The sequence below is a fragment of the Brienomyrus brachyistius genome, chromosome 17, assembly GCF_023856365.1.
Source record: "Brienomyrus brachyistius isolate T26 chromosome 17, BBRACH_0.4, whole genome shotgun sequence".
NCBI lineage: Eukaryota > Metazoa > Chordata > Actinopteri > Osteoglossiformes > Mormyridae > Brienomyrus > Brienomyrus brachyistius.
The window spans coordinates 294,352-416,567 of NC_064549.1; the positions used below are offsets into that span (position 1 = coordinate 294,352).

At 44.0% G+C, this 122,216-nt stretch overlaps 4 protein-coding genes across 19 annotated transcripts; 1 reads left to right on the forward strand and 3 right to left on the reverse strand.

Moving 5' to 3' along the window:
* The first annotated feature begins 60,226 nt into the window (after nucleotides 1-60,226).
* Nucleotides 60,227-70,930, forward strand: siae (sialic acid acetylesterase). The gene is made up of 10 exons (XM_048980499.1): nucleotides 60,227-60,374; nucleotides 60,680-60,841; nucleotides 61,223-61,386; nucleotides 61,466-61,604; nucleotides 64,597-64,780; nucleotides 65,140-65,240; nucleotides 65,319-65,452; nucleotides 65,925-66,079; nucleotides 67,084-67,276; nucleotides 67,374-70,930. Exons 1-10 carry the CDS (start codon nucleotides 60,314-60,316, stop codon nucleotides 67,662-67,664), a joined length of 1,584 nt encoding a protein of 527 aa, XP_048836456.1. The 5' UTR covers nucleotides 60,227-60,313; the 3' UTR covers nucleotides 67,665-70,930.
* Nucleotides 68,960-83,807, reverse strand: LOC125711523 (synaptotagmin-like protein 2). The gene is made up of 18 exons (XM_048980500.1): nucleotides 83,589-83,807; nucleotides 80,818-80,945; nucleotides 80,339-80,481; nucleotides 79,880-80,000; nucleotides 78,678-78,735; nucleotides 78,457-78,562; nucleotides 75,057-77,402; nucleotides 74,612-74,722; nucleotides 74,135-74,188; nucleotides 73,159-73,253; nucleotides 72,866-72,973; nucleotides 72,404-72,573; nucleotides 72,010-72,112; nucleotides 70,951-71,112; nucleotides 70,638-70,755; nucleotides 70,194-70,293; nucleotides 69,733-69,938; nucleotides 68,960-69,111 (listed from the first exon to the last, which is right to left on the reverse strand). Exons 1-18 carry the CDS (start codon nucleotides 83,631-83,633, stop codon nucleotides 68,960-68,962), a joined length of 4,326 nt encoding a protein of 1,441 aa, XP_048836457.1. The 5' UTR covers nucleotides 83,634-83,807.
* Nucleotides 83,808-85,633: 1,826 nt separating this feature from the next.
* Nucleotides 85,634-97,082, reverse strand: LOC125711521 (dual specificity tyrosine-phosphorylation-regulated kinase 1A-like). 5 transcript variants are annotated; one of them, XM_048980494.1, is made up of 11 exons: nucleotides 96,300-97,082; nucleotides 91,404-91,585; nucleotides 90,900-90,992; nucleotides 90,556-90,744; nucleotides 90,068-90,215; nucleotides 89,669-89,955; nucleotides 89,415-89,561; nucleotides 88,926-89,066; nucleotides 88,509-88,809; nucleotides 87,994-88,109; nucleotides 85,634-87,906 (listed from the first exon to the last, which is right to left on the reverse strand). In XM_048980494.1, the coding sequence occupies exons 2-11, from the start codon at nucleotides 91,509-91,511 to the stop codon at nucleotides 87,364-87,366; spliced, it is 2,073 nt and encodes a 690-aa protein (XP_048836451.1). In that variant the 5' UTR covers nucleotides 91,512-91,585; nucleotides 96,300-97,082; the 3' UTR covers nucleotides 85,634-87,363. The 5 variants fall into 5 exon arrangements, with proteins under 5 accessions (XP_048836451.1, XP_048836455.1, XP_048836453.1 ...); XM_048980498.1 differs by lacking the exon at nucleotides 96,300-97,082 and adding an exon at nucleotides 96,017-96,293; XM_048980496.1 differs by lacking the exon at nucleotides 96,300-97,082 and adding an exon at nucleotides 94,807-96,010.
* A 2,266-nt stretch (nucleotides 97,083-99,348) lies between these two features.
* Nucleotides 99,349-118,300, reverse strand: trip12 (thyroid hormone receptor interactor 12). 12 transcript variants are annotated; one of them, XM_048980411.1, is made up of 42 exons: nucleotides 117,639-118,101; nucleotides 113,758-113,904; nucleotides 113,290-113,394; nucleotides 112,318-113,081; nucleotides 111,661-111,766; nucleotides 111,433-111,569; nucleotides 111,262-111,345; nucleotides 111,033-111,128; nucleotides 110,804-110,955; nucleotides 110,699-110,734; nucleotides 110,512-110,607; nucleotides 110,337-110,429; nucleotides 110,085-110,246; nucleotides 109,903-109,971; nucleotides 109,653-109,818; nucleotides 109,356-109,473; nucleotides 109,107-109,263; nucleotides 108,365-108,518; nucleotides 108,052-108,280; nucleotides 107,821-107,939; nucleotides 107,410-107,605; nucleotides 107,226-107,326; nucleotides 106,925-107,114; nucleotides 106,442-106,583; nucleotides 106,166-106,357; nucleotides 105,870-106,021; nucleotides 105,612-105,769; nucleotides 105,456-105,529; nucleotides 105,177-105,376; nucleotides 104,558-104,685; nucleotides 104,266-104,417; nucleotides 104,009-104,151; nucleotides 103,109-103,265; nucleotides 102,931-103,029; nucleotides 102,741-102,855; nucleotides 102,499-102,653; nucleotides 102,178-102,342; nucleotides 101,929-102,093; nucleotides 101,336-101,449; nucleotides 101,150-101,244; nucleotides 100,961-101,064; nucleotides 99,349-100,676 (listed from the first exon to the last, which is right to left on the reverse strand). In XM_048980411.1, the coding sequence occupies exons 2-42, from the start codon at nucleotides 113,853-113,855 to the stop codon at nucleotides 100,480-100,482; spliced, it is 6,135 nt and encodes a 2,044-aa protein (XP_048836368.1). In that variant the 5' UTR covers nucleotides 113,856-113,904; nucleotides 117,639-118,101; the 3' UTR covers nucleotides 99,349-100,479. The 12 variants fall into 12 exon arrangements, with proteins under 12 accessions (XP_048836368.1, XP_048836366.1, XP_048836369.1 ...); XM_048980409.1 differs by having other exon boundaries at nucleotides 106,118-106,357; XM_048980412.1 differs by having other exon boundaries at nucleotides 106,925-107,099; nucleotides 117,639-118,100.
* Between the last annotated feature and the right edge of the window lie 3,916 nt (nucleotides 118,301-122,216).

Genomic DNA, 122,216 nt, shown 5'->3' on the forward strand with positions numbered 1-122,216 from the left:
CCTCCTAGAACATTTTTCAGGGAGTTAAGGGCATTGCTTAAGGAACCAACAGAGATATGACTCTTCTGCTGAGGACGGGATTCGAACCAGCAACCTTCCGATGACAGGCACAGAGGCTTCACCTTAAGATAAATCAAATTAATAAAAATCCGGAACACCTCAGTTTGTTCACCGACAGCTCGATATTTCCGCTTTCCTGTTACTCCTAAGTCACAAATGGTCACCACCTCTTCAGCTCATTCCTCTCCAGGAGCGCGATCTTGTTTTCCACGAACCTAAAGCCAACGCCAGCCTCACTCCCACTTCCCGGTCACCATGACGCCACCTCATTAAACCCGCTGACTGCAATGAGCAGAGAAACGACAGCACAATCCAATAAAGCCATATAGCCGTGCAACATATAATATCGCATCCCTTATTGACGCACCTCTTGAAGGCTAGTATGCGGATCTGAGGCACCTGGGCTCGTCTTCGGCTTTCGGGCCATTTTTAATTATTGTTCACTGTCATTCAGAGTCAGCTATTGAAGGTATGTTGTTTTGTTTTAGGCAAACCAATTTCTCTTCTTTTATTATCCTGCTGCCATAGTGCTTGTGACTCAGTGCTCATTGAATACTTTGTTTGTGAGGATTTGCTCTAAGTACAGTAGCTACCCCACATAGTCCAAACACATACGGGTTAGGCGAGTCGGCACCTGAACTGTCCACAGCAAGGTGCCTCTGATGGACTGGAATGTTTGACCTGGTGCCCTCATGCCCACTGCAATCCAGGATAGGTTCCCGGCCATTTGCAACACTACATTGGATCAGCAGTTATCGAAAATGGCCCTTAATTACTCTTAGCTTGTGGGTGTGTTTGTGTAACATGTGATTGACTGGCACTGCCTCCCCCACCTCGTGTCCTGTGATTTCTGAAATAGGCCCAATCAGGCTCACTATGATCCCACAACAGATAAGCAGCATCAAGAATGGATGGATAAATGAACTGTGTCTTTAAAGATAATCATTCAGCTTTTTGTGGGACATTGCGTAAGTCTGCGATGCTGCATGGAATGGGGGCAGAGAGCCGTAAGCCGCCCTTAATAAAATAGCGAATAGCCAGGAAATGTTGAGACCAGTCGATAGGCACAGAATGCATCTTGCATTCACAGCATTATTCTTCTGTTTGCTTTTGCCGTTTCTCATTTCCCTGTCATTAGTTAGTAGCTGAGCAACCAAGTACTGTGTGTGGGGGATTGGCTGGCAGGAATCATGTGACGCGTGTCAAGCATCAGTGCCTCCCCATGTGTAGCCATGCCCATTTCCTGGTGCCTTACGTTCCCACATTCAGGGCTGCCATCTCCACTTCCCGGGCCTGCAGAAGTACACATTTGGCATCCATGTTCCTGTCAGAGACGAGCAAGGTAATTTTAAGTGAACGAGGTGTTTGGTGTCACCTAATCGTGTCACATGGTATTGAGAAAGGCGGAGTTAACATCGGATACAGAGACGGTTATCAGCTGTACGCAGCCTTGGCTCTGTGTAAAGCATTAATCGACCGTTTTCAAGCCCCATTTCTGGAGCTGATTGTAATTCACAGTATCTGCTCCATACTTATCGTCACCCTCCCTCCTAACACGCCGTAACAGTTATAGGGAGGCTATTCCCCCCAGACACGTGTCTCTCTATATTTAAAGGGCCATCTTTTCCATCTGCTATCGGCCGAAGCTGTAGCCAAAACACGGCCGCTTCAATCCGTCAGGCTCACAAGCCGTGCTCATTTGTCAGGGGGGTGTAGAAGCCTGGCGTTGCTGCCCCCTTTGCCACTGGGAGGGGGCATCTAATCTCCCAGCTGCCAGTACTGTCACACGGTGTCTGTCTCAGGTGATGGACGGTGTTTCATTTGAGCTTTCTGGTTCTGTATAAAGGCATTTTGGGTTGGGGGAGGGGGGTGTCTCTCTGCCAGCTCTGGCCACACGGAAACTTTCTAATATAAATCATGCGGGTCAACAGTTGCTGTCAACTCGACCCTGCCCCCCCCCCTCCCCCGACCCCCCCACACACACACCTAAGTGGGCTGTAATTGAATTTGGGCCAGTGCGTCAGGTCCAATTCCCATTCGCTGCTGCTGGTAGAATGTCTGTTCTGTCATCCTGACAGTATCTGCATTCCGCACCTTTTACAGTGGGACGGTGGAGTGTATTAGCAAACCACTTCCCTAAATCCAGACTGGTAAAGCCTGTGTAATTTTCCAACATTAATTCTCTAAATTCAGCAATATTTGTGAGGTTTTTCTTTAGAAGGCTATAAATGTTAAACTTTGCTTGTTTTGCTCATTATCTGCCCTCACTTGATCACAGGTTTTCTCGGCTCGGAAAGTGAAGACTCACATACAGGTTCGAAGTCTTGGTGGATCTACGTGATCGTCAGCAGTTTTTTTCTTTGTGCTTAAAAGCGAAATGGAAAGCTTCTCTTCTGCCCACCAGCGCACTATACAGGGTGGAGGAGCCATTTGCCATGTTCTCCAGGCACGCCTGTCACGCAGGGCTGGGGTCTGGGTTGGGGCCGGCTGATGCTTCTCTGTAGCCCGGTACCAAATTTTCACTCTTAACATTCAGTGGAAATGTCTGCATGGGTGGACAAATGGCAAATGGGCAAAACTATCAGTGGCAAAAGTAAAATACCAACTTTACAGCATCTGCATGTGTGCACGGCTCAGCAAGTCAGGATGCAGCGGCTGAGATCAGAAGGTCACTGGTTCAGATCCCAGGGTTGGCAGGGTGATGTCACCACTGGGGTCTTGAGCGAGGCCCTTAACCCCCAACTACTCCAAGGTCTGTCATTTCCCAAAAATGTTCATTGCTTTGGATCAAATAAATAATACACAAATCTACAGTTGTATGAGGGCCATTCGCTAGAACCTGAGATTTCGTATATGGGGTTTGGAGCTGCTGCCCCGCTGGTTCAGTCTGCTTTCCCTGTGTCTGCCTTTATAATCCATATTGACATGATCTTATTATCAGCCTGATTGCCCGGACGAGACGGAGGCGGTCTCCCCCGACACCCGGTTCACGTGAGACAATGCCAAACGTGCCGCTCCACCTGTTGTCATTATTCCTGCCATTGTTGTCACTTCTGCCTCCCCTTCAGGTACCTTCTGGAAATTGTTTTGTGTCCCCCACCTGCGCTTCAGCCTAAACGCATTATTGAACCGTGAATAATAACCAGGCGCCCTCCCGTTGGGCCGCTGTCTCCCCCTACCCCCGGGTAAATGAGAAACAGGCCCCGGCAATTCTGACAGGGCGAGCCTAATCTGTTGAAATAAATGGTGGCGGAATTATTTCTAATGTGCGAGCGAGGACCGGTGTGCTGGCGCGATTGCGTTTCAGCCGGGTGCCGCTGGGGGCTTGTGGAAGGCCGGGCCGCGGGTCGGAAGATGCGTGTCATCTTGGCACAGAGACGATGAGCAGCGGTGGGCGGTGTTTGTGGCACTCTCGCTTTAATGCGATGTATGGTCCGGAGGCGGGGCATTTGAGGAGGGAGGCAGGGCAAAGTGTGGTAGCTAGCTAGAGGAATGGAGGCGCTAACCGTTAAACATCCGTATGGGTCTTTTCATCATTGTGAATGAGCTCAAATGCAGCAAAGTTGTCCAGGGGAGTTTTACGCACTTAAAATTGTTCTTAGGGCAGAAGGACAAATGATTGTTTCAGAGAGATAACCAATCACATTATGGAGGAGGTAGACCAACCAATCAGATCTCTTAGTCTTGCCTCCTCTGGTTGCTTGGATCACCTCTTCTACAATGTGATTGGTTATCTCTCTGAACCAATAATTTTTCCTTCTGCCCTCAGAACATTTTTGTGTAAGTAAAACTCCTATGAGCAGCGAAGTCACCCTAATCTGTGGCTAACAAAGGTTTTCCTCGTCAGCACTGTCCATACACAATAAAATAACACGGAAAAAAAACAAATAAAATTAACCTGTATTTCTATCTGTAAAAGGGCAGGTTCATTGCAATCTCATTTTGCTCTCGTTTGACACACAAACAAACAGAGGCAAAAGCAAAGGTTCAGGTTCAGAGCTTTGGGACAACCTTGCATCTGGCACCCCTAGGAGCATTTTTTTTGGGGGGGGGTGTCAGGGGTTAACGGCCAATGGCCCAATAGAGATATGGTTTTCTAGCCAAGCACAGGATTGGAACCAGCAACCCTCCGGTCACCGAAACAGTGGCAGAAAGGCCTGACCGGATAAGCCGCACAGTGCCACTGGAGGCCTGAGCTGAGATGCTGGTGATTTAACTGACTCATCAGCTCAGAATTTCAAGATATTTCACGATTTTCAAGATTGAGATAGGATCCGTCAAGCTTTTAGCGAAAACTTTGTTAGATGCAAGAGTCTTTCGAAAGGCCACACACAGCTGTAGGTTCTTAGGTCGTGTGTCAGCAGAGCCCTGAAATGCTAATGAGCAGAGACTGCCAGGGTGTTGGGGTCAAAGCTTTTTTTGTTTTAAATAGGAGCACAAAGGCAAATGAATTACTCCTAAATGGAACTTAAGTCGCTGGAGTGACCAGGGACCTGAAAATGGGACGCTTTTTGGGGGATCGTCACAGACTGGCTCCAATTAAACATGCACAAATGTTCAGAGCTGGAGGAAACAGGTCAGTGATTGAGTGCTTGAATTGATAAAAGGGACGTTACACTGTAACTTCTGCCAAGACTGGAATAAGGGAGTGTGCTTTTGGCAAAGAGGGATTTTAATAATAAATGGACACATTGCCCTGCACCATTTAGTTTCCAGGAAAAGAGACTTGTGTTATAATAATTTTGTTAGTCCTTCAAGATCTTGTATATTACTGCAGTCTGACTGATTGGAGCAATTCAGATTATCCAGTGCAATTTGACTTATCTTCCTCATCTGTCAGGGAGGAATGTAGCGATACACTCAAAATCACGATATGATTTTCTCACGATTTTTTAACAGAATGAGCTGCAGAAAAATTTATTCAAAAATACTCCCTTATTTATTATTCTAAACTGCAAAATGTGTCCTGTTCTTAACAGTGCAACTGAAACTGAAAAAAAATGCTGTTTAAAAAAATCCCAAATCAAATTAATAATAAATAATAATAATAATAATAATAATAATAATAAAATGAGATGAATGCATTATGAAGGTGCACTGAATGTTCTATAAATGCATTATGAAGGTGCACTGAATGTTCTTTAAATGCATTATGAAGGTGCACTGAATGTTCTATAAATGCATTATGAAGGTGCACTGAATGTTCTATAAATGCATTATGAAGGTGCACTGAATGTTCTATAAATGCATAATGAATGCATTATGAAGGTGCACTGAATGTTCTTTAAATGCATTATGAAGGTGCACTGAATGTTCTATAAATGCATTATGAAGGTGCACTGAATGTTCTATAAATGCATAATGAATGCATTATGAAGGTGCACTGAATGTTCTATAAATGCATTATGAAGGTGCACTGAATGTTCTATAAATGCATAATGAATGCATTATGAAGGTGCACTGAATGTTCTTTAAATGCATTATGAAGGTGCACTGAATGTTCTATAAATGCATTATGAAGGTGCACTGAATGTTCTATAAATGCATAATGAATGCATTATGAAGGTGCACTGACTGTAAAGTGTTACAAAATAAACTAAGGCTTGCATGTGCAGCTTTTTAGCGTCGACTGCCCTTTTAATAATCTTCGCTCTGGCGGTGGTGAATTGAGCTTACTGTGGTGCCGGTGGACATGCTGAAGCATGTTCGTTGTACTATTTCTGTATGTTATCGGTCTTTTACAAATGTTTGCAGTCAGTTTTTGTCTTGTCTGCTTTTCTCAAGCTAAATCATCATACATTTACTTTGATTTTTAACCAATTCGCGATTCATCGTTACATGCCTATCGTCAGGACATGTGGAAATGTCATACTAACTGAGCTCCGCAATCCTCTTTAAATGATAAGGAAAACGGAGACAGGAAGTAGTGTCATTTGATCTAATGAATGTGTAATTGGAACTGATACATTTCATGACTTTGTTTTCTCACTGCTTATATGCAGTTATATAGATGTAAACTGCAGGTTCAATCACAGCTATTCAGCACTTCACTGCTATTAAGCAATTTGACAGTGAATAATAGATGATTGAATCATTCATTTGTTGTCACTAATAGTTATAAATGTAAAAATGAAGCTGGGGAATGTATTTCATTGTAATTTAAATGGTAGTTTTTAACACCACAACATACAATACAGGAAATAGAGTATATTGCCTAACTCTGTGAGGTATTGTTTTTTAAACTTGAAACTTGAGCTCCTTCTAGATTAATTCATAAACGAAGGTACAGGCAGGGGAGAAGCCTGATAGTCTTTGTATATACATGAAACTGAGCTAGATATGTGCACCTTTCTGTGAAAGCAGCACAAGAATCCAAAATAAGTGTTTAACCAGGGGGGATATAGCACCCTCGGGTCAGGAAATGGGTCAACACCACATTCCCCAAAATATATTTATATACTGTATGAGAAAGAGGATACATTCTAAAAATAAAGACTCTCCTGAAACCGCTGCCAGGTTTATGCATATAACACAATCAGAAAAACCATCAGGGGATTGAAACCAAAACCTCTTTCTTTACTGTGTTGCAAAAACGACACCCTTTTGGATTTACTGCGTCATATCAATGGATCAGCAGGGTTCTGTGACAAGAACAGAGACTGGACCCTTTTTGAAAAAAAGGAAAGTTGTGTCCTGAAAGGTTAGTCTTAGACATGCTTCCAAAGTTACTTCCCACGCTAGATTGAAATTTAAACGCACCTGGTACAAAGAGATAGACACAAAAGAACCTTCCAGAGCTTCTGCAAAAACATGCTGAGCTGCGGAAGCCCTGTCAAAGGAGGCAGCAGGACCCACAGCGCCGAAAGGGCAAACTTTATAGGTGTCCCCTATGATCACCACGGAAACCGCTACCCTGTTACGGCAGACACAAAACCAGCAGACTCGAAAATTTCAACACCCCCACCGGAAATAACTGGCAGGCCGGTGGGGTGCGTGGAATAGGTGCTTAAGTGGGGTGCCCAGCTGCTGTGGAAGGAGGAAAAACAGTCTACTTTTAGTAGTCTGGTCTCTTTATTTTGGGCAATTTCCAGCGTTGTGACATTTGGCGGCCATTTTCTTTAGAGACCAAAGTACCCTCAGGCGAAAACAGGGCACACCGACCAGCCCAGCCTTCGCATGCACTCCTTTTGCTACATCATTAGAAAATACTTGTTAGTGTTGCACAGGATCCTAGGAGCTAGCCCCCATTAAGGGGTTGACCTTACTTTCATCCAGACGGGTTCTCAGAAGAGGGGGATGGGAATGGAGCTACAGTAGTGTGAGGAGCTGAAGTACTGTGTCATCCCTCTTTTGGAAGACGCGCTGTCTTCCTGCTATAGAAACAAGCATTGAGAGACTGATTATTGAGCTCCTTCAGTTCAATTCATACCTCACTTAGACAACTGTACAATCAAACTAATATTCAGAGCTTCCGGAATATATGTGCAAGTTATCAGTGATTATTAAAGGACCAGACTACTTGTTTAAGCATGGATGTATTCTCCAAAAAAAAGCATCTCTGAACCCTGTGCTCTATTTGACTGTGTTTTTGACGGTAACTTCAGCTGAGAGTGAAAAATAGATGCTGACTCACATCTAAAAAGCCACTGGCATCAAACTGTTAGCCTAAAGGGAAACTTTCTGGGGCAGGGAGCGAAGTCGGCACTGGGGACTGTCTCCAGTGACGTGCCGCGAAACAAAGGCCTGCGACTCGGAGCGAGTTATTCTGAAATGCACCCTGGCGTGCGGTCATTGTGGGCGCAGGGCAGGGAACACGCTGGATGGCATGCCAGGCCGTCCCAGGCCAGCGCACACGCAGACGTGCAGAGAACACGGCAAACGCCACGCAGAAAACCTGGGGGAGGAATCCAAACCTCAGCCCCCGCAGGTATGAAAGGACAAAGATAAGCCACCCAACTGTGCATGTCTATATTACAGACCTGCTCCACTCATTAAATGCTTATTATGGATAAATGCTTACTTATGTTGCGCAGACATTAATCATATGAATAGACCTGAAGGACAAGAAAGAAAGAAAAGACATCAAACTTGCCAGCTTTGTCCCGTCACCATGACGCAAGGCTGTTATGAGAGGATAAATGGTATGATTAAGAAGCCAATTAAGGCTATAATAGAACACAATCAAGTAAAGACACTTTTTATACAGCTTAAATTACTGTGTGTTATTTTTACTGCCCATAAATTTCTCCTTATTTTCACACTTTTGTTTGTATATTATTATGCTAAGCTTCTTTTGCTAATCTGAAGGTTTTTGAGCTGTGCTGTTTATATTGATTTCGTGGAGGTTTCAGTTTTACATACAGCATTAATGCACCATTACAAAATGGTTAAAATCAGTCATTCTAGACAGTCAGTGGGGACGTTATAGTACGTCAATGTATCATGAGGCAATCTGGGTATTTTAGCATGTTTGCTAATCTCAGTGTATCCGAAATGATCATGTCCGATACATTGTGTTTCTAAAGCTACAACCTCGTTTCCAAAAACGTTGGGACCGTGTAAAATGCAAATAAAGACAGATTGCGATGATTTACAATTCATATTTGTTATTAAGTTTTATTGTTTGATGACAAATATATGCTCAATTTGAATTTGATGCCAGCAACACACTTCAGAAAAGTTGGTACAGGGGCATGTTTACCACCGTGTTGCATCACCTCTTCCTTTAACAACACTCTGTAAACGTTTGGGAACTGAGGAGAGCAGTTGCTGGAGTTTTGAAAGTTAAATGTTTTCCCATTCTTGCTTGATACAGGATTTCAACCACTCAACAGTTCAGGGTCTCCTTTGTCATATTTTTCATTTCATGATGTGCCAAATGTTTCCAGTGGGTGACGGGTCTGGACTGCAGGCAGGCTGGTCTAGCATCCGGACTCTTCCTCTATGCTGTTGAAATACACTCAGAATGCAGTTTGCCTTTGTCTTGCTGAAATATACAAGGCCTTCTCTGAAAAAGATGTTGTCTGGATGGCAGCATAAGTTGCTCCAAAGCGTCTATATATCGTTCAGCATTAATGGTGCCTTCCCAGATCTGCAAGCTACCCAAGCCATGGGCACTAATGCAGCCCCCATACCATCACAGATGCTGGCTTTGAATGGTTCACTGATAGCAAGCTGTATGTACTTGTAATGAAATGCTTAACATGATTTAATATAAATGTAAAGCTAATCCACCTTAAACTCAGCCAAACTGGGAGCAGATTTTGCAGACACTTGTAATATATACAGTACTGGTCTGCATCATCGCCTTTATGGAAAATAATAACCATCTCTGTAGAGCAGTTTATATTTTAAAGTCTTTTGCTCCCTGTGCATGGGATTGGCATCTCATCATTGCCCACATCACCCAGGTTATTGCCCGCACGGCTTGCAGATTCAGGTAGCACCTGTGTTAATCCACAGGCTGACGGTGCTGTGCAGCACAGCATGACAAACAGCTGAGCACAGGAAACCTGCCTTTCCAGGGAGTCGAATTATGAATTCCTGACTTGGCTGTTTACTCAGAGAGAATTCCGCCGCCACTCGGGATATCCAGCGGGAGAGTGCTTTATCTTGATACATCTTGCCTAATTAATGGAAAGAGATAGAGTCTAATTGAATGAGGCTGGTTCTCAGCTTGGAGGTGAGTTGGATTGACACGATGCTGGGAGCAGAAGTGGCTGAGTGTGTCGCTATCATTCAGCATTTCCTTGTGTTTGTCCTCATCATGATCATCTTTATTTAGCTTCTTATGCCGTACCACCCACCGGAAGTCAAAGCTATTTTTACTTATGGTTTTTTTTTTTAAAAGTAATTTTCCCTGCTGAATATTACATGACATCCATACATGCAGAGATTGTTAATCATGTTACGGCAGAGGTTTCTAAACCAATCACAGCTGTCTAAGAAGGGACAATGGTGAGCCTTTGTGCTGCAAAATATGGCTCATTTTAACTCTGTTTATGAAGTGTCACATACATGAATTGTGCCAAAATTGATGTCATGTTTACCCCCCGATACGATTAAGTCAGCGAAGTGTAGCTCACAAAGCCAGATTTCGGCATTTGTGACACTAAATCATTGACAGGTATTGATAATTGCACAAACATGTTCATTATGAGAGATATGCTGAGAAGCAGGCCCGTCACCTTCGGGGGCAACTAGGAAATTGCAAGCAGACCGGAAGAAGACCGGGGGGGGAGGTCCCAAGAGAAGGCCCAGGTGAGAGGAGATGTTGTACGTCATGGTGGCCCGTTGAAGTAATTTTGTTCCAGGCCTGGGAATTATGCATGGCTTCCCTGCTGAAAATATTGCATTTGCAACTCTTCTAAGTTTTATTAAGAAACTCCAGAAAAGTGAAAATAAAATTAGCTTAAACATATATAAAAAAAAATTAAGGGAAAACCTGAAAAGCATGTAAAATTTAGCCACGAGTCTTTGTGCTGCAGCTTAGCGGCAATGCTGCTTAAATGCCGCCGCTGTCTGCCGTGAGGTTTGTGGGCGTGGCTTAAAAACGGCAGCAGTAACGGCGCAGGCGCCACTTGTGCAGGAGGCTGAAGGTGATCTCTGTAGCTGTGCTGCGATGACATATAAAAACTGCAGCATTCGTTCATTAATAACCCGGCAAAGGCAGCGTCCCGAAACTCCCTACAAAACCGCAGTTTGCTTTTTATTATTCACCATCCTGTATTTTACTCTGTGGCTTTAGAGCCCAGATGTACTGCGTTAACCTTTAGCGTAGCTGCAAGAGGCAATTATAAAAAAAAATTATCTCCACACGCGAGCACGGTTATAACTCTTTTGTTTGCTTTTAAAATGCAAATGATAAATCTCATGGGTTGGGATTTATGAAAACTTGTTTGGGTTGATTTTGCTACAAAACTCTGTTCTGTGCTGTGCTGCACTGCAGGTTCTTCCTAGAGAGGAAGTGGATGGTTTCTCTCCAGACTTCCCCTCTAATGAGCTTGGGTGCGTTTTTCACATTCACTGGAAAAGAGGAAATGCGGGGCAATGGCTGATTAAAACAGGCAGTAAATTTACTTATTATCAATTCCGGAGCCCTCATGCTAATTCACACGCATTAGAGCATCTTTATGCCAGACAATATGAGAGGATTAATGTCTGCATTTTATCAATTGGCTCATATTGCAGCCCAGATTTTAGAAAACTGTATTTATTTTGTTAATCCTTAAATAAAAACAACAATGGAACAATATATGGCCTCATCTGGCAGATTCTTAGTTCCCCGCTCCGTGTGCCACAGACAGCAACTGACCCGATGTAGCCCATTCAAAGGCTGACTCAGAACCACAGACAGCGCCTGACCCGATGTAGCCCATTCATAGCCTGATTCAGAACCACAGACAGCGCCTGACCTGATGCAGCCCATTTGAAGGCTGATTCAGAACCACAGACAGCGCCTGACCCGATGTAGCCCATTCATAGCCTGATTCAGAACCACAGACAGCGCCTGACCTGATGCAGCCCATTTGAAGGCTGATTCAGAACCACAGACAGCGCCTGACCTGATGTAGCCCATCCAAAGGCTGACTCAGAACCACAGACAGCTCCTGACCCGATGTAGCCCATTCAAAGGCTGACTCAGAACCACAGACAGCTCCTGACCCGATGTAGCCCATTCAAAGGCTGACTCAGAACCACAGACAGCTCCTGACCCGATGTAGCCCATTCGAAGGCTGATTCAGAACCCCAGACAGCTCCTGACCCGATGTAGCCCATTCAAAGGCTGATTCAGAACCACAGACAGCTCCTGACCCGATGTAGCCCATTCGAAGGCTGATTCAGAACCACAGACAGCCCCTGACCCGATGTAGCCCATTCGAAGGCTGATTCAGAACCACAGACAGCCACTGACCCGATGTAGCCCATCCGAAGGCTGATTCAGAACCACAGACAGCCACTGACCCGATGTAGCCCATCCGAAGGCTGATTCAGAACCACAGACAGCCACTGACCCGATGTAGCCCATCCAAAGGCTGATTCAGAACCACATACAGCCCCTGACCCGATGTAGCCCATTCAAAGGCTGACTCAGAACCACAGACAGCTCCTGACCCGATGTAGCCCATTCATAGCCTGATTCAGAACCACAGACAGCGCCTGACCCGATGTAGCCCATCCAAAGGCTGATTCAGAACCACAGACAGCGCCTGACCTGATGTAGCCCATCCAAAGGCTGATTCAGAACCACAGACAGCTCCTGGCCTGATGTAGCCCATCCAAAGGCTGACTCAGAACCACAGACAGCTCCTGACCTGATGTAGCCCATCCAAAGGCTGATTCAGAACCACAGACAGCCACTGACCCGATGTAGCCCATTCATAGCCTGATTCAGAACCACAGACAGCTCCTCACATGAAAATGCCGACTCAGAAACCCATTCAGAGCCAAACAAAACAAAATTTTATTCTGATTTGTAGTTTCTAGACCTAAAATGCTCAGCATCGCTCACTGACTGTCACATTCACCCAAATCAACAGGGATTTCTGCACTTCTCGTCTTCCTCGTGTCTGTTCTTTCTTGTTTGGAAAGCTTGCCGTGGGACATGTCTCTGTTTTGTCTCGCAGGGCCCTCACCATATCAGTCTAGCCAGGCTCGGTCATGGGGACTTCAGCGGGATCCCGGGAACTTTTAATGGGGAGGGTAATTACCGTAAGCATCATGCTGAGAAATGGCACAGCAGGTTACCAATGGGTAACTCATATTTGTCCTCCTGCTCCAGCGATAGTCTCGCCTCCTTAACCTGCCCTCTTCCTCCTGCCCACTGTCCCACTATTATCTTCTTTCTAATTAAAGAAAATGAAAGAAGCAAACAGGAAAATATGAGTAGAAGATTTTTAGGCTTTTTGCTTGCAATGTCATCGGATGGTATCGGCGGTAACTGTCCTGCCCTCCAAACTCTGTACCTGAGAAGTGTATAATTGGCAAGTATTCAGCGTCTAGCAATTTAAAATAATATGTATAAATTTTTACATTTTAAGAAAAATAAAAATATATATCTTTAACTAGCAACGTGCAAAAAAAATGCATTATGGAATAATGCTTTTTAGCTGTGAATTAGTTTTATAATAAAAATATAATAAATAAATTAAAAAAAAACCTGGAATCGCAGATTTTACATGTAGAACATGCTATTCACCCAAAATTACAGGCGCCATGACCTGGCTGCTTAGCATTTTGTTCAAATTGTGTCCGTAAAGTTATGAAGCATTTTGTCCTTCCTTACCAGAATTGCTCAATAATAATTTTGCAGTGAATGTTCCTTACTCTCCAGCAGCCCTGTCTTTCTCTTCTTTCTTCTTTGTTTCCACAGCAACAGCGGCCATGGCCATCCACCACTTAATATAAGGAGAGGCATACGCGGAAAAATTTCACTTGTGAGAGAAAATGGGTCAATAACGAACCTCGGTGGTCACTATTCTCGCATAATCGCGTTGGGGCTGCTCAGAGATAAGGCTGAGCGTTTGCACGCTTAAAAAAAATCTCAAGGCCCAATCTCAGCTGTGATGTAAGCCATTGAAAGCTACATTTGAAGGCTACTGTGATGATCAGTGTTTTTACAGAGTTTTTTTACGGTATTCAATTAAACAACCTTGAATGGACTCGAAGTAGGGGAAATTTCCATTCAAACCATAGCCAGCTTTTGCAGATACTTGTAAACAGATAGTCTATCTCAATACCAAGAACACAAAGACCGTACTTGTATTCTAGGTAAAAAAAAGGTCTTGTTAACTTGCCTTCCAAGCTTCCAAGAACAAACTTGGGGCACAATGAATCATGGGATTGGGCTTGTTTGGGGTGAATGTAACAGTCAGTGGGCGATGCTGAGCATTTCAGGTCCAGAAGCTATAAATCAGAATCAAATTTTGTTTCGTTTGGCTCAGAATGGGTTTCTGAGTCGGCATTTTCATGTCAGGAGCTGCCTGTGGTTCTGAATCAGCAACCAATGCATCCTTGATATTTGGGGAGGAGCAAGACCAGCACGCGGGGATTTTTACCATCCTCTGTACTTGTGTTCTTAGTTTTGGAACAGATCTTTGACAATGGAAGATGACGTAAAACGGGTGCATGAGAACACGAGCACGGTCAGTCACGCATAATACGACTCACCTGGAGCCTCGTCTCTTCGCATCCAGCCTCCGACAGCCACGTCCCGGCGAGGGGTGACACCGCGGAGCTGCCATGACTCCAGCAGAGTCTCTCTGCTTCCCATGAGATCATTAAAAGCCATGAAGTTAATACCTGGAACCTTCAAAGAGCAGAAAGTGCCTCCTGCCTGCTCCATTGCCTCTGGCCTCCCTGCAATCCTGTCATTTCCGTCTGTAGGGGCTGAGGTTGTTCCGGGGCCAGCGGTGGGGGACGCGTTTCTGCATGCTTTCTTTTATTCTGGGTTCCGCTGCCTGATTTACTATTTTTTGCACATTTATGACTCCCCAATGCCGCCTACAATTGGCTTCCGGAACAGGCCCGTAGCCATGCAGAAATAAATTTATTGGGGGGTCCAGTTGACCTACCAATAGGTCCCCTTCCATAGATTTTGCCATCTTGGTCATCAAAGCTATTTTTATGGAGGGTTCAATCACATAATTCTTCTACCTGACCACATGCATGATCAGCAACAACAAAAATTTCATAGGGGATTCACACCTGTCATTTTACTATGTGTCTAAAGCCTGCTCCAGAGATACTTCAATCAGTGTTGCCACAGTTTGACTCGGTGTGGCTCGGTGTGTTAGATTGTTGCCCATGTGACTGGAAGCTTCCTGGTTCAAATCCTAAAGTGGGCAGACTGGTTTCACCAGTGGACCCTTGAGCAAGGCCTTATCCCCTTCCAGCCGTTATTTCAGGCACTGACTTACCCTGCATTCTCCAAAAAAAAAATCACTACATCCCTTTACATCTGCAAAATAAATGGAATGTACATGAAAGCCAATGAGAGGGCTGGTCACGTCAGAGAGGCAGTAACTGCAGTGCAAACTGACAGAGATGATGTAGCGCTCTCACATTCAGCCTGACTGAAGCGTTGAATCAGCAGTGTCAGTTTTTGAAGAGCAGCTAGTTCATGTAGCTGTTTTCAGATATACACGACATACTGTAGTACATACAAAAAATGTTACGAAACTATGGACATGCACTAAAAACACAAGGACGACCCTACTTAATGAAAAGCATGTTTGAAAGCCAGCGCTGACTCTTGTCCCATGATGCACTGCTCCCTGCTCAGTCTGCCCCTGTCATCATCGTCACCATTTCTCTTATTTCCCGTTTGGGGCTTTTGTTTCGTACATCTTTAAGTGATGGCTGTTGGGTGTATTAAATGTACTAGAATTATTAATACACTAATAACAAACCTTGTTCTGTTGACTTTTGTGCATCGGTCTTTATTTTCCTGTCTGCACTAATACAGTGTTATTTCTTAGCAGGTGCAAACCTGATACACTGTTAATGCCAGAAAACCATGCCATGTGTTGCTAGAATTTCACATCTTTGTTCAGCTGTTATCTTTCCCCTTTAACACATATTTACTTGAGATAAATGTATGCCGTCTACCATCCAGGGTTTACCCTGGCCTTTCTCTCTGTGCTGCCTGGGATACACTCCAGCGCACCCCCCCCCCCCACCCCCTCATTCCCCGCAGCAGTGACCAGGACAAGCTGGTGGATGATGAATGAATGAAAGGATAATTTATCCCCAGGGCAGGGCAAAGTCAGGTAATGAGCACATTCGTTCGGTTCATCTGAGTTTCCTGTTTCTGTCTGCCCAGTAAACAGTGCGGCCTTTCGCCTGCCCCGAAATCCTTTTCGCTTTGTGTGTGTTTTCCTTGTGCCACTTGACACTGTACTGTCTTCAGCTCTCAATCTCCTGCTCCTCACCCCCCCCCCCCCCCTTGGTTACAGCCACACTGCTCTGACTGTGCCTGATCTAGAAAGCTAAGTGTGGCTGAGCCTAGTTAGTCCTTGGATGAGACACCAGGTCCGCTAAGCTCATTTGTTTCGTCTCAGCATCGCTTTGGACAAAATAGTCTGCTTGAAAATGCTTATAATACATTAGGAAATGCATAAAGTAAAACATCTGTCCTCATTTTTTTCAACCGTGGAATGATTTAATAACACTCACACCAGTTTTTTTTCCTTCCAGTTGTTTAAGCCAATGTGTCCAGCCTTACCTGCAGACTATTTAAATTAAATATCATCATGCATAAAACCCCCTCCTAATTATAGGACTGGCCATCCTATAATTCATCGGCAGTGAAATGACATTTGAGTCTGTGCAACTGAAAGACGAGTTCTAACTGAGTTTCGCTGATTTATTTCCAGACTTTTCTTCACATTTTTTGGTAGTGTCTTACTTTTCATAGAAATGCAGATTAATTGGCGATGTATGGCTTATTTTTGTGTTTGATACTCCCTGCTGTCTAACAAACAGAGGACAGCGTTCCCATGGGCTGCAAATCATCATTAATTCATAATCATTAACTAATCAGACACGGTGTAAGCAATTATGAGATGCTGCCCTATTACTTTTAAATTCTTCTTACACCAGTTCGCATGGACCATGTCCTACGGCAAGTCTAAATTTGGGAAGCAGTTAATTTCCGCAGTCAGTCAAACGTCATTCATTGTGGCAGACATACTTATATGCCAGTTTTCATGAGTGGTAATTTTTCCGAGTGGGAATCAAAAAGAGGGAAAAAAATTAATTCCAGTTTTTGGAATTGATTCTGAAAATGATTCCCTGACCCCATCGAAGAATTTTGAGTGCTACTCCTGCAAAGTAGGGACCCCTATCCACATAGCATGTGTGAGCATTAGTTATGAATGCCTATAAATGTTAAGTATATAAAAGACTAATTAGTAGGGAGGAACAGAAGTATCTAAAGGAGCTGCACAGGGATTACTTAGAAATTCAGAAGATAGAAGTGTTCAGACCAAGCAGCAGTGGTTTACCACAGGCTGTTTTCCCTCATGCTTGAGTCTGGCTAGGGATGTACTGGAGGATCCATACCTGTCCACAGCAGAAGACAGTGAAGTTCTCCTCATAGCCTGGGGATTTCTCGCATGTAGGCTTGTCGGTGTCTTGCAGCTGGATCTCTACGTGGAGCTTGGACCTTCTCTCCTCGATGTTCATCATGAACATGCAGAAATATTATCAAAAATACATTTATCATTTCCAGGAAATGAGAAAAGGAATTTGTGTGTATTTACCTACTGATCCATACTTTATTTAATAAGAATGATCCGGTACTGTAGGTGCTGATTTTCGGTAATCCAGTTAAAGGTTTGCTCAAACGGTAGCAAAAAATAAAATAGAAACCCATGTATTTTTTATTAATGACAGCTTGTTGCGCGCTGTAAATTCCACACAAAGCCCCAGGAATGGTTTAAAGGATACCAGTTGTTGAGAATTATCTGTGAATCCTCCCGGTTGTTTCTTCCACACAGAGGTAATCCCAGTGTGACTGCATCGAATTTAGTTTTATGCTACGGTTTGGTGTAAAACACAGTTGTCTTTCCCGAACTTCTCTTTCAAACAGTGAAAGAAAATGATGTAAGATTTCTGTAATGCAATATTTATTACATGTGGGACTCAGTGTTCAGTAAAGCTCATTTTATTTGCTTCCATAACTTACAACGAACGGGGCAAACTGGACCATCCATGGCCCATGAGCCATTCGGACGATTCACCATGGGAAAGAGCTAACCGTTGGGATTCAGGGATTCCGACTGCATGGGTGGGCCTGGAAGGAGGTACACACAAAAGGGAACTCAGATGTGGAGGACGAGAAGAGCGAGAAGAAGCAAAAACCTGAAACAGGGGCCAAGAAATGCGGCGGGAATACAAGAGCTCACTACCCAGCAAAGGAAACCGACACCTAAAAACCCCGAAACGCTGAAATGAGATAAAAACCAGGAGCAGAGACAGGGGTGCAGACTAATCATGAGTCAGAGGGCAGAAACGGGGCAGAAGGGAACCGCAAAGCCAAACATGCCAGCATACAACATAATTAAGTTCAGTTCAGTTTATTCTTGTGTAACACCTAGTGCATCCCTACATCGTTCATGCAGAAGAATAAAAAATCAGCGAAGGAGGGAGGGAGGGAGTGAAGGAGAGAGAGGGAGAAAGAAAGAAAGAAAGAAAGAAAGAAAGAAAGAAAGAAAGAAAGAAAGAAAGAAAGAAAGAAAGAAAGAAAGAAAGAAAGAAAGACCCAGGTGACAATGAAGGAGAAGAACCAAAATTCCCAAGTAGGGTGAAAAAACTCCAGTGGAGCTTCAAGGTCAATACTGTATTGTAGAAAATAAAGAATGAGCCTGCTTGCCGATACGCACAGCCTGCTTTAAGTACTCCTCTTATAAATGATGTGCTGTAGTTTTCTCTGAGAGACGCAGTGACTCAGTGCAGACACCAGAGCATAATACACATTGTTGACAGCGCTGATGTGCTAAATGATGGGAGACAGTTGCATTGTTTGCCCTAGACGGTGGGAGAAAGAATCAAACAGAAACATAGGACTAATTCCTGGTTTTTCATGAAGTAATTTCCCCCTGGATACAGAGGAGGACCAACTCTTTCATTTTTCATTGATCTTTATTGACCAAACCTCACAGAAACACCTCCTATGTCTAACATGCATTCCTACATGAGTCACTAGTTTACAATGTAATGATGTGTAAAGCCCTGTTTATTAAAGATGCATTTTGACCTGCCGGTGCAGTATGATTACACTTTACAGGGCGAAGCTTTGGTCAGCACCCTGCATTTCCACGGGATACCAGAATAATGCCGACAAACACTGTCATTCCTATAATACTTCCCAAGCCATAGGGTGCCACAGCAAAACATACCATAAACATGCAACCCAGGCCGAGCGATAAAAATCCAATTACAAAATCAAGACTTTAATTTTTTATTAAGCAAGTGATTTACACAAGTACAATAAAATTTAGTAGCAGTCATGACATAAATAACTTGCATACATTCATACCTACCTCCTTAGGGCAGGACTGGGATTAAAAATCGCCTGTAGAATTTAGGGGGGAAATCTCCACATACCCACCGGCCCACCAAAATAATGCCTGGTATGGCAGATGACTGGCCCAACTCAGTACATACTTACCAGCATACTATATATAACAATAAAACATGAAAAATAATAGAAATAATAAACATAACGAATTTATATACAATGGCATAGAGGAAGGAGCAACTTAATCATTTAAATTCAAAGGTCTATTTATTGTCTGTAAATATATACACAGTATACTGTAAGAGAAGGAATATTGCACTGCTGCTGTAAAGAAGATATTCAATAGAAAGTATAATTCTAAACACACTTCAGAGGGGGTTTGAGGTCTCATAATTGACTGACTCCACCAGCTAGTGAAACACTCAAGCATTTCAAAGTTAAGGAATATAAACCCTGCAAGGAGCTGTCAGGTGTCAAATCCAGGTGTCCTGGTGGAGGAGTCTGCCGGTGCTCCACGTCTCGTCCCCTCCTCCCGTCATTAAGCTACCTGACCATCTGAAGGTGAAAGGAGACTCAGACTAGCCCCCCAGCTCCGTGGCCTCTCTGGCAGGCCCCGAGGTGTCAGCGACAGCTCAAGCCGGCTGAATGCTAGAGTTATCTGTGTTATCTTCCGTCACCCGACAAGGGACCCAGAGTTTTAGTAGTGTTTTATAAAGATAGTAATGGCTGATGTGAAGCAGCCTGTTTCATCAGAGACGAGAACAAACAGGAGACGCTACTGCCAGAGTTCAGAAGCATGAGACTGTCTGGCTGCCTTTCCAGTCCGAGGACATGCTGCAATGCATTTTTAATGTGCATGGTGTCTCTCACCTGAAAACACAAAAATATCAAAATTATTATCAAAATAAAATGGGGTAAAAGGGCATTTTACTTACGATTGTTTTTCTTTCTTTTCGAGCTTGATTGATGCACTCCATCCGACATTCATTTAGCATCGATCGCCTGGATTCCTTACATGGGAGTAGACTTTGTTATAGATTCCCCTGCTAACATATAATTTTTTCACCTCTAATCTTTTCCACTGGGTTTTTTTTTGTCACTGTGAAAGAATTTTCCGTGATTGCTTTTTCAATACGCTCTTGTTCGGCTGATCTTGAACTGAGTGAAATTGATTGGTGAAAATCTTTTCGGGGGGGGCGGTGAATAGGTCGAACTCGCATGACCGAACAAACATGAGAAAAAAAAAGGGTTGTGAATAAAGCTCCCTTTGCCGGCAGGGAGCCTTTACAGCTGTGCTACACTGAGAAGACATCAAGGATCCAACAACCTCAGTTGTCTAATTAAGCATCACTTTGATTAATCAAGAAATCAATACTCAATCTCCATAGCTAGAATAATCTAAATCAGGGGTCTCCAACTCCAGTGCTGGAGAGCTGCTATCCAGTAGGTTTTCTATCCTACCCGGCTTCTGATGAGTCACACCTGCTCTCAGGTAAATACCAGGAACAGATGTTGCCCATCAGAAACCAGGCAGGATAGAAAACCTTTACAGTACTATAGCTCTCCAGAACCGGAGTTGGAGACCCCAATTGAAATATATAATATATATGTTTTTATGTTGCGATATTCAATTTTATGTCTTGTTATAATATGGTATGTTATGTTATATGATGATCATGGATAGATGGTAACCAGAAAACAGAAAAATGACAAATACAAAAACAATATGTTATGTTATGTCATGTCATGTCAAGTTATGTTATGTTATGTCATGTTATGTTATGTTGAAAAAGATTGAAAAAAAAAATTCAAAAGAACTGAATACCCCACAATCACAACATTTGTTTACATTTGTTTGCTTCTTCTTTGTTGGTTGTTTGTTTTAGGAGTCATGATGCTGGGCATCATTCTTGACATTGTTCTTGACAACTGACTGACATCACACATCATCCTCCTTTGCTGACTAGTGCAGTTGTAGTTTTCAGCCTTCACTCTGAAAAAAATAAACTCATGCAGAGTGTTAAAGGTCACACGATTTGTGTGTGTGTGTGTGGGGGGGGGACATAATCTTATGCATCAAGGTACTGGCATGTCAGTTGTAACCTTTAGAGAAAATGTATGAAATGTGAAAACCCTGGAAATACTATGGGCACCGAAGCGGTGCATCATCGGTCATGATTTGAGAACGTAACTCTTTCCTGCGGATTTGATTTGCAAATGCCTGATTCCGTGCTCGCGGGTAGTGGAAGCATTTCCTTCTCAGTCAAATGTAATTCGCAGCCCGTGATGTGGCAGGAAAATAATTAATCTGTTTCAGGCACTTAAAAAAAAACAACAACAAACTGCCCATCAAAGGCGGTAGCAACTTTGGCAATATGAGGATTGTGCATATAAATAATGCAAATAATAAAGAAATTAACATCAGGATAAATTTAACAGGTGCTTTGGTGTCTGCAAATTAATGTTCAAGGGTCTCTAAAGGTGTACAGTGCTGTACTGGATTTTGCTTTGCGACATAATGCTCATTTCAAGGATCAATGTCTGGGCTACATATGTGCGGCATTGCTTGCCATCTCTGTAAAAGTGCTTTTTAAAACCTTAAACGGCTTTTTGCATATTCATCTTGCACATGAAGAAACACTATACACATCCACCCGGCTCATGTCAATGTCAGGTCTGCCCAAGTTGCTAGACTTCAAAATCAGAAACCCCTGGCTTTGTCTGTGAAGCAGCTGTCAAAATCATCTAAGCGTAACTCCCTCGTATTCAAATGAAGTCAGTCACTGATTAGGTGGTTAATTTCACGCCAAATTAGGACATGTATGTATGTAAGTAAGAAATAATCACTTGATATTTAATATTTCAAAATATAATATACAATTTTGCCAACAGAGGAAAACTTTTCTCCAGTAATTCTTCCAGTGATTCAATTCATGATTTGTGTGAGCTGTCAGAAAAAAGAAATTGCCTATATAAATCTTTATTCTTTAATACACACGCACATAGACCTGTACTTTGTGGGGACCCTCCATTCATTTCTATGGGCAAAACCCTAATCCCAATAATAACTGCAGTCCGAATTTTATAAAGTTTCGCTTCTCCTTATGAAGACCAAAAAAAATGGTCCCCATAACTTCAAAATGACAGGATTTTATCACATTGTGGGGACATTTGGTCCCCAACACGTAATATACACTCACCGGCCACTTTATTAGGCACACCTTGCTAGTACCAGGTTAGACCCCCTTTTGCCTTCAGAACTGCCTTAATTCATCGTGGCATAGATTCAACAAGGTACTGGAAACATTCCTCAGAGATATTGGTCCATATTGACATGATAGCATGATGAAGATGCTGCAGATTTGTCGGCTGCACATCCATGATGCGAATCTCCCGTTCCACCACATCCCAAAGGTGCCCTATTGGATTGAGATCTGGTGACTGTGGAGGCCATTTGAGTACAATGAAGTCATTGTCATGTTCAGTTAACCAGTCTGAGATGATTCGAGCTTTATGACATGGTGCATTATCCTGCTGGAAGTAGCCATCAGAAGATGGGTACACTGTGGTCATAAAGGGATGGACATGGTCAGCAACAATACTCTGGTAGGCTGTGGCGTTGCAACGATGATCAATTAGTACTAAGGGGCCCAAAGTGTGCCAAGAAAATGTCCCCCACACCATTACACCACCGCCACCAGCCTGAACCGTTGATACAAGGCAGGATGGATCCATGCTTTCATGTTGTTGACGCCAAATTCGAATGTTGCAGCAGAAATCGAGACTCATCAGACCAGGTAACATTTTTCCAATCTTCTATTGTCCAATTTCGGTGAGCCTGTGCGAATTGTAGCCTCAGTTTCCTGTTCTTTGCTGACAGGAGTGGCACCCGGTGTGGTCTTCTGCTGCTGTAGCCCATCTGCCTCAAGGTTCGACGTGTTGTGTGTTTGGAGATGCTCTTCTGCATACCTTGGTTGTAACGAGTGGTTATTTGAGTTACTGTTGCCTTTCTATCAGCTCGACCCACTCTGGCCATTCTCCTCTGACCTCTGGCATCAACAAGGCATTTTCGCCCACAGAACTGCCGCTCACTGGATGTTTTCCCTTTTTCGGACCATTCTCTGTAAACCCTAGAGATGGTTGTGCGTGACAATCCCAGAAGATCAGCAGTTTCTGCAATACTCAGATCAGCCCATCTGGCACCAACAACCATGCCACGTTCAATGTCACTTAAATCACCTTTCTTCCCCATTCAAGGTCTGGGATATATGACATGGTAAGATAACATTCGACGCTCGTCGTCCATGGTGAGAACCTGCTGAGAGTGATCTGACGAGGGGAAAAACCACGAACTGCGGACAGGGTGCTGGGCAGCCAGGAATGATCAGGAGTGATGTGAATGTAGGCTATGCAGTGTGGTACAAACCAACACGAGGGCTCCTGTGACACAGATGGCAGATAATTTGAATGATCGAGGGACTACAAAGCTGCAGATCACACTTGTCGGACCAAGAGACGCTCGACACATATCCGGCCTTATATAACACGTTCATATAATCTGTGTGTATGTGATGTTAATCCTGGAAAACCACACCCAAAGCCCCATATTAAAATGTCCACAAAAAAACACTGAAAAAGATTAAATGTTTACCTTTTTTCGCGGCTTTGAAGGTGAGGCGTGTACAGATACGAGATCCCAGATCCCATCAGCAAAGGGGGGAAAATCAGAGGGTTTGAAGTTGCTGTTATTTCTTTTCTTTTCTTTTTTTTTGTTAGACCGCAATAAAAACTCAGAAATAGTGAGATATTTATAAATGGCTTGACTTTTAAGATTGATTCACACAGCACTGATTTCCAGTTCGATCAATTTCCAGTTTGCTTTTCCTCAGAAGGGAAGAGGGGGGCTGCTTACGGACAGGTTAAATATGGGTTATGTGCCACACAGCCGCGGTCAATCTGCTGCCTCTCCGGGTCACCTGCTCTTAAGATTAACCCCAATGGAGCATATGAGGGAAAACACAGGAAGCATGTGACCTTTCGTGCGGGACAGTTTAGCCACTTTGTCAGTGGTGTAGATAGATATATAGACAAATAAATAAAAACACAGGCCAGCCTCCCGCAGGGAAAACATGTGTACAGCGCTGATGAAATTACATTCAAGACACAATCGATGTCGAGAGCATTAAGCGCACGTCTCAATGGAAGGCAAGCGGCAGTTATGAAAAGATAAGTAGCTTCTTCTGGAAAATTTGTAATTAACACAGAATTCATTACAAGGCATGAAAAGAGCTTTCTCCTCTATTCAGAGGCAGATTTTTCTCTTTTTTTTCAGGATGGCTCACTGCTTTGAATGATAATTGGAATAAAATGTCACGACAGACTGATTTTGGAATTGATTTTGAAGGGTGGTGGCAGCGGGCAGCTACGCCAGGTTCTCTGCCCTATGCCATGCACACTCCTTTTATTAGGTAGACATGCTTGTTAACACAAACAGCCTGGGTCTCCAAACAGCCAATCATGTGGCTGCAACTGAATACACCGAGAGAGCAGACAGGCTCCAGAGGCTCAGTTACTGTCCTGCTAAGCATTAGATGTAAACTATTTAAAGCGTGGTCTGCCTGCTGGTGCCAGACGTGGTGAATCTAGCCTCTCTGAATCAGCCTCCCACCAGGGATTTTGATGCAATACAGTGCGTAGAGTTTACGGAAAATAATAAACGAAAAACTTCCAGTCCGCAGCAGTTCTTTGGGTGAAAACACTGTGTTAATGAGGGAGGTCAGAAGAGGATAGCTAGACTCGTTAAATCTAAGAGGAAGAACACAAGTGCAACAATAACAGCTCAGTACAGCAGTGCTGTGCAGGATGGCATCTCGGAGTGCACAGCTCTGTCCTTGAAGCAGTTCTGAAGAAAAAAGTGGGTCCTACCCAGTACCAGCTAGATGTAGACCAGCCTAATAAAATGGCCAGTAAGTGTCCTGCTTTACCTGTTATCTTTTAAGGCCATATTGTAAGATTTGTAAGAAAAATTGTGCAGAAACGTGAAATTCAGGAGTTTCGTGGAACTTTCAATGAATCCTGCACACTTCCTTCTACGCAAAAAAGCTTTGCTATCACCTTACGTGAGGGGGCACAGATAATGTAGTAGTACACAAAAATACTTAGCAATAACTCAGTTACTATTGTAGTAAAAATCGTGAACAAATCATGAACAGATATAGCTGCTGCTTGCGAGAGAAGTTCCTTCAGTCGTTCACAAAGGTTTACAGAATTAAGAGCTATAGTAAGAAATATAGTATCTGCTTGAGATAAAACATGCATCACCATTCATTAATGATGATTAGCATGAGATCAGTACGTAGCTAAGACTTAGTTTGTGGTTTATTCATGCATAAGTAATAACATACTATATTATTTGTGCCCCAGCAAGTTAAGTGTTACTAATATTTCTATTTGAGTAGTAACTGAGTTACTAAGCTCCTGGTGACCCCTCAAGTAAAGTATTACCAATGTGTTATGTTATATTAGAAACTATTAGGCTGCCATAAATGAGCTTAACCAGGCCATGAGAACAATGTCGCGGAACAGTGAGCCGGAGCAGTGAATGCTGGGAATTCCCAATGAATGCTGGGAATGTGCCGCGGTGTCACAGACAGGTGACAGATGCGCTGAGCATGACAGTAGCATCAACACATCAAAGACTAAAACCTTTGCTTCTCAATGGTGGCGTTTTCACACTTGGGCATGAGAAACAGGGTAGCTGTCAGAAAATAATCAGGGAGCCTCGGGATTATAATCCACATGGCATGACCGGGTCAGTTGGGTATATTAGGTAACACAATGGATGAAAGTGCCATAGATTATAACATGTAGTGCGTCATTAATATTCAACAATCAACAAGTCACATACATCACTACAAGCCTGTGGTGGTCATGTTAATTCTGCCCGCGACTTAATAAATAACCAGGGGCTCTGCAAAGAGATAAGTCACATGCAGAAGTTTGTAGACAAACACCACTCCATAAAATATTTAACATTCATGCCTGTGTGCTTCAGCTTAGTGCAATTAGTCATTGCTATGGCAACTCATAATTTTAATTAGCCTCGTGACCATCCTTTTCTTTCTGCTTTGTCATCAATGTGTAGCTATTGCCCTGGTCTGACTTCCGGATCGTTCTGTAAAAAATAATTCAATCCTACCCGCTTCGTCCCCATTCCTGTTCAGAACAATGGTGGAAAAGCTGCATTAGGAGACACCTGTATGTTGACTTTTGCCAGACCAGTCTCGCTGAATGAAGGTCATCAATATTTAACAGTTGCACTTTCCACGGGCAGCTGGGCCATGGGTGATAGCTGGAATTAGAGCAAAATTGAGAGCATAATCCCTTGAATAACTAACTGGAAAGCTGCCCCACTGCAGAAAGCCCTCTTCAGAATCGACACAGATGGCTGGAGCACCTTTCTGGATGCATTCTTTGCACCTGGATATCTGAAGACCGCAGATTAAGCCTCAAAGCCTTCTCCTGGAAGGTCACGGCACCTGGCCGTTTCACCTGGGCCGCCATTCGATGATGTGAGATGAGGCGTAAGCCCAGATAGACCCTCTGAGATGACACTGCGGTCTTCGCGAGCACTGGCCCACCTGTCATGCCATCAACCTGAACTGCAGCTCACAGAAAAGGATCCCAGCTGTATTCCTCAGGCCTGGGCTAATAATATCTGCTCCTCTTATGTACATAGAGAATCTGTAAAGAATAAGTTTAAAGCGTTTGGCTTTTTTCGCCGCAACACTCCATGACAGCTGCTCTTGACTTTTAAGAAATGAATGAGGAGAATTTTCAGGCAGAATTTATCAACAGCGGGTTCATGCAATGTGCTGGATAATGCGACATAATGTTCATCTGCGCTTATGATGAAGTGAATAAATTAGTTTGAAACCGCAGCAGAAACTGCTTTGCTCTTTTTTGCTGTTGTGTGTCTTTTTATGAGCAGTTTTTTTATTTGTCTGTATTATGATACTGGCTGAGTCTGTGAGTGGAGTCTGAACCAGGGCTGCTGAGCTCGGGGGATGTGGGGGCACACACAGACCCGGAGAGATGACACGTCCTTTGGACGACATTCGGCGCAGGAAATGAAATCAGCTTACATGAGCTATACAGTGAGACGATGACCCAGATTTAGTTGCTTTTTATCCTGCTGAATACCCACAATGCCTCTCTGTATCTTCACCAAACTTGAATCAGCTCTCTGAGCACTCTCGTCTCTCAGGGACCAAAGAGGTATCATGTGATGCACCCACCCCCCCCCCAGCCCCCCCCCCCCCACCCACTCACAGGCCCCAAAAGGAACGTTTCTCACCTCCCACTTCTACTTTTCTCTTGGTCTTCTTCACTCACTGCTCCCGCTTTGATGATGATGATAACTGAAGCTCGCCAGTTTTGTGTCTGTCGTATTCCTGGCCATGTACTAACGGCCTGCCTTTGTGTCTGTCGTATTCCTGGCCATGTACTAACGGCCTGCCTTTGTGTCTGTCGTATTCCTGGCCATGTACTAACGGCCTGCCTTTGTGTCTGTCGTATTCCTGGCCATGTACTAATGGCCTGCCTTTGTGTCTGTCGTATTCCTGGCCATGTACTAACGGCCTGCCTTTGTGACTGTCTCCCCAAGCTCACCCCCACCCTTTGCCAAATTCCCAGGCTCCGAAGGGAACGTCAACACGCTTTGTCGCACATGGCACTCACGCACCTCCTTGTACACTCACATGAAGTCGGCCCGCCTCACAACCCTAAACACCCAGATCTCTACTTCCACTTCTCCTCTGTCTTCTCCTACCTTTGTTTTACACTAAGAGTTTTACGCTAACTACACCTTTGTTTACATATCGCATAGTTTTAATTGCTTTCCAGTCCATCTTAATGGGCGTTACTACCTTTGCTGTACTCACGATTCACGATTTTTGCCAATTTAAGTGCTGTCTGGCTAAACACTCCTATAACAATGATGTAGGTAACAACGTGTTAAAAGAATTTTAAAAAGCTAGGCGCTAGGCTAACAGTTTTAATTACTAGAGCAAAAAAAAATTATGCAACAACAATATGTAGTAATGATGTAAAAATGATGAAACAGAATAGCTATGTTTATTTTATATAAGGCTATTGAGATTTTATTGAGAATGAATATATTCATTGCGTGCCCTAACAAAAAAGAATGCTTGCTATGCCCTCTGCTTTTCCTGTTTATCTGCATGACAATGGCCTCTATCAGTACTGCTTGCCATAGTTCACTCAGCTCCTGTTACGTATGACATCGTCCTTTGCCCCCTATGTAAGTAGTATGTTAAGTACGACACACCCTGTAAATTCCGCCTTCGTGTAGCGCACGATGCTCAGAAGTTGTGGGTTTTATCCATTGTTTTTACGCTTGTATCTGCAGGACCGTGGGTCTGTAGTTCCTGGAGTTTGCAGGAAGACCACCCACAGAGGGACCTCCTCTGTGCAGATCAAAACTTCCTGGTCATTGGCCGGGCTGCTGGCTGGCCCCGCCCTTTCCTGCTTCTGGGAATCAGGGGACCTCCCACTGTGCCCTTCATGGCAGAAGCCATGGAAAAAGAACGTTTCTGCCCGAATCCACGCTGCACTGTGGATGTCAACGTTAACACGTTAACAAAAACAGAAAAGCAGTTTTAAATGTTTAGATCTGACATCTGACTGTACCGTATTTCCCTGCTATCTACCCCCCCCCCCCCCCCAAAAAAGGCAATGTGTGGTAAAGGTGAAATCAATGTCATCCCAACAGTTTGTTAATATTGGGGCTTAATAGTAAATTTTATTTATTTTAGTTTCATTTCACTAAAACTAAACCACTTCTCCAGCATTAAATTTAGTCATGATTACCTCCCTTGCCTATTTAATTAGCTTCTGATTGTCAATTATTAAGACAAATAATATTCTTCATGATGTTTTAAAGTCTCATATAACATGTTCCTGTGCCGATGATGTTCATTAAGTCCTGATTCTGGCACCCCCCAGTCTGGTCAAGGTAGAAATAAAATGCTGATTAACCAAACAGACACCTCCGCAGCACTTCCACCAGGGGGCGAGCCGCGTAGCTCCCCAATGGGAGCACTGCAGGGGTCTGTGACTGATTACATCGCTGAATAAGAAGTGGCCGGGCGGCCGCCGCGTCATTTTTCATCGTCATCTGAAGGGTAGAGGCTGAATGACGGAATTAAAGAGGTCGGCACAACGCCCCCTTGGGGTCTATGTGAGTATGTGCCGTGGCCCCTCAAAGGTTATCTCTGCAGGGATAACTCTGATGGTCATGTGACCTGGGGGCGTGCCAGTCGACACGAGTGATCCTTTGCTCCCACTTGTCCTCTGTCCCAAGAGGGTGCCGGAGGTGAAGAAAGAGAAGGACCAGTTTGCATATGAATTAATCTGATGCAGTACGAGGCTGACATTTGTTCAAGGTCAAAGTCTTGATTACATCTCCCTAGAGAGGTTTCAGAGGGTGAGATGAGGGGGAGGGGAGTGTCCTGGGTATGAAAATACAGGTCTGAGCTATTTATTCCACATCTGAATCTATCGATTTCCTTTCGAGCTACCACAGGCAGGGATTTTAATGAAGTAGCGGACGTAATTCACAGCTTTAATATCGAAACTTATCCGCAGTTAGTTCTCGGTGCCGGTATCCCGTCCTCCACAGGACAGCATGGCAAAGCATGTGCGAGATCATTGTGTCCAAACACTGAAAGGCGAGGTAGGAATGTCGCAGGACGCCATGCTCTGGGGTACCCGCCAGTCATCATGCCAAATCTGAAGCCGCTATTGCCAATTATCCAAACATATGTGCCGGCTAATTATTTAACACGTAAATTGCAAAGGTTATAATTAACACCCATAAATTTTATATGATTAATGCGATGACGTGTTCTTTTTCCAAGTAAATTATACTTCACTTGTTTCTTCATCACTATTTCCCAGAATCCCATTACGCTTCATTATTGGAGTAGGTTGAATAAATTGGACGTAGCGGTTTAATAAGTCTCTCAATATAGCCTGTGATGCTGCAAAAGGATTTATGAGGCTTTCCACATATCGAAAACAATTTACTTTCTGGCCTACTTCGCTGGAGGCCACTGTCACAAATGATGAGGAAACTCAGGACGCTCTTTACCAGAGATAGATAGGAAAACTAAAGGCTACATAGCTTAGTATTCAGTATTCTGTACTCAGGAATAGTTCAGCTCCAGACAGGACATAATATCTTGCTTAGTGCTACTTCCCTATGAGAAAGGAAACGAGAAGGTGTGTCTAAATTAGGAAAATGACTAATAGTCGCTCTCAATTTGAAATATGAATTGTGGAGCTTTATCTCATGTTTTGTTATATAAACTAATAGTGACTTTCCCCTTTTCTCCTTTCTCCTCCACTTTCTGTTCCTCTGACTCAGGGGGCGTGTACAGAGGCGGGGCCACAAGAGCACTGACCCCAGATGAAAGCTGATTGGCCTTCTGATTGCCTCCTCCCCCTCACTGACCTATTCAAGACGTATCATTGGCTAATAAGGTTGGTCTTTGGGCATGAATTATGGCCCTTCTTATGACCGCCACTTAAACACGCCTGAGCGTTTCTCAGCAAGGGATTCACAAAGTCATAGGAATGGGATCCGAAGGGACGTTTAGGATGGAAATAGCAGAACCGTAAAACAGATAAAAACTAATTTCATGCCATATATCATAAAGAAGACTGTGGGCCAGCCCAGAATGTGGTAAAGGTGTTCCGGCCCTGTGGTTTTCGGGCCAGGGTTCTGCCTTGGTGGGGAAGTCAACCGCATAACCAAAGTCTGAGTTGTAGGACTCACTGTCAAACCACCTACTGTATCAGTGGAGACCTGTTTCCGTTTGGACCATTGTCTCAGCTAAAAAACGAACAGCGCCCTCTAGAGGCTTCCTTAGCACACAGGGCCACAAAGCAGAAATGACTCTCATGTTTGACAGGCTAGTGGTTCATGTCCTCATATAAAATAAATTTTCGAATTCATTATAAATTAGGAAATGCAAGGAACATCAGATAGGCAATGTTGCTGCCCGAAAATGATAGATAAGTATGGTGCTCTTGACACAGAATGGTAAGTGTGATGTCCGGTGGTGAACGCATTGATTTATAAATGTTCATGCCACTCTTTAAGAAAAGGAACAGGAGGGATATAATGAGAAATGCATGATCTGTACAGCTGATATACACACGACTCTCTCATACCACTTTTACCAATAATGAAGGAAAAATTGCATGTATAAAATAAAAACTGATCGAAATCATTTTCTGGCTGAATCTGAAGTGATACCCTCCCCTACCTCTTGTTTGCGACTTGTCTGTAATGCACCATGCCTTATTCTCCATATTACCATGGTGAACAGCACAGCTGCACTGTGGCTGATTAAACGCTGCACATGTGTGCGTGTGTGTGTGTGTGTGTGTGTGTGTGTGTATGCATCACCCTTTAATCTACCCTTAAGCTTCATGTCCCTTGCTGCAAATCTGAATGAATCCAAAGGAAAAGGATAATCGCAGCTACACCCAGAGCATGTCGCGAAGTGCTTGTTCATTTAATTGATTTGATGATGCAAACGTTATGATTTTTACGGCAGGTGGCAGTTTTGACAGTCTTAAGATGCCACAGCATCATCCAAATTTGCTTAATTAATGCATATCAATGCATTTCAGTGCATTTAAGTTACTGTGTTATATTTCCATGGCAATTTTAGAACAATTATAAAGAATTAAACAATATACAAACAAGAAAACTACCCAGTGTCCTTCCCCAGGTTTCGATATCAAACCTACTGACAATATCTTACACTTTTTATACAGGACACATAACCCAGCAAACATCATAGCCTAGCTTACCTTAAAACATGCTTAGAACACTTACATTAGCCTGCAACTGGGCAAAAGTATTAGCACAAAACCTATTTTATAATAGAATGTTACATATTTCTTCTAATTTATTGAAACATTTACCCATCGTCAAGTCCGAAATATCGTAACACGGACCATCTGTATATACTACTGAGAACAAAATGATAAACTAATAAAACTAGAATCATGGAATAGGATTTAAGTTACCCTCAATATTAATTAATTATGCGCAGCTTGCCGCATGGATTTAGACCAATGCTGAGAAGAAAACGGGCTAAATATATTTCTAAAGGATGTACTCAATATGCATCAGACTTAACGGTATTAAAATGCAGATTACAACAGGAGGCATTTTGTTCCTGTTGCATTTAGGAAGGGATGATCTAAACGTGGATGAGCTGCGCAAGTTTATTTACATTTAATTAGGTGTGGGTGTGTAACTGGTACAAACTGCAAAGTGGAAAATACAGCGGTAAACTGGGCAAAAACATTGGCTTTAATGGTATTCAGGGATGCTTCACAAGCAGCATTACTTGAAGCTTGTTTTTTACATCCACCCGGTAATTTATGGGTACGAAGTGAGGTGACGCTCGGAAATGTTACTAAGGACTATTATGCGAGACTTTTGGTGGGAAAGACCACGCTGTGCGCGATACCTGATGATGAGGAACAGCTGTAACATATAATATAATTTTACTAGCCATAATTCTCCTTTGCCCTTTTTATCTTTTAGAAAAGGAAAATGTCATTTTTAAGAGGAAAAAACACCACACTGTAAGTTTTATATGTAACATAAAATATAAAGCATAAAATAAAGATCAGAGTGTATCACAGCTCTGTGATCCTCTAATTTATCTTCTGAAACACAGTGGACTTTTTATACATTAATTTGTCCCTGACCCACTGCGATTTACTGGTATCTGTGAATAGCAATTACTGGAAAGGTACAATAAGCTCGGACTGATGTTCGGCGGTCTGCTGAATTTGGGGCTGATTGTCCCCTGAGTAACAGGTTCCCAACAGGCTCCTTTGTAGATTTTTTTGAAGCGAAATAACTGTAATTATCCAAAGGACAAAAAATATCTCCATGGTAATTTGCTTTGGGGTAACAATAACCAATCATAGCGCAAAAGAATGCCGAACAGTGGAAACCGTGGCCGCGTTTAGCGTTTGATGGAGCATGAATACAAAACGACATACAATCAGTCATTTCTGTTGCTTCTGGCCTTTGCCAATGGGAACCACACCAGTGAGTCAGTTTCCAGTTAATTACAGAGATTTACATACTATCGATATTTGAAATTAGCTCAAATAAGCTTGTGTTCAGTGTTTTTTTGCCGAGTGGTGTTCTTTATGTTGGAATGGCTTGTCATTTTAAGATATATTTTTATAGTGTGTTGTGGAATCACATCCCCACGGTTGGGGGCTCGAATCCCACCCTTGGAGTTTTATGTTCTCCCTGGGTTCCTCCATATATTCTAGGCTCATGGGAGTTTTACTTAAGCAAAATTGTTCTGAAGGCAGAACAAAAAAATGATTGGCTCAGAGAAATAACCGATAAGACTGTACATCTGATTGGTTGGTTGCTTGGACCCGCCTCCTCTACAATCTGATTGGTTGTCTCTCGGAACCATTATGATTTTTTGTTCCGCCTTCAGAACATTTGTCTGTAAGTAAAGCACTCACAAGCATATTCTATACTCTCCTAGCAATCCAAAAACATAATGCAGTTAAGTGAATCTGTGTCTCTCAGATTGCCCTTAGAGTGTGTGCCCTGTGATGGCCTGACATTTAAGGTGCCCTTTTCTTACCGGGACACCTTAAACCAAAAAATATATAACAATGCCGTCTTGCGTCATCCCAAAGCTATATACCAAGAGTATCTATTACAGGCCTTCACTGACCTTCTTGGAGAAGTGCACTCAAGGTACAGATATGTCAGGGATAATCTGCACCAAATCATTTTCCCACACAAAATTGCCCTAAACCGGCTGTAGTCTTACTCCTCCTGCTCTGAGCAGCTCCAGATTCATTCCCTGATGGGCTTCCCTGCTCACTGCACAGGGAAGTCAAGGGGTCGTGTGTTTTTCCATTATCTCGAGCATGATTACATCGCACGCTCTCCGTCATATCATCTCAGCACATTTGCATTATACTCACCGGCTCCCCAGAGTGCAGGATTTGCCAACCTCACGTAATTATCACGGTCGCCGATCGCGTGGTTCTGCCAGCACCGGTTCTGCTGTTGCCTTCGCAAATGATTACGTTGGGGAAAGGAATCGCAGCATTGATAATACGGATCGCGGCAGAGGTGGCGATGACGGCACCACACGCCTGGCTGTGCTTACGATTCGCATTAATGCGGTAACACACTCCCGTGATGCGTGATTCTAAACTAGGTATGCCTGATGAATGCTGATCGGAGATCTTCTGGACCAAGCACCCCACAGCACCACCACTACCACTACCGACCTACCCCCCCCCCCCCCCGCCCCCCACATCCTCCAGTCCACTTGTGCTAAACTCGCAGCTCATTGACCTGCCGCATGGTCCTGTGAACGTCAGCTCTTTATTTGAGGGGAGCGGAGTCATCGGCATCAGCCATCAATAAGCGTACGGCTACGCTCTCATTGCCCCGGTATGAATCAAGTCTTTATGCAGCAATCATTTCACTGATCCTGTTTCACAGTAGTATCCATAATAATAATATTATTATTACTATTAAGGATGATGATGATGATAGTAATAATAATAATTATTATTATTATTGTTATTGCAATTAGTAGTAATCAGTAATCAGATAGATAGATAGATAGATAGATAGATAGATAGATAGATAGATAGATAGATAGATAGATAGATTTGTTTGTGTGTGTGTGTGTGTGTGTGCGTGTGTGTGTGCGTGTGTGTGTGTGTGTGCACCTCACTCCAGCTGTCCCTCGTCTTCACCCTCATTATCGATGTATAAAGTCCGATCTTGAGCTCCCCAGTCCAGTCATTGATGTTACTATCTGCCTGTGTTCCTGAGTATGCCCTATGTTCCTGAGTGTGACCAATCAAATAAGACTTTTATCACTGTCATTACAAGTTCATTGGGGTCCCACAGCTCTACCACTGTCCATTTAAAGCACTAACACCCAGCTCTTAATATTTAATATGCTAAAATCCCACTCCAGTCACAGCCTCTGGAGTGAGGAACCTTTTCACTGCATATGATGTCATTGCAGGATTTTAATTACCTTTTTGAAACCTGAATCTCGCATATCACAAAGATCTTTGAGATATTTCTTTATTTCTGGTTTTGACGTGCATAATATAATAGTAAAATAGTTCTTTTCTGTTCACATAGTTAGGACTGAGCTTAATAGTTCTAGTAAGTTCTGAATTGTAGGCTTTGGACTGCCAGATGGCCTATTATGTTATTTTTAGTAAATGAACTCTGCATGAAAGCTGTTTATTCATCCAGACCATCTTATTGCTTGCATTGTATGCATCCTCCAGTATCCCTTGTACCTTATACACATGCAAGTTCAGCGTTCTTACATACTTCAACAGCCCTCGTCATTAAGAACAATCTCCCTCCGAAAGAAAACTGCCTTAATGTTGCCCGAAATAATTTATTGGCTTAATTTAATTAAACTCTAGCAGCAAAATCTTATCCGTTATTTATCAAGGCAGCGTTAAAAACACTTTGGTTCTCTAAACCAACAGACTAATGACATTTGCAGAGTCTTGCAGCAAAACAATGTATGATTTATTGCCTATCACGATCTCCATTGTGGTAAAATCACTTTTTTTTTATCTCAGTTTAACGATCCTGCCATTAAATTTCATGGAATTGTCCTGTGGTGGGTTCAGCATTAGACCAACTGCCTTTTTAATGAACAGTAAACAGCATTTACAGATGAAAATTCATCTAAATTGATTTATACAAAAATAGATACACTACCTCTTTTATAAATAGGCTGAATTTGAAGCTTGTTGTATTACTGTTGATCAAATATAGTGAAATTTAATAATGAATGCTGGTATGAACATTAATTAGTTTTGGAAAATGAAGTCTTTGTATACATTTTTCCAATTTCCCTAAGATACAAACGTTATTAACTAGTGATTATTTTGGTTGTGCTTGTACTGTACGTATTGAAAAGCTAGATATTAACTTTTCAGTTCGCACTCATTGCATGCAATGGATATGGGATTTTACTGGCCAGATTCTTATTACTGTCACAACATTGTTCAGTGAACCTTCACTGCCTAATGCTTATGACCAAAATTGGTTATAAATTTTAACTGATTATACAACCGCTTCTCGTTCCAGAATTAAATATTAAAAGTTTCGACTGGGTTCACAGCTAAAAGTCATAGAACAGGAATGAAGTGCGAGCTGATTATTTGATAGGGTTCAGACAAGACTTTAGTTCTTATTCTGTTCAATCTGTGTGTAGTTCATTTGGCTCGGCTGAACCTTATTTTAATGCGGTGGGGTGTAATTATCACCCCTTTTTTTTCACTAGCATGGATTTCATTGCACCCAATCAGACAAAACCTGCAAATTAATTTTGCAGGTTGAGCTGTAAAGATTCAAATCATCATGCAGTAAAAATAGGCTTCTGGGATGACTGGGATTTCACCCTCTGATCTACCCTCTGCTTTTCCCACAATGCATCATAAGATGCTCTATTTTGACGAGAGAAACAACTTTGTCTTACGTGTTTGATAATGAGACAGATGACGTCAATGTATATGCTCCTCACACAACATTCTCCCCCCCCCCCCCCCCCAGGATGACCGCACCCACACCCCCATCGTAAAGGACCATCACACATTTATTTATGCCTGTAATTGGAGAATGACTGATGGCCACCACAAGATTATTAAATCGAGTCATTTCGTGACAGACTTTACGTCATGTTGATATGGCATCTTTATGTGGCTTCTATAAGTGCAATTTTACAGAATTTTACACTGTTACTAAGAAACATAACAGACATATTCTATTATCTGGGGAGTTTATCAGTGTTTATTGTTACCGAAAGCCTAAAATCATACATTGTTTTCCTTCCACTGCATCTGTGGGAACGAGTGCCTTTGTCTGCTAACGTTGGCCTTATTACATATGGGGTTATACATTAGCTTTTACATCCTATATCGGGAAACTATATAATTTTTGTAATAATATGCTATGTAATAATAACGTATTTGGCCCAGGAGGAAAATTACTTAAATGTTTTTTCTTTACATGAGCTGCAGGTTATTTCACTATGCAAAGGCCCCTTCTGGGACCTGAACCTATAACCTTGGCCACGGATATATATGATAGTTATGATATTACAGTCTCTGCGTTTGGTCATATATTTTTGCGCCGATTTTTGCCAGTAAGTTCCTTGCTGGACTGTGAGTGGTCCTTGGCGAAAAAAACTCACGAACCAGCTGGAAAGCAGCTATTAGTCAGCAATCATCTGGCTTCTCCCCGTTACCGTGATTTACGGCACCTTATCTCTGTTTGTGTTGTTTTATTTGCCTACATGATAGTACTGTCAGACGTAACCTAGATTAACTGTCCCCTCTGCGCTGAGCGAATACGCCGTGATTCCCACGGTCATCCTCGGCTGTCTCTCGCCTCCTCATAAAACCACTTTGCTTCATCGACGTTCCTCACAATGTGCTCGTGGTCCCTAAGTTACTCACCCGTAAACACCTGAGAAGTGTGGAGTCCTAACCAATCCTAGCCTTCTTGTGTATTCATAATCATACCTAAATATAAATACATGCGTAAATATAGTGCTGAGGCAGCTACGAGCGTATTATGCTATTATGCCCCGAAACTGTGGAACACATTGCCAGAAGACATAGAGAAGCTGAGCTGCTTAACACGTTTAAGAAGCTAATGAAAACGCGTCTTTTTAGTTTGGCATTTTAAGCAGTGTCAAATATTTCATTACGCTTGATTTTCATTTTCCTATATCGTCATGGTGTTATTTATTTATTTATTTATTTAGTTCTTTTATTTGTTTCTTTTTATCTCACCATTTTCTGCTACATCCATAAAATATGATATTAATTGTTTCCAGCTTTTATGAGCTTATACTGTAACTGTAATCTTTTATTCTTTTATTTTATTTATATTAATTTGTATTTTATTTATATTTTACTTGTATTTTATTGTATTTTAGCCATTTTTATTAATTTTTATTTGTTTACGTAGCTTTATTTTGCTTATTTGTGTTTGCTTATATTTATTACGTCCTATAATTTCATTGATCTGTCTCTGGTTTTATTTTAATTACACCGATTCTCACACTGTAATGCAGTGGTTCTCAAAGTCGGTCCACTGCCCTGCTTGTTTTCCTGCTATCCCTGCTTGTTTTCCTGCTATCCCTGCTCGTTTTCCTGCTATCCCTGCTCGTTTTCCTGCTATCCCTGCTTGTTTTCCTGCTATCCCTGCTCGTTTTCCTGCTATCCCTGCTCGTTTTCCTGCTATCCCTGCCCCACACACAAGTCCCAGCTGTCTTTCAGCTTCTGATTGACTGAACACACCTGATCCAGGTAATCAGCAGTGTGTGGGGCAGGGATAGCTGGAAAACAAGCAGGGCAGTGGGGCCCGAGGACCGAGTTTGAGAACCACTGCTGTAATGGGACTTCCAGGACATGTAATGCACAGCATCTATGGACAATGGCGAGCTGTAAGTTTGGTTTGATGGATAGCTGTCAAAATTTTAGTCTTCGAATAATGAATTTTGCATTGATTTTTTTTTTGATTTACTTATAATCAAATACCAAGTACTCCAGCATGCATTTTTTTCTCATTGTAGTAAGTAGTGGCAAGGTATCATATCTGATAGAAATGTGTGCATATTTAACGAACACCAGTTTTACTTCAAGCAAAACTTGAACATGCGCCCACAGATAAAGAGTTTTATTAATAATTAAACCAATTTCAATATCTAATTGAAGTAATTAAAGCAGACAATTATATTCTAACTGAGAATATATTATTATCCACATCTGGGAGGAAATGCGATTATGCAGCTTTTTCTTTGTAGATTATCAGTGACCGCGTGAATTCGTTTTGTTTTGCTCATAAGATGGTGAAGGGGACGATCTTGCGTTAGACAGTCAGTCCGCCGCGTCCGCGGACCACAGATCAGCTCATTAGCGGAGCCTCCGCTGCCGTTAATCGAGGGGACGCAAGTCGGTAGATGAAAGCCTGAAATGCGCGTAGTGCGGCGAGAATGACCAGCTGCAGCTTTCATCCACACTTCTGAATTCCTCTTCAGAGCGACAGAATGGTGTGGAAGCCTGAATACAAATGCAATGAAACGGTTTTACAATAAAGACCTTATCTGTCATTTTGCTAACAAAAGCTGTAGTACACCGATTATACTGAAAAGACCAAGAAAATAATAAGATATATATTGCATATCTTTTTTTTTGCAAACTGCAGCCTGCCTCTCCTATGTTTCTCATTAATAAAGGGCTTCCTCATTGCTTTATGGGTCTTCAGTCCTGCTTCTAGGAGCCTGATACGAACTGTCATAGCAGCGCACTTCACACCTGCACTTAATGTTTCCTGTTCCTTGTGAAGGTCACCTGATGTCATTCTGTGATTCATGAGAAACGGTCAGACACGTTAACGGTCATCTCTGGCATTAGAAAGTTGCTTCTGCCCTTTACCTGGCTGCTTTCTGGTCATTCCCAGTGTCTCCTGCTTCGCCTTATTCTTCTGTTCTGCTGTCTTAGAAATTTTGAACCTGGTAGCATCCTGATGTTCAGTGTAACCAGCAGAACCACAATTAAATCAACAATTCATCTTGCCAAACATATTTAATGCACCTTCTCATTAATTTCAGCCTCATGCAAAACCATCTTCCGTTTTCAATTTCCTTTTTTGCTTAAAAAAATTAATCAACTGACTTCCAAGCAATCCCAATACCCAGAGTTAATTTGTTGCGTTGAAGTCACATCGTCAAAAGTCTGACAGGAAGTCCTATAGGGACGGAAAAATGAGTTTAGCATTGGAAGGGCACAGCGTTAATATCCACTGAAGTCTTTATTACACTGTGCCTGGAAAGGAAAGTGCCTTTTTAAAAATCTGGTTAAGTCATGTTCAGCATAGATCTGACTTTGTGAAAGGTGTAGTCAAGCACAGAGGAATTTGTTCCTGATGGGAAAAAGTGTGTTACAGTATCTGGTTTCAGCTTTTATGAATGGGTGTGTTGGTGGATATTTATGATACTGTGTTATCCATCCATCCATCCATCCATCCTTCTTACAACCACTTTCCAGATCAGGATCTCAGGTGTGTGTTATATATTCAAAATGCGGATTTGGCAATATCTTACATAATTTGAGATTATGTCATTATTAATGCTGAGAAATCCTATTTATTGTGTAGGCCTGCTAACTTTTTCAATTTGAATTTTAATGCATATGCCTTATATTTCTGCAATATGAAAATATGAATTGCACCCAGCCGTAATATATAAATATTGCTTTTTCTGTGTTTTCTCTTAATATAACAGAACTCTGGTTGTCATGGTGATGTTGCCAGTTTTTATTAGTCCATCCCAGTATCGCCGCACAAAGTTAATACTTAGCACCAGGATTGCTGCTTTTGGAGCAAATATTGATTTCAAAATAAAGCCTCTTAGTTTTGCCTTCTGCAACTCTGTTAGTTATCTGATCTCCAGAGGGCTTCCTGGTACAATTCATCTTCGCACAAAGCTGCTTTCTTGGTTCCTGTTTCACCCAGGGGTCCAGCAAAGTGCACAGAGATAATGGCTAAAAGGAACAACGGGGATCACAGTGTATCCGGAACCCGCTGGCCGCCGCACTACCGTCCATCACCCATTTTCTCATCTTTGGAACCCAAAGCAATATTACGAGTTGGCTTCACAGCTCAATTCATATTTTATCACAGGCTGCCAGTGGGCAGCGTCGGATGCTTGATTTAAAAACACAGGTTAAAGAGCCAGAGCAGATCTTTTTTTTTTTTTTTTTTTGCTTTTCAGAGGTGTGGCTTATTTGTATATGTATCAAATACTTCACAAGTTATAACTGAACAAAGGGCTGCTATGTGCACCGAATTACCATTAGACTTTGAAGAAGTTTAAAGGTAAAAACAGATTTCACCCCAATGAACTTGTCTGTGTGCCTCTTCTTAAAATGTATCACCCTGTTCGGATCAGTAAAAACCTGCGGGTTATGGATAATTCACACTAGCTGGTATTCCAGCTGCACTATAACATATTAATATATCTCAAGTCTGAATCTAGACTGGTTGGAGGTTACAGTTTCGGGTTCAATGATTATAAACAACTTCTGACGGGTTTAAGGAGAACTTTGTAGAAGAAGTCCATTGTGATTTTGTCATTACCAAAATGACATGGCAGTCAAAATCATCACAATCAGACACCAATGCTGGTCACATGTTCCATCCTCAGGCGTCGTGTTATCCTGGGGTAGCGGGCCCAACCATATGACACGGAGATTTTGGGGGGGGGAAAGGACCAGCCCATTTTGACATTTTTTTTTTTTACTAATTTCTTTCAAGGAGAAAGAGGAGAGGTGAGGCAGACATGAACTACATGGGCAAGACGATGCTCAAAGACAATCAAAAGGTACAGAACCAGAGGAGAGAATAAGCTGCTTAGCCCCCCCCATCTGATAAGCCTGGGCAATGGGCCCCAGTTCAGATTCTGCTTAGGGTCCTGAAAATGGTTGAACCGGACCTGTCAATACGGACCAAACAAAAACATCGCAATCTGCTGGATCAAGTACATCATAAAACTGGCTTTACTTGGAGGTTCGGGATTGGAAGAAGAAAAAAACAAAAATAAAATCATGATATATATGTATACAGCCACCGAAATAATGTACGAGTGAGAGAAAGCAAGGCAAGGTCACACAGCAACTTGACTCATCCAGCTGGGACAGATGGCTCCCTCCCAAACAGTAATCTTTCTTCATTCCCCACTCGGTTTAACTACTCCACACCGTAAACATATAATTCTTCAGGACATCTTTCTGACATCTTTGGCTTTCCAGTAATTACGAGTAATTATAATGCCTGACCTCGCAGTGCAGCTGTTCTCTTAATTGTCTGAATTTGCTAAGCTGGATCCCTTGACTTGGTTGATTAAAAGTCCTTCTCTGTGCTCCCAGTGTTTCCACCAAGTTTCCCTCTGCACAGGTCTGGTTACCGCGCCGCCAGTATCCCCTTGATTCTGCAACACAATCTTCTTTGTCTTTCACCAGACTTGTGCTTTGAAGCTGCCGACATGCATGTGTTTAACAGGAACACCCCACTTTCAGGTTGCTCCTCTGGCATTTTGGCCCCGTGTTCGATTATTTGTACACGACAGAAGCACTTTATACAAAAGTGTCTGGGAAGCCGCTTGCAGGACGGGCAGGGTTGTGTCATTTTTGACGATTGACTGGTTTCAGGCATTTCTTGTTCTTGAAAACAAATTGGGCGACTCAGAAAGGACCCTCAGTTCACGGAGTGAATTATATGGTGATATATAGTGCTGGGGGGGGCAGAGACACGCATTGTTTCACTCGCCTGGCATGAGTCTGCTTCCTCTCAGCTTCGTAAACGCATTACTGCGACTCCATCTGAAATGGACGAACGGTAATCTGAACAGAGTGACCCGGCCATTAAAACATTAACAGTCCAGTCGGCGGATCCGCCGCGGTTCTTTGTCAGGTCTGAGGCCGACATTCAGGCACCTCCACCACAAAACTCTACCCTGCACAGTCTTCATGTTATTGTATGATAATGCAATTTAATTTAGCCGGCGATCATCAAAATACTTAGACAGGGGTCAGAATATATCAAGTTAATGGATGCATAAATTACAGTAGATTTTATTTAAAAATCAGAGTGACTTACGCATTATGCATTATTTTAGATTGTTCATCCTTCTCTGTCTTTCTGCCTCAGATGTGGGCTACTAGAATTTGAAATGATGTTTTCAGCAATCACACTGATCTAATGGAGCTCTTACTGTGTAATAATAATAATAATAATAATAATAATAATAATAATAATAATAATGTTTTTGTTCACCTTCAAATTTCCAAAAAGAACCATAATCTTAAATGAAAGAAAAGTAGTCAATTTTTTTTATGTGCAACTGCTAATTATGCTGCATTGTGGTCGGTCACCCGGTCTGCTCTACAAGAAAAAAACAATAAAATTAGCTTCCATGAATCAAGAATCAACCACAGTTTCACCATTCCGTTCCCCCTTACCTGCTCTTAGCTTTCTCTCCGTCTCCAGTACCTCAGAGTCTGTCAGAGTATTAAATTAGAGGCGACCCCAGTGCCCCCTGCAGACCACTGTCGGGTCCTGCAGTAACCTGCAGCACTGTTGCGAAGGGCTGAGTTCACTTAGAGACTGACAGGTATTGAAAGCTAATGCCCAGCTGGCTCAAAGTCAGCGTGGACAAAGCCGCCAGTGATTTACAGAGCTGTTTCCCGCTAATCTCTTAAATTATTTTCTCCGTCAGTTCAATGCAGTGTTGAGGAGATACTTAAATTAAGCAGCTTTAAGCACTCATACTCACTGAGCGTGCCTGGTCCAGAGAGAGCCGAGGTATTCTGGGAGCTTGGCTTTCAGATTGTTTAGGGACTGGATGGTGAGCAGAATCACGACGTGGAGAAACGATGGAGTTTCTGGTCAAGTGAGGTTAACAAGTTTAAGTGCGGACAGGCGCGATGCTGATATATTAGCTAAAACGTAATACGCAAGAATGTGAATTCTCCTCCTCTATCAAGACAGCTAATAATTAAAAGGTGCTAAATGGAAATTTTGTTTCCATTAATGCTGCAGAGCAGCAGTATGGGTTTTGCTGAAACGAACAAGCAGAATAAATGAATAAAAGATAAACAAAACTGCATCCTTTCTGTTTGCATTTGCAGCAGCACGGGTTGTTCTTTAATGCCAGATCCTCGCATGTTTTCCTTCCCCATCCCAGAAAGCAGTGCGGCGTTTATTTCTCATGACAGACCTTGACAGCGCAATTCAGGACGAAGCCCCTTGCTTCTGCTGATTGCTGAGAGCTCCAGCTGGAGAGGACGTCGTCATGAAGCTGGATCCCTGTAAATCGATATCAGCCAGCAGATAAGGCGACTGGGGTCAGCGGCTCGTTCACCTTGCATTGTTACCGTCTCTCATCGCTCAGGTCACTGTGATAGAGTCCCCACTTATAGAAGTTATTAACGGCAGGTTCGTGCAGTTCATCAGAAGCCGGATCTCAAAGGACTAAACCCGCAGGCAGGTTTGTGCCAAGCGAAAATTCTTAGTATTCATACTTTGTGTCATTTTTTAAAAAAAATTAGTTGTATGGAGAAGTCAGGTCAGCTGTTGCTGGTGTCGTGGAGAATTACTGCAAACTTTGCTCCAGCTTTCCGGCCGCGATTCCCCATCGCAAAAAGTCACACACAGAGCGATGGTGGTGATGTCGGAGGCTGTTCAACCAAGGACATCGCGGGCCGATTTCCATGGAGTACAATGGCAAAGGTTCCATTTCTGGCATGAATGGCTTTGAAGGAAATCATTATTGGAGGCCTCCTTCAGACTCTTTTCAGAAGCCAGAGTAACAGCGAAAGCAGCAGCAGAGTACAGCACTAACAACCAGTGACGTGAGGAGCAACCTTGGAAAACGAAACGGGGAAACATCAAGCTGGTTTTCCCAGCAGCGACCTTCAGGGATCTGTGACTTTTACAGCCGCTCCGTCGTTTGAAATGTGCGAATAATTATTATCGCAGATATCCAGACCCCAGCAGGGATGCCGCAGTTTGGCTTCTCTCTCCCCCCAGTAAAGCATTCCCTCCATGGTCTGATCATCAGCCTTCTGACACAGAGAAAATATTCCTGGGTCATAGGTGGGTATCACAGATGCCAGTTCTCTCCAATCGTGATCATGCTGTACAGTGTCTTTTCTGTCATGTTCAAATTACTGACAAAAACGTAACATTTTAACCAGTAATTCAATGGTTCCCTGTATAAATTCAGCCTCAATCTTAATTTAAATTTTCTTTATTGTTCATTTTGTGGGGCAATTTATGTTTTTTAAATCTGAATTTAAAGAGTAAAAAAAATAAATAATAAAAAACCCTGCAGGGCAACCAAGCCAGCGTTAGCTACAGTTGTTTGCAATTTGGGTCAATCTCACACTGACTCCTGAAGCAAATCCCATTTCAGCCTGTAATCCCATAACTTCCCTTGCCGTGTCTTATTGCTCACATCTATCTTCTTGTCAATGAACAGCAGTTACCAGTTTTCAATATGTTGAGCTGGAATTAGCTCCACGAGTATTTTAGGGCACCGCAAAGCCAGAGCAGACTTTCCTTGCGTGTTTATGAAACCCCGGGAGGTCGAAGTGTGCACACACAGATTGCAGACATCATACAGAAGCTATCCCTTACCGAGTGTTTCTAACTGACATGTCAGGCTTTTATGGACTTCTCAATAATAATATATAATTTCTGTATAAATCTCACGTACGTGCTGACCCAAAGCCTATTTCCTGTCTTTAATGGGTCTAGTTGGAAAGGGTATGCCTATTTTTAGAGGCAATAATGGAAGAATTACTAAAGAAAACATGTCTTTACCTGCACTTCTGAAAATTTACTGGAGGCTTTTAAATTGTCAGTCACACAGTCCAGTAATACCATCCACTCCGTGCAACTGCGCTATACAAATGTTATTGAACCTCCGGGAGGGAGAAAATTGCGCTCGATATGCCGATTCCCTGTAATGAAAGAGCCCCCTGCTGGTGACATGTGGTATAGCTACTTTTTTTCTGAGATTCACTCCGCATGTAAAGAAATGCTTGCCCGTGCAGTGAATGAAACTACGAGAAGTTATCAGTTGTTTGAACAACAATTTATCCTCAGCCAACGGACATCGCACTGTAAAAACGTGAAGTCTGTCTCCATGTTGAAATTTAGGGTTCCAAAACATGCAGTGATTTATTTAAGAGTGTGAATCGTAACATACAACCCTGAAGAGAAGAGACAGTGGTCAGGGTTGATGATGGACGACTCTGGATCTGCCCAGAAAAAAATTATGTTTGTTTTTTTATGTTCAACAAATGTACGGAAATACTTTTTTGTTATATGTTTTACAAAACAAACATCTTAAATTATCCCTAAACAAAGCATAAAAACTGCATTACTCCACATCCCATTTCATATTTTCCCTTCTTCAGTTACTATGACATCTATCATGGTAGGTTTGTATGGTTGCACCACTGAACTATTAATTTGATCCGCTGTCAGCTGTATTGTTAATAGATACTGTGATAAAACAATTGATAAAAGGTGATAAATGTGATAAAAGGACTGAGCTCGGCGTCCCGAAAATGAACCGTAATGGCAAATCCTGCCGTATTAAGAAAGCGGAATTTTTTTAAATGTACCTGACTGTCAAAAAGCATGGATGTAATATTGTAATGTTACCGTTCATCAGATTCATAAACATTTATATTTTACTTCATCGCGATTAACAGGGGTATCGTACGTAGCGGTTAAAACAGTGGATGTTAAACTAAGAAGCTAAAATCGATTGCATCTTTATGCAATGTGTTTTTCTTGCCATCGGTGTCATGCTGAGAGTTTGATAATCGAATCGCTGTAGTTATATGCATGTTTGACATGGATTTATGATAATTTATGAAAATCATGTTTTAAGCCTGCGTTTTTAATTAAAAAACAGACATTTATTAGCATAAGAATAATAGAATTAATTGAAATTACACAAGAATACATTGATCCGGAATGATTTGTCTGGAAAAAAATGTAGTCAGAAACAGCATTCGTAGAGATCACCGGGGCTCAGGGTTGGCTCAAGATTTCACTTTGAATAAATACTTTAATGGGACACGCACAGCCACTCTCTCTCAATGGGATCGCGTTTACTTAATGAGATTTCTGCAGAGCGGCCATGTTGTGCAACTGCTAATACCCATCCATGGCTCGACCTGCAAGAGTAACTTTACGCTCTTCAGCCAAAACTATTATTTGCTTGGTTGTATTATGGAACAAATGTGGTCACGTCCCAGAATTCGATTTAATGAAACGCAATATCTAAATAAATGGTTATTTATAGTAACCAAAGCTGTACAGGAACACGATCATTGACAAAAAGAATATACAGTACCAGTCAAAAGTTTGGGCAGGTTAAGCCATCTACAAAGGACAGTGATTGTGTTGCATCACATGACCTGGCCACCTGACCTAAACACAGTGGAGATGGTTTGGAAGAAGTTTGAGCAGATAATAAAGTAAAAGCAGCCAATGAGAGCTCAGCATATGTGGGCCCTCCTGCAGGACAGCTGGAAAAGCATCCCAGGAGGCCACCTCATGATTTTGGCATAGAGGTGAAAGTAGGGTCTGCCAATCCCTGAAGTATTTGGGGTTAAGGGCGTTGCTCAAGGACCCAATGGTAGGATCACTCTGCCAAACATGGGATTTGAACCAACAACCTTCTGAGTCCCAGCCCACAGAGCTGCCCCACCCCCAACACTTTTTTTTTTGTACTGACGTCTTTATAATTATTCTAAAATGAAGAGAATAGTACAAACAAAACCTTTTTATGAGTATGTGTGTCCAAAATTTTTGACTAGTACTGTATACACATATCTTTATCTATCCTTCCACCATGGGTTCGGGGCAGGGAATGTCTGGAGTATATCCCAGTCAACAGGAGGCGTAAGGTAGAGGAACACGGTAGATAGGAAGCCTCTTCTTACAGATGTATACATCTACCATTTATTTCTGCTGAAATTTTCCCTCCAGCTACCGCAATGTGATCAGTGATAGCAAAACTTGATTAAGGAAGAATCTTACATTTTCACCGAAAGATTAATACCAGCTTCAGTAGTTGCCAACACTGTGCATGAACCACAAAACTCTGAACAGAGAGTAGAGACTTCTCGAGAGATTTCTAGAAAAATTCCAAAAAGGTAATGCGACCGAGCCAAGCATGTGGTAAGAGGTCATACTGCTTAATTTAATCAAGTTTAATTCCACATAATACCTGTTCCTTTGTCAGAAAAACATCAGAAAAGATGTTATAATGTTGGTTGTGTGCCAACACCTCGATGCCAGACTGCCCTTGTTGCACATCTAATGACTTTTTAAAAATAGTTTTAACCGTTGAAGCATTCAAGTAGAAGTGTCACGTCCCATATTTCACTGTCATATGATCGATGTACCTCCACATTAATTACTGCATCCATATCAGTCTAATTATGCATATTAATCTGAAGCACTGAGGTTTAATTATTCGCCTGGCTCCGTTTAATAGCCGTAACGGAGACCCCGCGACGTGGCTGACCGATCTCCTTCTCCCGTCTCTTTGACATTTTTCATTCTGGCCTCCATCTTATCCTCTGATCCTCCCACCCGGTTTACATTCACAATCGCTTTATTTATCGGACACTTTTGTCCAGAGCGAGGATTGGAGCAAGAACCTTCACAACATCTTCCAAGCAAAGCAAGAATTCATTGGACTGCTATTCAAACCAACAGGAAGTGCAACATTAAGAACATGAATGAAAATCTTCTTAGCTTTTCATGCTTCGGATTTCCAACCTGTTCATGTCAGTCCTGTATTCAGTCATGTACTGGTCTACACCCCTTTCTTAACTGACCGAAATGATGTGTCTGCTGAGCTGAAATATCATACAAATGTCACTAAGGTCAAATCTGGGTTACATATATTTTTTAAAAGATTATATAAGACCAATGCGCACATCACCCGTTACATAACACCAAGGAAAAGAGCTCTTTTTAATTTGGATTTTTACCTGTAATTGTTCATAGAACGGGAACTGGGTAATTTTAAAATCTGAATAACACTCCGATATGAACAGAATGCTTGATGACGAAGCAGTAGTCAAACTGTTCTTTGATTAGTGCTGACAAGCCCCATAAATTAAAGAAACCATTAGGTCTAATTAAAGGACATCAATTAGGTTACAGCTGTTCACCTGAGTTGGAATTTTCCAAACCTTCCACAAGGCATCTTGTTTAATGCCAAGCGCGTTCCGCTCTTTATTACAGTATGTCAATATTAATCATCATTAAGGCGAGAACACGATGTCTTTCGGGTAGTTTATTTACCTATTTATCAGAGTTTCATTCCCCAGAGAATGTTGCCTCCCTTTAACACACCGAGGACTGTTATTAATTGCAGAGATACTGAGTGAATGACTTGGAAGGCAGCGCGACAAGAGGAATCCGTAACACTTTGGGTGCCTGAGCACCATCCATTGTTATTGTATGTTTGTGTGCATTCCGGGGTGGTGCAGAGCATATCTGTCAGGGAGCTTTGCTTCTGCAAGACATGCACTGTAATCCATCACATGACTAAGAATGCCGCCACATGGACGGGATCAATGAGCTGCTTACTGCGTCCGTGGAGGTCATGTTTCTAATGTTCTCTGCCTTTCATTTTCACTACAGCCGCTCATTATCGCTGGTAACTACCTTTAGATTGAAGACGATATTTTAGGAATGCATCAGTTCACAGTGAACTTCTTTGGAAGGGCGTCAAAGCCTTGAAGATTTACTCCTTAAAGACTCACTTTGTCGATTTCTTAACAAAGGGGGGGAGGGGGTGTTCCTCTCATCTCTCAGAGTGCTTTGTTAAGTTAAAAAGTTGTATAGTTGGAGCAGATATCAGACCGTTTCTTGGGTCTAGTACAAATTTCTAGAATTCCTAATTTCCCTGATTGCTATTCCTGACATGGCCTCAGAAGTTTATGTGGAAAGCGTCATAAAACAGGCCATCTCTGCGATTTGCTCCTAAGCGGAGGGCAGTAACTGAAATTGATGATTATCTTAGCTTTGGATCAAGCAGTCATTTGAGCTGGATTGGGTTGGCAATGCTCCCGCCTGCACAGGAATCCACGAGGGTGCTGGACCGAGTACCGGCACTATGCAGCCGGTCTGTGCTCCCCCAATGGGCCAGACAAGTCCTGTTTCGCTCCAGACGGCCACGTAGATCCGTCTCCCCGTTGTGACATGTTGTTTCAGAGGGATGAACAGCACAAAGGCCAGTCGCTTGTCCCAGCATATTTTCTTCATCCATCTGCAGTGACATTCTGCAGGAATAAATCTACCTTTGTCACACATCACAATGCCACCCATTCTCCTCTCCACTGGCACCTCCACCCCGGTGAGCGTGCGAGCCATTCCAATGGGCCGGCGACACCCGTGGGCCACATTTCGCTCAGTGTGTCACCATCCATGTTTCGCCTCGAGGGCCATCACCAGCTGTCCTCGGGGCCTGCCGCGAAGCCATTGTCACCGGACCGAAGCACCTTGGCTGATTTTCGAGGGACACAAAAGAGAGAGTGGCAAAGTACATTTTCCCACAAGTACCGGCGACTCTCAATCAGATGTCATTTGCGTACCTGCCACACAAATATGACACATAAATATGTCACCTCAGACAGTGGCCAGCAGTAAGGTGTTTATTTTCAAAATTCAGCCCAGCTCACACAGAACGTGTACATTTACATAAAATTTACATCCATTTACATCAGCTTTACCATTATTTACATCTCTTTATTCTTCTGTATGTCTCATAACAATGTCAACTGCTCATTTCAATCCCTTATGGTCAATTGGGCTCGATTAGTGCAATTTAGTTTCAGGCTTCCACCATTTATTTATTTATTTATTTATTTTTGGCTCATCGAGAGTTCTGGTTATCTACCTGACAATCTGACATGACTTTCCGACCCTATCTTCTGCTCCCTAGAGCAGCTGGATGGTTGCCTGGCAACAGAGAATGTCGGAAAGCATTCGCAGAAGGAAATTAAGGTGAGACAAAAAAATTCCGACAGTGTTATCATTCTGCTACCAACGAGGTCTCGTTTGTGGTGTGAAACGGGGGGGCGGGAGGTGGGGTGGTTGACATCTGAAATGGGTTCCAGCAGTGTTGCCTTTTTGCTCACCCCTCGATTGCATATGTGGGGGTGGGGGGGGGCGTACAAATAATGAAGGGGGTGTAATGTGGTTATATGCACTTGGAGTATGAAAGAGTAAAGTAAAGAACACGTTCTGGAATACCAAACATAGCTCTGGGTTGTACATGAAAAGTCACTGTGAAAGTGGCCACCATTAAGCCCATAACTTACACAGGTCCAGTGGAGCAACTGTACCTTGTTAGATTGGATTCCTAGGTGAAATATGTCACTCTGCATAAATATAACAGCACTTACTTTACCAATAAGACGAAGAACGTGAGTTATACCGAAACACGAGCCGCGGCTGCCGCTGAATTGAGCGATGCTGTGGTGAAACGTAAACGCAGTTACAAATATATCGCCTGCACTCCGTCAGCCACAAGAAATCATGCAGGAAGGAAAAGGCCCACAAACTATTTTCGTGTGATGGAGTTTGTGTCCAAAACACATTAGCCTGTGACTAACATGTAAGCGACAAATAAGCAATGACCTAATTAGGAAGCCATAATGTGAATATAAGGCAGTTACAGAAGAGGGACTGACCACATTCCTGTCTTTCCTTGCATAAAAGGGATACGAAGTTATTAATTTTAAATGAAATGATCATTATATTGTCAAAAGGGAGCTTCCTTTCATTCTATTATTTCCCTGCACTGGTAATATTATGGAAATCTGTCATCTAAAAGGACGACACAGTGTGGATTAGGGACCTGTCCTGTGTTCGTATGAATGACAGGGGGCTGAGGGGGCTATATACCCCAGGTGGCAGAACACATTACTTCCTAACATCGCTGAGGTTCCCTATGACCACAGGATACACTGTATATCACTATGGTCACATCGGATTATGCTCACCCATTTTTATCTGTTCTAATGTAACAATGCACTACTTTGAATATTTTCCAAAATAAAATTGGACCCTTAGCATTTCTCACACGGTTTCGTTTCTCAGTCATATGACGAAACAGCTCGGCGCTGAGAATGAATGTGAAACCATTAAAGGTCATTAAAGAGGGTTCATGACTCTGTAATTCGCATTCACATAATGTCACGTGACCTTACTTTCTCTGACCTTCCATCCATCCATCCAGACATTTTTCTTCACGTTTGACATGATTCGAGTCAGAAATGAAGCCTAAATAATAATAAATAACTTCAGATACTTAAATTTGCACACTGGTCACAAGTGCGACTCTTCTGGCATTTTGCAATTTCACAGTGGAATAGTCTGCAATGGGTCAGACAGAAGGGCTGAAATCAAATTGTCCTCTACTGGTTACATTTAGCACTTTCAACAAATGCAGGCTAAAAACGCTACCAGCGTGCGTCCTTGGAGATATTTGTATTTTCTTTTTCCTGCCCCTGCTTGAACAATCCAGCATTGCCATTTTCAAAGACTTTGATTGTCACTGAAAAACAAATAAAAATATTTCCAATGTACATCTAACTGTCGCTGACTCACCAAGGTCCATGATGTAATTTATAGGGAGTCAGTCAGGATCCATCTAAAACTTTGTCTGCAAACGCTGAAAGGATTCAAGCCATCAGAAATGCCCAAGAGTGTCCTCAGGCATCAATTTCTACGTATGAAAACATAGACAATGTCACAAAACTGGAGGACTTGCCGACATGGGGAATGAGTGTAAACACTTCAAGCTTTATGGGATATTCTACTGGGTAAACAAATATAGAAATAAACAGCCACAGCAAACAAAGAGTAATATGACATGACTGTGCCGAAGGAACTACCAGAGGCTACTTAAAATCACACGGAAAATGTGAAACTTTGCAAAGAAACACAACAAATATTATAGTCATATATAGTCACCTGGGGAATCAGAATTAAGGAGAGCTGATGACTGGGTAGATATGGGTTTGACATTACACCCCCTCCCCTCCCCTCCCCTCCCCTCCCCTCCCTGCCACCTCCCACTAAGGAGCATTTCTATATGAGCCAATGCTGCAATCAGAGGAACAGCCCCATGTCAGAGGAGATGGATGGTCTAGACCAGAGATCTCCAGCTCCACTCCAGGAGAGTTCTCCTGGTATTTACCGGAGAACAGGTGTGGCTCAACAATAGCCAGGTAGGATAGAAAATCTACTAGACAGTACCTCTCCAGGACTGGGGTTGGAGACTTCTGGGCAAGACACTGATCTCGCTACTACTATGGGGTCCAGGACATCCTCAGCTGCTCGCCAGGACCTCCTCCTGGTCCACAAGGTACTGCAAAAGACACCCCCATCTGCAAGAAGCCAAAAAGGCTGAAATCGCATGATCAGTGGCACGTGCCGGGGTTGATTATTCTGCAAAGGAGTGGGAAGAACAGAACAGGGCAGATGCAGCTGTGGCATTGCTCCTCAGTTCAGGAAGGAGTCTTCAACCTGCTCATAAGTGACCTGACCTACCACAATGCAAACAAAGCCCAGACTGAATCGCACGCTGCCTCTCCTGTAGTGTGGTGTGGGTTTTACCTGCTTCCATGAACTCAGAATCCCTGGACTGAGTATCGCTTATTTAATTGGGCTCGATTAGTGTAATTCAGGTTGTTTTTCAGGTCCCACTCCTGTACGGTACATGCTGTATTTAATGTAAATATTTGGGTTTTCTTTTTTGTAATCTCATTTTGCTGTATGTCTTTCCTGTCTAAGTATGCTGAGAGCGAAGTAAAACCCGAGAGAAACTCCTGGTATGTGTAAACATACTTTGTGAATAAAGCTAATTCTGATTCTGATGTTTTTTTCTGGCTAATCAAGAGTCGTGGTCAAACTCAGGCTGGAAGCCTCAGGGGATCCAGGCTGCTCTTCAGCCTCCAGCTCCTCCCATGGATGCTGGAAAACTGCTGGGAAGAGAACTGTGAAAAGAGAGCAAAATTCTCTTTCCTCATCCGGCGGGTCCCACTTTGATGTTGCCTCCCCTCTGGGTCAACAGTGGAAAGGACAAAAGCAGTAATGGCCCCCCTCCCGGGTGAGGTGGATGGAACCATGCAGGGGGAATATCTGGAGGGAATCTGGGGAGCAATTTTCACAGCACTCACATGTGCATGGGGGGGGGTGGGGGGGGGCTGAGAGACATAGGAGCAGTAGGAACACAGTCTGGTGCTGCCTCAACCACATGTACAGATGCTCCTCAACTTACATTCCAATTACGCCGTCACACATACGTACTTGGCCATTTATTAGATATATTATGCTTGGGAACATTTTTTAAGCAAAGAAAAAATTCCATTGTCATATAACGTATGAGATGTTTACGCTCACAGTCACTGGAAGAAACTGGAAGCGTGGCTGGGTGGATGCTGCCGTCACCTAGCAACAGTGTACAGTATCATACTACGTCTCGCTAGCTTGGGAACACATCAAAGTTCAAAGTTTGACGCCTGATGACTGTGCTACACTATCGCACCGTCGTAAAGGCGAAATATTTTAAGTGAAACACGTGGTAAAGTGAGGAGCATCTGTAATTAGCAGACAAATTTGCTCCTGTTGTTTTCCCAAAAGCTAAATCCCACAGATGGTTCCATCTGCTGCCAGTCAAAACCTTCAGCTGCATCTATTCCTGAGTTACAAACAGAAACCAAGAATCTGCTGACACAGGGAGTGAATGCAAATGGTTCACATGATATTGGTGCTGATATTGGTGCTGGGAATGACAGGGAAACTGCGATTAAAAATGGCACCATCCTTCAGAGTAGATGTAAAACGGAGGTTCTGACTCTGCGAGGTCATTAAAGACCCCTGTGCGTCTTTAGAAGGCGTAAGGCTGGTACCCTGACGTTCTGGCTAAAACCACCCACTGTGGCCATTTCAAATCTGGCCCCCTAATCATGCCCTGTATCTCATTGGTGAGTTCTCTCCTGCCCTTTCTCCACCTTAGCTACTGTGTGGTGAGTATACTGGTGCAGAATGGCTGCTGTAGCACTTTGGGTGTCTTAAACAGCATTATTTAAATGCAACATTCATTCATTCATTCATTCATAAACAGGTGAAAATACAAAAAAAAAAGTCCATGACAGGAAAGCCAATATAACAAGCTTTATCCATCCAGGTTTTAGTTGTTTAATACGTTTTTTTAAATAATACATTTTCGATTGTTTGAAACCAGTTCTAATATGGCAATTACATATCTGACCCCATTTGTAAAGCCCATGGCATCTGCAACACATCATGGTTCATTAACTTAAAGCAAAGTAAAGTAGCCTTTTTGGATGCAGGTAATGACCATTCAAGAGACTAAAGGAAATCTCTGGTCTCCATAATCCATCACACAGCGCCTGATGGATTGCACTTAGCGTGCTGATAACCTTGCATTCACACTCCAGTGTACATCTTTACGTAGCTCACGCAGCCTCAAACGCATCCCTAAGCCCTAAATTAACTCCCAAACTCAGCCCATAACTCTGACTTGCCACAAACCGATAGCGAATCTCGGCGTCGAGCTAAGCCTCTAATCTTATCGTTCGATCACCGAGCGAATTTAGAAAATGCCCAGCTCGAGTCCACCACTGCTACTGAACAAGATCTGCAAGTAGTCCATTTATTAGGTTTGGCATGTGTGCTTTTAGGAGGAAAAAAGCAGACCTGCATTTTTAAATCCCATTTGTCAACAATCTATCTCTCACCTTGAGGTTTTATTTTCCCAAGTACACTCATTGTAAACAGGCTTCATTTGCCATTTTTAAACTCCTACTCCCCACTGGGTGCCCTAATTTCCCATCGTCGAACAGTTTAGTTCCATAGCAATTTCAGTAATCTGTCTAAAGAAATCTTTTCTGTTCCATCCCATGCCCCATTTGCCATATGTGTTTCAATAACAATGACATTATGTATATTACATACCTCATTCCCAAGCAAACAGGGATTAGTAATTAATGAATGCAGGGGGCCGCTCCTATTATATTTCTGTTTTAGGTCACGTTATAGCACAGGACAAAGACAAACTTTTCACAAAGCTAAAGATGATATTTGAAAAACCAATGCGACCATATGAACAGTGGAACTCTCCCTTCAGAGACATACAAAATGTGAGCCATGTGATTATTTAAAATGTAAAGTCAGTTTTAGGGCACCATCAGTATGAGTTCACATGAGTACAGCGCACAAGTCCTCTCACATCCAACCACAGAGCTGCAGCACATCTTGTGAAGATAAAGAGCTGCAGATGACACAGTCTGAGTCAACAAATAAATGCAGATGCTCCCTTGCACAGACAACTGCGGGAGTCGCACTCTTACAGTACATGAATAAAAACAAATTGTGATAAACAGGGCATGTAGTGGCAACATGTTTTGGTGGACAAGGACAGACAATCCAGATAGCAGCTCCAGCAAACCCAGGTTTTAACAACAAAACACTAAGAGAGAAATAGAAAACAAAGAGACTTCAAGAGGTCAAAACTAAACTAAACTAAGGCAGGAACAACACCAGGAACAAATACCAATGGTAGGCAGGAACAACACCAGGAACAAATACCAATGGTAGGAAGGAACACAGGGACCAATAACTAACAGAGGGTACTATAACTAAGAATCACAGCAACACAAGAAACAGCCTCAGTGAACCACCAAAGAACAGAACAAGAAGAGGCACTTAAATACACTGCTAAAAAGACAGAGCGCAGGGCACGTGAGAACCATAACCAAATCAACCAATCACTAAGGACTAAGGGCATCAAGGAACACGTGGAGTATATTACAATTAACAGGCACTGGAGACTAGGAAACAGGAACAAACACTGAGGGCTAAAGACATAAATTAACCATATCACAAACTTGGGGAGAAAAGGAAACCAAAATGTTAACCAAATCAGGCCAGCCTCAAACCCATGACAAAAGGGCAGCACCAAAAAAGATGGCCAAACAACTGCTGGCCAAACAAGAAAAGACACATGGGACAGAGCGAGACAAAACACGCAATTCTAAAATCAGTATTTTACTGTACTCTTGAAATAAAGCCTTTTAAATGATATGAATGTCTTGTTTAATGAAAATAAACCTTTGAGATGTATACAAGCACTTTACCTCAGACATACAAAAATACTGTACAGGTCAGTAGGAAAAGCTGTGATCATTAAAGTTAATGAAAGTCTATCATTCTCAGAGAAACCATTTCTTTCCTCCCAATCTGTATTAAATTGCATGCCGACTGCATAGCAAATCATTTTTCCATACCACACAATTGCTCTTCTATAATCCATCAATAATTTCTGCTAGAGCTGGATTTTTTTAATTATATGCCAGCCAGGGCCATTGAATTTGTTTATCATGACAAAAGGCCAGCATGTATATAAGCTTTCTTTGAAAATACCCCATAAATCCACACTTATCTGGCATATCTTGCTTTACTGTTTTATTTATTCCTTTTTATGCTTTTAATAAATTGTAATTTAAATGGGCCTTTTCCTGCCTCCAGCTACAAAGCCTGGAAGTGGTCTAAACTAGTTTATATGCCAAATAAACACAATTACAGCTGAAACAACAAAAATGAATATAGACACTAACTTTCCTAAAGTATGTATTTTATTTCAGAATAAAAGTCTAATGATGCCTTTGACTGAAAAAAAAAACACTTGAATTTGGAAAATACATGTCATTTAATATAACCTGTATAATTACAGGCTATTTTGATCATACGATAGACGCTGCTTAGATACTATATGGTGTTTTAAAATTTACACAAGGCCACCACAAGGTATGTGTGTAAATACAAAGTCGTTTACGTGTGGCATGAATTTTATATATCACAACCACTAAGCCGGACCAGGGTCACATGGGAGCTGGAGCCAATCACAGTCAGCTTAGGGCACATGCCAGGAAACGCCACTCCATTGCAGAGACAATTTAAAGATGCCAGTTAATCTAACTGCGTATCTTTGAACTGCAGGAGGAAACCCACACAACACAGGAAGAACATTAAAGCCACACGCACAAAGGATAGGGGGAATTCACACTCCCAAACAAGGAGGTTTACGGCAATGATGCAGGTCTCTGAGACACCATATTTCAGTGTAATTGCACTAGTGTACTCAGCACATGATGGCATTAAAAGCTAACTAATGAAAATATTCCTCTTCTTGCAGCACATGGTAGGTAGCATCACTGGGCACAAGCTAGAAAATGTTTCCAGCCACAATTACCAAAAACAGATATTTTTCAATCTGGAAATCACACACATCAGGCTGCATCCACTGGGAAATCTACAGTTTGAATCTGCATAACATTAAACGTATATCTACAGTGACTATATGGGGCCATTCTTTCCTCCAAGAGCCTCAAGGAAACAAGTCACCCAATAATCCATATACATTTCATCGGACCCATCCTGTTGTGTCTGTAATATCTTATGCACACTATGGTCATTGAGGCTGCTGGGTCTCTGTGGAGATCAGGAACCTGAGGGCTCAATGCAGATGTGAATCTTTTGACCTCAATGGTCTACATGGAAGGATCACTAAACCCTGCCTCACAAGTAAAGAACCAGGATGTGGAGAGCCCAGAACTGCATTAACTACACTTTTGTAACTTGATGTCTACAGTGACCACATGTGTGTGTGTGTGTGTGTGTGTGTGTGTGTGTGTGTGTGTGTGTGTGTGTGTGTGTGTGTATGTAAACCAAAAGTAAACTAGGGAGCAATAGAAATTTCTAGCAGGAAATGGACACAGCACAGCTAACCTGGATAGACTAAATCCCAACGTACCTTTGGTGTTTGTACCGAAAAGCGCATCCCAGGAAGGTACAGCAGCTGTGGACAGAAGAGACAGAACTGAAATACAGCATTGCAGCTCTTCAACAGAGCTGCTGTTATTTACAGACTGTACCATCTCTAAATACTATACAGGGGAAACAAAGTATGATATGAGAAATGATGAGAAGCAGGACCTGGCCACGACACAAGTGCGTGAAATCCTATTTAACATTATATTTCATTAAACAGTAGATAGATCCCAAAGTGTTTTACAGTAGACTTCATCAGCCTATTGAGGTGAAATATTCCTATACTCCTGGCTTAATTTTTAGACAAACAGACTATATGGACAAAAGTATTGGAACAGCTGGCCATTACAACAATAGGGACTTTTACAGCATTCCATTCTATACCCACAGGCATCAGTATGGAGCTGGTCCCCCCACTGTAGCAATAACAGCTGCCACTCTTCTGGGAAGGCTTTCCACAAAATTTTGGAGTGTGTCATTCATCCAGAAGAGCATTTGTGAAGTCAGGCACTGATGTTGAATGTGAAGATCTGGCTCACAATCTGTATTCCAGTTCATCCCAAAGGCCTTAGATGGGATTGAGGTCAGGGCTCTGTGTGGACCAGGCTTCCATACCAACCATGTCTTTATGAACCTTGTTTTGTGCACTGGGGCACAGTCATGCTTTAACTTCCCCAAACTGTTCCCACATAGATGGAAGCAGGAATTGTCCATAATGTCTTGGTACGCGGAATCATTAACTGTTCCCTTCACTGGAAGTAAGGGGCCTAGCCCACCCCATGAAAAAAAACCATTCTATTTTCCCTCCTCCACCAGACTTTACAGTTGGCACAGTGCAGTTAGGCAGGTAACGTTCTCCTGGCATGTGCCAAGACTTGTCCATCAGACTGCCAGATAGAGACGCGTGATTCGTCACTCCACAGAACACATTTTCTGCTTTACACCACTCGATCCGACATTTGGCATTGTGTTTGGTGATATGAGGCTTGCATGCAGGTGTTCGGCCAGTGCATGATGCTCCCAGTGCACAGTTTTTGTGCTGGGATTAATGCCAGAGGAAGTTTGGAACTCTGCAGTTATTGAGTCAACAGAGTGTTGGTGAGTTTTACAAATTACACGCTTCAGCATTGGGTGACCTCACTCTGTTATTTTATGTCGTTTGCCATTTTGTGGTTTTTTGTTGTCCCTAAACTCTCTTTGCAATAATGCCACTGACCGCTGACCGAGGAATTTCTAGCAATAGCGGCGTAGTTAGAGATTAATGGAGAGGGGGGCTGAATCTTCATTGGAGGGGGGGGCACCCCTGTCGAGCAGGGCAGAAATTTCACAAACTGACTTATTGCAAAGGTGGCATCCTATGATAATACCATGCTTGAATTCACTGAGCTCTTCAGAAAGACCCATTCTTTCATAAATGTTTGTAAACTTCACAATGTGGCTATAGTGCTTGATTATAGACACCTTTGGCAATTGGTTTGAATGAAACACCTGAATTCAATTATTCACAAACAGTATTCACGTGATGAAAGGCGGAGTCACATGACCGGCTTCCCCAGACGGCTGCACTTCCGGGTTCTCGGCAAGCCGCTGAACTGGGAAAGTTGGAGATGTGCTGGCTGTGGGTGACCGTCTTACTGGCTGCTGTAGTAGCCCAGCTAGAGGCTGTCCGTGAGTATATTGATGCATAGACAACCGATCTCTTTCTGTATAAGTTTCTTTGTGTCCGGGACAAAATGGGACGGCTCCAGTTTTGCTTGAAATTTGAAGCGGGAACTACTTTGAAAACATCTACAAAAATACCTATTGCAGGTGTTGTCAAGTATTTGAATGCGTGCGTTTGGCTCCATATATTGTATTTCTACAAACTCTAATGTGTTTTGTGTTTTTTTTCGCTGTGCCACGAAAATTTAACATAAAATCAGTTGAAGCTAGTACACAGTATTTTCTTTCTACGTGTTTACTACCCGTTGCAGGAGAGGAGTTTCGCTTTGCCTCCTATTATGGCGATCACATGGTTCTCCAGCAAGCTCCTGAAAGAGCTGTGCTGTGGGGATATGGGGTCGGCGGTTCAAAAGTCGTCGTTACTGTGTCAAACGGAATAAGTAACCAAACGAACACTGCCTATGTGAAAAATGGTGAGTCTGCTGTTTAACACCGGACCTGAGAACTGCAGAGTACCTCTGACCACTAGCTTCTAGAACTAGACCACTTATTCCAGCGTTTCCCCAAACAGTTCTCAGGGCACACTGGATGGATCCTCATTTTTGTTTTAACCCACTTCCTAGCACACTTGTAAGGTATTTGGAATTCTTGATTGCTTGGGTTAGGCATTCTGGGAAATGGGATAAAACAAAAATGTGGATCTGTCTAGTGTGCCCCATGGACTAGTTTGGGAAAAATTGACTTATTCTGTATAATCTACATATGGGAAATGCACGTGTGTGTGTTTTGGTCACTCTGCTTTTTAGAGATCAAGTTACAAAAGTGTGGTTAATGCAGTTCTGGGCTCTCCACAGATATTTGGACGGTGACTCTTGAGCCCGTGAAGGCGGGGGGTCCTTACAATTTGACCGCCACACAGATCAGCAATTCCTCCATGGTTGTTAAACTGACGGACGTGCTTTTTGGCGACGTGTGGCTCTGCGGGGGCCAGAGCAACATGGCATTTACAGTCTCTCAGGTGATTGTACTTCCTGTTATCTTTTGTATGCACTTTCTGTTATATTGATGCAGTTAATAAACTCTGCTCTTCCTACCAGGTGATCAACGCGAGCAAGGAGTTGGCCCAGGCTGTCAAATACCCTCACATTCGTATTTTCTCAGCCGCACTGGTCAAAAGTGAGGTGGAGCTGTTAGACCTACCCAGAGTTGAGCTTCCATGGGCTGTACCCACTCCAGGTGAAACGTTTGTTTGTATATTGTTTGCATAAAAAGTTTCTGATAAATAAATAAAATGTAAAAATTAATAATTTTACCATACAGTGGTTTTTAGTTCTAGACAGTCAGCATCTGCTACACATTTTGCCTCTTGTATATTTAACCTGTGATTATCCCATAATCTGATGGTAAATCTTATCTTTAGTATGGTTTAGTTCTCAGACCTTTACATGTTACATGTGACTCGTCCCAAATTGTGTACCATGTGAGACATTGAGATGGTGTCTAAAGGAATGAGAGGAGGCCTGCAGGTGTCGGCCTTTCACCAGAGATCTTTCAGATGCTACAAAGTGTTATAGTGCAGTACAAAGGAATGGAAGAATATTTAGTATTACTACACAATAAGTTTTAAAAATCCATCTGACTTTTGTTCCGGTAGTTGAAATCAGGTAACCAGCGAGTTTTGATGGAACAGGTGAAAAATATCCTAAAATTTTATTTGCGGGTACAGGTGTGGTCAGAAATTAATAGGGCACATGGATGGACCGTAGCTCAAAATGACAAACATGATTTAAGAATAAGTAGGCTGCCCGCATCCACAAGTGTGTTTTTTACGTTTTCAAAAATATACAGTAGTGTGCAAAAGAAATGTTTGAAGCTGTTTACCTGGGCAGTTAGTGCACATTTGCTCAGAACAAACACCATAGAACATGGAATAAAAACTAACATTTCTTCTGTTCCCCAGAAAGTTAATAATATCGAGTTGGATGGCTAGATGAACATCGCTTTGGTTCCCAAACCTCTCCTCAGCTGCACCTCAGCCATTCCATAGATTTATTAAACTCCACCACCAGCTCACTCAATGTTTTCAGTTTTAGAAAAGCCAATGAGATACTGATCAGCTATTGGAAGTGCACTAGTGGTCGAATCATCCAGTACACCTATGTATTTTTTTTGATTGTCGGCAAATTCTGGGGTGATTTTTAACAGTTTTGAAATAGCAAAGCTAACACATTCTATCAGGCATAATAGTATAGCTTTGCACCCACATGCAGACTTTCGCACAGTACTATATATAAAATTGTATCATGTTATTTTTGAAATGCGTATTTGCCGCAGAACTCTGTTCCACACATGCACTATTAATTTTCCGCCCGCACCAGTCAGATCTAACAATATTTCTTCTGCCGTTAATTTGATTTGGAGGCGTGAGTCTCATCAGATTGTATGGCCCTATGCTACTTTTTAGCCAGACAGTTAAGCAAATAATTTCTTTCAACATTTTGAGTCAGCTTATTAACTATAGATTATTTGTCACCGACTGTTAAATGATGTGGAATAACAGATGGTTAGTCAGATGAAACTGACTTTTACGCGGTCTAATGCGTGTTGCGTTGATGGCAGTAGTTGTTGTTTTTAAAGTATTTTAAGTGGCTTCACATACTGTATGCATTTTTTCGGTAAGATAGAGACAGTGTATGTTTGAAAGGCTGTATATATGAGCCATACAACAGAGAAATAAAATGTAACTAACTTCCTATTAAATGGGTGATAGTTTGCAGATGACTTTGATGGCGTGAATGTGATTAAGGCGCATCGTGTGGGGTTGGGGGGGGGGGGGGGGGCAGATTCCCTGATATAGAGGAGCTTCTCTTTTTGAGTTGCATGCTTTATAACCTGCTGGCTGCTTTTGGCGTCTTCGCCGAACCGAGAACGCAGCAATGCTGGCGGTCATTGTTTTGACAGGGACAGCTGAGACTGTACCATGTGCCGCCGTTGATACGCTTGAAGAACAATTTCTTCCGCATTTTTCTCTTTCACAAGCGTCATGTGCTAAATATTTTGACGTTCACTAGTGAGAAGCCTCCTAGTCTATGCAAATAGGCATTGGGGATTTTTTTTTTTTTTTTTACTGATTTCTGCGTATAGTCATTCTCATGGGTAACCCTATATCTTCTCTCCGCTGTGATATTTCTGTCTTCCGGAATCAAACATCGCTCCTTTTTGAAAGTCACGTCATTGTGTTTATGACCTTCCTTTCCCTCATTTTGAGTAACACCGGCCATGTTCTCATTTAAGTAACGTATAATGTTTCTTCTGGGTTTAAGAATCTGCGCAAGATAAAACATTCAGGTCATAGGGGTGAGACATCGTGCCTTTTTTTAAAACTTAAAAATTCCTCTTCATTCTGCTGAATCTGTTAATGCGCAATGAGTAGAAACACTAAATGAAAACATTTGCCAAAAATGTCACCTAGCAACAGGCTTCAAAACCGACTTGTCAAAAATGATAAAAGGTGTGAGCAGCTAACAGTGTGATGTGATGCTTGTCTTTTTTTTAATGTTGTGGTCACTTTCTATCTAATGGCATTATATAACTTCTCATTTGTCTGCATTTTTGTCTCAAAGTGCATAGAAATGATGAACTGATACTGGCTGTAACATGCCCAGTGTAAGACATCGTGAAGAGCAAACCCTCTTCAGGTTCCCAAGGGCCGCAAGATCCCTGCAAATGTAAAAATTTGCGAGTCATACTTTGGCCCCTTTATTCAGAATCCAACATTATCAGCACTGAAAAGTATGAAAATTCCGACGAGTAATGAGAGATTCCACAGCCACAAAGAGCACTAACTTGCTGGTTATAAGGCAGAGATGTGTGGCGTACTAAGGCAGCAAGAACAGGCATCCCTCATTGCATAATATCATATCGCATTAAAGATACGCAGTATGTGCTCATACTAACAAATATTAAATAACATAGATATTTATAAGTGATACGATCCAACTCATTTGCAGTATTTATATATTTTTTTCGCTTGTGCATTGTCCATTTCTGTCATCCAAAAATATTCCTGTTTAATTGTACACAGCCAGCTGGCGAATTACCGAAACTGGGAATGTCAAATTCGCCAGTCTGAAGGGGCGACTGTGCGCATGTCCTGGGGCGACACCTGCTGTGTGTTCAGGCCCGATTTCCTCTCATTCCGTTCTCATGACGTCTGTCTGTTGGGCAGAGCTGCTGGGCCATGGAAACTTCACCTACTTCTCGGCAGTCTGCTGGCTCTTCGGCCGCGACCTGCACCAGAACCTGGGCTACCCCGTGGGGCTTGTGGAGTCCTGCTGGGGGGGGACGCCGGTGGAGGCCTGGTCGTCCACCAGGGCGCTAAAGAAGTGCAGCCTGGCAGGGACGAAGGACAGGTGAGAGTGACGAATGCTGCAGAGAGCCTCCGCCTACCAGTGCTTATAATGCAATGTCTGGAACTCTGGGACAACACAACCTTTCTTTATATATACTGAAGTGCAAACTAATTAGTCCTGAGGAATATCTTTGTTATTTTTAATTGCAAAACCTAAATTTAGCTTGTAAGACTATATTAACATCAATAGTTATATAGGTCTATTTGTGTCTGATTATTTTTACCCGAAGAATGCAGGCCTTGTAACCATTTCTGGGGGGTGCATCATCATATGCATCCAGGGTTTACACCCCGCCTCCCCTCTTATGAATAACGTGATGGGCTTGACCCCAGCCAGCTCGCCTTTGGTTCCCTCCACAGGATGCCTTTAGTTGGGCAAGTGTGGAATGACACTGTGTTGTGGAACTCCATGATCCACCCACTGCTCAACATGACAATAAAGGGAGCCATCTGGTATCAAGGTGAGAACATCCTTTGAGGAGCTGCCAGCCCCTTTGGGTTTTTCTCCAGGCATAAATCCCAGTCTTGTTCACCGATAGGTGAGGACAACACGGCCTATCACCGGGACCAGTATAACTGCAGCTTCCCCACCATGATCGATGACTGGAGGATGGCTTTTCACGAGGGGTCGGGGGGCCAGACAGCCCTAGACTTCCCGTTCGGATTTGTACAGGTGCTCCGTTTATGCATGGGTGGTGTTGGCCTAATGGTTGGGGAAGCCTTCCTGTGATCGAACGATTTCAGGTTCGAGTCCCTGACCACCAAGGCACCATTGAGGTACCCTAAGTAAGGTACCGCCCCCCAAGCACTGCTCCCTGGCTACTGAATTAGCAGCCTCCTGCTATGTCACATATGGGTTAAATGCAAAGGACACACTTCGTTGTTGTGGGCTGTGGTGAAATATCGTCATCGTCGACACACATCTAGCAATCTCGGCACCAGATAATCAGTCGGTGAGATTCCACTCTGTGACAGTGAATCCCCACTTATGTCTTACCTGAAGTACCTTAGCTATTCTCCAAATAAGGACTCCATTTCTTTTCTGGGGTCACTGAACACTGGTGCTGTCCCAGACGCTCCTGAGGAGCACTGCTGTGAGGCCTGTAGGCGTCCCCTTATCTGTCCTTCCTGCTGACTGTCCACAGATCTGCACTGACCTGAAGCATTCTGTGAAGGAGGATTTTCCAGAACTGCGCTGGCACCAGACGTCTGATTACGGCTTTGCGCCCAATCCCCGCATGAAGCGGACCTTTATGGCGGTCTCTCTGGACCTGCCTGATGAGGAGTCACCTTGGGGCAGGTAAGAACGTAAGGCGTAGTTCACTAGAAGCGTATGGAACACATACAGCTGGTAAGGTATAAATGAATATATAACGAATAGATATTCAATCTGCGTATTCAAGCATCTACTTCCTGAATGTGTTCTGTAGGTCATCTGTAAACCCTGATTTATGAAATTCCCCCAGTGCGCTTGTTTCATTGGGAACTTTGGTTTGCATTTTCAAAGGTGGTTCCTTTTTGTATCATGTTAGTTCCTCTTACTGTTTATCAGTTTAAGTCCTTAATGCCATGAAAAAAGACATTAGCCAGTTGCATACTGAGATCTGCCTGAGTCAGAATGCGCACACCAGGGGCCAAGCTGCAGGAATGCTCATTTTTATGGAGTGGGGAAAAAAGTGTGTTTTGATGTAGCTTCCTGTGGTGCCACAGTTGAGGTACAACTGCACTGGAACTTTTGCTGTGGCTTTGCTTTGAACGCCCACCCTAATTATTAAAAACTCATTCAGAAAGTTCTCTTAAATGGCTACATTTTCAGATTTAAGTGCTGTTTTGATTTTGATTGAAGTATTTGCACACACTGAGATTTTCTACATTTGCATGTTACTCAGCATTCACTAAAAACGTACTCCATATATTCTTTGACAAATACATTTACAGTATGTTCACCATTTGAGTACCTTTATTAGCAAGATAATCTCATATCTTTGATTCATCAAGGTAACCACCTCTAGCAGTTATAACAGCAGAGAAAACTCAAGGCGTTTTTCTACAAGGGACATTAAATACTGCTCTCTTTCATGGGATGAAACGGTTTAGTACATTTAAAGTTAAAGGTCAGGCTAGAATTTTATTCTTGCTTAACAAGAATAAATGAAATAAGTTTATGAAATAAATGGAAAAGTGGTAAAAACCTGTGGTATGCAAAAGCTTTTGACTGGCGGTGTGTGTGTGTGTGTGTGTGTGTGTGTGTGTGAGTGGACGTGTAACATCGTGTCCTGACTTTCACTCATGTCCCCACCACAGCATCCATCCACGCTACAAACAGGATGTGGCCCTCAGGTTAGCACTCGGGGCCCGAGCCGTGGCCTACGGACAGCCAGGCGTGTCTTTCCAAGGACCCTTCCCGGAAAAGTGCATCTTGTGCGGGTATCAGCTGAACGTCACCTTCGATAAGGCGATATTTTTCAATAAGTCCGTGAATCAATCCCTGTTCGAAGTGAGTCTGCGTTCCTTTCGGCTCTCGTTAATGTGAAAGGAGTCGATTTGGGGTAAAGTGCTGGGTTTTTGACGCTCGTTCTTCTCGGTCCGTTGAGGTCTGCTTCTCTGAGGGCCAGGAGTCATGCAAGCCGTCCACAAACTGGACGTCGGCCCCTGTCATCGGCTGGGACCAGAACTCCATCCTGCTAAAGGTGGAGGAACACGCCAGTTCTGTGGCAGCTCTCCGTTATGCATGGAGGGACTGGCCCTGCGATCTGAAGAGCTGCCCGGTCTACAGCGCCGACAGAGTTCTGCCGGCTCCCCCCTTCATTGTTAATCGATGGCCGCAGTGGGAATGGGGGAGGAGCGGCTCCATAAAGTGGCTGCTAACGTCTCCAGATAACTAGTAATGATGTGGAGGAGGGTGATTTTCATCCAAAGAATATCACTTGTTTATGAAGGACGACCAGCAGCCCATCGCTGAGCTCACCGCGCATCCCGATGGTGACCTGCCAACCCCGCTGCCGTTTTCATCTCTTCCTGATCTCAGTATCAATGGGTCAAAGTTTTACATTCATGTCGCGATGCTGTAGTGGACTTTTGGCGCCTGATTCTTTGACACTTCAAGTGGTTTTGGAATTCCTGAAGGAAAATCATCTCCTTGGGGAAAATTTAAAAGTGAAATTGCATACTTTTTCCCGACAAAAACGGGAGGGCAGGGGCTTCATCTTGAGCCAGAGGAGTCAGAAATTTCTTCAGAAATCTCATTTTTATCGTGAATCTTTTCCATGATTCCTTTTCTTTAGCGTTACTTGGTAAATATGGTGTGTGAAATGACACTTAATGACACGAAACGTGTGGAGAATGGCAACACACAGAGGTTTAAAGGAGGTAAAGGTGAAATATACTATTTTCTCAAAGCTGTAATTTATCTGATTTTTGGGGGGGAGGTGGAGCAACAGTGACCGTTGTTATTCAGAGCTACGTAGTGGATGACTGCTTTGGGAGGCATCGGCATAGCACTTAAGGTCAGAATAGTTAGATTATTATGATGCAGCAGATTATGTCTTTCCACAGCATATTCTGTAAACCGAACCACTGCAGTAGATGCAGTAAATATTTCGGTCTGTAGATGGCAGTGCAGTCTTACTTAAGTGAAAAGAAGTCTTAGTGTATTAAAAGGTAATTAGGATTAGGGTTGCTGTTTAGGATAAAGCTAGAGTTTTGGGTTGGATTCGCCTAAAGAGTTAGTTAGGGTTGCCATTTGGTCACTGGTTTCACAAATGCAACTAATCATTATAGATTGACGGAATAGTTTAAACTGACTTTTATATATTTTGGTTTCAGAAACTCAGAATTCCTCAAATTAAAGACCAACACCACAAAATTTTTGCATAGTTTATTAACATCCGACATTACCTGATTAACAGCAGCAGAAGGTACGGGGGGTATGTTCTCATTTGCTTTGTGTGAAAACCTCAATGTATGGTAAGGTTTTTGATGGTATATACTGGGGTTTAATTAAGTTTTCGAAAGCAGCATCTGATACTCGTCAATCGGAAGCTATGTACTGAAAGTACCCAAGATAAGTAAGAATCAATAATAAGATGGCGATATTAAGATCTTCAAGATACTGATTTTAAAGTAAGAAATTCGGAATTCATAGCATGGTACCTGCAGCTATCTTAGAGAATCGGCAAGTTCATTTTTTCCAGGTATGTTTCACTGGTGTCACCCCTCTCAGCGGCAGGGTTTCCTCCACCCATTCACTGGGAGATTCCATCATTCGTTTCCACAACTTTGACTCATCGGCACTTGAGTCCATCCAGTTCACCACACTCCCGTAGCTTTTACCTGAATTGGCAGAGAGAGATATTTTTATTCAACAGAGATCTACCTGCGTACAACATCGTTGCAGAGTACCATACAACACTCTAGTTTCCTCTCTCAGTCCAAAGACAGGCAGCTGGGGAATTAGGACTTGTACAGCGTGGTGAGTGAGCGTGCGCCCCGTAACGGACTGAGATTCCGCTCGGAGTGCACTGCATACTGGGTCCTTGTGACCCCATCCAGGATCAGCAATTCTAAGAACATGACACTGGTTATGATGGGATGGCCAAACGTGTGAGGCCCAGTAGATCTGGCCCTCGGTATGCAGTATGCTGCTAGTGAACCGGTGACTGGTGCCAGTTAGAAAAGCATCGAGATATAGCGCCACCTTGAGGAAAACTTTGGAAAAACAACATAATGTAATCTCCAAAGCTATCCTCAGGATAAAAGATGTCCAGGCAGGTGATTATGTGAGGCATTAGTAGCAATGCCTAACGGAGCGCCGGTGATTACCAGCACTCAAACCACGCATCACGCAAAGCCGGATAAGAAGGATGACATTGATTTCAGTGAGACTGGTTAAACTAGGACTTTAGCTTAGAATTTAGTCCAGTGAGAGAAGTATTCGAGGTTAGGGTCACTCGCCTGAACCCAGGCTCAGTCTCAGGCCTCCCAGGAAGTGGTTAGAAAGTCGGTCATGGTCCCAGACTGTGAGCTCAGCGCAGGCTTCTCGCAAGTCACCCTCCTGGAAGCCGTCGATCACCATGGTGTGGTTAAACGCGGGATTCGCCGTCCTCTTCAATACCCTGGTCTTCTGGCGGCTCCTTCTGCTAGTATCTGGAAATATAAAACTACAGAAACCCATATCGCTCTGAGAGGCCGCATCACTCACTTCTATTCAGTAAGCTGAGGTTCCTTCAGGAACTCTGAGGTGCCATTAAAACCGTAGAACATTGAGTATTTCCACTGTCTTCATCACCATGTTTGTAAAGATGTCAAAAAGCATTTTCATATAGGGCAGCACACTGGTATAAACTGAAATTATTGTGTCATATTTTTAATGGTGTGAAAGGGAATTTAATATGAACGTCGTAAGGCTTGTCTACCATTTAACAAATGGGTCCACAGTCGAACCCCTGACGATGGGTAGGTTCTTGCATTCTTTCACCCAGATGTGTACTTCACCACTGTTGGATACTTGAATATCTAGCCAAGGAAGACAAGCATCATGCATGGACACCTTGTGTCCTTCTTAGCCCTTATCACATTTAACGTAGACATCCATAGATGGGAACAACATACAATTATTTTACAAAAATGGCTATATTATTGATTGTAGTACAGTTAGGGTATTTCATACATAATCTCCCTGACATTTTAGGGTTAATAAACTGCACAAAATGGTGTTTGTGCTCTGTGATCTGTACACTCACAGACCTGTATCAAAGGCCATGTGATCATTTTAATGTAGTCAAAGTAGCTACTCAAATCTCTTTACACAAAATTTTGCAGAGCTGTCACTGGGTGAACATGCGAGGAAGGTTGCGTACTGGAAGTGTGAGCAGACATCGTGGAATGTGTCTCTTGACTGTGAGCGATCTCGGGCAGGAAGCGAACAGCCAATGTCATCTCTCCTCTGTAATCCGAAGGCTGCAGTTTGGAAGTGATCTGGAAAGGAAAGCGCAGGTTTTCTAGAATGTTCATTTCCCAGCAAACACAACAATCTCACGTTTGTTTTCTTAAATCCTAATCTAAGAAATGTCTCTGCAGATCAGATTCCGAGGCAAGTATGAATCATTTAGGGCAAAATGTACATTATGAAATAAAAATTATCCTAATCTGCCCTCGTCTTCATTTCCTTACCCTTGGTTTCAGGGTCATATTATTCATCGGTGTGCTTCTGAAGTCCCATGTGGATAAGTCTATATCGACTTCGCCAAGGAAGCTGTTCCGTCCAAAAGTGTCATTGTGCCACACAGAGAGATTGAGTGTCTGAGTTTGGATGAGGGCCAGACCAGCTCGGTACTGCGGGCAAGATGACAGGCACACTGTAAGTGCAATCTACAAAAAAGACATTCATCCATTTTCCATAAACACTTCAACACAGAAATGTGATGAACCTGGAGCCTATTCCCCATAGCAAAGTACACAATGCAAGGGACGCCCTGGATGGGCCAGTCATCCACCTCATGGCACATATACACACTGCATAGTGAGAACTCTCCATAGTGGTAACACTGCATAGTGGCGACACTTAAGTGATGACACTGCATAGTGATACTGCATAGTATAGCAACACTGCATGGTGATAACACTGCATAGTGGCAACACTTAAGTGATGACACTGCATAGTGGCAACACTTAAGTGATGACACTGCATAGTGATACTGCATAGTATAGCAACACTGCATAGTGGCAACACTTAAGTGATGACACTGCATGGTGATAACACTGCATAGTGGCAACACTTAAGTGATGACACTGCATAGTGGCAACACTTAAGTGATGACAATGCATGGTGATACTGCATAGTAGCAACACTGCATGGTGATAACACTGCATAGTGGCAACACTTAAGTGATGACAATGCATGGTGATACTGCATAGTAGCAACACTGCATGGTGATAACACTGCATAGTGGCAACACTTAAGTGATGACAATGCATAGTGATAACATTGCATAGTGGCGACACTTAAGTGATGACACTGCATAGTGGTACTGCATAGTAGCAACACTGCATGGTGATAACACTGCATAGTGGCAACACTTAAGTGATGACACTGCATAGTGGTACTGCATAGTAGCAACACTGCATGGTGATAACACTGCATAGTGGCAACACTTAAGTGATGACACTGCATAGGGGTACTACATAGTAGCAACACTGCATGGTGATAACACTGCATAGTGAAACTCTTACCCTAAGAAGTTCATTGAAAGTTGGATTTAGTGTTTTCTTCTTCACTGACGTTTTCCTCTTTCCCATCTTTGCTTTGTCCGGTAAGAGGTAACTTTTTACATATCTAGGGTCGCATGCACAGTTAAGTTTGAAACAGTAAATAAATACATATGACAGAAAGATGAACCTATGGGAAGGAATAGTGTTCATCAAATTTTAAGGTTTGGCACGTATGCTGAAAGGTGTAACAATCCTATAGAAAAGTGATCTACCAGGAACTCTTGTAATAAATTAAATAATTTCATGTAACTTGCAGTTTTAAAATATAAACACATAATGCAATTTAGATCTTTCAAAGTTTGGAAATCCAAGCAGCTCTCCAACACCAAGTAGCAGGATTCATAAATGTACTCACGGGTCAGTGCGGTGTTTCTTTTGGTCTGCGATTGCCAGGTCTCCACACTGGACGATGAAGATGTGGAGCTCCTTCAACTTCTGCTCATAGCTGATGGAAAACTGTATGGTCCCTTTGACCTCCACTGCAACGAAGTCTCCACTGTAGAGGCTCACCACACTCTCACTCACCTGCTCAAGAGGAAATTTATAAATCCCTGCGACTGAATTATAAATCCATAAACCATGCAGATGTTTTAGCTATATTTCTACAACAGTCACAGTCTGAAAAAAAGATAAAAGCTAATTTTTCCGTTACAAGTACAATAGTACCTGCAATCCAAGAGAAGTAAAACTTCATCATCAAAAAAAAAACCATTGAGTAAAATAAACCTATGAAGATCTATCAAAAACTTGAACTGATTGGAAGAGAAAGCTTAATTTGGACTGGATGGAATTGGAGCAGGCTGATGGATGTACGTACAGAGGACACTGATGCGAAGTCAGATGAGGAACTCAGGCTGGTGAGGGACCTGCCCATCCTGCCATGGAAGCTTGACGCATAGGTAGAGTCACTGCCACTTTCCGGGCTCTATGACGGGGTACGGAGAGCTCAGTCCCAGCTTAACGTGATATCCCGCAGTACCTCCCCTACTTGAACTTTAACATGAACATGGCAAAGACCCTCTATCATCATGAGATGATGCAATGGATGGGATTTTGGTTCCTGCTGGCTAACAGTGGTCACAGAGTGTGGGCTTTGCAAAACCGATTTACCTCGTCCAGTAGGAAGTCAGGTACTGAGACGCTTAGATTCTTCAACTTGTCAAGCTCTGCAAAGGAGGACTTGGGAACAAATGGCCCTGTGGAGACTGGAAAATGGGAATATCAAGAGGAAGGGTGCATTCGTACAATGACACGTCCACTGCAAACACAGCACTGCAAACACAGTTAACCCAAAACCTGCCTTTCTTGCAACTTCTTAATGGTGTTGCATATTAAATAGGCCCAATCAGATTAAATATGTCTATGTAGAATTAATAAACCATAATTGCAGGGATAAATAGAAATGAGCTGTTTTCATCTTGGGGTTTTATCGTTTATATGTGTGTGTGTGTGTGTGTGTGTGTGTGTGTGTGTGTGTATACACACACACGCATATTGGTATTGTCAGAATATCAGCTCCAGGCCCCAGAAACTAGCACAGCTCCAACCAAAAGCCAGACAGCCGCTAAACTCCATCAGCACCATGGACAGAAGCCACCTGTAAAATTCTCAGCACTTCAGCAGCCCTCCCAACCTTAATCTTACATGCCTGCTTCCCACTAGCGCCCCCTGCTGGCTCATGTTTGGGGAGAATCCCCCAGCAGCAAACAGGTAGATCCCCAGAGCCTGCTGGGAAAATGTCTGGCTGCCGTGTGTGGCTTAGCGGCATAAGCCCCTGTCCCCACGATCGGAACAACACTGGTTTGATTCCCACTCTCAGCAGAGTAGCCACTTCTTGATTGGGCCCGAGACCAAGGTCCTTAACTTCATAAAAAAATGCTCTGGGTGGCTGGATGAACAGCTGACCCTTTGCTCAGACCCCAAGCGTTGCCAAAAAAAACTCTTAAGAAGTGGGATATGTGTGCTGCGATGTATCTGCACAAACGTTAAATGAACCAACTGAATCGTTCCTGGCCCAAACCTGCCAGAGCACATACAATAAATAAATAGATGATCGCGCTCTATGGAAAGAACTAGAGAAATTTACCGTCATACACAGCAAATGACTTGCTTCCATCAACATTTCTCTTCTCTTCCTCTCCTTGGGAAGAAGGATCAGTCATGTGTTTTACCGCAAGACAATCACTGTTTTAATTCAAGCATGAAAATCCACATCCATAAATCATCCATCTGAGCTGGATGTTACATAATCGGTTCTTACGTTGTCCTCGGCTGGCTACTGCCTACTGTGAGATGCAATCATTCAATCGGATGCAGCACTGAGAGTTGTGATACTGCAAGCTGAACTGTATAAAGAGGGCGTAGACCCTGGCATATTACTCTGATACGCAATAGGAAGTGTCTCATTTTGGGTGGGAACCAAAAACACTCCCTAATACCTACATTCAAAGGTTTTCTAAGACATATTACTAATGGACTCTTTATGACAGTTCATTGCTCTAGAAAACTATTTATTTAGTACCTGTGAAAGAGTTTGTTATAATAAGCTAAAGGGGATCCTCACCTGTAGTGCCTAAGGTTAAGTCTTCAACACTTTTATATGAGGCGATAAGTCTAACAGGTGATTCTGCAGGTTCAGATTTCAGACTCGGCACCGAGGACGTTTCTGTCTCCCCTGTAGTGGCACATTAAAGCCGCAAGTAAGTACATTTCAACATGATTCATTTAATTCAGTTCTGTTATTTCCAGGAATTTATATAAAATTTCTAAATTTCACAGCATTGCTTCCTTCATTGGAGTACTTGATGCAGTCTCTGCCCCAGACCGTGTTCAAACTAAATACTGGTTCTCAGTATCCTTGATAAATATGAACCACGCAGAAATGACTCTGCTGTATGCTAATTATTTTGTTAATTTTTCAAAGACCAAGGATGAAGAATATTAGGAAGGTGAAAATGTAACATTTAAACGCGAAGATTTTTTAGTCAAGAGAAAAAATGTGAACTCACTGACTGGACTTGTCCAAATGAGAGACACTACTTCGGGGCTGCTGGTTCTGAAAGTCATCCCGAGCTCATCGCCCTCTGCAACATGCTGGGCGGGGTTCCATTGCCCTTCATCACTACTACTCTTCGTCATCTGTGAGCCCATGAAGCCAATAGCTTGGTCTTTCGACTCTGCTAGGAGCTTGGTATCGCTCTGGCATTCAGCTTTCCCCAATTCAGAAAGATTTTCCTTCTCTGAAATTCCCAAGACCTCAATCTCTTCCAAAGACAAAGGCTTTCTGTAGTCGCCCTCTTTATAGAAAGTCGGTTTTGCAATCTGGTTTTCCTCATATTTCAAAACATCCACAGGGGAGTCTGGTTGCTTTTCCTTTTGTAACTTTTCGAGATACATGACTGTACTTTTCTGTGGAGCGTTGGGTCTTTCATCCAAGCTTCGCAGGTTCCATCTAGCTGGCTTAATGGGGGTTCCCTTTTCTTCCAGGATAATTATGGACTGTGATTCAACTACCTCATCTACTGAGACTTGTGCTAAGGACGTCTTTCCCTGCCCATCATCTGTAGAGAGCCAATGTGGCGATTCTGATGTGGCAATTTTGGTTTCACCCAAAGGGCTTGAGCCCACTTCCTGTCCCTCACCAACCAGAGAGATTAAAAGAGGCTGATCCTTGTCTTGAATTTCCCTCTTGGATGATGGTATATTCATGAAGATATTTAACTCCTTATTTTCACCACTTAACTGCCTAGCGTGAGTTTTTCCTGAATCTAAGGGTAGAGCCTGAAGGTGGTCATTTTGACTTACGAACGTCTTGGACTCCACTGCAGGGAATGTCCCTCTCCACTGCACAAGACCCTGTGGCTCAGCACCTTCCGAGTGGAACCTCTTTGGACTGGTCAGTTGTGCTTCAGCAGCGGGATACTGTGGATCAGGCAAGCTAGAGGCAAGCCAGAAGTCTCGGGTGTTTTTGAACTGCGAATCGACTGGAGAGTTTTCCTGCAGTCTTTCCATTCTCTCCCTCATTGAAAGTACTGTGAATTTGGGATTTTGTCTGAGTGGAGAAGATGTTGCCCGCACATGCTCGCTGCTTAATTCTGTTTCCATCCTCTTCAGATCAAGTGTAGAGTTGGCAAATGATTTATCTGTAGAACTTTCCACTGCAGGTTTGGTCAGCTTAATTTCAAAAACCTCTTTTGAGTTGTCAGCGATTTTGGGTACCCTCACTTCATTTTGCCACATGGATTTTAACTGTCCAACCTGACTAGCACTGAGGTTAGTTTGGTTGGGCCCTCCTTCTATCTGCTGCAGTTGAGTTGTCTGCTGCTCATGTGTGCTAACAGGGAGCTCTGCATATTTCATCCAGTCTTTCATGACGTATTGAGTAGCAGAGCTAATTTCTTGATCATTGTGACTATCCAGTAAGTAACTACTTTCATATTTAGCATCTTCAGATTTACGAGCAGCACTGGCGCCTCCAGAATTATCTGTCACACCCTCATGTTTGATATTGTCTTCTATAGCAACAAGTTGTTCGCCACTTTGAAAATCAGGGGTAGCTGAATGGAAGGTGTGTGTTTTATATACGCCATAAAGATCGTATGTTTCATGAAGATTATCGCCTATGGATAGAGTGGCGTCCTCACCCAAGTACACAGCAGTCTCACTGTTATTTCTGCACACATCAGTTTGGCTGATTTCTGTCTCTTCCTTTTTCAGTTCTTCACCTGACCCACTGTTCAGAACTTCCACACCGTTTCCTTTTTCCCAGAATGACTTCATCTTGGAAACTATCCGGGGTAATTTCTCATCTTGTGCCTCTATTGGCTTCACGTCATGCCAGCTCTCCAATACTTTTTGTTCATTTAGTTCAGCATTTTGTTGTATGTTGGGCATAATTCTTTCACTTTCCCTTTGTATCCCTGTCTGTATTTCTACCGTAGATATAAAACGTCTTTGAAGTGGTAGATACATCCCAAAGGACTCAGAGTCATATCCATTGTTACTTTCAGGAATCTGCATTTCATCCAGACGTACTCCAGGAACGATATCCTTGTCTTCTGTGTTACCAGATTCACTTAACTCCTGTTCCTGCCGCTTCTGTGACAAGACCTCAATGGAAACACACCCATTAGAGGTTGTGCTGACATCTTTAGGGTACTTTGATTCCTCTGTTAGCTTGATCTCTTTGTCATCATTATCCGAGCTTCTACTGAACCACTCGAGGACTTTCAGAACGGATTCTCCTTCTTCTGTTATTTCCTGACTCTCTAATGCAGCCTCGGATCCCTCGTGTGCCAGGGACGAATGGGAGGGTGCAAGATAGGCGTGGGGTTCAGGTTGATAGTCATGTTGACCTGCAAAGAAATAAGAGTCTGTTATTGTGATGGGATCAAACAGTTTCATAATATGTATTTAATGTTAATATTTATACCAACTACATACAGTGCCCCCCCCATCTGAGATTTTGGTTATCTGCAGTGTACTGTAGTCCAAAAAAAAATACAGAAATATGTGTCCTCTAGATTTAACCCATATGTGGCAGCTAATTTAGCACCTAAGGGGCAGTACCTTGCTCAGGGTACCTCAGTGGTACTTTGCTGGTTTGAGCCAGCAATCTTTCAATTACAAATTTACTTCCCTAACCATTTGACCACCACTATTGCTTGGAGGACTGTTAATAGTCAAAGGGACTATAGCAGGGGTACACAACCCTGATCCTGGACTGCCAGTATCCAGCAGGTTTCGTATCCTACCTGGTCTCTGAGGAACCACATCTGATCTCAGGCAGACAGATCAGGTAGGATAGAAAGCCTGCTGGATACTGACACTACAGGATCAGGATTGCCTACACCTGGACTAGAGCATTTCACAGAGATGCTGTGACGAACTCCTGCCCACTGATTTGTGGAAAGGTTCCTTGACAGAGAATCGTACAGCGGCACATTGCTGTCAGCACTTAGTGTGCTCTGAGTTCTGGAAGAGAACATGATGAGCCACGAGAGAGTACTCGTGCAAGATGTGCACTGAGGTAACACACAAAGTAAGTAAACTTTGAGGGCTTTGAGGAGAAGTCAACAAGAGGGAACAATACCTTGCACTGGTATCAAATGATACCTTAGACCTTGCAAAACTGCAGAAATGAGTTTGTTTATATTCAAATTTAACTTGTTGCAAGATATAAAACACCTAATATCATCAGATGTATTATTCGACTTAGGGATTATTTTTAAAATGCCTTTCTAATGCAACGTTGCAACAGGAAATCATATTTCACAAATATGCAATACAATAAGACCCTGCGTTTCAGACCCTCTGCAGGAACAGGTGATTAAATGCAATCAGCCGTCGCAGCTGGACACTGTGTTCTCTTAGGGGTCTGCTTTGACGCGGCAGGATGTGAACTCTCACCCCCTTCAGATGACTTGAGTGGATCCATAGCAATGGTTTTCTTGCTCTCTGACTCCTGAAATACTTCTGGTCCCATTAATGCTGTGTTGAACGGGTTGCTTCTTTGCTTCAATACAAAAACAATTACATTTTTATGTAACAGATGGTGTAACGACACACAGGTTCAGTAGCAAAATTCATCAAAATGCAGATGTGTAGAAGATACTGCGTCTTTCACGAACCTTGACTCCATGGTTTGCTCTTTCTTGCTGGAAAACCGGCAGCGTAATGAAAAGTTCCCTAAAGTGAGCATAAAGTCACTCTGTCACAAAATAAATCAAACAATATACTAAATGTGACCACTGTATGAGGTAGACCAGCCTAGTACTTGATAGGACCCTTTTTTGCCTAGAGAACTGCCTGAATTCTTTGAAGCACGGATTCAACAAGGTATTTAAAACTTTCCATATAAAAAATGGCACCTTTGCTCTTATGGCCTTCCTGTTAGCTTTAATTTATCTGGACATTCCTTTATAGCTGGTCAATTAACAAGGTGTTTCTCTTGCCCTCAGAGCTGCCTCTGATTGGATGTTCTTCCTTGCTTTTCGCACCAATGCCCTGTAACCTTAAGACACCGTATTCTGTGTAAATCTCAGGATGGTGGCTGTTTCTTAGATGCCAGATCCACCACTTCAGGGAACCAACAGTGACAACATGTACAAATAATCACACATACTGCCCATTCTACAACTTTGTCCAACAGTAACTAAACCTCTCAGGTCGTCATGCATTGCCAAGTAAGCCTTCATTCTGGTAGGATTTTTTTTTCCAGAGTCGTTCTCTGCCAACATATGTGCATGTCTAATCTTAATTTGTGTTAGTCCTCATTTAGTTCTTGTCGTTTTGTCTTTAGAAAGCATTATACTGCATGACACAAGCAGAGACTGTAAGCGTGCCTGAGTATCTTTGTGTGTGTAAGCTACACCTCTGTTGAATCAATATGAGTCATCAAGGCTCTTAGGACCCTGTCATATGGTGCCAACGCCTTAAAGTCACACAGTGAACTAACCCTGAAACTCCACTACAGCATGTTTTGATGGACCTCCCTTAACAAACAGCCAGCCACAAACCTTCTTCTCTTCTTCTGCTTCTCTCATGATGTTGAAGGACCAATAGTTATGTCAAGGGTTTGGTTAATCTCATACTGTGCTATTTGTTATATTTTTCTCACAGAATTCTTAATCACAAAGAGGTATAAGAATGGGTAAATGTGTGTGTGTGTGTGTGTGTGTGTGTGAGTGAGAGAGAGAGAGGGAGAGAGAGACAGAAAGAGAGAGACAGACAGACAGATAGAGAGAGACAGAAAGAGAGAGAGACAGAAAGAAAGAGAGACAGACAGACAGACAGACAGAGAGAGACAGAAAGTGAGAGAGAGATGTATCACCGTTGGGAATCTACAAAAGCTCTCTCTGTAATTTGAGAAGGCCCTGCTGAGAAGGTGGTGTCCTGCTTTCCACTGGAGGTTGAGCAGGGTTTCTCCAGCTGTGTGGATTCAGCTATAAAGGCTGAAAGAAAACCATTGGCAAAGACTGAGCTAAACATCAAACAAACATGTATCCACAGAGCACTGTAGAAGATCACTATGGCTCCACCTGCAACTGTTTTTTTCTGGTCCAGTATAATTCTGTTTAAATTTCTCAGATGTGATGAAGGTCACAACATTTGAATCCATTGCAATAACCAGAATCGTTAGGCCTATCTTGAAATGTTTTTTAGCCCCCCCAAAGTCAGGAATAGTTTTTTAATATTATATATGTTTGCCATTGCCCCCCTACCCTACTAAAGATTCACCCCCCCGATCGGAGATGATTCAGAAGGACGTCGGAGCTCTCAGGATACTCACGCGCTGCTGCTGGCTTCCGCCGTCTCAGAGAGGCCTTAATAATTTCAGACCCTTGGATCCTGTGTCTATGTGACCTGACCTCATAAAACCACTGTCCGGTCAGGAACTTCAGCTGGCTCTTGTCCTGCAGCCTCTCCAGTTCTCTGATGGGATGAAAATACACAAGTATCACACAGTTCAAGATAGATACATGATGCAGATAATTAAATAATGGCGTTTGACATAAATAGGAGTAAACAACATGTTACCTTGTTTGAAAGATCACATTTCATTGATATAATAGTCGACACTATGTAGCCTATATACAAGGTGATCCCATATGTTCTAGTGATTCACTCAGGAAACCCAGGTTTGACTCCTGGTATAGAAATCTAATCTTTTGGGCAAGTATGTGACTCAGCACATTAGACAATTGAATCTAACATATTAATGAAATCATCAGTTCTAGAGAAAGGAAGCTGACGACACACTGGACCCACCCGATCCGATGCTCCTCAGCTTTCTTCAGGTCCGCATCCCTTTTCAGTACCATCAAAATCATCTCCCTCTCCTCCTCCATCAGGTAACTCAGATCAATCATAACGAGGCCCTCTGGTCCTTCACGAAACTAGGGAAATGTCCAACGTATAGGTATTTTGTGGTCGTTGACATGTACAGCCATTGACCACCATGTATATCAGCAAATCATTGCATGTGTAGGAGAGGCCAGAGTCATTTAAACATCTTAGGCTGGTGATTCCCATCGTTTGCTTTCTGATGGATTTTGTATTTATTTGTTTATATGTCCACACCAATACGCTCAACTCAAACTGTCAAATGCGAGAGAAAACACCAGACAGAAAATGCAATCAGCTGCACAACACACAGCCACCTCATGCTCCAATATGCACTAATGAGTTTCATCTAAGGGTCTCACTCACTGTCCCAGTTGTAACCCCTAACCCTGCACGGTTATTTAGTGCAGTTTCACTGATAATTGAACAAAAGATTAAAGACTTTGCATGGCATTAAAATCAGCTCCTCTGTGTTGAACCTAAATCATTTCAAGGTCATAGTTTGTCTTCTGAGTTAGAGTATCATTAAGCAAACAGTGGAACAATAATAAGTTCTTAAACAGGAATCTCATTAATATAATCTATGTGAACAAGTTATTCCCAGAACTTTGACAAATTAAGCTTCATATCATAGAGCAGAGAGGTGAGGAGAGTTAGCTGATTGCAGCGCGTTGCCACACCCATCACGCGAGAAACCACCTCAGGGACGATAGCCGGAGTGCGGCCATGTGGCGGGTGATACCTCAGCACCATAATAGTTTGAATTGAATGGAACAATGTGAGGTTTTTTTTCCCAGTGGCTGGAGTGCCAATCCTGCCAACAACTCCCAAATTTCCCTGGAAGTTGGAGGACCTGCTTGAGGGGTCAGATATAAATTAACGTCATACTCAGGGCAGAGCAATCGCAGGTTAAGAGTCTTGCTCGAGGGCCCAAAACAGTAGAATCACTGCTGGCATTTATGGGATTCGAACTGGCAACCATCCGGTGGGCGACACAGAGCCACCAATCCGCCCACAAAGAGGACTTAAATTTTGCATTGGATTCCTATTAAAATCTCTGCTGCTCCCTTAAATGCGCTGGAAGTCTATCTGACATTGATCAGGATAAATCGGGTGGTGCATACATTCTAAATTATTTTTTTTGCGCCAACCCTCCCTCAATGACCAGCACCCAGCAACTGTATTAACAGCTATGACTAATAGGCATTAATTTATCATGTATGATTAATACTCATATAAAGATATATACACAGAAACTCAGTGGCCACTTTATTAGATACCCATAGCATAGTAGCAGGCAGGGCAGGGTTGACCAGCTATGCATTAAGAGAAGCCATACTACAAACCACTATAGTACCGATCTGTTATTGTTTTCCTTGATGCCTTCCTGTTAGCTTTAACAAGTCTGGCTGTTCTCCTGTGACCTTCCTCACCTACTGAAACGCTGAGGATATTTTTTCTTTATAACACCATTCTGAACTCTAGACACAGGGGAGATCCAGGAAGGATGGCTGTTTCTGAGATGCGGGGACCAGCAATTCAGGCACGTTTTTATCATTTCAAAAATATGAAAAGTTTAACTGAAGAAAGACTGGCAGCGAGTATTTTTTCACCTTCGTTCCTGAGTGTAGCAGCTGTTGACTTACTAGGAGTGGTCCTGTTGACTTAGTTATAGTTAAAAAATGCCTAAGACTAAAATCCCACAGAGAGTAAGTGATCTGTCCGTTCTACAAAAAGTATTATTTCTAAAAACGCACTAATTCATTAAACACTATTCAGAAACTTTAAACTATATAAATAAAAATACAGACAAATTTAATGCATGAAGAATAAAACCTCTGGTCTCTATGGTTACAAAGGACATATTCAGATTATTTTTTTTGCATAGTAGAAGAATTCTGTTGGCAGGTCAAACCATGAATGTGGATTTTTTTTTATACACTACATCCATTTGGAGACCAAACTGTGGCGGTCAAAGCATACAAGCACCACGTTACATGGACCTGGAAGGATCGGACACAACGGAGATATTTCAAAGTGTGGACACTTAATTAAAGATTAGAATTTTGCCCTTATTCCAAGCAGAGAAAAGATATATTTACAAATATTTTGTCATTCTCACGTCCGTATTTTGAAAGAATTTACGTGTACGCGTATTCAAGGCATTTTGATCATTTTAGGTTCTCGGATATTATGAAGCCCGATTTTTTGTTTTACCAACCAATCAATAAGCAAAGTTAGTCAGCTCGTACATTGTTAACATGCATTTGAACACATACATAAACGGGAAACCAATAAATCGAACAACTAACGGCATTCTGTTATTAACAGTTATGTTATATTAGTATTGCGGACAATTATCATGTATGACTTATGTATGACATAATAAAACCGATATCTCTAAATGCTGCTATACAGTACGTAGGATACAACACAAGACCTTAATTTAATTCGGTTTAAACGAAGCAGATTTACTGAAATAGGTCATAATGCAAATAAAACTCTCCGCGCTAAACTGCACTTAAATCGATAGCACATTTCAGTATTGGATTACATTATAGAAATCATTAGGCAGTGTATGTGCGTTTACCCAAAACACACTAAAAGCACTTTATTGTCTCCGCAATAGTTTTTAATTATTATTGTTATGATATTGCACGCTGACTTTTGAGAATCTGACAGTTCAGGTGAGTTACCTGTGACGGCAGGTGACTCCACTCTTCAGTCACTGTCTTTTCCATACTAAGCCCGGATTCCAAGATAGACATGGCATATAATACACGCGCAATGGTAAATCGAGCAATCAAAACGTAGTAAAAGTTCTTTCTCTCTAGCCAAACACTGCGTTTTTTAAACAACACCAAGACTAACACAAGGAGGCACGAATGCGTTTGTCGCTGTTTGGCTTTCGAGAATTAAGTACTGATAAGACTTACATCAGCCCACAGGCGTCAAAAAGTAATGCTCATTTGCATGCCTTATAAGTAACAGCAGCTTCTTGCGTTTGTAAATAAATTCCGCCAAAACGTTTTACTCGTTAAAAAAATCAGATTTAATTTGTTACACTACGATAAAACTGAGTGCAACATCTTTTTATTACATGCATCGTAAATCAGCATTTTCACAATTAGGAGGCAGATAACTTTCGCCCCCACTTCTCCTATAATATGGGACCACCCACCAATGGCAAATGGCTCAGACAATTGGCAATTTAAAGTTCCCACTGGCCTTTGCACATATCTTTGGACTGTGGGAGGAAATTAGAGAAGCAAAACTAAATTTTTGCAGCACAGAGAGAACATGCACTCTCTCACACACACACACACAGTGAGCATGGGATTCAAACCCCCACTGCTGGAAGTGTCAGACAACAACGTAGTCACTTGCACCATCGTGATGCCCGCAGACACGTCAGTGTGTGTCCCCTTCAAAGGCACCCCAGCCAGGACCCACTCTGCCTTAGGTCCTCTTCCTGGAATAGGCTCCAGACTCCCCCGTACCACGTAAGCAGTGATGGAGAATGTATAGATAAAGAAGATACACATTCAATATTACAGACACCCCTTAAATCTGAAATGCTGTGGTCCCATCCAACCAGATTATCTTGGTTTGGGTAATGGGGGGGGGGGGGTGTCTGGAGGGTACCCCAGGAACCATGCGACACCAAGCACGGAAACACTCTAGCCAGGAGGTCAGTCATCAGTTATATATAGAGTCACACTCTATAGACAACTGAGAGACACCAACTAGCTGCAAATTAGACCATTAAACTGGTCGTCATATATCAGCTATTGCTAGACAAGGGAAAAGGGTGTTACCTGTGGGTGTGGAAGAGAGGCACTCACCTGTAACACTGAGAATATGCTCAGCATCTCAAGGGAGCAACATACAAACCCCACACAGACACGGAAAGAAATACACTTGATAAGAAAACTTATAAGTACGGTCTGAAGGAATTACTATGGCAAAAGCACAGCAAAAAAAATCAACACAGTAAGTCAGAGAACAAGGTATTTAACATTTTTATATAACCATTTGAAAATCATACAAAAGGTTATTTACATAGCAACATCTTATTTAGACTATGTATAGTCCATGGACACAGCTATGAAATGCTTTATCAACAAGTTACCGTTACACCATCATCCCATACGGATTCAAGCTGTGCACAAGAGACAAAAACAAACAGTTTCATGAAAGGAGGCTTGACATTTTGCATACTTAGTTTAAAATTTTGAAGTTGCAAAAAAAAAAAAAAAAAATGATCGCAAAGTTGCATGTGTTACAAGTACAGAAATGGCGTGTAAAGAGAGTCAGGGCCGGAGGCACAGCAGGGGCCCCCCCCAGAGGCCGTGCTGGTCCTGAAGCCCTTGATATCTCCTGCTCTCAGCATCGTCACCCCCCAAGCAAAACCCCCATGCTCATCCACTGCTTGGTTTCCAAAAGGAATTACATGTATTAAAAATGCCAGCAGGAAAAATGGAGTGCGTATCTAAAATCCTTTATTAAAAATATAAAAACGTACATAATTTCTGTTTAAATCTATAAAAAACTGTGGGCACCAAACAGCAGATGCGTGTGCAGGTTGAATGCCCTTCAGTTCCGTTTCACTGGTGCAAAATGTAAGTCCCTCAGCAGTAAAACCTTAAAAACAAAGTTCGGAAACTGCAGTATGAACAGCAAGAAAATAAATAAATAAATAATACGGACTGAGTGGGGTGTGGGGGGGGGGGGGGGGGGGCTGGGGGGGGAGAGAAATGAAGACCGATGTTTCTCATGATACAAACTTAGTCAGTCAGAAATGAGTTTCTGCATCTGACATGTCTTGCTGTCATCTGAATATCTTGCCGTATAGTAATCATTATGAAAAACACATGGCTGTATAAATCTACAAAATTTACACGTAAAAATGAAGCTTACATTTTTACTCCATCCTGCGAGTTTCGGTGACAGTGCTGCTTAACAAACAGAAGACCCGACCAAAGCCAGTTATACACCCGGCCAGTAGAGCCGGTTACAGCCCAGAAGAGCGGTCTACGGCCCAGTGCTGTCTGGAAACATATTTTTTCCCCGTTATTCTGGAAGCTGTGGAGCATTATTTGGTAAAGGGGCCAGGGGGACCATCAGAGGTTTGCTGTGTGATGACTGATAGCTATTTATTTCCAGGGACATAGCCAATAGTTAATGTAATGTACTAATGTAACAGCAAATACTTTACCAAGTTCTATTTTGTTAAAGCAATAGATACAGGTGGTCTGTACTGAAAAAAAAAAGGATCCGGATGAATTTTGCATCAAAGTGCCCAACTGCTACATCATTATTAAACATCTAGGAGCTTTAAAAAAAGAAAGAAAGAGAGGAGAGAGAAAATACAGCTTTGGTACCACAAAATTGTCAGATGGTGAAACAAAATATTGCGAAATTCACAGCATAATCATGAGGGCAGAAAGCAGTCACTAAGCAATAAGCAGGATTATGTTCAAAACGAACAGAAAATATATGGAAATATGGGGTGTTTGGGGGGTGTCAAATAGGAAGAATCACAGTCATATAATTTCATTTCTTGGGAAATTCCACCTCTGACCTTCAGGAGCGTAGGAAGTCATATGTAGGGCACGCACGTGAACTTACAAGACCCTGTTAGATAAAATCTTAAAGAAAGGCCTCTTGAAATTACCATTCTGAAACACCCTTTATCTATTTGCGTAAGTTATTAAGGGCTTTCTACAGTCAAAATAGAAGATAGCTATTCTGTACTAAAAGAATAAACGTCCATCTTATCCATTCTGAGTCCAGCAGCGTAAGGCCATCAGATCCATCAGAGCATCGGTCGGATTGGCCACTTTCAGGCGTCCTTAGACTGGGCAAAGGAGTCTGTTCCATCTTCTGCGTACTGCGGGCCCAGGCCGTCACCCAGGGCTCTCCATTACTTTGCCCTTCAGACCCCCCCCCCCCCCCCCCCCAAACATGTCTTTCAGACCCCGGAGCCAGCAGGGTCCAGAGGGTGGCACTGAGAACGCCCTGGAAAGGCTGGGATGTCACTGCCGTGCACTTCTGATAGCGGCGACTGGCCGTCGATGCAACGCTTGCCAACGGAACGGCAAAACCCAGAACACACACTCAAGTATTAACTGTGAGGATGTAATATTTTGCCAAAAAGCAGCAGCAGATCTGGTTCTAACATTATCTAACCCACAGAGAGCAATCACTGATACAGACAGACAGAGTCAGCCACTCGCACAGACAGACAGACACACACACACACACACACAGAACACCTGCCACCGACTCAGAGGCAGTTCCTCTATGGAATAACTGGAGTCAGAGTACCACATAAAATGGTGTATGCACATCTCGGCAGAATTCTTGCCATATTACAGAGATCTTTGCAAGTAGATGATCTTTAAAAAAAGACAAAAAACGTCTGTAGGGTTGTAATGGTTCAGTGAGATTTCCCTCGTTCTCTCACACTCAGGAGCTGGCCACAGAGTGCGGCTGTAGAGCACCATCCTCCCTCTGGAGACCTGGCCTCCCACCCAGGTGAGACGCCTCAGAGACGAACCGGCCGGGTCCTGACGCTGTACCTAGGGGGTACGGGGGGTGCTCTGCCACGGCAGTCTCCTTTTGGGAGTTTGAGAAATCACCAACGCCCGTCGTCAAGCCACTATTTTGGCCAAAGTCCAAGGCATGGGCAGGAATGGGGTGGTTCTGGTAGATCTGGTTGCCTTGGTTCCCAGTGGAAGAGGAGGACGTGGAGAAAGAGGAGGCCGAGGAAGACAAGGAGCCCATGGAAATATGGCCCTGCCCCACCTCCATGGATTTCTGCGTCGACATGGTACTGGTGGGTGAGAGGAGGCCTGGCTGTGGCCATGCTGCCACACCTGGCCTCAAGGGGGCGCTCTGTAACACTGCAAGCTGCTTGGGAGGAACAAGGAAGCTGGTCTCCTGAACAGGATGGGTTTCTGCAGGGACCGGCTCCTTCCAGGCCACAGGAACCGCGTAAGTCTGCCTCACCTGCCAGGCAGAGGTAAAGTGAGACTAGAGTGACTCCGATTCAAGAAGAAGATGCAAGTTGCTCTCCCAGTCGGCACAGCGACTTACCTGACCACACAGCTTCTCGCGGTCCAAAACCGATCCGGTGCTGATCCAGGGCCCACTGTGCTGGTGGCTCAGGTCGGACCTCACTCGGCCACCAGTACTGGTACCAGAGGAACCTCCTTAAGGAAAACAAACATGTCATGCAAGCATACAAGTGAGCAAACAAAACAGTAAAATGACACCAGAGAGAAAGTGTTATTCATGAATACTATAAAATAAGTACAATACAAAATAACACCCAGTACTGGGGAACACTGAGGGCGGGGCTCCTAAAATGTATGTAATATTATAAGTGACCTCTGGATCTACAGACAAGACATTCTGACTGTGATTGCGATGCCAATGCCAGTGGAAAATGCAGTGCAGCTAAACTGGTGAACTTCCCTGATGTGTGGCAGTCTGGATGACTGCGTGTTGTATGAATGGCGTGAGGTGTTACAGCTTATACAAGACGCACGCTACCATATTGAAAAGAGAAGAATGGCTAGAACAACGCGATCCCCCCCCCACAGGAGCACCTGAACTAGAGGAGGCGCTGGACGTGGTGCCGGAGGACTGCGAGTGGTCCATCGGGCTGGTGGACACACTGGTGCTCGTGTTGGTACCCTCGTCTGCGGTCTTCTTAAAGAAACTGTGCTGCAGAGCGTAATATGCCTGGATGCGGCTTTTGGGGTCGTAGTCCAACATCCGTAAGATGAGGTCCTTGAACTTCAGATAGTCAGCAACGGTGTGACCGGCCTCCCCGGCCCGACGGCCGCCTGGCCCCCCCACTTCAACTCCCAGGATAGCATGCAGCTTCCGTGTAGCCGGTGGCTTGTACTGCAGGGCAGAGAAACGCTCATAAAATGCGACAGTCCCACACCAGTGCCAAAGACCGAGACTCCAACCAACCATGGCAGTAAGCTTCCGAGACGACAGATGTCGGACATACACACCCTCTTCCCATCTTTGGTCTTCTTCACACCCCATGTGCCGTCAGACAACTTCTCGAAAAACTTCCTGGCCTTGGGAGCCAAATCCATAATGTGACTGGGAGGGACGCCGAGGACCTCCACAATTTTATTCATTTGATCTGTCTGTGAAGATTTGAGAAGGCGATGTTGGATATTATTATAGATAGACAAGTTTGAGAAGCAATAATGAAGGTTTCTATCAGTCAGTGGATGTTCTCATTCTAACAGGTTAGGCTGTACAATAGATTTGTGTCCATTCAGAAACACGTCATCAAATAATTACATGACACATTTTATTACCCTACACATAGTAAACATGCCTTTCCTGAAAAGTGAAACTAGTATTTAATGAGTTCATACTGCTGTTAATTAAGTACCCGGAATTTTTACTCTTGTATTTTCCTGTGGACAGCCTACAATGACGACCTTTAATGCACATAATGATCTAGGCAGTACAGTTGGACAATGTACCTCATTTGCTCCACTGAAGAGGGGCTCGCCGGTGTGCATCTCCACCAAGATGCAGCCCAGAGACCACATGTCTATGGCCAAGTCATAGGGCATGCCCAGAAGCACCTCGGGGGAGCGGTAGAATCGGCTTTGGATGTACTGGTAAATCTAAGAAACAAGTTGAGCCATCACATCAATTTGTCATCGGTTAATGACATCTCAATATGCAAAGCTTCTGTGCTAACAGACTACATGAACAAGTGCATCCAATTCACCCTCTGGCCAAGTTGACAAGAGCTCCCAAAGTCCACAATCTTGATGGCACTTCTCTTGGGGTTACACAGCAGTATGTTCTCCGGCTTCAGGTCGCAGTGGATGACGCTGAGCTCGGGCGTGGCCAGGAAGAGCAGCGCCGTGCACATCTGCTGGGCGAACTTCCGGGTCAGGTTGAGAGAGACGCCACGGAAGTTGGTATTCCTCAGCAGGTCATACAAGTTGTAGGAGAGCATCTCAAACACCAGACAGAGGTGGTTTCGAAACATGAAGTGGCGCTTCAAGTGGACTGAAAAGAAAAAAAAAATAAAGTCTAAGGTGAAAACAGCGAAGCTTACATTTATTAGGTTCATTCATTATTGTATTTTGGCCACCCTAGTGACAGGTACAAACAGCAATACCTATGTAGTACTTGAGCTCCGTGTCGTGTTTGTTCATCAGCTCTAGAAGTCGGACTTCAATCTGCGCTTGATTGAGAAAAGCCTTCTTGTTTTTGATGATCTTAATAGCGACCCACTCCTGCTCAGCGCGGTCATAGGCTTTCACAACCTAACAGCAAAGAGGGAAACTGCACTTAACCAAGGCAGTGGGATCAAGGAGACAGAGAGGGAGACGTCCCAAGAAAGTACGCCAACCGTTTTGCAGACACTAAACACTCAGACCCGTTCTCTCAAGTCAACCAGATCTAAAATTGCACTGTTCTCAGAGTCAAAACAAAACTCTAGACAATCTAGAGATTGTATCAATATCTATGTTGTGGTAATCCTCAAGTTATTCTCTACAAAATTTCAGCAAAAACGTTTGCAGGTCCCAGTGGGGCCATATTTAATCTAAAAGACCAAGCAATGGCCAACATTTCATTAGTCTGCATTACACTTAATTATCATACCTGCCCAAATGATCCTTTGCCGATCAAAGAATCTATTTCATAGCGGTCCATCCATGTCTCGCCATTCTTCACTATGTAGTCATAGTTGTCATCATCATAGCCATCATTGTACACTTTTCTCTCCTTCTTGTGACTGGAGTCATCACCTCGGCCTTGCTGATATCGTCTCTTCTTTTTTGCATAGTACACCTCAATGTCAAAAAGACGACAGGAGTCAGGAGACTGAAGTTTCATGCCTACGCTAACGCACAAGCCACAGCCTAACAGATGCGTTACACATAATTATAAACTTACGAAAAAAGAAAATGGTGCATTAATCGGGTATAGTATGGAAAATGTCATACCTCATTGATGTGCTTGTAAGTTTTGATCAGGTCGATGGACAGTTTCCTCAATGGAGCAGAAGCCGGCTCACGGAAACACTGTGGCATGAGCCCCTGTAACGGAAAGCCCTGGTTAGCTTCCTTAGAACCAGACACTTAACCTCTGTCTCAGTGTGTGCCGTCGGCTACCATGCAAACACCGTAGCTAGTTATTTTTTTAAAAAATAGCTCTTAAAACTTAAACACACACTGTTGCATTTTTAAATAGGGTGCAGTTATATCCCTCCAATGCTCACACCCATTTACAGAAAGAGAAAACGCATTACTAAATAAATGCTTTAATGTCATTACACATACTTCACAGTGAACCATCTACATTAAAAAAAACACACACAAATACCACAGTGATATCAAATGATGAAATAATATGCACATACCAGCATAAAGCAGCATTATAATAAACAAAAGAAAGACAAAGCATCATCTGCCCCAAAGGGGGTGTCCCCCGTACATGAGTGCAGGTACCTGGGAGTCTGTGGCCGGCTCACTGTATGACAGCTCCGTCCCAGAGGCCCCCACACACAGCAGGTGCTCACTGCACTGCGGCTGGGAGTGGGCCATCTGTGAAGGCATGGGCCCAGCGGCATGGAAAGAGAACGAAGGTGCAAGCCACACGAATGAGGGTTTGCATGCTGAAGTCTCCCCTCCTGAAATATAACGGGTTGTAAGTGTGAGTCAGCAGAAATGACCTCAGTGAAATTATTCCTGTACACATATTTTTAAACCCTGCTGGATTCAGGCCGGTTTTGGGTTTAGAAACAAATTTAGCCTTCCAGGGGTCATACAGATTAAAAAATTAAATTTGTAAACCAGAAAAAAAATAAAATAGATAGAAAACATCTGATGTCATTATAAAACAGCCTGTTAAAGCGCGAGCAAATCGTTCCATGAGCGTGCAGAAAGCACGGTGCTCTGCTGAGCCAAAAACTGCATGGACTCGCCTGTGAAAGCAGCTGCTGTCTGATGCTGCCGGAGCGAGCAGCCCCAGAGCCAGCGGAGGGCCAAGCCTGTGACCTGCTCCCGGAACTCCCGCAAACAGCCGCGACGTACCGCTCACACACCGACACACGCATCGGCTGACACACACTGCAGGAATGGGAGCTACTCGAGTCATCCGTGTAATTATTTAGTATAGGTATAATTAAATCCAATTCAAAGGAGTGTTCTGCACAAGAAAGCTTCTGGTCCATAAATCAAATCTTTTCAGTTCTGTGTTATAATCGGACTATATGCCGCAAGTGTGAATTTTGCAGATCATTAAAGGCGCATTTATCAACATCTTTCACCAGGCAACAATGCAGGAGTCACACAGAGTAACCACTATTCTGAACCCCAGCAACAGCACCTAATTACAACAGCCTACCACCAGTAAGATCTCATGTCATTGGCCTGGTCTTTGACAAACTCACCCAATCACAAGGCAGAATGCAAATAACCTACTTTTGTTGCCAGGGCAGAGCTTCCACTTATTATCCAATAGGAAAACAAGTAATAAACGAGAAATGAAATTGCACATTGTCATATTCTCAAGCTGCTTTTCACACATTAGTTCCCAGCAGAAAAAAGCAACCCAATGCAGGAGCAGCATTTGTCTAGAGACAAGAAGAAACAAACTTACCAAAGAAGAGCAGTGGGATAAACACAGAACAATCACCTTTTCTTTCTGTAACAGGAGAATTTCCAGTATCTATTTAACTTTGTAGTATATTATTAAATTTATTTGCAAATTTTTGCAATGTAAATGAACCATTATTATACCTACAAAATTCACTGAATCAATTCCTATGCAGTACTTTGCTCAAAGATACCACAGACAGCATATGAACATGAGAAGACTGACCTACAATATTTTGAATCCAAGATCAGTTCCTTAATTGCTAATGTACCATTTGATTTTCTTTAATAATTTAAACGAATTACAAAAGCAAAAGTAATGTGCAATTCAGCAAGTCCATAACAAAAAGTAACTAATTTGAAAAGTGATTTTTATCAAACCGATTCTCTCAAGTGTACTAGTTAAAGGGTGTTCACCATTTCCATTTTTACTGCTATATCTAAAGATGAGGAGGAGCCAGCATTGAATATCACACTTCGGGTCCAGAATAGCATTTCTCAATTAGGACATATTTAACCCATCAACAGTGACAAGGTACAGGTCACAGAAATGTCACACGTGTTTTTGTAGGAATGAAGGAAAAAACAGGTGCTGTGAATGAGATTTAGCTCATTTGGAGTCAGAAATATTAGCAGCACTGTAAATGACTATTGCGACTAAATGCTGTTTTGTTGTGCATTTAAATAGCCAGATTAGAGTTAACGAAAATGCAATAATTTCATTGAGCCTGAAAACATGAAATACTACTGTCTATAAGGCGAAATAGGATGGGTGAAAACAGGAAATACGAAGGCAGCAGACCCACCAATATATTAAGGCGATAATCCACATGAAAAGAATTTTATAATACATTTATAAATCCCCTCTATTAAAGACACACATTCTAGTATCCAGCAATTTGACCTAGATCGTATTCCATGACAAACTACTGACACTTCTACCACCAATCATAATTGCTAATTATAGTTAATATGGAAACACAGTGAGTATTACTATTCATTACCATTTTATTTAGCCATAAAGCTGAATCTAGATCTAGATTTGTCCTCGAATAAAGCAGGTGGCTCACAATGTTTAAAACAGTCCACCTTTATGTCCTATTGCATCATCTGCAAACGACAATCTACTAGACCACTAATTACAAAGCCCTTCGTTACCTAGCTCAGGTGGTATAAACTCACTTTTCTCTTACTTAGCTTTTCATTATATGAAAACAGCTACTACTTCCACAACATTTTTTTTGTTCAAATACTGAAATATATTTCAGGAAAGAACTCTCCTAATGTCATAATGTGAACTTTTTGTGGACCTAATTTCAAACAAAAAACAGATTTACCTGCCATTGTGATGACATAGATTCTGACTTGTACATTATATATATATATATATATATATATATATATATATATATATATATATATATACCTAATACAGGAAATTCTAATTCCACAGCAGCAATTGAAACCATGAAATGTTATTTTTAAAAGTGTAATTAAAAGAATTAAAAATATCCTAACAATATTAGACAAATACAGAAGTTTGTTTACTCCTTTACACACCCATCAATGTGCATATACATTAATGGCGAGTCCATTACAGCACACATATGGATATTATGCAAGTCTGCCTCTATCTAAAGTCAATATATATCATCAGTGAAAATACTGAAGTAATCAGCCCAGAAAAGCTGCAACAAGAACAAAAAGAATTAATTTCAACGATCACAAATCTCACACCAACCTGAAAGAAGAATGATAGAAAACCACAACCAACTATAAGGACCTGAAATCTTTACAACTGGGCCCAGCTTTCACAGGCTTGGTGTTACAGTTATGTGAGGAGTGGAACCAAAGAGGAAGTTCTCTGATTACAAGATCCAAAAAGAGCCAAGAGCTCTGTTCATCTAGTAGGACAAAAGGATGCATGTTCACGTTTGGTTTAAAAAGTGCTAATATACATTAAGTTCATCAAACCACAGACCATTTACTCTGACAAAACAATGTGGAACACAGACCACAATATAAAATCTGACTGAGCAGATTAAAACCCAAGGCCGGCCGTTGTATGGTGGAGTAGGGTGTATAAACACCGTACGGAGGAGCTCAGACCAGCCAGGCACCATTCAAGATGATATTTTCCTCTCGGCAATTTCAATTGTTCGTACAATCACACACAAACAAAAAAAAAATTCCCGAAGATTAAAAACTCACTAACCAATGCCTCAACACAGTGTGCAGCACTGTTGCCTCATACCTCCAAGTTTGTGGGTTTGAATCCTGCCTCAGGTCTGTGGCGGCTGGATGATGGATGGCCATAGTAATAATAAAACCACACAGTCGGACTAGAAAGACCAGAAGATGTCCACCATGCTACAAGCATAGAGGTTCTGCAGCACATATATACTGGCTATCGATAAACGTATATTAGTTTTTACTAAAAGAGCATTACATTTATTTCTTAAATTGTCATTGTCTAACGACATGCAGGCAAATAAAGCAGTTACTCACTATTCCCAATTAAGTGTCACTAACGATAAGTTTGCAACAAGGCTTCAAAATCCACAGTGGGTGGGATTACAATGCTCTGTCAAATGCTGCCTGGCTTGACTATTGGACAGAAAAGGCAGTGATTGATGGGATGCGACGAGCCCACCCACTATGGCTTCTGAAGCTTCATTTTTCCCATCATTAACTGCAGCTTGGTGGTGAAACAAGCTGAGTGGAGAAGTGTTTCAGTCGAACCTGGCTGATAGAAACAAGATCTGTTTTTCCCATAAAACATTGGATGCAAAATAACACAGACAAAGCATTAAAACCCATGGCTGCTGAGAGTACAATCTGCTCTCAATGGCATATTAACCTGAGGGAAAAACTGACATATACAGACAATGTTATTTTGTCCAGAGGGTGGAGAAACAAAAATGACCCATTTATCAATTATCAAATACCAATGCATCGTAAGTGTTCACATATAAAACCAACCACACTGCAGTAAGGGCAAGTCCCTATGTGCTTAACGGGAACACATTCAGGTAACAGAACGACAGGCGGACTATGAAGGTATCGGAAAGGTTTAATTTCCAAGGAACGTAATATAAATCGCAAAAGCAACATATGCTACAAATTTCCAATAATTTAAAATCATCGCATAGATTCAGGAGATATATGTGAGGAATTAAAAATTTCTCGCGATTTTGCAAACGATTTTCCCTTATGAGGCAAAATAGAGATGTCTTCTCCATACGAAAATCTAGTTTTGATTTTTTTTCCTCCCATTGTGCTAGAAATGCATTCGAAAGCATTCACACAGATCTCCGCAACCCACCAAAAAACCATTAGCTTAAACACCCATGCAGAAACGCACAAAAAACGACGGCAGACGGTGAGAAGTGACGTCTCCAGCTGCCCTTGAAAACTGACAGGAGACACAGTAAAACCAAAGCGCTCTGCCTTAAACTGTTTACCTGATCACGGCGCTGTCAAATGTTACATTTACGAAACCTCGATGAATGAATGATCAATGCGCTTCCGACCGGCATTCCTCTCCCAGTACCATCTGAAGCACATTACCGTCAAGAGCCACGGGATGCACTGGACTGACTGGAAATGCCCGGCGTCCTGATCTAGCCGCGGTACGCCAGAAGCGTGGTCCGGCTACGACTCCTTATGACACCGGTATCGGGGCTCTCAGTGGGATCGTTACGGCGTGTCGTGCGGTGGATCGCGGCGTCATGCGGACAGACTCACCTTAGGCGCGACCCTCATTTACGGACCGAGAGCCGCGGCGAGGTGCTGCAGCATCCAGCGCCGCCGCGCAGCTGCCGGCCCCGCTGCTTAGCCGGCGTCCGCCTAACGTCCCCGCATCGCCACCGTCGCCCCTGGACTCCGCGGTGCTTCCGGGCAGCTGATAGGCTTGCCCGCCAAGCATGCACAACCGCAGGCTTCTCACTCCTGTGCGTGGGGCACGGGAAGCGTAAGCATAGCGCGGAAGGCAGAGCCCGTTTCGGGTGAAAAGCCCGTTTTCGCGAACCGGTGGTCGGAAATCTCATAAAATGGCGCGCTTTGCCAAGCTGCGCAGCGGACCGGCCCGGCGGTACGGACACCCGGACAAACCGCTCAGCCTGCGCCGCCTCAGTGAGCGCCACGCCTCTCAGCTGTCCCAGTCCAGGGTCGCCAAAGCATTCCTAAAACACGACTGCCATAAACGCATAAAAGTACGAGTATTACTCTGACAGGAAGGCAAATAAGTGGAAAAAAAGAAATAGCAACTGACAAAATGGCGGCTAACTGAGAGCGTTTCCATGACGACTACCCGTCAAACTACGAGACTCCCGGATGCGCCGTTGACGTAAAGGTGACGTACCCAACACGCACAACGTCCCTGCGTGATTCAGGGGGCGGAGTTAAGCTGGTTTAAGGTTGGTTAACCGACCACGCAAGGTTCCTTTGATGTCCGAATTCTTGCGGGGATAGCCATACTGTTCTCGTATAAGCATAAAACAACGGCTTCGTCATACATTTTTTGAGCATGTATGAGCATATTTCTTAATTTAAAATGTAATAATGATTAAGCCCATAATGTTAAGGAACAATTGCTGGTCTCAAGGTTGTATTGTCATTATACACAGTACGATTAAATTCTTTCTCGAGTGCTTCCGTCAGACTATGCATTAAGTAAATAAATACATCAACGAACAATAACAGCGTTCTGTGTATGTCTTTTCTTAATTATAGCTTAAATTACTAAGCTATAATTTCCCTACCCAAATTCCTAACGAACTAGCTATTTAACATGTGAGATCCACCAGCCTAAATACTGAGCAACAGTACTACAGCTCTTTTCGACAATCCGTATTTTTTTATTTTATTGGAATTGAAAAAATGTTATGATACCGTCCAATTTTCACTAGGTGGCAGCAAATATCTACATACTTTTTGGAGGGCGTTATTTTCAACATTCTTTATATTTCGCATAATTTTTGAAAAAGCGAAAAATGGGTGACTTTGTTGTGGAAGAACTTGACTGGCCCTGACTGAGCCCAGACCTGAAACCCACTGAACACCTTTGCGGTGGACTAGAACAGAGATTGTGAGCTAGACCTCCACATCCAACGTCAGTGCCTGACCTCACAAATGCTCTCCAAAATCTTATGGAAAACCTTTCTCAAAGAGTAGCAGCTGTAAAGGGGGGGACCAACTCCATATTGATGCCTATGGATATAGAATGGGATGGCCACGTGTCCCAATACTTTTGCCCATGTAGTATCTCAAGAGGCAGATCGCAACTCTCATGACTCTAAAGGTTTTTAGTTTTCTAACCTGTTCACTGGGTCATTTTTGAGGCATATTATCACTATTCATTCAACTTCATTCCCCTAGCAGGTCCTCACAAAGCATTTTTGGAAAGCAGTTTTAGTTTGAACTTTATCTTCAAGTTGTTACACTATACACATTACAGTAAAGGCAGACATCATAATACCTTATCAGTCATCACAAAGCATCCGCAGTGTGGAAAAACTAACTTCATTGCAGAACAGGAGACAGTTCAAACCTCAAGGAGGGCTGTGTGGACTCACAATAATCCTTCACTGAACTTAAGTGAAAATGTACGGCTTGACAGTTTGGTGCAACATCACTGCAGAGCATTACACATGTAGAGTAGCCACCCATGACAACCATACCACAGGTCCCAGGGAGACACTGAAACAGCCTTATCGTCAATATTCCTTTAATAAATTCACACATCTAATTACTACTGTACTATTACAGTATGTATCAAAATAAAATACAGTACTGATGTAGTCTTGTCCCTGTGGAAAAACAATGCTATTGTTTTGCAAGTCCAGCCCATCACTGGAACATCTATATTAGGGGGGATACAATGAAAATAAAGCTTGCAAGTGCAAATGTGTATGGCTTTTTTGGTCAAGGGCAACTGAAATTGGTGGACCCTAACATTGGGCGAACACAGAACAACCACAACACATCCCCTTGGACTCGTTTGCTAATATAGGTGATAAATGTCTCTCCTCAGTGAGGAACAAACTCGGTGACAGTCTTCTGTTGGCTTTGTTATGGTCTCAGTCCATGTTCATTTAGCTGAAGGTTTTCTCCACTAAGACTACAGCTAGCAGGAATCTTACCTGTCTCACATAGGCATGGCTGAAGTCAGCATTTGAGCGAGACCAATGAAGTCATATGCAACTGCTGCGCTCATCAGTTAATGATTTAAAGCTCATCCCTACACCTGAGGACTGAGGGGAAAAACATACTTGCTGCTTTTCAAGCTATTGGATTTGCATTCACAAGCATTTTACAGCTGTGGCTCTCCCTCATCCATGTAGTCCAGGGTGAGCAGAATCCAAAATGTCATGCCTTGGCGTGTATCCAGCGAGGGTTCACCCAGTTCTAGCACTTCAGCAGCAGGACGAACTGGGTCCAACCCCACACACATCCAAAGTCAATGAAGTGACACAGCAATCAAACTGAAGTAAAGACCAGGAAAGAACAGGATGTTTATGTGGTTCCCTAAGGTAGGACACTGGCATCGGCTGTACCGTCAGCGCTCCAGGAGACAAGAGGGGACTGCAGTGGTGTGGCTGAGGGGGGGGTGGTCACCTTTACAGTGATCTTCCCAGCACAGTTGTGGCCCTGTCCTACTCCAATGTCTCCACTTAATAGTGTTACACAATTTCTCATGTCCAGGAAGTCACGGCTTGTCCAGCATCACATGAGCAGACACACACAGCAGGGGAGAAGTAACACAATGAACCAACCTTCTAAACATGAACAAAGATGAGTCAAACAGTTACTTTATTTATGTTCAGGTAAAAACATGAACCTGATGCAGTAAATTATTGCAGATCTTAGAAACCAGCACATGAACGGTTGGCCAGGAGAACTCTGTGCAGCCCTCGCTGGCCTAAGACTGCAGGTGCGCAACACAGTCTGTTCCAAGCCAGCAGTGCAAAAAAATCTAGAGCAAAGGGGGGAAAAAAATAGAAAAAAAAGCAGCCATGTCACCTCAAACCAGGTGTGAAACTGCATATAAACTTTACTCCGTAAATGAATGAATGAAATGATATCTGGCTGTCAAAAGATAAAATGAGACCAGCCAAATGTGCTCAGCTACGGTATGGGCGTGGAGTACCTTGACCTGTACTCGGCGGTCAGTACTCCTGCAAACAGAAGCAAAAACTGTCAACTCATCCAAGACAGTGGATCAACGCCAACACAGAGCTGAAGCACTTCAACTTCAGGTTAGAACACAAACTCTGGTAAAAGCCTTCTCCAAACCATTCCCATGACTCCCTGCAATCTGGCAACTGGATGTCTTTTTCAACACACTCACACAAAGGCTGTGGGTTATGATACAGAACATATTGTAAAACGGACACAACTGAAAGGGAATGAATAATGAGATCAAGCTAATCTATCAAGATGGGAAGAATTAAGTCTGTACAAATGATCTTTGGAGCCAAGGAAAGCCTAGCTTGGTCAATGGGAAGAGCTTGTGTGAACTCATCATTCAAAAATCACCATTCAGTGGAAAGGGATCCCTTTTTAATATCACACAGCAATGAAAGCCCTAAAACGTCACCCCAGATTTCTCTTTACTTTTTTTTTTTAAACATTACCCAAGATACTAGACTTATACACATTTTAAATTATATGGGTCATGTAACGTCTGAGAAGGGAGCAGAACACACGATCCGTGTGTCTGTGTGTGTGTGTGTGTGTGCGCACGCGTGTCGATATCTGCAAGCTGCTTTCTGACAAAAACAAAAAAAAAAAACAAAAAAAAAGGGAAAAAAATGCTGTACACATCGCCTTGAATGTAGCGGAGTATAAAAAAGGAAAAAGGGGAACCCCTAAAGGAGCATGATTTTCTCTGTGGCTGTAGAAGGCATTGAATGTTACAGTGAGATCAGGAGAGGTGGAAGGACTGCTGTCCCTCGCGGGCCGCGATCAGCAGCTTCTGCCGCATGATCTCCATGCTGGAGTAGTCGGGCAGCTTCAGGTAGTTAACACAGGTCATGACCGAGGGCAGGAAGTCGTCCGGGTTCTCAGTCACCTCGAACGTTTTGCGTACTATGGTCAGCGGTGGATTGAGGCTTCGGAATCCTGGGACACCAAGAGGGAACGAGAACATCACCTAAATCCAGACTGGTGGGGAACACTGCTAGCTCAGTTGTACAGGAAATTCTATTCAGTTTTTAATGTCTACACTCAAAGGTAGAAATGACCGATCTTACATAGCGTTATATTTTCTTGTAATACCAGAAGCTCTTAACTCACAGCTTCTTTACTTGGACTTGAGACGCTAACTAGGTAGACCCTGTTTGCTGTACAGTGTTTGGCAGACCATGACTTAACTGGCTGCACTGTAATTCTTGCTGTAGTCTTACCTCCAACGGGCAGTCTAGGGCTCCCAGTAACAAACTGTAGAAACAGTCTCTGCTGCTCTGCATCAAAACTGCTGAGCACCTCAAACAGGAATCTGACGGCACGGCTGTGGACAGATGCGCGCGGATGTGGTTAGTGGGAGCACGCACACACATGCTATAAGTGAGGAGCCTGCCACCACACGCTCGTACCTGTCATGGGTATAGCCGTGGTCTGGCCTGCAGCACTCCATCAGCGTCTTCACATCCCATGTCTCAGACTTGCTACCGCACAGCAGCTGGTCCAGCTGAAATCAAAGTCACCGTTAGCAGGGACGGACCTGACGTCCCAACAGGAGCCAGTGGGCCAAGGGGACGAGGGCAGGAAGGACAGCTTACCTCTTCAGGGTAAAAATACTGCAAGTGATGTAGAGGGAAGACCGACTCAAACCCTTCTCGGAAAGACTCAAACTGCCGACAGACCCCTTCGTTCAACGTCCAGTAGACGACCAGCTAGAGGAAGCAGAACACACAGGGCAGATGGTCAAAGGCTGGGAAATGGAACCCTATTGGTACATGACAGGAAGGAACTTGTAAATTTAACCACAACTAACAGCTTGTCTGTACACTTGGCAGATGCCAGAACTAGGCATTATGGTCTGTAGAAAGGCTTATGGTTTCAGTAGCCAGGATGCCATAGACACTGACTGGGAAAGACTAACAGCATCCAGTGGAAGAGAGTGAATGATTCACTAAACCACCAAGTATGCCAAAGCATCAAGTGGAAGGTGCCAACAAACAACCAAGATGAGCAAGTCCTTAGGTTCCACTTTTGCATTCGGGATTGAACAGTGCTGAAAGCTTCAAAAATGTAATCAAATTGAAGTTTAGATTTTACAAAGGGTAATGCGCTTAAATTTAACAGTAAATGGCAGGAGACAGTTGAGTTCAGTTACAATAAGATGGAAGAGAAATACAGGTGTCAGACACACCCTGAGATACTCCTCCAGGTTGTGGATGGTTACAGGCAAGTCTTTGCCACCCTTCTTCAGCTCGATGTGAGGGAAGCCGGGCAGGGTGAAGTCCAAACCCAGGTCCTCCACAGAGCAGCCGTTCATGTTCAGACTCTCCAGGGCCAACTGCAGGCTCTCTCGAGTCTAAGGGGACAAGCTTCTGTTAAAAAACCATAAAGAATACATGGACATACACATCTGGGGAGGCCGTTGGGCGTATAGACATACGTGCGATCTGTCCTGCTCAAGCTGCTTCTTCTGCCGGATTATGTCCTCCAGGTGTTGGATGGATCTGGCGACGGCAGGGTCGATGTTCGTCAGATCGTGGGAGCTGATGGACGACTCATGCCGTAGCATCCACTTGTAGAAGGGGAGTCCGAGGGGCAGGTCCAGCTGGGGAAAAAAAAAAAAAAAAAAAAACAATTAAGACATTACCCAAAATGCACTACACACATGCATGCACTCGCCATCGCACCCAGAAGAGCCTCAAGCGTAACTGCACTAAGCACATTTCAAATCTGCATGCAAGTTACGTCCAACTAGACTCACCAGCCTGAAGTCCATAATGGCCTTGGCCATCAGCTTGCCAAGGAAACGAAACTTCATTTTGACCTTTGCCATGTGTGCTGGCTTGGTGGTCCTACCAAAGGGGACAGCAAACAGGCCTCTGGAACTGAAGATGTACTTGGTTCCTTCCTGGCTTCCTGCAGGACATGGGGTGCACACGAGGCCTTTAGGAACGTCACAGGGAGAGAGAGTGACAGGATGCATACTCCAATTCAAGTACATACCCTTGGGGTTAGCCAGTGTGACCTCCTCTCCTCTCCAGAGACCCAAGTCTGCACGCTGCAGCTCTTGGGACACAAGGGCATAGAACTCCAACGTAGGGCCAAGCCCAGTGCCCACCTGAAAGAGCCAGGACCGAGGGTGTGACTGGGCCAGAACAGGGAGGTCGACACGGGTTGCAGGACGACGCAATACCTCATTCTCATACTGGATCTCCAGCATTGCTCGGGAACTTCCCAGGTCCTGCATCACCGACTCTGCCTGCTTGAGAAGCTCCTCTCGGTTTATAGTACGCTGTGGACAAGGGAGGGTAACGGCATGAGTAAAGCAGAGTAACCCCACAGAAGACTCACCTCCCAGTTTCGCTAGTCACCTTCTTGCGGTCGAGTCGCGGAGCCACGCGACTGTCCTGAGAGTCGGACTGGTTGATCTCAGGGTTGGTGTCCAATAGGCGCTGCATCGCACGATCCCGGTCAAAAGCCGTCACGTAAAACAGCATCTGCCTCGTGTCAAAGGGGAAGAAGAAAGGGCTGGGGAGGAGGGAGGAATCAGTCAGCCACACATTTCATTGTGCAACTTGGAAGGATGCAGGGGACTATTAGAGCTGAGTACCACATGACAGTGAACAAGATTAAATAAAAAATAAGCCAAAAAACATCCCAAGTAACTGTACATACATTACACTCCATTGACCAGGATAAGAGATTCAAAGACATGCAAATAAAATTGAACTTCAACACTGCAACTACAGCTCTGGAAAATAACTAGAGCGACCTCTTTTTTTGATTGTGGTTTTTCTGGCAGAAGGCTACGCTGAGCAGCAGGTTGTTTCCAGGTTCAAAATTTCTAAGACAGCAGTACAGAAGAATAAGGCGAAGCAGGAGACACTGGGAATGACCAGAAAGCAGCCAGGTAAAGGGCAGAAGCAACTTTCTAATGCCAGAGATGACCGTTAATGTGTCTGACCATTTCTCATGAATCACAGAATGACATCAGGTGACCTTCACAAGGAACAGGAAACATTAAGTGCAGGTGTGAAGTGCGCAGCTATGGCAGTTCGTATCAGGCTCCTAGAAGCAGGACTGAAGACCCATAAAGCAAAGAGGAAGCCCTTTATCAATAACAGAAGAACCAGCCTGCAGTATAAAAAAAAATTATATAGATCATCCAGACGCACAACCATAGATTGCGAAATGAAACAAAAAAAATTATATTGTGGCCTCAATTTTCCAGAGCTGTACATGGTAAAAAGAGATGTGTGCATGTAACCTACCAGGTCTTGCCCAGCTCAGTCAGCCAAGAGGGGATGTTTCCAGTCATAATGACCAAAGGGTCCTGCAGCTGCCGGTTGGCCTTGGCCGTCAGCTTGCTATTGATGAACTCGCTAGTGGGGATGATCTCTTTGCACACAGCGTTCTGTAACCACAATCAGCACGAGTGCCACTGGCTTAGACCAACAGCAGCAAGGACGGTGGCAAACGTCCCATCATGCACTGAGAATTAGCCGAACGTCCGATGCCGGTTACTCACATCATAAAGGTAAAACCAGTATCTGCTGATGGAATGGAGGACCCTAAGGAGCAGGATCACATCCAGGGACGGGTCCTCAAACGTGATGCTCTCCGGACACTCAGAGATAAGGTACGACTCCAGGGGGTTTGAGATACTAGGGCACACGCCCTCTGAGGACAAAGGGAGGGTCCAAGTCAGGAGAAGCACAAAACAGGAGATTGCGACATCCTGAAATGCCGAAGGGGGTAATTACAGGGCAAATGCCCTCTGGTAAAGGGTAATACGAACAGCCCCTCCTTCAGGATTTTACCATGCCACAGCTCATCCTGCTTCTTGGCATTGCGGGGGGAGGTCTTCGTGGGTGCAGTCTGGGCGCGACCCCTCTTCCCCCCCACTGCATCCTTCCCACCATCCTCATCCTCCCTCACAGGTTTGTACCTGGAGAAACAGACACGCTGGATCAGAGCGGCAGCATCTCTGCAGGCTTCTCGCTCGCAGGTACATTAGGAACCACATGCTGCTAAACTCGTACTATTACTGGCTGTCTGACAGCGGGAATTAAGCCCAGGTACGACCGGCTGCCCGAGGCAGCAGACAGACGCTCGTTAGGGACTGGCCAGGACGGTCACATGGGCAGGTACAACACGTCCAGCACCAATCAGCATAATGGCACAGCAAAACTGCTTAATCACACACTTCTGTTTAGTCATGTAACCACTAAGAGTGAACAGCACACCATATGCCTATACGGAAATGCAGGAAGTACATCCCTACTTCACATGCAGATGCCCCCTGCTGGACGTTTAATGACACAGCGCAGGTTTCGCACACCCAGGCTACAATGGGCCACTCCAGGGAGCCGGTGGCGAGGCTGTCCCGCCGCTCACACACAGCCCTAAGCTGCCCATCCCCGAACACGTGACCGGTACCATATGGTGTGCGTCTTGGTCCAGATGCCAGCGCGGCCCAGGGGGTTCGACTCGTCGTCCGTGGACTCGCGCTCCTCCTCGGCCTGCAGGCTAAACTGCCGCACGGCCTGGTATACGGTCATGCTGTAGGGCAGCAGCTGTTCGCCGATGCAGAACTGCAGGCGATGTCGCACGCTGCCCGAGCTCAGGAACTGTGCCGCCTGGGGAGGGGCAAGAGTCCCAGGTCACACGGCGGCAAGGCATCGCACTCACCCAGTAACCTACTCAAGAAACACGTACCAGCGACTCGTCGATTTCGTCGTCGGACCCATCGTCGTCGCTGTCCTCGTCCTCCTCGCGAATGCGCCCGTAGCCTGCGAAGAAGACGTCATTCAGGACGGCAGTCGCTTGGGCTAAAAATAGGCCAGTGGATGTCAAACTGCACAGTCCCCAAACCTCGGACGACAAGGTATCTCTCGATAGCCTGCACCAGCGCCAGGGGGTCGATCTTGACAGGGCCGCCCTTCCACTGCTTCACGTTGGTACAGTCGGGGTGCCGCTGCAGTTGGCACTTCAGCTGGTGCGTGTTGAAGAACTTCAGAGCCTGAGATCCTCTGTGGGGGTGGGGGGGCATGTTCGAGTTCATGAGCATATGGGCCCAATAGTGCGGGGGAAGGGGGGAGGGGGGAGAGTAAAAAAAAAAATGGCCCCAACCTGCTGCCGGTTCCATTGCCACTGGGGAAGTCGTGCACTTTGACGGGAAACTGCTCCATCTGACTCAAGCAGCTATTCATCTTGTGGACCAGTGCCAGCAGTGAGCCATTCTCAGCGGGGTCCAGGCGACCCACGGGCTCCATGCCCGGAACCTGAACCAAAACCGCAGAAAACCAAGCCACAATCAGGACAACGGGACTCACACCAAGAGCTGCAGAAGTCATGTCTGAGCCAACAGGATCACTCACTTCCAACATGCTGCTATTCAGATAAGACGTCCATGGCTGTGTGCTTACCGGACAGCCAAAAAACACGTGCAGGAAGCGCTTGAGCCGGACGTCCCGGGTAACGGCATCCCTGTCGCTGTTGGAGGTCAAGTACAGCAACAGCTGTTTTACGAATCCGCTGTGCTGGATCTCGAACGAGGAGACATCCGACTCGGACACAATGCTGCAGATCTCCACAAGGCACTCGATCCCTCCGTCCACCTATGGGGGGAGTCAACGAGTCAGCCGCCACAGCGTGCCCCCCCCCCCCAATCACCGGCACATGGCCCCAGGGTTTAGCGTTACCTGCAGGTTGAGCTGCTCCGTTGCCGAGCAGAGCCTCTGAAGGACATTCAACGCGGGGTTGCTACAGTCCACGTTCTCAGAGCTGAAGTGGCATTCCACAAACTTACTGGCCTGCTCCTTAATCCAGGCCTTGATCTTCTCCCTGGAATAGAGGGCGAGTGAATAGGTGAGAACCGGGCATTTGCTCACTGGAACTCAACGATACAGGAAACAAAATGGCAACATGGCCACCCCGGAAGAAATCTTCGCTTTAAGTGACAAATTCATCATTCCCAACAGGAGATTCAGACAGGATGCAAGATTACATCAGGGGCTTGGACTGTCTCAGAAAGCGATTACATGACCCAAAGAAGCCAAAACGCAGTTTCCATGGATTTCATTTCCAGCTCTTTGCCATCAGAACTTATATTCTTATATATAATTATATTCACCAAATAATGGTACAAAATGACAAACCTAGGCCAAAGGTTGGGCAAAGCATACCGGTTGTTGGAGACCGTGTCCTTGGGGGTGGGCCGAGGCAGCCCACTGGCCCCTGGCTGCCGAGGGGGCTCCGCCCCTGTGCTGTTGCTCTGGGCGCCAAGCTTACCCCAGGTCTTGGGGTTCAGGCTGGCCAAGAATGAGGATTTTGGAGACTGTGTGGCAGTGGGACTCTTAGCTGGGGAGAGAAACACTGAAAAATTTTATTGGAGCCTTGAACTTAAGGGCAACAAACCCCCAGCAGCGAAGCTGTCCCGCGCTAAGCCAGCAAGGTAGCAGCGCCACGCAGAGCCGGGTGAGGTACCCTGATTGTCAACTTTATCATCATCCCTGGGTGGAGAGTATTTGGGTCTCCGAGGTCCTCGCTTAGGCAACCGCTTCCTCTTCAATACGTCGCTTAGCCTCCTGAGACAGAAGTAACACATCGTGAGGCCTGTGAGCTTCAAGGGGCCCGTGAAAGTCTGACTGACGACGGACTGCACCCTCACCCCTGCGGACTCAGGTCCAGGGAATCTTCCATGCTGTGCTGGAAGCTGGGCGAGCCCAGGTCGGGCGTGGCGCTACTGGCTGTGGTGCCAGTGCTGATGGTGGTACAGAGGTTTGCAGAACCACTAGAGCAGGCCTTTGGCGGACTGGTGAGGAACGTCTCAGATTCGGCCAGGTTTTTAACTTGGTGCATTACACCTGCACATAGGAACAGGCCTCAACAGCGGTACAGCAAGCTGCACAACGTAAATTAACAGACCGGATTAAACAGATAACACTGAAGGAGAATGAAATCCAGACCAGAAATCTCATATTGTTTACTACATGGAACGAGATCATCTTTCATCAAATAAAAACCCAAACTGCAAGATGGGAGGCTGCAGGATCAATTTATACAGAACATTAGACATTACCTTCCCTTCTGAAGTAAACACTGAACACATCTGGAAGTTTCTGCATCAGAATCTCTGCCATTTGCAGAGCTCCAACTACAATCTTAAGGTCCTGACTGGACAGCATAGACGCAATGTGGCTGCAGAAGACAAAGACATGGCTCGATTAAAGACACAACGATATGACGTCAAAGGGGTTTCTTAAACTACGAAAGCCCCGGAGCCCGGGTTACGGCTTGCACACACCCTTACCTGGACACTGCATGGTTTTTCAGCACATCCTTCAGCAGCTCAGCATCGGCAAAGTAAATAATCCTAAGAATGGCTCGAAGGCACTTGTGTCTGACGGCGGGACCGGCCGAGGAGCTGTACACCTCGTAGAGCACCCCGAACAGCGTCTTGATGAAGCAGCGGGCCAACTCGGGGTCCTCCCTCATCAGCACTGCCCGGGCGTCGTCCTTCCTGAGCTCCGTATGCCCACCTGCGCCATGGACACGCATGGCGTCAGGCCGACCGGCTCGGTGTCTAATGCGTCGTGCAGCCTGACCCAGAGGGGGCCACTCACCAGAGCTGGGGTTGGCCAGGGGGCTGGGTTTCCTCTGAATGCCCCGTGCTGTGCCCGTGTCCTCATTGATCTGCTGCATGGAGTTAAAGTCGATGGTATAAACACGGCCCAGGGTGGACAGGCTGATCTCGTCTTCACCATTCTGGTGTGCCGTCTATCGGGGTCGAACAAATACACAGAGATGAACTGACAGAAAAGCCCTCAAGGCAGGCAAAGTGTTTCAACCCAAACCAGCAGCGATCCCTTCTACTGCTGGTTAAGTATGGAGGACACTTCCTTTCACATTAGATCAGCTACTGACTATAACCTGCACAGATAAGGTATAAACGTATACAAACTCGCCTTTTAATAAACAATCATTTTCGAGTGCCATACAGGTACAGACTGATACTGCACGACAAAGCAGTTAATGAAGTACCAATGACACCACTTAACAGGCCAAATAAGCATAGCGGGGGCTGGAATTCAGCAGATTTCGACCTTCTATACCGCTGGGTGTGATACTGAAACAGGTTCAGTTCAAGTTCCCATCAAAGGTAAAACAACGAAAATCTACTGGGATTTCCAGTTCATGGTCTTCACAAGAACATCTACTGTCCATATTACCAAACCGGTACCGGCATTCTGGCACACACCACATTTAAGCCATGGAAAGCTAACGGGGTTCAAAACACAGACTCAGGACTGATACGCAGCCTTTACCGCCACCACAGAAAAATGAAGTTTAGATGAGAAGCTGCACCTCAATGATGCGGCTGTCTATGCGGTTGTAGGGGTGCCACAGGCCTCGGTCATCCCTCCACTGCCAGACGGCTCCCTCAGTGGTTTGGGCACTGCCCTTCTTCAGCATGGTGTCCACTGCGAAGATGCCCTCTCTGGGCAGGCAGGGCATCAGCTCACTGAGGGGAGGGGGGGACAGGCAGAGTTAACGGAGGCTCCCAGGGCAGTCCGCCGCATAATCAGCACCGAGGCAATGGGAACGGCCGCGTACCATATGAGAGAAGTGAGCTCGTACAGCTCCTGCGGGCTCCGGGGGACCAAGTCAATCTGCTCTTGGCAGCTATTGTTTGCTGCTCCGCACAGGAGGAAACGGAGGGTCTCTGCGATATCTGGAGAGAAACTCATGTTAAGGATGACTGCACATTACGTTCTATACTGCTTAACCACATTCGGGTTAGGCATCCAGAACTGAAACATCAGGATCCCCTTCCTGGGATGCGACCCAACAACACGCAGATGGCGGGTTTGTGCCTTCGAGCGCACCGTACGTAGGGCCCCAGGTACTCACTTTGCCTCATGAGCTGCACAGCCAGACAGGGGCAGTTGGAACACATGAGTGAGAACATGCGGACCACCATGATGAACATCCCCGAGCTCAACACAGGAGGAGTCACCACCAGCAGCTGCTGAATGTTGGTCAGCAGGTCACGGGACGCCACCTGCAGCAGGAGGTTCTGGGGGGGGTCAGAGAGGTCAGAGGTCAGAGAGGGGTCACAAGCGCCACACCACACGTCACCATCCAGCCGAGCCAGACTTACCTCTTCATTTTGGAAATTGTCCACAAGCCTGGCGAAGCAGAGACAAGTACTTTCAACAGACTTTTTATCCTAAAAGCAAAAAAAAAAAAAAAAAAAAATTATAAATATTGCCAGCACTGCCATTTTAATGGCACACATTCCCTAAGCACACATGCCACGCAGACAGAGGGGCAGCAGGGTACCTGATGCGTTAGCCGCTGTGTAAGCAGGGGCAACGAGTCGGACACGAAGTGAAACTCGTCGGGCGTGATGTTCTGGCAGCAGTTAGCAGCTATGGCGAGAGCGTTCCTCTGGGCATTGATGCTGAAGAACTCAAGGTAAAGCAGGCAGTCGGCCAGCCCACCCTGAGGAGGAGCCAGAAGGGTCAGACAGGAGGCCTACCAGTAAATACCTCCCAGAAAAACATGGCGGGTGCCGGCGAGAGCGACGCGTACAGCCTGCAGGATGGCTTTACTGTGTCGCCGCGACAGCATCTCCAGCGCCGTCAGGGCCTGCTCCGCCACGTCGATGAACTGGATCACCTGCAGCTGCACCAACAATCAGGGCTGTGAGTGTCTCAGTCAGCTGGGTGGGAGGTGAGTGGAATCAGGGGCCCGCATACGGACTGACCTTCTCGAGGAAGACCGGGATAGCATCCACGACGACGGCTGAGGAGCGCGGCAGCGCTTCCATCATGTAGGTCAGGGCCCGTGACGCGTGGTTCATCTGGAAAAAGAGGGGAGAAACTGTGCTCTGGCACCTCGGACTCCCCCGGGATAACAGCACCATAGTACAATCACGAGTCGTGCAAACTTACGATGTCAAAGTTATGCTCCATCTGCAGCAGGGTGATCTGCAGGACAAAGGACAGCGTCAGGGTATGCGAGACAGACACTCCCGAGAAGTCGGGGGAGACACTCACCAATGCAGGCACCACGCTCTTCACTGGGAAGCCCCCCAGCGTCTCCTCGTTGCCCATCACCAGAAGCTGGCACATCTCAATGGCTGCTTGCAGCTGCTGGGACTCGTCCCCCGTGGCCTGCAGACCCTGGAGCAGCTGCTGGGCTTTGGAGCCTGAAAGGGAAGCCATGAGCAGCCACACACACACTGGGGGGGGTGGGCATGTGTTTACGCAAATAAGGGGCACTTACTGGCTCCACTGCCTATCGTCCTGTGGAACAGCTGGGACACACGGGGCCCCAAGGGCCCAAACAGGTGTGGAGGAAGGCCCCTGGCCTCCAGGAGAGCTGGCATTTAAAAACAGACAGACAGACAGTAAGTCACCAAGAACACCACTCAGCAATACCGAAAGGCTGGTCACCGCGACAGCCTGAACCCTCCCAAGAAGTCCGCCCGTCCAATCAGACGAGGCCAGCTCACCCTGCAAGCGGCCCATTTCCGAGTCGTCAGATTCGCTCTCCCCCGACGTGGTCATACCCACTGCTCCGGCCACTGAGCTGGAGGCTGAATTAAGAGGGGGAAAGAAAAGGTTAGTATCGTTAGGAAGAACATCGGCTGGCCATCCTGCCCAATGACGAGAGGCGGCCATACCGGAGGCTCCTTGCGGGACCTCGTCGGTGCGTGCGCTCGAAGGGTTGGCCCCATCCTGATTGTTGTCGGCGTCGGCCATCTTCTCCTGTCGGCGCGCGTCGCCCGCCCCGCGCTTGCCCAGGCCTGAGCCTCGCCGACTGCAGAGACGCCAAAGTGAAGGGGCATCGTCAGCCCGCATGCAGCCAGCTGGATACTCACTCCACACCCGCCGCCGTGAGCTCCCCCTACCTGGTACTGGCACAGGAGCCCGTGGTCTTCTGCCGTGCGCTCCGCCGGAAGCTGGGGAGCTCCGCTGGGGGTGATTCGCTGCGCTTCTTCGTGGACTTCCTTAAACCTGCAGATCCCAAAGGCGGACCAGTCACATGGGCATTTGGCGGGGCTTACTGGCAAACCAGAGTACAGGGCATGAATCTGCAGGTATTCCCTTTACCCAACCCGTGTCAGACAAAACCCACATGCAAAATGCAAGCAAACTCAGGGCTTACCCAGGAGCTGACACTCACACACACACACCTCACCCTGGTCACCCTCTAGACAGCCCTGCACTACAACATCCACTTAAATCTGACCCATAAGCTGTAATGGCAGCCTATCCTACAGTCCACATAACAGGCCCACAGAAACCAAAACTCCCAGAACCCCCCCCAGTCAAATCAGGGTGGGGCTACCCCCATAAGCCTCTCCTGCGTTACAGGGCAGCAGCTGAAGCTGCCGATTTTAGCTGAGGGAAAGCGCCTGGCAGCGCAGGGAGATTAAGTGGAATGGGAGCCACCCTTGTCCCCTTGAAATGCTGACACCCCCCTACCCCAATTGCAGAACCCCAGAACCAACAATGAGTCCCTAAGACACGAGGTATAGGACTAAAAGGGCGAGGGGGGGGCTCACTAGCTAGCTTGGCCTGCAGCCCTGAGGGGCCGGGCTTCGACGTCTCTGGCTTGGAGGACCCGGGCAGAGACAGCTTGGGCTTCGGCAGGTTGACCTTGGGGCTGAAGCGGGCAGCCCACTCAAACTTGGAGGTACCGGGGGGCTTGGGCGGCTCCTTGTCCCGGCTGCTGCGCCGTGGACTGGGGCTAGAGGCTGAGCGGGAACGCCGGGCTTTGCTCTGGTCCTTCCCCTGCTTAAGCCGCGCACCCTGGGCTGCGGTGCCGGGGGGTCCGGTGGAAGAAGAGGAGGAGGAAGAGGAGGCAGAAGAGGAGGTGTCCGTTACAGTGCTGCACCCAGCTCTGGCTGAGGCGGCCGGTTTAGAAGCCAGCTTGGTGGGTTTTGCGGACTTGGCCTCGGTACCAGCGGGGAGAGAACCCGAGGAAGCGTCCGCCCTTTTCCGTTTCTGGGTCGGGGACGCCCCGGCCGCTCCACTCTTCCTGTTCAGGGCCCGGCTGCCTGAGACGGGCTGCTCTAGCACCAAGCGCCTCTTCTTAGGTTTCGCCGATGTCCGTCTGGCCTCAGGGCAGGCGTCTGGGGCCACAAGCGCTTTGGGCTTTTTAGCAGGGCTGGCTGAGTAAGAGCTGTTCTGCTCTGGGGCCGAGCCGCGCTTCACTCCACGGGTGCCCTCTCTTTTAGCCTGGCCGGCCCTCTCTGCTTCTGATGTCCCCGCACCAACCAAGTCGTCCTGCAGTACGAACGAAGCCACTGACAGCGGAAGGCCGCTTCTGGGGACACACAGAAAGGGGAGATTTCAGCACGGCCATACTCAGCTCCCTCCCAGCGTTCATCTTCTTGTTCAAACCCCAGCTAACAGAACAAGTGACGAATAGCCGGCAAATAGAGACACGCAGCAGATATTGACCATCTAGAAAGCCAATTTAGTCGTAGCAAAGCCACACTACACAAAGGATGCAGAGGAGAAAGGAGGGGTACCTTCTTGAGCGGTGCCCTGTGGGTTGGGCTTTTGAAGCCTTAGAAATAGGTCTTCTACTTTCAGGAGGGGAATTTGCTTTACGTTTTACCTGCTCTGACTGCAACCTGTAAGGTTGAAAATTAAAGAGCCAGTGACAGGGTGTTTGGGGATATACCTACATCCACCTGCCCACCCCACCACCCCCCTCTCCCTCCCTCTCTTTTGCTCTTTCACACTCAGCCCTTCCAAACCTCCGCGTGGATGCGTTTCACAACCAAAAGCATCCGAAATGTCTTGCTTATTGTCAGGCTTTGTGTCTGCGCACCAACACCATGGCGGCAATAGCAGGAGAGAAGCTTAAGCTGCCAGGCAGATTGAATGACTTTCCGTGATGGGTAGATTAAGGCATGCAGGTACCACACATACCACCAAAAGCTCAGGAAGAAAAAAAAAAAAACAAAAAGAAAAGCTGACACGCATGCACATACCTTCCTGCGACTGAGTCGTCGTGTGGCTGGGCCGCAGCACTGTTCCTCTGTGAACGTCGCAGTGACCCCCCTGGATTGGAATTAGGCCGGTTGGACATTGGCACCTCTCTCCTGAAGGGACATACCCTTTCTAGACACTACCATTCACTAGAGAGAAGACAGAGAAAAACACCAGTAAGACTAAGCAGGATATGGGGGCGTCGTTCAAAGTTCATCTCTCGGCTAGTCTGTTGTGCAGACGGAGAAATAACCATGTTTTTAACTAGTCCCATGGTTAACAAGGTTATTCTGGGCAACGAACGGCAGAAAATTAAATAAGCTCAGGGGCACCCCCCTACCACCCGCCCGCTCAGCAGTGAACGTTCCAGTGACTGAACACACTTGGTGTTGACCATAAACATCCTGCAGACGCCCAGACTCATAAACAGCGTTTCTTGAAGTCTACAGACTGATTATCACTTCATGCATATTTGAAGGCAAAACTTAATAGTTAAAACATTTATAATTTTAGAACTTTGTGCACTTAAAATTATTATGAACTGGACTATTAATACTCCGATAAACTATTACACACCATATTCTGTATGGTACAATAACAGTATTTTTAGCACAATCTGACAGTGATTGTGCTCGTCCGATTGTAGAGTACTGCACTCCAGACACCACATTAACATGCTGAGTTGTAAGTCGCATTGCATAAAAACAGATGCTGGACATACTTATCTCATCTCCCCATTATGTAAGATTAAGCAAGACTAACTTAGGAAGCACAGGCCCAGTAATGTGACAGCAATGGAATCTGGGCAGCCTGGTGACCCGAATGGGTCCCCGTCCAGGCCCCCTGTGGGCACATAACCACACTTAAACTACACAGCTACTCTGAAGCGTTTCACACAAATATGCATCCGAGCCGTAATTAAGCAATGAACACAAGACTCAAATACATACACAATTTCACCAAAATAAAGTCACAACTGAATGATTTACGCAGTCAACCTTTCAGCAAATCTAGCACCGAATGCAATTACCCCTATGGCACAGGAGCTCAACTGCATCCCTAATTTGCCACAAGGCCATCAGAACCAGCTCATATAGAGTTCAATGTGCTTCAACACTATACCTGTGATTCTATAACACACTTCAATTGCAGGACAATCTGCCTCAATATTAACTAAGTGAAATTCAGATAAAATTTCTACATTTTGTTCATGAGGAATTTCTGTATCCTGCTAAACCCCCCACGGAGTCTACTGTTCAAACATTCAGGTCACCACGAATGGTGCCTCCAGTATGTGGTATATTGACACAGCCTATAAACACTGGGTGCTGAGACACCCCATCCCTAGTCCACTCTGCCTTACATGGAAAGTATCTTGGCTCAAAAATGTTTCTATGCTATGAACTTGTACGATGACACATTAACTTACCTAAAATCTGTGGTGCCCGTTAAGGCTTCTCAACATGTTCTCTGCATAGCTGCAGACCTTCTCTACCATCACTGCTCTCTACTAAAATGCCCGCTCAATTCACAGTCTTTCATCCATCCTCCTCTCTCTGATCTTCAAAGCCTTACTTACACTATTTCAAAATACTTATTTCGTAACTGAACCTTTCACAAGCCTATAGACTTTTAATTTAGTTAACTCCCAAAGGCTGCAGTCCTTAAAAATGAGGAAACTGATCTGTTTGTACATTTTAAAGTCAGTCATTTAACCTCACGAGGTACATCTATTAAAAGAATGAGTAATTGCATCCAGTTTACGGTTTTTACACGATGATAAAAGCTTTCCTAATTTGTTCAATGGTTCCATGTTCACAAGTGGTTACTGACAAGATTAGGTCTCAAAAGGCCTTTAGAAAACAATCAGCACTGAAACAAAGCTGCAGTGTATCGTGGAAAATATAAATGCAACACTATTCACTGTAGAGTAAACTACATAAAAAAAAGTTGGAACTATTGCCCTTTCTGTATGTTTTATGGAAACAAGAAAAGGAAAAAACAAAAAAGGTAGCACTTAAACACAAACATTAAAAGCTACCAGTGAGCCAGTTCTCTCAACTGTTGCAACAGCTTCTAGGTGTATACAGTGACATATACAAGCAAAAGGCTAATGTCCATAATTTAATCAATCAACTCAGGATCTCCAGAGACAGATGGCAGTTTTATGCACTTGATAGCATGCTGATTGTTACAGCCCACCTCACTGGGGCAAGACAGGGCATGGCCTTCAACGTGTGATAAGACTGGTACACCTGAGACATTGTGGCTGGGGCTCCTCCAGGGGAGAAAAGGGAAGAGGGGATTACAACCACTCCCATTTCCACTCCACTGTTCGACACTGAGTGAGGAAGAGGAAAGGGCCAAACCAACCCTATAGCCCTGGAGTGGAGTGGAATTTATGCTGTAAAGTAACCTTTGGGAAAATATTACAGTAGTTGTACACCTATTAAAAATATATTAAATCTGTCCAGTTACCACAGCCTATGAATTTTCAAACTGTATAAGTGGTCTGGGTTCCACTGTTCTTTCTTTGAAATGGAACAAAACAGAAATAGTGAAATGAAGTGATAGGTTAACTAGGCACATTGTTTTAATGCGGGCTCAATTAAGGATGTGTGTAGGTAACCCCGTGTATACCGTCACTGCAGACATGACCACAGGGACTTGGCCCGTTTAAGATGCACACAGCCTTGGGTTCAAACAACCACAGTCCAAACTGGATAAGCCATTACAGAAAATGGACGAAAGAAATAAACGTGTCAATGGTTGTCACCCAGAATATCAACTCGATTTTAAAATGGTGATATTAAGTCAGAGAAGACTTCGCACGATTTAAACGCCAAATCAAATAATTTTCACGGTACGCTGTGTAATCGACGCACAGCAAATAAACTACAAATGCTGAATTAGGCCTTTTACCCCTGACCAAGGAAAGCTACGCTAATTTAACAGCCTCAGTGTAACGATTTCAGAAGTCGAATACCTGTTAAGTTACGTATGTCGGTAAAAATACCTGAGAGGCGGATTGCTGCTCGCCCCGTCAGAGAAGCCTGGCTAACTCGGCCAGCTAACGACGGAAACGCTGAATAAATGTCGCGCTAGCTGGACCTGGCTAGCCACGTCAGATTAAACGCTATAAAATGTGATCGCTTTAGTTGTGCTCCAGTTAACAAGCCAGGATACTGTACAAACCGCTAGTTTTGCCAAAAGGTTAAAAAAAATACGACATAAGGCCGTTTAGGCCTCAGAAATCACTGGATCACCGTCTTTGTTTATTTTGATTAAACATTTATGAAACCAATATGTTATACAGCGTCCGATGACATATTTCTCGGTTTACGAACACTCCCTTGCTTATTATTTCTGTACGTCTGCTTTACAATGTATGCAGAATGTATAAGACATTTATTTATTACTTTTTAGCCGAGGCCCACGGTACGACGTAGCTAATTGCAGCCTCGGGCTCTATTTGACACGCAACCGACAGCGAAGCAGTTAATCTGGGTTGGCATTATGTCCGGCTGCACCTAAGAGCGGAGCTTAGCATAAACGTCAAACATCGCCGCTTCAGGTTTCTGACGACGTGAGCGTCTAATCGAAATGGGAAGTACGGATAATTTAGATTATTTCGGAGCTGCGTGTTGGATCGAGAGTCCTGGAAGCAGTCCCCCGTGTGCCTTTATGTTTATACAGCAGACAGGTCGCGTCAGTAAGGCTAAAGCCTGTTTATCCGCAGACTCGCCCGGCCGGCGGGCCACCTACCGACAGACAGGCCTACTCCACCGGCCGCTGACTCGTCGTGAGGACCGTGTCCGTCACCGTGCGACCAACCCGGGGTTAGTTAACGAGGCCTCAGACAAGTAACCAGCAGTTAACTTACCAGCGTTAGTGAGCGAAGCGCAGCAGCTGCCTGTCGGTGTGTTTTCACTTGGGCCCGGGGCTAAGTGCGCAAAAGAGGGCCCCTTCGGTTACACCGGATCGCACCACGGATTTTATTTAATTTCCACGGGCCGAGGCGGACCTTAAACGCCCATACAAAACCCCTGGCGAGACGTGGAGCGCCTATTCGGCTCCCGGCTAACCCCGGCGACTTTAGTAGCTAACGGAGGTTTCACTGGAGCCGCCGTACGGCGTGTTGATAAACATCCAGCTAGTCTCTGTCCGTCACGAGCGATAACGTCGCCTGTCGGAGTGCGACTCTCCTCTGCGGAGCGAAATGGCCTCTGGACCTTCCTCACTGCAGCACGAAGAGCGGCGAAGCAGGAACCCCGCTTTCCGAGAAGCCTGACGAGCAACTGGCACGCACTCCGGCCGCTCCGTACCCGAAGCGACGCGCTGGTGGACGTTTGCTGCGTTTTATTACCTATTTGTTGCAGTGCTGTAGTTGCTGTTAGACAGAGCAGCTCCACTCTCTCAGCTCTTACCTTCACATCAGCTGAGGACCTGCCACCGCCGTGCGCCTCCGCCAGTTCGACCCGCTCCCCTGCTCAGAACTACTTTGCCCATCGTCGGCATCTAGTGCGAGCTACTATCTAATTTTAAGCACTTTAAAACTAATTCTTCACTTAGAAAAGCGACACCAAATGACATATCATCGTCTGCTTTACTGTACTTCTTCACGTGAGTGAGGTATAATATGCATTAATATTTCTGAGAAATATCCATCCGCTGGGTCATGACCCTTTAATCTTAACAACTGTTTACGCGATTATTTTATTATTGAAAATTCCGTGCTAACATTTCCCCATATTACATACAGTTAAATAATTTTTTATTGACCATACTGTCACCGTTTTTGCGTTGTGCAGAACATCACGAAAACGTTTACCTGTTTGCCGGTAGAAAGAGGAGCCCGTTGTCCTGTCCGTTGTCCTGGTAACGCCTTAGCGTCCCAATATGGCGCCTTTGCTGGGAGAGATGGTGTTTGAAATCAGTGACCAAGGCCCTTCACCCTCCGAACACTTCTTCCAGCTTCTTGTTACAACACCACACGTGTTCTTTGACATCAGTATTTTCTAATTTCAGGCTGAGAAGGTTCTGTGGAGGTTGGCAAAACGTTCTGAAATAAGATATTACTGCACTGATGAAACAGTTAAGCCCAATAATGTAGATCAACAATTAAAATCAAGCCTCTTCTTTTAATTAGCATACAATAAAAGGTAGTTTTAACATATGATTTAAAACAATGGTTGAATTTCCTGTAGTCCATCTTCCAAATTTTCAAACATCTTCCATTTTCCAAACCGCTTATCCTACTGGGTCGCGGGGGGTCTGGAGCCTATCCCGGAAGCAATGGGCACGAGGCAGGGAACAACCCAGGACAGGGCACACTCACACACCAGTCACTCACACATGCATTCCTACGGGCAATTTAGTAATTCCAATTAGCCTCAGCATGTTTTTGGACTGTGGGGGGGAAACCGGAGTACCTGGAGGAAACCCCACGACGACATGGGGAGAACATGCAAACTCCACACACTTGTAACCCAGGCGGAGATTTGAACCTGGCTCCCAGAGGTGTGAGGCAGTGCACCACCATGCCGCCCGTAGTCAGTTATGTTAAATAGAATTTCCCTACTCGCACTCTACTAAGCCATGTTTTCAATAGCACATTAAGAAAAATACTATCCTGAAATAGTATTTAGATCTGTAAATAAAGGTGCTTTTTCTTCTCTGTATATTTTATCAACATATCTAAGACCGTATACATTGCATGTGTATTTGGAGTCTTTGTTTATATAATCAGTACATGTACATAAAGGGGATATTTGATGTGGTCACTTTCTATGATCATAGTTAGTTTGCATTATTGTCTCCAGATTCCTCCAAAGGACTGCAAATGTCATGCCCAGAGACGCCATCTTGCACACCACTATTGCACTGGACTGTTGTTTTAGCACTTATGACCTTCCTGTTAGCTTTAACGAGTTTGGCTATCCTCCTCTGATCTCTCTCATTATCAAAGTGTTTTGGGCAACAGACGTGTTTTGTTCTTTGTTTATTGCACCATTAAACATTAAACTGGTGAGGAAAGTGACCATTTATGAGAACCTGATACCACCACATCTGCCACCAACAATCAAACCGCATTGAAGATCATTTAGGTCTTAGAATGTTAACGATTATAATGCTGAGTGCAAGGGGAGCAGTGGGATCATGGATGCAGGAGCAGATCCAGGTGGAGCAGCGTCTTACAGGGGCCCTTGAATACATGAAGCTATAGGCAATATTTGGCAGGGAGCCCAAGGTGACGTTTCGTCTGTAGACCCACAATTTCAAGATATTCTCTTGCTGATCAGCCGCACAGAACCTGTCTGCATGTCGTATGTATTCAGTTGTGATTCCCTAACCAGAACACCGTGACCTTTCCCTGAAAGTGAATCATGTAAACTTGTAAAAGGCGAGAGTGTCAAGTTCTGAGATATAGCAGACGGTAAGACAGCATATGTTTTGGTCACATCGGCAGCATCCACTTAACATTAACTTCTGCAATGTTTTGGTAACATGCATCTGGAGGGAAATTTCTTTCACAGACTTCAGAACAAACAGCCTGGAGAAATAAAGGAAAACTGCGAAGGACTTTTTGCTCTATCCCAGTCTTCAGAGCAAGGTGCCATCTTTTTTTCACAACCTCCACATTTCTGCTTGTGTATTATTTTCTATATCAGTTATAGATGTTCCAGTGATGTTATACAATGTTGTAGAACACATGGCTGTATGTGGACCAGGTGATGGTCGGAAGCAGTATTCTGGAACATGCCCAGTGTCTATGCCAGAGGCAATTACACTCCCTGGACTGCCCGCCTGATGTCTCACTGCTGCAGACACTGGCCTCCCCTGGATAAGAGGACATCTTGCAGCTCTGGGGCACCTCAGACAGGTGAGTGCTTTGGGTCACTCTCACACTCAGTGACGCATAGCCTCTGCATACTGACTGAGATTTGGGAGAAGAGTGCACTTTCTTTAATAAAAATAGATGCTAAATGTAGATACCATTTAATATATTTCGAAATAAAATGCAAGCCACGTTCCCAACATTTTAACCCGTGAAAGAAAAATTACTACTCATTTCCATCCATCCATCCATTTTCCAAACCACTTATCCTACTTGGTTGCGGGGGGTCCAGAGCCTATCCCGGAAGCAATGGGCACGAGGCAGGGAACAACCCAGGATGGGGGGCCAGCCCATCGCAGGGCACACTCACACACCATTCACTCTCACATGCACACCTATGGGCAATTTAGCAAGTCCAATTAGCCTCAGCATGTTTTTGGACTGTGGGGGGAAACCGGAGTATCCGGAGGAAACCCCACGACGACATGGGGAGAACATGCAAACTCCACACACATGTGACCCAGGCGGAGACTCGAACCCGGGTCCCAGAGGTGTGAGGCAACAGTGCTAACCATTGCACCACCATGCCGCCCCTACTACTCAATTCATTTATTAAAATTTAATTCCTTTATGACCATGGCCTGCTTTAGAAGCAGAAATGGCATGTGCAGCACATGTCCAGCAGAGGGCGCACTTGTATATAATATACCTTTGACAGCTATAAATATTCAACCTCTTTTCAAGACAAAGATGCCTTTATCATTACTGTAGAAATACAAAGAGACTTTGTCTGGAGCAAGCCTGCAGATACCTAGTTAAGGACAAACTAAAAACAGACAAACACTAATAGATTATAAATACATATATGATGCATTCAAATATAAAATATATATACCAAAAATAATGAATGAATGAAATAAAGGGATTAATGGCTGGTACTGGAAGCAAAGGAGCCAGTAGCACATTATATACAGTAGCACATTATATATAGAAGCATATTATACACAGTAGCATATTGTACATAGTAGCATATTATACACAATAGCATATTATACACAATAGCACATTATACACAGTAGCACATTATACACTGTAGAACATTATACACAGTAGCACATTATACACAATAGCACATTATACACTGTAGCACATTATACACAGTAGCACATTATACACTGTAGAACATTATACACTGTAGCACATTATATACAGTAGCACATTATATATAGAAGCATATTATACACAGTAGCATATTGTACATAGTAGCATATTATGCACAATAGCATATTATACACAGTAGCACATTATACACTGTAGCACATTATACACAGTAGCACATTATACACAGTAGCATATTATACATAGTAACATATTATACAAACAGAGTATTTCACTTGAATTGGAGTATAACATATATTGTTACACTTGCTGAGTGGGGACGCAAATATCAAACAAATGAAGGGGCAGTCACAGTGTTTGAGATGCACTTGGGGGTAGAAAAAATAATGAACACAGTGACTATGGTTAAGGTATAATGCAGTCTATGCCATTAGAAATGGATTGTACATAGTTCAGCATGTATAAGTGTGTAAATATGTGTGGTGTGACACTGGAGGGCCAGTT

What these genes read in the sequence shown, in the direction of transcription:
- trip12 (XM_048980404.1), bottom strand. Translation starts at nt 113,855, where the DNA reads ATGTCCAACCGGCCTAATTCCAATCCAGGGGGGTCACTGCGACGTTCA. An exon ending in GACGACTCAGTCGCAGGAAG is followed by an intron (nt 113,395 to 113,757) that starts GTATGTGCATGC and finishes TCAACCTTACAG; the next exon opens with GTTGCAGTCAGAGCAGGTAA. An exon ending in GAGATACCTTGTCGTCCGAG is followed by an intron (nt 105,530 to 105,611) that starts GTTTGGGGACTG and finishes TCTTCTTCGCAG; the next exon opens with GCTACGGGCGCATTCGCGAG.
- siae (XM_048980499.1), top strand. Translation starts at nt 60,314, where the DNA reads ATGTGCTGGCTGTGGGTGACCGTCTTACTGGCTGCTGTAGTAGCCCAG. An exon ending in TGGCATTTACAGTCTCTCAG is followed by an intron (nt 61,387 to 61,465) that starts GTGATTGTACTT and finishes TCTTCCTACCAG; the next exon opens with GTGATCAACGCGAGCAAGGA. An exon ending in TGAATCAATCCCTGTTCGAA is followed by an intron (nt 67,277 to 67,373) that starts GTGAGTCTGCGT and finishes CGGTCCGTTGAG; the next exon opens with GTCTGCTTCTCTGAGGGCCA.
- LOC125711523 (XM_048980500.1), bottom strand. Translation starts at nt 83,633, where the DNA reads ATGGAAAAGACAGTGACTGAAGAGTGGAGTCACCTGCCGTCACAG. An exon ending in GTCATTTGCTGTGTATGACG is followed by an intron (nt 73,254 to 74,134) that starts GTAAATTTCTCT and finishes CCCATTTTCCAG; the next exon opens with TCTCCACAGGGCCATTTGTT. An exon ending in CTTTCAATGAACTTCTTAGG is followed by an intron (nt 71,113 to 72,009) that starts GTAAGAGTTTCA and finishes TCTTGCCCGCAG; the next exon opens with TACCGAGCTGGTCTGGCCCT.
- LOC125711521 (XM_048980494.1), bottom strand. Translation starts at nt 91,511, where the DNA reads ATGCCTTCACAGATGGCCCACTCCCAGCCGCAGTGCAGTGAGCACCTG. An exon ending in GCAAAGGATCATTTGGGCAG is followed by an intron (nt 90,216 to 90,555) that starts GTATGATAATTA and finishes CTTTGCTGTTAG; the next exon opens with GTTGTGAAAGCCTATGACCG. An exon ending in TCTTCAGTGGAGCAAATGAG is followed by an intron (nt 89,067 to 89,414) that starts GTACATTGTCCA and finishes AAATCTTCACAG; the next exon opens with ACAGATCAAATGAATAAAAT.